Source organism: Oryctolagus cuniculus, chromosome 1 (assembly GCF_051225735.1).
Source record: "Oryctolagus cuniculus isolate XC-2025 breed Fujian yellow rabbit chromosome 1, ASM5122573v1, whole genome shotgun sequence".
In the NCBI taxonomy this organism is placed as follows: domain Eukaryota; kingdom Metazoa; phylum Chordata; class Mammalia; order Lagomorpha; family Leporidae; genus Oryctolagus; species Oryctolagus cuniculus.
In genome coordinates, this window is record NC_142867.1 from 8,963,370 (window position 1) to 9,104,523 (window position 141,154).

The 141,154-nt window shown below is 50.0% G+C and overlaps 2 protein-coding genes, 2 long non-coding RNA genes and 1 pseudogene across 15 annotated transcripts in view; 2 read left to right on the forward strand and 3 right to left on the reverse strand.

Moving 5' to 3' along the window:
• Positions 1 to 292: 292 nt before the first annotated feature.
• Positions 293 to 54,623, forward strand: LOC149128274 (uncharacterized). Of its 6 annotated transcripts, XR_016229368.1 has the most exons (4): positions 293 to 1,477; positions 2,162 to 2,406; positions 9,488 to 9,586; positions 54,283 to 54,363. It is a non-coding gene; the product is annotated as an uncharacterized LOC149128274 (long non-coding RNA). The 6 variants fall into 6 exon arrangements; XR_016229361.1 differs by lacking the exon at positions 2,162 to 2,406 and having other exon boundaries at positions 293 to 1,504; XR_016229354.1 differs by lacking the exon at positions 2,162 to 2,406.
• Positions 23,669 to 24,114, reverse strand: LOC108178912 (small ribosomal subunit protein uS17 pseudogene; annotated as a pseudogene).
• Positions 54,624 to 62,847: 8,224 nt separating the features above from the next.
• On the reverse strand, positions 62,848 to 65,928 carry SCGB1A1 (secretoglobin family 1A member 1). The gene is given in 3 exon segments (NM_001082237.1): positions 62,848 to 63,020; positions 63,353 to 63,540; positions 65,827 to 65,928. Coding segments are annotated over 3 exon segments (276 nt in total). The 5' UTR covers positions 65,882 to 65,928; the 3' UTR covers positions 62,848 to 62,987.
• A 23,665-nt stretch (positions 65,929 to 89,593) lies between these two features.
• On the reverse strand, positions 89,594 to 118,060 carry ASRGL1 (asparaginase and isoaspartyl peptidase 1). Of its 4 annotated transcripts, XM_089326419.1 has the most exons (8): positions 117,771 to 117,978; positions 117,134 to 117,334; positions 114,154 to 114,269; positions 105,490 to 105,632; positions 104,395 to 104,552; positions 94,122 to 94,240; positions 92,005 to 92,115; positions 89,594 to 90,808 (listed from the first exon to the last, which is right to left on the reverse strand). In XM_089326419.1, the coding sequence occupies exons 3-8, from the start codon at positions 114,251 to 114,253 to the stop codon at positions 90,603 to 90,605; spliced, it is 837 nt and encodes a 278-aa protein (XP_089182545.1). In that variant the 5' UTR covers positions 114,254 to 114,269; positions 117,134 to 117,334; positions 117,771 to 117,978; the 3' UTR covers positions 89,594 to 90,602. The 4 variants fall into 4 exon arrangements, with proteins under 4 accessions (XP_089182545.1, XP_008272614.1, XP_002721092.2 ...); XM_008274392.5 differs by lacking the exon at positions 114,154 to 114,269 and having other exon boundaries at positions 117,771 to 118,060; XM_002721046.6 differs by lacking the exon at positions 114,154 to 114,269 and having other exon boundaries at positions 117,652 to 117,784.
• A 5,284-nt stretch (positions 118,061 to 123,344) lies between these two features.
• The window catches only part of LOC149128275 (uncharacterized), a 19,389-nt gene continuing 1,579 nt past the window's right edge, over positions 123,345 to 141,154 (forward strand). Inside the window, exons 1-5 of one of the 4 annotated variants that reach the window (XR_016229390.1) lie at positions 123,345 to 123,758; positions 125,408 to 125,542; positions 126,021 to 126,231; positions 135,759 to 135,905; positions 136,011 to 141,154. The exon at positions 136,011 to 141,154 is cut by the window's right edge and continues 1,579 nt beyond it. This is a non-coding gene — a long non-coding RNA (uncharacterized LOC149128275). The remainder of the gene's footprint in view (positions 123,759 to 125,407; positions 125,543 to 126,020; positions 126,232 to 135,758; positions 135,906 to 136,010) is intronic. The other 3 variants (XR_016229387.1, XR_016229378.1, XR_016229391.1) reach the window with 3 other exon arrangements.

The window sequence follows — 141,154 nt, forward strand, 5'->3', positions numbered from 1 at the left end:
GGGGGCGGCTCTGAGTGCTGCAGGTCTCAGCGGAGGCCTAGGGGGTACGCGTGTCCGCCCCGCTCTGCTCCTTGTCAGCCTCTGCAGCCGCACTCAGCTATTCCCAGCAAGCACGCTGCACTCCTAACACAGCTGGGGCTCTCTGGCCCTGTCTTGCAAGCAATCTTCTCTTCCTATCCTTTGGGTTTCAAGAACATTTCTTCCTAGAAGCCTTCCTAGCTTCCTTTTCTTGTCTTTTTTTTTTTTTTTTAAAGATTTATTTATTTATTTGAAAGGCAGAGATAGAGAAGGAGAGAGACAGGGAGAGACAGGGAGGGAGAGGTCTTCCATCCACTGATTCACTCTCCAAATGGCTGCAACTGCCAGGGTTGGGCCAGGCTGAAGCCAGCAGCCGGGAGCTTCTTCCGGGTCTCCCACATGGGTGCAGGGGCCCAAGCACTTGGGCCATCTTCCGTTGCTTTCCCAGGTGCATCAGCAGGGAGCTGGATCGGAAGTGGAGCAACCGGGACTTGAACCCACCCACTGAGGCCGAGACTTGACCTTCTATGCCGCAGCACCAGCCCTGCCTTCCTAGCTTTCTCGCCACACCTTCCGCAGCTACTTCATGTGCTCGTGTTGCTTAGCATGTTCTTGTTCTCAGTGCTATTCCTGTTAAACCTTCAGAGACTAATTGCTTGTCAGTCTGTGCCCCCATCAGACTGTCAGCTCCAAGAGGGAAGAAACATAGTTTGTGTGTCTACCATTAATTCTTCGTCACAAGGCCAGGCACCCGTCATGTGGTAGAAACTTGATAAGCCACCAGATCTCTATCTTGCAACTTTTTTTTTTTTTTGAAAGAAAATTTATTTATTTGAAAGGGAGAGAGAGAGAGAGAGAGAGAGATATCTTTGATCACCAGTTCACTCCCCAAATGGCTACGACAGCCAGGGCTGGTCCAGGTCAAAGCCAGCAGCCAGGATCTTCATCTGGGTCTTCCATGTGGGTGGCAGGAGCCCAAGCACTTGGGCCATCAGTGCTGCTTTCCCAGGCACAGTAGCAGGGAGCTGGGTCAGAAGTGGAGCAGCCAGGACTTGAACTGGTGCTCATAGGGGATTCCAGTATCACAGGCGGTGGCTTAACCCACTGTACCACAACACCAACTGCCTTACAACTTTATACACTTCCCTGGGCACCATGTGGGCTGGTTTCCTTTCTGCTTATCATTGCTGCCAGCTCCTTGGTCTCTGAGGCACCTGTCTTATTTAGGGTAAAAGCAAACACAAGTAAACGCTAAAAAATAAAGGCAACAGAACACACACTGATCTGATTCTCTAATGAGTCACTGCTGTAGTTTCCTGTGCCGGCTGCTTTCCTGCACCATTGACGGGTCTGCCTTCAGCTACAGTGAGGATATAGAGTTTGCAGCCGGTTGATCGGCAGACTCTTCAAATCCACTCCGTTCCTGCACCAGGACTGCTTTGTTGTGGTGGAGAAGGAGGTAAACCAAAAGCATGGAGATTCAAAGGTGGGACCAGCAGTGGCTTTGAGGGGGTGCTGCTCGTGGAAGAAAGCTGGGGTGTGGAGGAGGAAGGGGAGGAGGAGGTGCCCCAGATCTGATCAGCCAGCCCAGAACAGGTGGGCAACTTCTGAACCGTCACTCATGGCTTAAGTCTGGGCAGCGTGATTTTTATTATTTTCTCATCCATTTATTATTATTATTTACAGGCAGAGTGGACAGGGAGAGAGAGAGAGACAGAGAGAAAGGTCTTCCTTTGCTGTTGGTTCACCCTCCAATGGCCGCCGCGGCCGGCGCGCTGCGGCTGGTGCACCGCACTGATCCTATGGCAGGAGCCAGGTGCTTCTCCTGGTCTCCCGTGGGGTACAGGGCCCAAGGACCTGGGCCAACCTCCACTGCACTCCCTGGCCACAGCAGAGAGCTGGCCTGGAAGAGGGGCAACCGGGACAGAATCCGGCGCCCCGACTGGGACTAGAACCCAGTGTGCCGGCACCACAAGGCGGAGGATTAGCCTATTGAGCCGCGGCGCTGGCCCCATTTATTATCTTTATTACTTAAAAAAACCACATCTTTCTGAAGAGTGAAGCTGGCCTGACCTCATTAAGAGAGTTCAGCAAACAAAGCACCTTCATTTGTTCTCCCTCCCTCCCTTCCTTCCTGGTGAAGTTTTTGGCCCAGGCAGCCCAAACAGGGCATGGAGAGACGAGTTTTCCACCTAAAGCAAAGTGGGACCGGCCTTGTCTTTACGGCAGCTACACTGCCCCTGCCCTCTGCCTGCCCCACGGTCCTCCAAGCCTAGCAAGCACAGGGCGGGTGTCCCTGTTCCCTCCACCAGTGCGGACGGCTGCAGAATGAGACAAAGCCCTGCGCATTTTGCTGGGAAGCCCTTGGCTGTGACATCGCAGCTGCGTGTGAGTGCTCATGCTCATTGGGACTTGGCAAATGTGTTTCTCTTTCTCAGGTTGGGGAGAAATCCTTCTAGAAGGTAGAGTTCCAGGCCTTGAGGCCAGAAATCTACCAGGGAGGGGGAGTCTAGGGTTGAGTGTTTTAGTGTGGTGTGGTGTGTTGGTTCAGTGTCCACCTCCAGCTGTCAAGAGAGAAATAGGGGCTGGCACTGTGGTGCAGCAGGTTAAACCGCTTCCTGCAGGGCGAGCATCCCCTATGAGTGTCAGTTCGAGTCCCGGTTCCTCCACTTCCAATCTAGTTCACTGCTAAAGTGCCTGGGAAAGCAATGGAAGATGGCACAAGTGTTTGGGTCCCTGTGCCCATGTGGGAGATATAGATGAAGCTCCCTGGCTTTGGCGTGGACCAGGACATTTAGGAAGTGAACCAGCAGATGAAAGATCTCTGTCTCTGCCTCTTTCTCTGTAACTCTGTCTCTGCCTCTCTCTCTGCAACTTTTTCAAACAAATACATAAATAATCTTTAAAAAGAAAAAGAAAAGCAGCTTTTGGGGCCAACATTGTGGCATAGCAGGTAAAACCACTGCCTGCAGTACTGGCATCCCATATGGGCGCAGGTTCAAATCCCGGCTGCTCTACTTCCAATCCAGCTCTCTGCTATGGCCTGGGAAAGCAGTAGAAGATGGCCCAAGTCTTTGAGCCCCTGCACCCGCATGGGAGACCCAGAAGAAGCTCCTGGCTCCTGGCTTTGGATCAGCACAGCTCTGGCCATTGAGGCTAATTGGAGAGTGAACCATTGGATGGAAGACCTCTCTCTCTCTCTGCCTCTCCTCTCTCTGTGTAACTCTGACTTTCAAGTAAATAAATAAATAAAAAAAAAAAGAGAGAGAGAGAGAGAGAAACAGCCTGATGATCTGTTTCTCTGAGGCAGTGTTCCCAGCTCCATGCCACCTTGTTCCAGTCTCAGCTACTACTGGTTCCTCATCCACAGACAGCTAAATCTTTCCAGCCAAAAGCGAGATGAAAGGATTGTGTACTATGTGAACAGATGAGTCACACAGGCTCTCCCAGTTCATTTTCCTAGCTCAAAATTGAAAAGAAATGACATTGAGGAGGTTCCTTTCAGTTTGATTTCCAGGATAGTCATCCTGGCTTGGCAGGTTGAACCCTCTTGTGTGTTACAAATCACTGAGGCCATTCACAGCGGCCGGCTGCACCCGGGATGGCTCAGTGTTAGGCCCTCTGGGAGACAGCACGTAGGTTTGAAAGAAACAGGTCCAAACCTGACCGGTCGTGAACAAAGCCGGTCTCCTTTAGCAAACAGGAATCTCCGCGCCAATCACATTACTCCGGCCTTCCAGCACCCGTGTGAACTAGAATTGTGGGGAAGCTGGCTGGGCTGGGCTCAGCTCAGGTGGGGCAGCCAGGTGCCTGTAAGGTGTGATTTGAAGGCCTCAGGGAAGGCAGCCCCAGCCTGAAATATCTCCCTTACTGGCTTGTCAAGGATGTCTATAATTTCACTATTACTGAGTCATTCCTTTGTGTTTACCATGGCCCTCTCCTTGCTTTCCTCTGAGGGCAGGTTGGTCCAGGCTACAGGATCCTTTTAACCCTCTCATTGTAAATCATGTGTCTACAATTAAGCTATGTTTAATCTCTGGGCGAGCCACAAATTCAGTTCCACTTTTCCATGTCAGGCCTCTCATGATTCCTTTCACCTACCCTACCCTCTATTCTGTTCAGTTTAAACAGGAAGCGGAGCTGCAAGCCAGGTGCCCTGGTGCAGGGGTCAGAGGAGCAGAGGAAGGGGAGGAGGGGGCTGTGAGGACCAGCAGGTGCTTGCAAGGGCCAGGCCTTGGTCTGGTGCCTGATGGTGCATCTGGGAGACTTTTGCTCCTCCTCTGGCCCAGGTGGGACTCAGGCTCCTTTTCTGTCTGCTCACAATCCCTTCCACTTGCTCACTTCCCTTTGCTATGCAGGAAGGGAACTCTCACTGGGGACCTGCAGGAGCAGAGCTTGGCCACACCCTTTCCCTCTGGTTCTCAGTCCCAGCAGAAGCCTGGAGCTGCTCAGCTGCCGGCTGTCTCTGCTTGTGCAATGGATTGGAGTGGACATGGAGACTGCTCAGTGAGGGCTAAGCACATGCCAAGGGCCTGCACCAAAGCCTTAACCTCTCTATCCTTTCCTCTTCTCTTGGCATAGAAGATGTGACCAGAGCTCCTCTGTGGCACACCCTTGCTTTCTGGAATGAACTCCACAAAGGCAAGGATGTATTGATTTTTAAAGATTTATTTATTTGAAATTAAAGTTATGGAGTGGGGGGAGACAGAGAAACAGAGAGAGAGAAAGAGAGAGAGAGAGAGAGAGAGAGAGAGAGAGAATCTTCTAACTGCTGGTTTACTCCCCAAATGGCCACAATGGCCAGGACTGACCAGACTGAAGTCAGGAGCCAGGAGCTTCTTCCAGGTCTCCCATGTGGGTGCAGGGGCCCAAGCACTTGGGCCATCTTCTGCTACTTTCCTAGGGAGATTAGCAGGGAGTGGGATCAGAAGTAGGGAGGCCAGACTCGAACCAGTGTCTATATGGGATACCAGCGTTGAAGTCTCGGGTCTCAGCTTAACCTGCTGCACCATACAGTGCCAGCCCCTAAAGGCAGGGATTTAAAAGTACATCTTTGGAATCTAGAACAGTGCTTAGGTGTAGTCAGTGCTCAAGAAATATTTGTTGCTTGTAACCTCCTCTTGTGGAAGCTGGTAAAAGAATTTCAGCCCCGATTAGGGGCTGGTTAGGCAGTCCCTAGCCCTGTTAGGCAGGTGGGTAATTTTAGAACTAGCATGTATGGAGATTTCATTGTTATTTATTTTAGAAGCAGAGCTACAGCAGTCTCATTCACCAGTTTATTCCCCAAATATTTGCAGTGGCTGGGGCTGGGCCAGGCTGAAGCTGGAAGCTGGGAACAAAATCCAGTTATCCCACATGGGTGGCAAGAAGCATCACTTGACTTGTCTTCCAGGGGCTGCGTCAGCAGGAAGCTGGAGTTAGGAGCCGAAGCCAGGCACTCTGCTATGGGACGCAGACATCCTAACCAGAGTCTTGACAACTAGGCTAATCATCTGCTTCCCTAAAAGATTTAATTGAAATATTTATTGGAGCTGGGATTATGGTGCAGCAGGTTAGGATACTGCTTGTGATGCTGGTATTCCACACCGGAGTGCTGGTTCAAAGTCCTGGCTGCTCTGCTTTGGGTCCAGCTCCCTGCTAATGTACCTGTGAAAGCAGCAAAGTGCTCAAGTGCTCAAGCAAAGCAGAAAGGCTCAAGTGCTTGGGTCCCTGCAACCCACATGGGAGACCTGGATGGAGTTCTTGGCTCCTGGCTTCAGCCTGGCCCAACCCTGGCCATTGCAGTCATTTGGGGAGTAAACCAGTGGGTGAAAGGTTCTCTCTCTGCCTTTCAAATAAGTAAATAAATATTTTAAAATATTTTGGGGGCTTGTTCTGTGGCACAGCATGTTAAACTGCCACCTGCAGCACTGGTATCCCATCTGGGCACCCGTTTGAGTTCCATCTGCTCCCTGCTAATGTGCCTGGGAAAGCAGCTGAAGATGGCCCAAGTCCCTGGGCCCCTGCGCTCTCGTGGGAGACCTGGAGGAAGCTGCTGGCTCCTGACTCCATCATGGCCCAGCCTTGGTTGTTGCCATCCATTTGGGAAGTGAATCAGCAGATGAGAAATCTCTGTCTTTTTGCTCTCTGTAGCTCTGCTTTTCAAATAAATAGACCTTTAAAAAATTCATTTTCACTAAAATGATTTATTTGAGAGAGAGAGAGAGAGAGATACCATCCACTGTTTCACTAGTCAAATGCTCACAGCAGCTGGGGCTGGGCCAGGCTGAAGCCAGGAGCCTGGAATTAAATCTGGGTCTCCCATATGGGTGGTAGGGACCCAACTATTTGAGCTGTGATCTGCTGCTTCTTGAGGTCTATGTTAGCATGAAGCTGAAACCAGAAGCAGAGCTGGGACACAAATCCAGGAACTCCACTATGGGATGTGACCATTCTAAGCCACATTGTAACTACTACACCAAATGCTCAATCCATCTGATTTAATTTTTAATTACACTACGTAGTGATTCATTTCTTTAAGATATTCACACAGTGCAAAGGAAGTTCCCTTTATCCCTAGCTCAACTGCATGCTCCTCCTTAGTGACAGTCATTGCCATCTTCTTGGCGTGTGCCCTGCAGACTCTGCTGAGTGTTCAGGCAGCTGTGTGTTAACATCCAAGGCTATAATTTGGTGGGTTAAAAAGATGAGAAATCAGATAGAGCTGTATTGTTTTGTGACTTGCCTTGACCCTACCCCCTTAACAATGTGTTTGGAGTTGTTGTGGGTCGGTAAATGCAGATCTGTGTCATTGTTTTACAGTGTTGTGAAATATTGCACAGCACAGAAGAAATACAATTTGGGAATTCCTCTATTGATGAACCTGTGAGTCATTTCCAGTGAAAATAGACATGCTTGCACTTCCACTTTGAGCACATGGGATACTGAGAGATGGAAATCGTGTGTGTTAAGTGTAGGAACCCACGCATTTAACATTTTAGTAGGTGCTTTCCAAAGGACTGTGCACCTGAGTATTCCCTCTTCTGGATAGAAAGTCCCTGCTTCCTCCATACCCGTGTTAGTTTACTGATCTCCTGTTTACCAGTCTCTATGTCTCATTGTCAGAATAGAAATTTCAGTTCTCTTTTAGCCAGGAAACTGTGAGTGATTTGCATTAGTAAGAAGATCACATGCTCAGTAATGATACTCTGTAACTCTGCATCTTCTGTTACTTGGTAACTGTTTTACATGGCCTGAGCCAGCTCTCTACAGACCTCTTGATAGGAGTGGTTAAGTATCAGTTTTCTCTACACTTTTCACCATGAGATTTAGAAGTGAAAATACCCAGTCTGGGGCTTTCGAGTGCTGCAGGGGAATGACCTCCCATTTCACCTGCTTATCTTCTGTTTTCTGGAGTGGCTCCAGGGAATTCTTCAGTGTCACAACCTGCTCTGCCACCACCTCCTTTCCCGCCACACAGTGGCCCTGTGTGGGAGTGACCGTGCCTCTGGGCCTCTCCCTTGATCAACTCAGATCCACCAGCAGAGGTGGCTGGTCCTGTCCTTTGCTTGGTTTTGTTATCAGGCCCTTTTTTGCACCTTTCCTGGTACCTAAGAAACAACACCACAGGCTGGATCCTGCCTTATCCTTTCCAAGCTCATGTGTCACTCAGTATGACGTTCTTCACAGAGAAGTGCATTTTATGTATTTTTTTTTTAAATGTTTGTTTATTTTCATCTACTTGAAAGATAGAGTGACAGAGACAGAGAGAGATATTCAACTGTTGTTTCATTTCTCAAATGCTCTCCATGGCTGGGGCTGAGCCACTCTGAAGGCAGGAGCCGTGAACTCAATGTGGGTCTCCCATGTGGGTAGCAGAGATCGAATCACCTGTGCTATTACTTGCTGTCTCCCAGGGTACACACCAGCAGGAAGCTGGAATTGGGAACAGAGTGAGGTCTCGAACCCAGGAGCTCTGATTTTGGGACGCAAACATCCCAAGTGGGTATCTTAACTGCTGTGTCAAATGCCTGCCCTTCATTGTTTTGTTTAATAAAGTGAACAGAAACCGAGTTCATTTTCTATTCTTTTATTTAGTCCAGCTACTATGGAGTCTTTGTTTTGCTGGCTTTAGTAATATTACAGTTATTTCTAGCACACTCTATCTTGGACACAACTTACACCAACAGGGCATTGGGAGCTAAGCTATGCATTAGCTAAGAACTGCTCTTTCTTCAGGACAGCTTCTTATCTTGACCATACTGGTAACTTGACTTGAACATTTCCCCTTCTTTTATATTTTCCAATATATGCTATGAAACACCAATGGATGGGCTAGCAGCTCAGGGTGTGGATTCGTGGAGCGAATGGCCTGGGTTCCAACCCCAGCTCTCCCACTTTACAGGTCTATGATCTTGGTACTTAAGCTCTCTTCAGTAAAGTTTGTTTCCTTTTCTGGCAAGTGAGGTACTAATAGCACCAAACTCTAGAGCTGCTGTGAGGAGCTAACTGTGAGTGAAAACTGTTTGGCATGTGGTAAGTGCTGGTGTGTTTGCTGTCATTTGGCTGCTGTTTCTGAGAAGAAAAAAGATTCCTTTCTTCTGTGGTTATTTGGGTTGCTCTAAATTTCATTTTGTAACTGAACACTAAGCAAATTGAAATAAAAGGAAGAGGCATCAAATGCTTTATTACTCAGTCAAATGCTTTCTGGGAAGTGAAAGATTTTTTTAAAGAGATTTATTTATTTATTTGAAAGGCAGAGTTACGGAGAGACAGAGGCAGAGGGGAAGATCTCCCATCTGCTGGTTCACTCCTCAAATGGCTGCAATGGCCAGAGTTGAGCCCATCCAGAGACAGGAGCCAGGAGCCTCCTCTGGGTCTCCCACATGGGTGTAGGGGCCCAAGCACTTGGGCCATCTTCCACTGCTTTCCCAGGCACATTAGCAGGAAGCTGGATCAGAAGTGGAGCAGCCAAGACTTGAACTGGCACTCCTATGAGATGCCAGTGGTGCAGGCGGTGGCTTAAACCACTATGCCACAGCACCACTCCCTGAATATTTTCCATCTGCAGTTGGTTGGCTCTCTGGGTGCAGAACCCCAGATGTGGAAGGCTGGACTGCAGGAGTACTCTGGTCCTATAGCAAAACTCTCCGTTCTTACTCCCCACTCACTCGACTGCCTGTCATTCCTCGGTAGTCAGCTGCACGTTCTCTCTGCTGTCACTGCAGGATTCTTGAGGACAAGGCACAGGCGTTGTCTCATTTGAATGGGAATCTCTGGACTTTGACAGAATGATGCCTTTCAGATGCTTCCTTAGGTTTCCACTGTTATCTCTTTCACAGCCAGAGCTTCCAGGCCAGGGTGGAGCGTGGGCTGGGTTGGGTGTTGGAGGTGATGGTGACATCTACTTATGTAGTAGGCATTTGAGAAATGTTAATTGATTAGATGATTTGATGAGTGACCTGCCAATAATCTTTATCCCTGTTGTTAGAGCACATCGCAGCCATCAGCCCTGGAATGCAAGGACCAGAATAAACCCAAGGAAGCCACCAGCCGTGCAGGGACAATTTCAGCCTCCGCCCCAAATCAGGTGAGAGAAGGCTGATCGCCTTCATTATAGTAATGATGCCCTCTCTGCAGAGATAAGGTTCAGGAGCACTGGGCTGGGGAAGTCACACAGGGAGGGAGCTGGCTCAGCACCCTACGAGCCTAAAGTTCAGTCCTCCTACCTTCCTTTCAGCTTTTTGAAGAGCTTGGAGGAGATGTGCTTACTATGGTGGAAGGGAGGCTTACTGCTGCAGCAGGATTCCCAGGGGCTCTCCACATGCAGCACTGCCTGCAGCAGCCACACTTGCTTTTGGGGCAGCATCTGTTACACTCAGAGGCCAGGGTGGGGCAGAGCCAAAGACTGAGAATTAAAGTGTTAAACGCTACTGCTGGTTGAAGGTCAGCCAGAGAGTAGGAAATATATATATATATATATATATTTTTTTTTTTTTGGTGAAAAAGTATTTATTTTCTTAAAGGCAGAATGACAGAGAGGGAGAGACAGAGAGATCTTCCATCTGCTGGTTCACTCCTCAGATGCCCACAATAGCCAGTGTTGGGCCAGGCCAAAGCCAGGAGCTTCTTCTAGGTCTCCTACATGTGTGCAGGTGCCCGAGTACTTGGGGCCATCTTCTGCTGCCTTTCTCAGGCCATTAGCAGGGAGCTGGATTGGAAGTGGCACAGCCAGGCCATGAATCGGCACCCACATGGGATGCTGGCATTGCAGGTGGTGGCTTTACAGGATATGCCACAACGCCAGCCCCACTTCTGCCTTTATAGGGTTCCTCCCTCTAGCCTGGTCTGGCCTGCGTGTCTGCTTCCCTCTGGAATGCTTGTCCTACTTGAAAGGGTGGCCCATTTGTGCTGTTGCCTCTTCCTCTTCTTCCATTCACTCCAGTGCCCCACCCTTTGGCTCCACCCCCTGCACTGGAAACTGCTCTTGTTTATTACACTTCATTCTGCCTAGGGCCCTCTGGGTTCCCAGAGTCTGCTCTGTGTGCTTGCTGACTGCATGGCTTTGTCTCCACGTCTGTAGCGTTAGGACAGTTTTGCCTTCCCTGGCTGCCAGGCCTTCTGTGGGCCCCTGTCTTCTTTAGCTCATAAAGGGCAGAATTGTCCTGAGGGTTTTATTTTTATTTTTAAAGATTAATTATATGAAAGAGAGAGAGAGAGAAGTATCTTCCACCTGCTGGTTCACTCCCCATGTGGCCACAATGGGCAGAGCTATGTCAGGCTGAAGCCAAGAGTCCAGAGATTCTTCCATGTCTCCTACATGGGTGCAGGGGCCCAAGAACTTGGGACATCTTCTGCTGCTTTCCCAGGCCATTAGCAGGGAGCTGGATTAGAAGTGGAGCAGCTGGGTCTTAAACCAGCGCCAGTATGGGGTGCCTGTGTCACCCCGCGGTTTCTTCTTACACAGTTGACTTCAATGGTGTCTGAGGATTTACAAGGGACTGATTTAAAGATTCCACCAATTTAAAGGTGATCCAGAGATGCATACATCTGCTCATTGCCCAGATATGTCTCAAGCACTTATGAAGAGCTGGGTGCTGAAGGCGGCAGAACTGAAGCAGCCAGTAACGGGGATTCAGATCAAGGCTGCTGAGCTTGGAGGAACTTCTGTGTCTTTTCACCTTCGTATGCCTTGGCTGAAGCTACAGGAGAAAGCTTATAGCTACCCCAGTGGGAGAAACCTCTTCTCTCCCATCACAGATGTTTCCTTAGAAACCAATGTGTACCTCCCTCCACAGTCATGGACATGGATGCTGGGTTTTGTGTGATGTCCCTTTGGTGGAATGCCAGAAATGAACGAACCTTTCCTGCTGCTGCCCTTGGCCTCCAGCTCTCTCTAACTCAGCCTCTCAGGATCCTGCTGTTCCTGTAATAGCTGAAAACCCATTTGATCAGAACGATGCTTGCATGGTTTTCTCATGGTCAGCTGTTGTCAAAAGGAATCCTCTTGGTAAATACGCAGAAAACCAACCCGGTTCTCGTGGCTAGACCTTGAGATACGAGTAGCAGTGCTTTTGAATCATGACATCTACCTGGGCACACAGTGTCCTAGACGCCCAAGGGGGTGTTGAGGAGCAGAGTGCTGGAGCTGCGTGCAAAATCCGCAACCTCACAGCGTTGGGTGTCACGCTGTTCCCTGTGAGAGCCCTGCAACCCTGTGGTTAGGGACCCAGCCGTGGAATGGGGCTGCTTGGGTTTTAATCCCATTTCTGCTGCTGTAACCCTCTTCATCTGAGAGAATAGGTGGATAACCGCCCTTGCCATATGTGGCGGTTGTAAGGATGCAGCCAGTGAGTACCAGTGCAGTGCTGGGGCTGTGCCTGACGCTCAGGATGTGCTTAACTACACGTGTTAGTTGTTGTCATTATGATCCTGTATCCACTTCACTCCGGACAGGTCACCAAAGCTGTCCACAGATCTCCCCTAGTGTCTGTAGTCCACCGAGTTCTTGTTCCTGTCATTTCACCCCCTTTGCTCCTCTGATCACCTCATTGTAAGTCCTGCCCTCTTTCATCGAGTTTTCCCATCTTCACTTTGAATCGTGAATCTCTCCATCTCCCCCAAACCATCAGTCTCCTGTTCTGTATTCAGATGCCCTCAGGGTAGGGTGGAGGCTGATATTCTGTGCTCATAGACAACCATGGGTAAACTCCAGGGTAAATGTTTATTTCTGTTTGTACTTTAACATCTCTAAAACCTTACAGCATCTTGCCAGTGGAATAGTCTGTGAATCTGTTTTGTTTTTTATTAAAAAATTTACATGACAGAGGGCCGGTGCCGCGGCTCACTAGGCTAATCCTCCACCTAGCGGCGCCGGCACACCGGGTTCTAGTCCCGGTTGGGGCACCGGATTCTGTCCCGGTTGCCCCTCTTCCAGGCCAGCCCTCTGCTGTGGCCAGGGAGTGCAGTGGAGGATGGCCCAGGTGCTTGGGCCCTGCACCCCATGGGAGACCAGGAAAAGCACCTGGCTCCTGGCTCCTGCCATCGGATCAGCGCGGTGCGCCGGCCGCAGCACACCAGCCGCGGCGGCCATTGGAGGGTGAACCAACGGCAAAGGAAGACCTTTCTCTCTGTCTCTCTCTCACTGTCCACTCTGCCTGTCAAAAAAAAAAAAAAAAAAAAAAATTTTACATGACAGAGAAAGAGTGCATCTGTCCACTGGTTCACTCCCCAAATGCTCACAGTGGTTGGGGCTGGGCTGGGACCAAAGCCCTGAGCCGAGACCTCCATCCATGTGGGTGGCAGGATCCCCATTACTTAATCCACCCATCCTGCTTCCCAGGGTCTGCGTTAACAGGAAGCAAGGAGTCAGAAGCTGGAGCCAGGAACTGAGTGCTCTGATGTAGGATGTGGGCATCCAAACTAGTAGCCTGAATGTCCCCCCTCCCCCATCTATCAAAAAAATGATGGTAAAATACACACACCATAAACTTTATCATTTCTTTAAGATTTATTTATTTATTTGAAAGAGAGTTACAGAGAGGCAGTGGCAGAGAGAGAGAAATAAATCTTCCATCCATTGGTTCACTCCCCAAATGGCTGCAATAGCCGGAGCTGGGCCGATCTGAAGCCAGGAGCCAGGAGCTTCTTCCAGGTTCCCCTTGCAGGTGCAGGGGCCCAAGCACTTGGGGCATCTTCTACTGCTTTCCCAGGCTGTAGCAGAGAGCTGGGTCGGAAGCAGAGCAGCCAGAATGAACTGGCACCCATATGGGATACTGGCACTACAGATGGTGGCTTTACCCACTATGCCACAGCGCTGGCCCCAACTTTATCATTTCAACCTTTTTTTTTGGTTTACAGTTTCAGTGGTGTTAACTAGTTCACACTGTTGTGCAGTCATCATCACTGTCTCTCAACCTCCAGAACTTTCTTCATCTTCCAAACTGAAATTTTTGTAACCACTAAGAAATAATTCCCCAATTCCTTCTCCCCAGCCCCTGACAACCATGGTCTATTTTCTAATTCTGAATTTGATGACTCTAGTGCCTCATCGAAGTGGAATCACTCAATGTTTTTCCTTTTGTGTCTGCTCACTTTACTGGGTATAATATCTTTAAGGCTCATCCATGTTGTGGCTTGGGTCGGAATTTTATTTCTCTTTGAGACTGAATAACACTTCATTGCATGGATATGTGCCTTTTCTTCATCCATTAATCTGTGGTTGGTGATTTGCGTTGTGTCTATTCTTGGCTGTTATGCTCATCGCTGTATATGAATCTCTCAGAGTCCCTGCTTCGAATTCTTTTGTGTATCTACCCAGATGTGAAATTGCTGGATCATATGGTCCATCTCTTACTCAAGGTGGAGTTTATTTATTTATTTTTAAAGGTTTATTTTATTTGAAAGGCAGAGTTACAGAGAGAGAAAGAGAGAGAGAGAGAGAGAGAGAGAGAGAGAGAGAGAAGATACTTTCTTTCCGATGATTCACTCTCCAAATGGCTGCAATGGCCAGGGCTGGACCAGGCTGGGTCAGGAGCCAGGAGCTTCATCCAGATCTCCCACGTGGGTGCAGGAGTCCAAGTACTGAGACCATCTTCCACTGCTTTCCCAGGTGCATTAGCCAGGAGCTGGGTGAGAAGTAGAGCAGCTGGGACTTGACTTGGACCCTTAGGGGATGCTGGCACTGCTGGTGGTGGCTTTACCCAGAATGCTACAGTGCCACCCCCACAGGTGGACTTTGTAAACCAGGAAAGGAATTTGAGCACTTGGGAAAATTATCTCCCCCCACCCTCACTCCTCGTTGGTGTTTCCCAAAGACTTCATTGTTACCGGTTGCAGAGGGGAAGGTGGTTGCCAGAGTGAGTTTTTGGGGTTCTTTTCCTCAGCTTAGTATGGAATAAAAAGCCAGGAAACAATTTTCAAAGAGGCAGAAACTCTTATTTGACAGAAAAGAAACTTTATTTGGCAAGCAACAGAGAAAGCATCTGGTCTGAGGAGAGCAGGTGGAGTGCCCAAGTGGGACACTGGCTTTGAGGAAGTGGCCGGGGTTTTTAAGGCATTACTGTTGTTTTCATGGGGCAAGCTGTGGGTTGCCCATTGGATGGGGGTTTCACATACGTATGTTGATTGGCTTGGGGCTCATGGAGATAGCGGGGGTCTCCTGGAGATGGCCTGTCTCCCCCTTAGGGGCTCAGCCCCTTCCCCTGCCGGCTCTGGGTGAAAGATTGCACCCACCCTGAAGGTATGATTTAAAGCTGCAAGGTCACACGTGCAGCCCAAGAAGCTGTTAGTGGGGGAGATGCCAGCTGGTCTGGAGACAGGCTTTCCAGGCACAGCTAACAGCCTGCTTGTGAAGGACATTCCACCTGAATCTGTGGGCTCCACAGACCCCCCAACTCCTCTGGCTGGCCTCATTATCTCAAAAAATGTCAGATTATGGGGCTGGCATTGTGACACAGTGGGTTAAGCCACTGCTTGCAATGCTGGCGTCCTATATTGGAGCAGCCGATTCAAGTCCTGATTCAGCTCCCTGCTAGTGCACCTGGGAAGGCACAGGAAGATGGCCCAAGTACTTGGGCTCCTGCCACCTATGTGGGAGACTCAGATGGGGTTCTGGGTTCCTGGCTTCATCCTGTACCAGCCCCAGCCATTCTGACCATTTGAAGAGTGAACCAGTGGATGGAAGATCTCTCTTTCTGTCTCCCCCTCCTTTCTGTCACTCTGCCTTTCAAACAAATAAAATATCTTTAAAAGATATCAGGTTGTTTAGGCTAAAACTTTGAGATTATTTTGGACTCCTTTTATTCTTTTGCATCTGATATTCAGTCCATTAACAAGTCCCAGCTTATGTATCTGGAATCCAATCACTTCTCCCCATCTCCACTGTTCCTGCCCTAATCTGAGCTATCACTTGTCTCTTGTTTGGATCATGCTGGTTGCTTCCTAAGTGGTCTCTCTGTTTTCTACCTCGAGCCTTTCTGGGCTCCTGGTCTCAGAACAGGAACAAGCTTGATCCCTTTTAAAGATTAGTCATTGTCATTCCTCACTCGTGACCTTCCGTGGCTTCGTGTCCTGCTCCAAGGCGTAGCTCGGGGCTCACAGCGTGCTGAGGCTTCTGCATAGTCCGAGCCTCGCTGATTTCTGACCCCATCTCCCCCTCCTTCACTGAGCTCTGGCCACAAAGGCCTCCTTGGAGTTCCTTGGTTGGGCAGCCAAGCTCCTACCGAAGGCTTTGGCACTGGCTGGGAGCTATGCCCGGAATGTTCTTCCCCTTGACACATCCTTTCCCCTAACACCACCTCCCCAGAGGGGCCTCCTCTGACACCTTGCGAAGAGTCACAGCCCCCCACCCCCCCGCAGCCACCACTCATGCTTTCTACTCTGTAGAAAGTCCTCCGTGTACGGTTCCCTCTCTGACGGGTATTAACTCTCGAACTTGCTCGCTTCTTTCTCCCTTGCTAGAATGTAAGCTCTCTGATGCCAGGGGCTTTGCTTTCTTTCCTGCTGTAGCCTTTTTGGGTCTCAGTTCCTTGTCAGGCCTTGGCTCTGGCACCCATTTGGGCAGAAATGTCCACCAGGATGTGGGGAAAGCCCAGAGTAAGAGGATTCACAGTGATTGCAATGACCGGGGTCTGCTCAAGGCTCACGGATCCCCACGGCTTTGTCTGCGGAGCCTGCAAATATCTCACCCCCGTCCCTCCCACTCACCTGCCTTGATTTCTCCTCGTGCTTTTCTCCTGTGCATTTGTGGTAATCCTGCTTTTATATGTTTTGGTTATTTCTTATTACTCTCTCTCAAATAAAAAATAGTGGTTTTTTTTTTTTTTTAACAAAGTGAATTCCTTAAGTAGCAGACTTCTGTGTGTCCCCTGTGCTTTAGAGAAGCATCTGTCATTTAGTGGACACCTGATGCACACCTGCTGAGTGTGCTCAGGGTTTGAGCACATCTCTGCTGCAGTCCTGTGTGAAATTTACTCTTTATAGTTTACTCCATGACAGCATGTAGTGAATATTATCATTGACTTTATCATTGGCTTTATATATATTATCATTGGCTTTATATAGTGGCTGGAGGAATGGAGGCTTCACCACGTTAGGCAATTTGTCTGTTAGTGCCAGAGCTGGGATTCGAACTCAGGTCAGTCGAACACCTTGTTGTACTCCTCAGCTTTGGTATCAGTCAGCCAGGTGGACTTCAGGACCAAATGCATTAAGGGACAGTGGGTTATCCTGTGGCTCTGTTTTCTAATCCCTTCTTTTCTTTTTGAAGATTTATTTAGTTATTTCAAAGGCAGAGAATTAGAGGGAGAGGGAGAGGGAATCGATCGTCCATCAATGGGCTCACTCCCTAAATAGCCTCAACAACAACCAGGGCTGGGTCAGGCCAAAGCCAGGAGCCAGGGGCTTCACCTGGGTCTCCTATGTGGGTGCAGGGGTCCAGGCACTTGAGCCATCCTCTGCTTCTTTCCCAGGTGCATTAGCAGGGAGCTGGATAGGAAGTGGAGCATCTAGGACTTGAACTGGCACCCATGTGGGATGTTGGCACTGCAGGTGGCGGCTCAACCCACTGTGCAACAAAGCCAGCCTTCCTTCCTTCCTTCCTTCCTTCCTTCCTTCCTTCCTTCCTTCCTTCCTTCCTTCCTTCCTTCCTTCCTTTCTTTCTTTCTTTCTTTTTACAGGCAGAGTGGACAGTGAGAGAGAGAGACAGAGAGAAAGGTCTTCCTTTGCTGTTGGTTCACCCTCCAATGGCCACCGCGGCCGGCGCACTGCGCTGATCCAAAGCCAGGAGCCAGGTGCTTCTCCCAAGCACTTGGGCCATCCTCCACTGCACTCCCTGGCCACAGCAGAGAGCTGGCCTGGAAGAGGGGCAACCGGGACAGAATCCGGCGCCCCGACCGGGACTAGAACCCGGTGTGCCGGCGCCGCTAGGTGGAGGATTAGCCTATTAAGCCGCGGCGCTGGCCCATCCCTTCTTTCTAACACTGCTCTGTGCATCCTCTGCTTGTTCTGGCTGTGCAGAGCACACACTCTGCCGATCCTCTGGGCACAGGGCAGACTTGCAGAACTGGGCGGTGTGCTGGCGACATTCTGGTTCCTCCAGTCCCCTTCTGTCTAAAGCTGAAGAGGTGAAGGGCTGAGGAAGCTGAATGACCCTGACCCTGGCATCATCCTGAGCACTGAACAGACTGATTCAGGAGCCTGCAGCACTCTTCAGGTAAACGGAAAGTCTCAGGCCTGCCCTATGCGGTGCCATCACCCTCATGTGGGCACTGAGCCCTGAGGTTGCGGGGTCTCCAGTAACTTGGGTGCTGCTCACTTTCAGGGGTTGCAGATGCTGGCTGAGGTCCCTGCTTCTGAGTAGGTCCCTCTCCAAGCAACACTTCTTGGTATGAAAACCATGTCTTTGAAAATGTCATTTTTTTTTTGGTGCTCAAGCGCACCAAGAGGGTGAGTGTCAGGACCACTCGGTGGGTATAGCCTTGCCGTCGCGTTCCTAGAGCTCTGTCCCCACCTCTTCCTTCTTGGTCTCTCAGGTGTTAAATGCGACCAGGAAGAAGCAGAACAGGTTCTCCCAGCTGTGTTCTGCACTGTGGGAATGAGGACAATTGCAGGGTCATGAATAAGCTGTTGCTTGTTGCTGGGATGTTGGCCAGTAGCATGCTCTTGCTCGCCTTTTTTGCACATGAAACTAGTGAACAGTACAGATGTGCTTGGATGGTGTGGTTCCAATCACGAGGGGTACTGGTGCGGGGCACTGGTGCGGGGGCGACATGGCCAGGTTAAAGTCAGCCCTAATCCTTATCCTCTCCTCTCCTCTCCTCTCCTCCCCTCCCCTCCGCTCCCCTCTCCTTTCTTTCTTTCTTTCTTTCTTTCTTTCTTTCTTTCTTTCTTTCTTTCTTCCTTCCTTCCTTCCTTCCTTCCTTCCTTCCTTCCTTCCTTCCTTCCTTCCTTCCTTCCTTTGTCTTTCTTTCTTAAAGATTTTTTAAAAAATTTTATTTGAGAGGTAGAGTTACAGACAGAGACAGAAAAAGACAGAAAGGACTTCCATCCACTGGTTCATTCCCCCTAATGGCTGCAACAGCCAGAGCAGCACCGATCTGGAGCCAGGAGCCAGGAGCCAGGAGCCAGGAGCTTCTTCCAGGTCTTCCATGGGGGTGCAGGGGTCTAAGGACTTGGGCCATCCTCTACTGCTTTCCCAGGCTGTCACAGAGAGCTATATCGGAAGAGGAGCAGCTAGGACTAGAACTGGCGCCCATATGGGATGTTGGCACCACACGCAGAGGCTTAGCTCACTATGCCACAGTGCTGGCCCCTTGTGTAGTTTCTATGTGTCAGGTGTGACACACACGCCTTATGTGACTTGGTTCATTTAATCTTCACCATAACTCTATGGGGCAGGTACAACTATATCCCAGTTTTGAGGTGGAGGAAGCTGAGGTACAGAAAGATTAATTAGTCCAAAGTCATGGAGAATTAACTGGTAAGGGCACAGCCAGGGTTTGAATACAAACTTGCTGTTTCCAGAGTCCCTTCTTTCTCTCTCTCTTTTTAAAAAGATTTATTTATTTATTTATCTGAAAGACAGAGTTAGAGAGAGAGGGAGACTGACCTTCCATTTGGGGGTTCACTCCCCAAAAGGCTAGAAAAAGCCTGGGCTGGGCCAGACCAAAGCCACGGGCCTGGAACTCCATCTGGGTCTTCCACGTGGGTGCAGGGCCCCAAGCACTTGGGCCATCTTCCACTGCTCTCCCAGGCACATTAGCAGGGAGCTGGATGGGAAGTGGAGCCCTGAGGATTCAAACTGGTGCCCATATGGGATAACGGGGTTGCTAGTGGTGGCTTAACCTGTTGTGCCACAATGCCGGCCCCAGAGTCCTTTCTATGTAAGAGTACATCCTGTGGCCGTGATGAAGGCTTTTTAGAGGAGAGACTTGAGCTGGCCCTTCAAGGCCAGGTGCCAAGCAGGGGAACAATCTGGATGGCAGTCCAGGGATGGTGTGAGCACAGCAGACCCAACAGGGAAGGAGAAGCTGAACTTACTTGGCAAAGGTCATGCTTTGAGGAACAGTGGAGAGGATGGTGGGGCAGAAGACGGGACAGATTATACAAGCTCTTAGCATTGAGGCAGAGGGGGTTACACTTGATCCAGAACAGACGCCCTTTGACAGGTGTTGAAGGGTGGCTTGCTAGAAGCCGAGGTTTGGGGAGATTTTTGGGTGGCAGTGCAGGTCTGAGGCAGGAGATGAGGAATGAGGCACCAAGGCCGAGCCTAGGACGGTGCAAGAGGAATGGAAGGGGAAACCCGTAGCACCTTCCTTCCCATCCAGGAAACCTCAGGGTGGGAGCAGCTTGGCCACTTCCTGAGCTGCTCCTGCCTTCTGTGAGATTGCGCGTGGCTTTCTGGGGGAAGGTCAGGGACGTTCTTTGCTGAGGTCTGTTGTCTTGTGGGTGGCCATCCTTGCCCGGCAAGGAGCATTCCTCCACACCACACATTCCAACTTGGCCAGGTCAGAAGGCAGCAAATCCAGGGGGACCTTATTTATTTATTTTTTTTATGTGCAGAATTCCTTGCATAGCACAGAGCTCAGAAAGGAAGGCCCCGTTTGGGGACAGAGGTCAGGGCTTCAGCGTTCAGGGCTTGCAGAGAAAGGGCTAGGCACTGCCACGCTAATCCCAGGCCTGCTTACTTAGCCTCGAATGGTGAACATGCAAGGACCTCTCTCACAACCAGTCATTTAATTCGACGCCTGAGCTTTATTTTCCCCGACCCCTAAAGTATCAACTATGAAGCGGATTTGGGCAGGAACAAAGAGGCAAGAATGGCAGTGGGGAGGGTTCTGGGGCTCTCATTGTGGGAGAGCGGGTCACTGAGTCCAGCCTGCTCTCCCAGGGGCATAGGCAAGGGACAGAGGGCTGACCTGCTGGGCAGCCAGCGAGCACTGGTTGCCGCCTGCGGCCCTCTCGCTGGGAACTGGGGGAGAGGTTTATGGTGCCCCCCTACCAGCCTGGTGGAGTAGACCCAGCAGGAGCACCGGGTACCTTCTCTCCTCTCCCCTGGGTGCCAGCTCCCTGGAAGCAGCCAAGCTCGCCTTAACTTTTAATTGAATCAAGAAAACCAGTCGAGATATGAATATTCCCTAAAGCCACTTTGGACTGCGTTCAAGAACAGTTTCACAGCAAAACAGGCGAAGGACAGCCTTGCACGCAGCGCTGGATCACCCACTTGGAGCCTGTTGTGGAGAGGGAACTTGCGCTCTGCTGCACGCTGGAAGGAGGGGGTGGAAGGCATTTGGTGGGAGGAATGGGGGCCTGGTGCTTGTCTCGCAGGTTCTGCTCTGCTTGTTGACAGATTCTTAGGGAAAATCTTTATAAAAGGGGCAGGAGTGGTCTGGCTGCCTTCCAGTCCTTGCTGGACCAGGACACAAATGTCAGTCCGGCTGAAATGTTTAGCTAGTTTCCCAGAGCCTCCACCACTTTACAGACCCCTAAGTGCCCAAGCAACAATGCTCTTAAAGAAAACGAAGCTCTTAACAAATTTGTTGAACTATTACAGAAAGTGCTCAAGTAGGCAGACTTTGCCATCTTAACTGTGTCGACATGAGGGAGACCCGTGTGGGCTGTAAGACCTCAGAGAGGTGATTTTCTTTCTTTTTTAAATTAAATTTAATTTTTTAAGATGTATTTATTTTATTTGAAAGGCAGAGTTACAGAGAGAAAGGGAGAGACAGAAAGAGAGATCTTCCATCAGCTGGTTCATTCCACAAATGGCTGCAACAGCTGGAGCTGGGCCAGACCGAAGCCAGGAGATAGGAGTTTCTGGGTCTCCCATGTGGGTGCAGGGACCAAGGATTTGAAGGATTTGGGCCCCCTTTTTTTTTTCTGCTTTCCCAGGTGCATTAGCAGGGAGCTGGATCAGAAGTGGTGCAGCCAGAAATTGAACCTGTGTCCATATGGGTTGCTGGTGCTGCAGGCGGCCTTACCGGCTATGCCACAGCATCGGCCCCAGAGGGCTTGTTTTCATGCTAGGTTGTAAAGTGCACACTTGCCTCTTCTCTAAGAGTTGCTGGGAATGATTAATTTTGGAAAAGTGAAAGAAGAGAGAAAAATAAAAGAAGAAGCACTTTTCCATCAAGGCTCCCTGGAGGCCTTCGCTGTCCCTGGTTGCAAGGGAGGCCTGGGCGAGCCCTGGGGGTGTGCAGTCTGAGTGTAAAGGGGCCTGGGCCTGAGCACCTTGCTGGGCTTGCTGGTCTTTGCCTTGCTGGGCTCTGGCTGAGAAGGGAAGGTGTGTGCTGAGCAGACCTGCTTGATGAGGCTGTGGGCGTGCTGGGAGGCCATCCCAAGACACCACAGGGAGGAGTGTGAACAGGACTCTTCAGTCAACCCAGTCTCCTTCTCAGAGGACGTCCCGGGAGCAGAGGCAACTGAGAGATTCCAAGTTAGCTCCTGCTTGGGGTGCTGAATTCTTGGCTTCCTTTTAAAAAATAATTAAAAATTTTTATTTGAGAGGCAGAGATAGATAAATGGATGGATGGATGGATAGGTAGATGATGGATGGATGGATGGATAGATAGAGTGATAGAGTGATAGAGTGCCCATCCACTGGTTTCCTTCCAAAATGCCCACGATAGCCAGGGCTGGGCCAGGCTGAAGCAGGGAGCCAGGAACTCCATCCAGGTCTCTGGTGTGATAGGAACTTAATCCCTTGGCTGCTACCATTGCCTCCCAGGGTCTGCAATGGTGGGAAGTGAGTCAGGAGTCAAATCCAGGCACTGTGCTATTGGCTGTGGGCATTCTAACCAGCATCTCAGCCTCTAGGCCAAACACCTGTCCCTGGGCTTCTGGTATCTGAGGGTCTCTGGGTTCTGGAGGCCTCTGAGAAACCAACTGGCCAGGTATCGCTTTGTTCTCAGTACTCGATGTACATTCCCCAGCCCTCGTCACCTTGGCCTCTTCTCTCTTCCTCAAGCTCACCATGGCTTCTGGGCCTTTGCACACACTCTTGATTGGCCACAGATGTCAAGTCAGTCGCTGAGCCAATCATTCAGGTTTTGGCACAACCATCACCATCTCGGGAGAGCCTTGACCCAGGCCTCAGGCAGTGTCTCTGCATCTGGCCCTCGAACTGCTTCTCCTGGGCTCCTCTCCTTCATCGGATTATTACCCAGTCTCTAAGGTTAGGGACCGCCTTACCTGCCACCAGGTGTTCTGCTTTAGAGAGGCCAGGAGGGAGATCCCTGCTGTCAGTAAGTGTGGATGCTGGGAGTTGCCTGCTTCCCTTGTATCCCCAGCACCCAGCATGGGGCCTGGCACCCACAGGGCTTGGTGGGTGTTTGCAGATGGACGGAAGCTCAAGCTCTCTTTGGTAGAGCACCTGCCACGTGCCTGGTGCTGTATGTTCCATACCTCATGTAACCTTCATGAGAGCCCTGGGTGGACGGGATTGTGTGTATCAACAGACAAGGTAATCGAAGCTCGGTAGGTTTGGTAACTTGGCTGAGATCACACAGCTAACAAATGGCAACAATGCTCTGCTCTTACCCTCAGGATGCATGGGAATCCTGGGGCAGGGCGGGGGTGAACACTGTAGGTTTCTGAGTCTTGCTCCCAAGATTCTAATTTTGTTATAGTATCTTTCCTCCCTCTCTCCCTTCCTGCTCTCCCTCCTCCCCCCTCTTTTTTTATTAATACTTTTTTTGGGTACTGAGTCACAACTGTATCCATTTATGGGGTACAATGTGATGCTTTGATACATGCATACACTGCAGAATGATTAAATCAAGTTAATTAACATGTCTGTCGCTTCATTTACCTGCCATTGATTTTTACATAGCATTCTAAAAATTATGGTAAAATATACACAATGAGATCTACCGTTTTAGCCACTTTCCCGTGTACATTGTACACCAGGGACACCCACACTGTTGTGTGACTGCCACCACCGTCCACCCTAGAACCTATCTGCCTGCACTGAAACCCTATTCTCCCAGTCCCTGGCACCTGTGTTTTACGTTCTGTCTCCACGAATCTGACCACTGGAGGTACCTCCAATGAGTGGAATCATACAGCATTTATCCCTTTGGTCTGGCTTATTTCACTGTCTTTTTTTTTTTTTTTTTTGCCAGTGAATGGGAAAATAACTGTTTCACTTTGGAGAGCAGGTGGGCGTCGGATCTCAACATTTCTGGAGCTGCTTTTTGGTGCCGGTGGCCTTGGTGACCTTGAGCACGTGGAAGTGCACCGTGTGCTCAGGGCCAGCACTCCCCCACCGTGACGATGACTCCGATCCGGACATCCCTGACGCAGGGGCACAGGTGCGCGGACTTGTTCTTGGGGCGCTTCTCGAAGCAGTTGTACTTGTGGATGTAGTGCAGGTAGTCGGTGGAGGATGATGGCTCTCTGCGTCTTCATTTTGGTCAGGACGCCAGACAGGATTCTCCCTGGGACGGAGACATTTCTGGTGAAGGGGCACTCTTGTCTTTAGTGCCCTCAGTAGCCTTCTTGGGTGTCTTGAAGCACAGACCAGGAACTGCTTGCCGTATCTCCCAGCAGGACCCTCTTCTTGTTCTGGAAGACGGTCGGCTGCTTCTGGTAGGCACGCTGGCTCTGAATATCTGCCATCTTGCTGGCTGCCTGGAAAAAAAAGCTGCCAATTGTTTTTAAAAAGATTTATTTATTTACTTGAGAGGCAGAGTTAACAGAGAGAGGGAGACAGAGAGACAGGTCTTCCATTTATTCCCCAAATGGCTGCAACAGCCAGAGGCAGGTTGATCTGAATCCAGGAGCCAGGAGCTTCTTCCAGGTCTCCCATGTGGGTGGCAGGAGCCCAAGCACTTGGGCCATCTTCTACTGCTTTGAGTGGAAGTGGAGCAGCCTGGACTTGAACTGGTGCCCGTATGGGATGCTGGTGCTGTGGGCGGATATTTAACCTACTACACCCCAGTGCTGGCCCCCCACTGTCATCTTTTAAACAAGGGACCCTGGCATCTTAACTTGGAGAGTCTGGACCACCATGAGAAATTAGGGTAGAGGAAGTAGTTGGGTGTGGGCAAGGGCTGGCCTGGCTTTGAGGGCTGAGTTGATAGGGATGGCCAAGGCTGGGATGAGGCTGGGAGGAGGTGACCAAGGGGCCTGGGCTAGGGAACAGCTAGTTTCTGGCAAGTGGTGGGAGTGTTGGCTTAGGCCAAAGAGCTCTAGGTGGGAGGACAGTGAGGGGATGGTTGTGCTGACTGGTCATTTCAGGGAGGGTCTGAGAGCCCTGGGTTACAGGCTGGGGTGGGGAGGAGCAGGGGTGAGTGTGAATGGCATCTACAGGGGTAGAGGAGTTGGAGGGAGCGTGGACGAGAGGCACACGTGTGTGTAGGTATGTGTGTGTATGTTTTTAGTATGTCTATGTGTGTGGTGGGGTGGTTTGCAGGAGGTTGGGTCTCTAGCACAGCTGACAGAGGCAAGAGCCGGCCACATATGTGTTGTTGCTGTTAAAATGGCCCTGACATTAACCCCTGACTAGAGCGGCTCAGGCAAACTTAATTTGTACATTTATTCATAAAAGATGATTTATGATATTCTGGCTGAAAATCTGAATTTTTCTCTCTGTTAAAATTAGACCTAAGGGTGGGTGTTTGGCACAGTGGTTAGGATGACATATGGGACACGTGCATCCCTTATCTGAGTGCCTGGGTTCATGTCCTGTCTTCACTTCCCATTTCAGCTTCCTGCTAATGTGTGCCCTGGGAGGCAGCTGGTGATGGCTCAAGTACGGCTCTCTACCATCCACATGGGAGATGTGTATGGAGTTCTGGGGCTCCTGGCTTCAGCCTGGCCCTGCTCTGGCTGTTGTGGGAATTTGGGGAGTGAACCAGAGGATGTGAGATCTATGTCTCTCTGCATTTCAAATAAATAAATACTGAACTAAAAAAATTAAAAGTTAGATGTAAGCTGCTTTATAAAAAAATCTTATTTTTAAATTTTACTCATTTCTTTATTGAACCAGGAGCCCAGAACTCTATCTATAGATAGAGTCCCATGTGGGTGACAGGAACCCAGGTGCTTGAACCATCACTTGCTGCATTCCAGGTCTGCATTAGCAAGAAGCTGGGTCAAAAGCTGAGTAGCTGGGACTTGAACGAGGCACTCTGATTTGGATGCAGGTGTCCCAAGTGGAGACTTAAGTGGCTAAGTCACCACTGAGCCAAATGCTCATCTTCAAGCTGCTTCTGAATTTATGAGGCCCCTGATTTTTCTTTTGGGGGATAGCAGTAGATCTAGATTTTGCTAATGTTTCTTCTTTCCCAAAGAAGAAACTTGGAGAAGCCCTCCAAGGCAGGGTCATCATAGAGCCTTTCAATGCCCTGGACCACGTGACTGCCAGCCTCGCTGGTTCCACAGGCACCCACTGTCCCCATGTGCCCCGCCCTGGTGTTTCCCAATGTCCAGCTCACAGTGGGGTTCTCCCTGTCCTTTGTCCCTGCTTCCTCTCTTAGGGCAGTGGTTTTCCACCAGGGGTGATTTCCCTCCTGGGGGCGTTTGGCAATGTCAGGCTGTGGTTTTGGTAGTCCCTGGAGGTTTCTCCTGGCATCCTGCAATGCACAGAACAGCCCCCACAAGAGGAGTGGTCTGCCTGTGATGCTGAAGGGGTCACCGCTGAGCCACACTGCCCAGAGTTGCATGAGCCATGTCTGTAGTCAGAAAAGGATCTTCTGAGGACGCCAGCCTCCCTGCGGCACCAGGTACCCACGACTCTGTCCTCGCCCCAGCAGCTGCAGGAGGCTGAGGCTCTTGTCCATCAAGACATCCTCCCCAGGTCCTTCTCCTATACTGGTGTAAACAAAATTGGAAATTCTTTCCACTCACAGGGTTGGCTATAGGTGGTTGGAGCGTCTTGCTTGGCCAGCAGGGAGGGTCTGTCTGGAGGGATTGCAACATCTCAGCATTCCTGATGTCTGCTTAGTCTGTTGACATTCACCAGTTGCATAGTAGGGATTATTGTTAGCAATTTGGCTACTTGGAAATTTTTTTTTTTTTTCCCGAAAGAAAAAAAGAAGTGAGAGATGGAGCTTGACGGATGGTGGCGACCTGATTGGTGTAAACCGTGGTCCAGCTTGGCTGACGCCATGGGGCTCTGTCATGAACCACAGGCCTCGTTCTGGGGTCATGCAACATGGCATCTGGTTGATGCCGTTATTTCTGTAAATTAGAGAGAGAGACAGGGAGAGAGACAGAGAGATAGAGTGCTCTTATCCGTTGGTTTACTTCTCCAAATGCCCTCAACGGCTGGGACTTGGCCAGGTGGAAGCAAGGAGCCAGGACCTCCCACTTGGGTGGCAGGGACACAAGGACTTGAGTCATCCCTGCAGCCTCCCAGGATCTGCCTTGGCAGGAAGCTGCAGCGAGGAGCTGTAGCCAGGAATCGAACCCAGGAACTCTGATGTGGAATGAGGGTGTCCCCACCAGCATCTTGTCTGCTAGGCCGAACGCCTGCCACGGATGATGTGTTTCGAACTTCCCAACGGTTTTGGTGGCTGGCAACCAGAGCTGTAGTTGCAAGAGCTATTTTATAAGCCCTGTGAAGATTTCCCCTGTGATTGAGTTTATGATCAAGCACTCACCATGGGTGAACCATGCTTTCTGCTTCCTTATCTTGTCACCTTCCCTGTCCCCAACACCTTCCCCCTGGTGAAACCTGTACACACACCTTATGCACCCCTTAGCCACAGCACTTAATGTGGTCTGGCTATGTGAGTTAAGTCCCATATCACTAATGCAACTCATATTTTGTCTCTAATGGAAGGAGATTCTGAAGCACAGGCCCATGTGTTGCCCACTCATCTTTGCTTGCTTGGCACCTGCGCTGAGTCTGATTCTGGATAAGGCTTCAGGAAGTGCTTTGTGGGCTGAGGGGAACTTCAAAGAAGTGAACCAAATGCAGTAATTTGATGGGGAAAATGGCAAATTCTGGGCCACTGAATATTTACTAGGAAAAGTATTGCTGCAAGACTTTATTTATTTTTATTTATTTATTTATTTTTATTTTGAGAGGCAGAAGGAGCTCCCAGCTGGTGGCTCACTCCCCATGTACCTGCAAAGTCTGGTACTGACCCAGGCTGAAGCTAGGATCCAGAAACTCAATACAAGTCTCTCACGTGGGTGTCAGGGACCCAACTTGAGCCATCACCTTCTGCCTCCCAAGGTCTGCATTAGCAGGAATGCTGGAACTGGGAGTAGAGCTGGGACTCGGAACCAGGCACTCTGATCTGGGATGTGGGTGTGTTGACAGTAGGCCCAATGCCCCACCCCTGTTGTCACTGTTTCAGTGAGATACACTGGTAAATGTCTGAGAAAGTGTCCAAACTTGTCACAGCTTTTTTTTTTTGACAGGCAGAGTGGACAGTGAGAGAGAGAGACAGAGAGAAAGATCTTTCTTTTGCCATTGGTTCACCCTCCAATGGCCGCCGCGGCTGGCGTGCTGTGGCCAGCGCACCGCACTGATCGGAAGGCAGGAGCCAGGTACTTATCCTGGTCTCCCATGGGGTTCAGGGCCCAAGCACTTGGGCCATCCTCCACTGCACTCCCGGACCACAGCAGAGAGCTGGCCTGGAAGAGGGGCAACCGGGACAGAACCCGGCGCCCCGACCGGGACTAGAACCTGGTGTGCTGGCGCCGCAAGGCGGAGGATTAGCCTAGTGAGTCGCGGCGCCGGCCAATTACATCACTTTCAAGGATATCCTTTAAATGTATTAAAATAGGATGTGTGAGGAGTGATCTAGGCTTTGCATAACCACCAAGTGAACTAGATCATTTAAGAGAGACATTTGGGATGCATCACGAGTACACAAATGACTCATAATTAGTAGATGTGTTGTTTGTAAACAGTTATTATCCTACATAGTTAAAATGCTTCCTTATCTGATTTACACAGTTAGTTTGCCTGGCAGCCTGTGTTTAAATGAGCATAGATTCTCAATGAGGGGACATATTTGAATTAATAAGGTTTTACTTCATTGATCTAACAAACATTTCTTATAAAAATTACTTATTGGTTCATTTGAAATTGAGAGAAAGATATCTTTTTTTTTTTTTAAAAAAGATTTATTTATTTTATTTGCAAGTCAGAGTTACACAGAGAGAGGAGAGGCAGAGAGAGAGAGAGAGAGGTCTTCCATCCAATGGTTCAGTCCCCAATTGGCTGCAACGGCTGCAGCTGTGCCGATCCGAAGCCAGGAGCCAGGAGCTTCTTCCAGGTCTCCCACACAAGTAGAGGGGCCCAAGGACTTGGGCCATCTTCTACTGCTTTCCCAGGACACAGCAGAGAGCTGGATCAGAAGTGGAACAGCTGGGTCTTGAACCTGCGCCCATATGGGATGCCAGTGCTTCAGGCCAGGGTGTTAACCCACTGCACCACAATGCCGGCCCCAAGAGAGAAAGATATCTTTTATCCATTAGTTCCCTCTTCAAACTTCTGTAGCAGCCAGGCCTTCAGGGAGGCTGAAGCCATGAGCTGGGAACTGCCTCCATTTCTCCCATGGGGGTGGCAGGGGCCCAAATACTTAAGCCATGACCTGCTGCCTCCCAGGGTGCAAAACGTGCATTTCTTGAATGTGTTACGTCCCAGACCCTGGAGGCAGCAGAGCAAGACCCAGTCCTTGCCTTCTTGGAATAGTCTATAGAGGCAAGACATGATGATGGTTGGCAGAAGAGGAAGAAACATTTTTTAAAAATATTTACTTATTTACTTGGAAGTTAGAGTTATAGAGAAGGAGAGGCAGAGAGAGAGAGAGAGAGAGAGAGAGAGAGAGAGAGATCTTCCATCTGCTGGCTCACTCCCCAGATGACTGCAATGGCTGGAGCTGAGCTGATCTGAAGTCAGGAGACAGGAGCTTCTTCCAGGTCTCCCAGGCACTTGGGCCATCTTCCACTGCTTTCCCAGGCACATTAGCAGGGAGCTGGATCAGAAGTGGACCAGCTGGGACTTGAACCATCACCCACATGGGATGCTGGTGCCACAGCTGAGAGCTGGACTGGAAGAGGAGCAACCGAGACTAGAACCCAGCACCCATATGGGATGCTGGCACTGCGGGCGGAAGATTAACCAAGTGAGCCACGGCGCTGGCCCCAGTTCCAAAACTCTTAACTTTTTTTTTTTTTTAAAGATTTATTTGAGGGGCCAGTGCTGTGGCGTAGTGGGTAAAGGTTCTGCCTGCAGTGCCTGCATCCCATGTGGGCACAGGCTCATATCCTGGCTGCTCCTCTTCTAATCCAGCTCTCTGCTATGGCCTGGGAAAGCAGTAGAAGATGGCCCAAGTGCTTGGGCCCCTGTACTTGTATGGGAGACCTGGAGGAGGATCCTGGCTCCTGGCTTCAGATTGTCCTGCTCCGGCCGTTGCGGCCTTTCGAGGAGTGAGCCAGTGGATGGAAGACCTTTCTCTCTGTCTCTTCCTCTTTCTGTAAGTCTACCTCTCAAATAAATAGATCTTTAAAAAAAGAAAGAGAGAGATGAGGGGGTAGGGTTCCCATCTATTAGTTTATTCACTAAATTCCTTGGACTGGGATAGGGCTAAAGCCGGGAGCTGGGAACTCAATCCAGGTTTCCCACGTGGGTGGCAGGAACCTGGTTACTTGAGGCATCATCGTTACCTCCCAGGGTCCGCATTAGCACGAAGCTGGAGCGAGCAGTCCAACCCAGGCACTCTAATGTGGGACATGGGTGTCTTAACTGGTAGGCTACCCTCCCACTCCCGTCTAGGCATTCATTTTTGTTTTTCTTCTCAAAAGTATTGGTTTGTCACCAGTGGAGTATACACATGGAAAGATCTGGATCCCTCTGGCTTGCAAGTGATTGGGGAGGAGTGGGGGATGTCCTCAGAATTCCTCTGGGATTTGTCAGTGTGGGTGAAGGGAATTGAAGCCCAAGTGTAAGCTATTAACCAAGAACAGCAGAGTGAGGGGAAGGCGGCTCAGCGGGCACAGATGCAGGGAAACGGGCCGGGAGGAGGAGACACTGGTGGGACCACTGGGGCTATTTTTGTTCGTGAACGTGGGTGTTATCAGGCCTTTGTGCATGTCCAAGGGAGCGATTCAAAGAGGGACAGATGATGCGGACGAGACAAAGAGGCAGGCTTTCAGCTCTTCGGCCGGCAGAGGAGGGGATCCCGTGTGCCCTGGAGGGTAGGTCTCTGGTGGGTGGAGCAGGGGATCTCCTCCAACTTTAGAGTAAAAGTTCCACACTCCAGGGGCGGATGTTTAGTGCAGTGGTTAAGTAGCCACTTGAGACCCCTGCATCCTGTATTGGAGAGCCTGGTTCAAGTCCTGGCTAATCTGCTTCCAGTCCAGCTTCCTGCCACTGCATACCTTGGAGGGCAGCAGGTGATGGCTCAGGTGCCTGTCACATGGGAGACCAGACTGAATTTCATGATCCTGGCTTCAGCCTGGCCTAACCCTGGCTGTTGCCTGCATTTAGGGAGTGAACCAGTGGATGGAGGATGTTTGTCTTTATGTCTTTCAAATTAAGTGAAAAAGAAGAAAAATCCACATCCCAGGAGTCCCTATAGTCTCAGGTAAACCAGGGCTGTAGGTCCTGCTATCAATGTATCAGGCCAGCCGGTAGAGGACACACAGTCAGCTGCGGAGCGGCCAAAGGTCTGATGGAAGGAAGATGGGGGAGCTCTTGAGTGTGGCTTCTATTTTCTTGGTAACACAGGGTGAGATTATGGACTGAGTGCAATGGCAGAGAGGGAGGCTGGTGGCTGCAGGACAGAGGAGGAGGTGTGGAGTCTTGGGAATGGGAAAGAGGACTTCCTAAGAAATGTTGCCGCGTTTCCAGGCAGTGCTGGGTGGAGATCTGAGACCTGTGGTCATAGATTTAAAGTGATGCCGGTCAGTGTGATTGCGGGGTGTGTACTCTGCTGAGAGCCAAACGGCTAACATCCTGTTATAATTAATTTGTTGGAACATAAGACGCTGTTTGTTATCCCGGACTATGGTTTAAATGGATACATTATGAAAAACACATTCTTGGTTTTGTAGACTGTGAGATGCAGACGGAGCAGATGCCAAGTCTCCAGAGTAAATTCACGATGCCTCATCCTCACCTTCGATTTCTTCCATCAGGGGCTGTTAACATGGACAGTGGAGACTTGGTCATGTTGTCCAGACCCTTTGTAACCAGATCACCAGCTTTTCTGGATTCTGCCCATTTTCATGGCCGGTTTTAGGGAACTGATAGTCAGAGCAGGTGATTCACGAAGTAGAAGAGGATATGGATGTGGAGTGAGTAGACCTGGATTCAAGCAATCCACCTGCCATGCATTGGTCGGGTGCCCTTGTAGAGCTCATCTAACCTGTGAAACTTAGTTTTGTCACAAAAACGTGGCTAAAACTACCCATGCTGGCTGCTTTCCAGGGTGACAGGACTTCATGAACTATGTAAATGCAAGTGTTTTGGGTCAAGGCATGTTGGCTGTTGCTATGGTTATTCATAGCATTTGTAGCATGGTTCGGGAACTGTCTTCCTGTAGTTCCTGGTCCTGTAGCTTTAATAAGGAGGGGCAGAAAACCGCTGATCCACAGGGCGAGGCAGCTGGGCTTTGAATACTGACGGTAATGGGGAGGGCTGGGCCTGTGGACGGGAGACCAGATATGGAAGAGAGGTGGAAGGAGACAGGAGAGCAGGGAGCAGGGGAGGCACGGGGGAGGTGGCAGGGCAGGGAGACTGTGGTAAGAGAGGGAAGTTCTCTGCAAGCTCCTGACATGACAGTGGAGTGATTCCAGGCACTGGCAAGCTCCGGGGTGCCACCTTGAACCGGGACTGCTGAGATAAAGTCCCTGTGTTCTGTTTTAGAATGCAGGGGGGAGCAGTGTTGGGGACAGGCTTCTGTTTACAAGAGTGAAAGCCCAGGACTAAAAGTTTTCACCTTCAGCTACCCAGGAAATCCCACCCCAGACAGTGCCTCGCTTGTTCCCCAAGGATTCCCACATAGCCAGGTTTTTCCCAGGCCAACCACAGAGACATCGGTTCCTGGGAGATTGTTCCCAATTTGTCGTGGGATGTGACTTGGAGGTAATATTTTTGAGCTCTCCATGATGGAGGACTCAAAATACTTTTTAGGAGTTGGTTCTAAAATCCTCAGGTTTTGCTGTTGAGTATAAGAGGGAATGTCTTATGACCCCAGGTTAAGTTCAGATTTCTTCTTAGCTGTCTTAGAAAGGCAACTCTTGAATCCAGCTCCAGCATGCCACAGCCACCTCCCCAGACCACCTCACCCCCCACTCCCAAGGGTCCTGTGTGTTTCTTGCCTTGATTTTTTTTTAATTTATTTTTATTTATTTGAAAGGCAGAGTTACAGAGAGAGAGAGAGAGAGAGGAGAGAAGAGAGATGTTTAATCCACTGGTTCACTCCCCAAATGGCCACAAGGACCGTCTCCTCTTTCCTTGATTTTGCAGGTGACTCTCCCTCCCCTAAATTCATATCATCCTTAGCATCTTACCTGTCTGCTTTCAGAAACTCTGGGCTTCATCTGTTGCTTTTCTGGCATTATCCATGAAGGGGAGAGATTTTTCCCCTTTCATCAGTGTTTAAAGATGTGACAAAATGACAGATTCTTATCACTTACTTCGTGCAACTCAAAGCAGGCTACAGGGGAAAGAGGAGTCATCCCGCTGCCTCCTCCCCCAAGTCCCCCTCCACCCCCCCAGGAAGCTCCCCAGGCTGAAAGCATCCGCAGAGCCAGGCCCCCGGGGCCCCTCCTGATACTGGAGTCCCCTGTCTCTGCACCTTGTCACGAGAGTGTCCTGTCTCAGATAGAGCACACCTTCAGATTGGGGCGGCTAAGTGGGCAGGACCTACATCTGTAGCCGCCTCCAGTTCCTTTCCTGCTCTTGTCACTGTCGCCCAGCGGGAGGGCTTGTATGGATGTCAGCCGTGTCCTCAGCTTCTGTCTGGCCTGTCTTGCTGGCCACCAGGCCCTTCTGGCCTTTAGTATTCTCATCCGAGAAATGGGGGACCAAAGATTCTGATCTTCAGGGGGCTGTCAGTTCTGTCACCCCTGATTCTCACAGCTCCCCTCCTCCGTGGGGGGACCCCTGTGATCTCAGAGGAGTGCTGGCTCAGGGAAGGTGTTTACTGCTTTGGGTGCAGGGTGGTGACTGACTGGGGAAGCTGGAGCTGTTTCCAGTGTCCCTGAGTCAGTTCCTTGTGGTCTGACTTCAGCTTTTCATCTGAAGTGTTGTGAAATCCCAGAATGCCAGTCACGCCCACTTGAACTATGAGTGCGTTCATGGTGCATCTCCATTTTAACTCTGAGGGTTTGCAGATGATCTCTCACCTGTGAGCCTGGGAACTCCTGTTCCTTCTCCTCGTGTGGGAGTTTTGAGAGGTGGCAGGTGGGGGACAACCAGCCCACACTGCTCAGAACTCTCCAGGTTGTGTGTGTGTGTGTGTGTGTGTGTGTGTGAGTGTGTGTTTTAAAGATTTATTTATTTAGGGGCTGACACTGTGGTGCAGTGGGTTAAAGGTCTGGCCTGCATTGTTGGCATTCTCTATGGGCTCCAGTTCTAGTCCTAGCTGCCCCAATTCTGATCCAGCTCCCTGCTAATGCACCTGGGAAAGCAGTGGAGGATGACCCAAGTCCTTAGGACCCTGCACCCATGTGGGGGAACCCGGAAGAAGCTCCTGGCTCTGGATCAGCTCAGCTCCGGCCATTTTGTCCATTTGGGGAGTGAACCAGTGGATGGAAGACATCTCTCTCTCTGTCTCTACTTCTCTCTGTAACTCTGCCTTTCAAATAAATAAAAGAGATTTATTTATTTATTTGAAAGGCAGAGTTTCAGAGAGAGAGAGAGAGGGAGAGACAGAGACAGAGACAGAGAGATCTTCCATCTGCTGGTTCACTCCATAAATAGTTGCAATGAAGCCAGAAGTCTGGAACTACATCTGGGTCTCCCACAAGGGTGTCCGTGGCCCAAGCGCTTGGACCATCTTCTGCTGCTTTTCCAGGTGCACCAGCAGGCGACTGGATCAGAAGCAGAGCAGCCAGGACTCGAACCCATGCTCTGATATGGGAAGTCAGCATTGCAGGTGGTGCAGGCTCCTGAACTCTCCAGATTTTAACACTGAAAATCTATGTCCTAGGAAACACCCTGCTCTCCCCAGGCCAAACCAGGCCGGTGGTCATCCCAGCTAATAAAACAACAGGGCCTGCCCGCCTTCCTTAGTGGGAGAGGCTGCAGCTAAATAAAGGAGACAGCAGGGTGGTGGACTTCAGAACCAGCTGGGGCATTTGATCAATGCAGATTTCTGGGTCCCTCCCTAGAGGATCCCATTTAATGGGACTGGGAATTCCCATGGATAGGCCCTCCAGGTGAGACCAGCTCAGGGGGTTCAGGTACCACACACCTCCCGAGACCCTGTGCTAGGGGCAGTGGAGGGGACAGAGCCAGCTCCTACCCTCAAGGGGCTTATGACTTGGGCTGAAGAAGCCAGAAGGGAACTGATGACCCCGTACACAGTGGAATGGAACAAGAGCTGTAAGCGAGTGCCAGCCAATGTTTTCCCCCTCCTCCTACTCTCCGAAGTAATTCAGGGCTCACAAAGCTTGGCTTTGTTCATTATGAGGGGTGACTTGGCATATTCTGGCTGGGGGCCCACAGGGAGGGTGAGTGTCCACTCTGGCGTGCACCAGGCCCTCTTGTCCCAGAACAATCCAGCTCTCCCTGCTGCCTCTTCGTGGCAGCTTGACCTCCTGGCATGGGGCTGAGGAAGTGGCCTCGTTCTTATTTTTGGTTGGCACTGGTTGGCTCTGTAGCCTTTTTCTAGGTGAGCCAATGACCTACTGTCCTCAGGGGGACACTTAGTTATAGGAATGACCTCTCACAGCTCAAGTGACTTTATTGCAAAGGGCTTGTTTGTTCTCAGGGCTCCGGGAGGGTGCCTTAGCCCTGCTGACGAAGCACAAAGAGCCAAAGGGGGTTCTCCCGAGATGGGAGGAAAGCAACAATGGCTACCTGCCCCACCTGCCCCGAACTCACCTGGAGGGCTCATGAAACACAGAGTCTTGCTCTCTGCTTTGGATCTACTGCAGGGTGGCGCCACTGACCTCTGTTGGTGGGGTCCTTGAATGACTTGCTGTCAAGGGCAGCCTGGGAGCATGGGCCCCACCTGTGTATCTGGCCAGGGAGCAGCCCACTCAGAGGGCCCAGGGGTCAGTACTGTGAGTGTCCCCCGTGCTGTGGTGTGGAGGCTTCCTGAGCTAGAATCTGGTCTGAGTGACTGGTCAGCTGACCGACCAATGGGAGAGTCATGAACTTCTCTGAGCCTCGGTTTCCCCGCCTGTGAAATGGGGGCGACTGTGTTCCCTGTGTTGTTGGGAAGTTGCTTAGCAGAGTGTCTGACGCGTAGCCAAGGTTGACTTCTTCTTCTTCTTCTCCTCCTCCTCTTCCTCCTCCTCCTCCTCCTTCTTCTTCTTTTTGACAGGCAGAGTTAGACAGTGAGAGAGAGACAGAGACAGAGACAGAGAGAAAGGTCTTCCTTTCTGTTGGTTTACTCCCCTAATGGCCGCTATGGCCAGCGTGCTGTGCCAATCCGAAGCCAGGAGCCAGGTGCTTCCTCCTTGTCTCCCATGCGGGTGCAGGGCCCAAGCACTTGGGCCATCCTCCACTGTACTCCTGGGCCACAGCAGAGAGCTGGCCTGGAAGAGGAACAACCGGGACAGAATCCAGCACCCCAACCGGGACTAGAACCCGGGGTGCCAGCGCCGCAGGCGGAGGATTAGCCTAGTGAGCCGCGGCGCTGGCCGCCAAGGTTGACCTCTGTGGTTATTACTTGTGCCAGAGACCGGCCAAGGCCGGGGTGAAGGTTGCAGTGAAAAACCTTCCACAGACTGAGTGGCTTAAATGACAGTCTTTCCTCCTGGTTCTGGAGGCCGGGACATTCAAAGGGCAGCACCAGCTTCTTCTGAGGCTCTCTCTTTGGCTGGCTGGTGCTACCTCCCTGCTGCCTTGCGTGGTCTTTCCTCTGTTCTTGTGTGTCCCTGGTGTCTCCTTTAAGGTCCAAATTTCCTCTTATTAGGTCACTGGTAATATTGGATTAGGGTCCATGTCAACAGCTTCATGTTAATGCCATAATCTCTCTCTCTATTTTTAAAGATTTTATTTATTTATTTGAAAGGTAGAGTTAGAGAGAGAGAGAGGGAGAGACAGGGAAAAAGGTCTTCCATCTGCTGGTTCACTTCCCAAATGGTCACAATGGCCGGAGCTGGGCTGATCTGAAGCCAGGAGCCAGGAGCTTTTTCTGGGTCCCCAGGGGCCCAAGCACTTGGGCCATCTTCCACGGGTTTCCCAGGCCATAGCAGAGAGCTGGATCAGAAGAGGAGCAGCCGGGACTAGAAGCAGTGGCCAGAGGGGATGTGGGCACCGCAGGCAGAGGCTTAGCCCTCTGCACCACAGTGCCAGGCCCTGCCATCACCTCTTTAACAACGCCATCTCCAAGTGCAGTTGCATCTGGAAGGACTGAATGCTAGGGCTCCAACACGTGAATTTTAGGAGGACATATTCAGCCCAGGACCAGAATCTCTGAATGTCGGACAGAAAAGGCCCTCTCCGCAGGCAGACCAGAGCCTCAGTCGTGGCCCACGCATATGTGGGGGAACTGTGCAGGCTGCTGTGGTCGCCCAGGCAGCCTGTCCGTCCCACTGGACCTGGCCATGGTCTGAGTATGGTGCACTTGTGAGCTTGCCGCAGCCCCAGTCTGGCAGGTGTGCAGGGGTCAGCTCCATGGGTGGAGTGAGGAAGTGAGTTTGGGTGGCTCTAGAGGAGACACAGAGGCCACATCCCTACCACGCTGGGGGGCAAGGTCAAAGGTGAGGTGAGGCTTGGAGCCAGCTTGGACAAGAGCTTCTCCAGCCCTTTCAGGTTCACGGGACTTGCTTTCCTCAGTAATCAGAGGATATATCTATATCTATATCTATATCTATCTATCTATATCCATATCTATATCTTTATACTATTTATAAAATATTAATGTGTATTAATATTATATATTAAAGATGTGTTTATTTATTTGAAAAGCAGAGTTACAGAGAGAGAGAGACAGAGAGAGGTCTTCTATTTGCTGGTTCACTCCCCAAATTACCGCAATAGCTGGAGTTGGGCTGATCCAAAGCCAAGAGCCTGGAGCTTCTTCCAGGTCTCCCATGTGGGTGCAGGGGCCCAAGGACTTGGACTTTTACTGCTTTCCCAGGCCATAAGCAGAGAGCAGGATCAGAAGAAGAGCAGCTGGGACTTGAACTGGTGCCCATATGGGATGCCGACGCAGCAGGTGGCAGTTTTACTGCCTATGCCACAGTGCCAGCTCTGGAATGCCCCTGTGCTGTGACGTTGGCACAAATCCCAGGATATGTTTTTATTATTTTTTTAATCTTTTTTTTAAAAGATTTATTTATTTTACTTGAAAGTCAGAGTTACACAGAGAGAGGAGAGGCAGAGAGAGAGAGAGAGAGAAAGAGGTCTTCCATTCGATGGTTCACTCCCTAATTGGCCACAACAGCTGGAACTGTGCCAATCCGAAGCCAGGAGCCAGTAGCTTCTTCTGGGTCTCCCACGCGGGTGCAGGGGCTCAAGGACTTGGGCCATCTTCTACTGCTTTCCCAGGCATAGCAGAGATAGGAAGTGGAGCAGCTGGGACTCGAACTGGTGCCCATATGGGATGCCGGCGCTTCAGGCCAGGGTGTTAACCCGCTGTGCTACAGCACTGGCCCCCACAGGATATTTTTTTAAGAGGGGCAATTGGATCAGTGTCCCAGTGTAGCTTCATCTTACAAGGACCCACGTGATGCATTTCCTGAAGAAATGAGAACTGAGCCTTCGGCAGATCCAAGCATGGAGGCATGAGTCTTTCACGTTGTATGGCCTTTAAGAAGGGGTCAGCGTGAACAAGGGCCAGGCACTCACTGTCTCCATCGCATGAGCAGCTTGTGGAGGTCGCCGGCAGCCTCCCTCTGCTTCCTTCTGCATACCCTTCCCTCCTCCTCCCGCCTCCCACGCTTCTCCATAAGAGTCCTCCGGAAGCTACCGTGTGGCTCTCCCCGCTTCCAGGCAGATCTGTCTCTCTGAGCCCTGGGAGGCTGGGGTTCCTAGACACGGGCTCTCTTTACCCCCATCCCACTCAGATCTTACAGGAGGAGGTCCCAAGGGTGATCCTGGGAGAATCTTCCTAGAGTGAAGCCCAGAGGTCTCAGCTCTCCTTTGGAAGCATTCTTGTTCCTTCACCTTCAATGTCCCATATTTTCATGTTGTTATTGAAGTTTTTTAAAAAAATAATGAAAAGAACATTTATTTGAGAGGCAGAGAGAGAAAGAGAGGGGGAGAGAGATCCTATCTCTTGGTTCACTTCCCAAATGCCTGCAACAGCCAGGGATGGCCAAACTCCTTCTGGGACTCCCATGAAGGTGGCATGGGCTGAAATACTTCATCCACTGCTTTCCAGGGTGTGAGTCAGTAGGAGCCTGGATAGGAAGTGGAGTAACCAAAACTCAAACCTTGATATGGGATGTGGGTGCCCCAAGCTGCGACTTAAGCTTCTGTGGCAACTGCTCACCCCTTAGCTGACGATACCTAGCTGTGCACATGGTGGTGGAGTGTGTCCAACATAGTCTGGGTATTGAGATCTATTCCCAGAACACAGCCCACTAAATCCAGACCTAGAATTCAAACTCCACCTCTGGCTTCGAGTCTTCTCAAGTCCCCACTTCTCTGGGTGAGCTGAAGCACCTTGAATGTGCTCTAAGCTTTCACAAATGTCAAGTGGTGACCTTGGAAGGCAAGAGTGAATGCCAAGTTCAAGTCTTGGGTTCAAATCCTGGCTCTGCTGTTGGCTTTTTGGTCTCCTGAGGGTGTTTGTAAGCTCCAGTTTCCTCACTTCTGAGTTGTTCTGTGCCTGATGCACTGTAAGCACTCAATAATTATGGCTAATCCTTATTCTTATTAATTTTACTGCTCATTGAACTTCCTCAATCCAAATGTTACTGAATATAGTGGTTTCCTGGGAATGGGGCTGACGTGGAAGGAATTACCCTGGGGCTATAATGCTCATCAGAGAAGCCAATGACTAGTTGGGTAAGAGCAGTAATAGCTAACTCCAAGGCAATGATTGATGAAAGACCAGACTGAGTTGTGGGGGCAAGGTAGAGGCAGGTTTAAAATACTCAGGCATTCCTTCTGATGTGCCAAGACAGTTCTGTCTACTCCTCTAGAAACGAACCACAGGCTTGGGAATGGGTTTGGTGGTGGATTGCTCCAGGGACATCTGACTTTGCTCTGGGCGTCTGGACATAATTTACCGAGACACCTTTTATAATTTTACATGTCCTGTTCTCTGAGACCAGGAAGAGTTCAGACTCAGGGGATAAAGGGTTATTGGAGACACCTGCTGTCATCAATCTCTGTCCTCTCCAAGGCATCACAAGTCTTATGTGGAGGCCGAGATGAAAATTTGGTGTCTACTGTGAAGGCGCTAATAAGGCAGTCACTGGGCATCTCTTCCCACAATTCCTTTCTACCTTGACCACCCTCTAGACAACAGCAGTTAGTAAGAAACCACAGGAATCCTACTGGTCCCCCACTCCCTGCCTCATGGAATCAAAGTCCCTCTCTGCAAACAGTGCAGTGGGTTAGGTTGTGTAGCACAGTGGGTAGAACTGCAGGCTCCACAGGGGGATGGCCTGTATCCTGCTCTGGCCTCCCCACTTACTGGGTACTATGATTTGAATAAGATATGACTCCCGAGCTCATGCAGATGGAGAGCCCCCAAGGTCATTCATTATGGAGTAGGGGTGATAGAAACTTGATCTACTCCTAGTGACCTTTTAGGTCACTGAGGCTGTGCCCTGGGAAGGAAGTTCTTGCCAGAGGGTTGGTTATACAAGCTTGAGTTGGGTCCCGCAGTTGTCTCTGCTTCTTGGCTCTCCCACTTTCTGCACCATTTCTGTTCTCCATCCTCCCCAGATGGCTGAACCAAAGGGGTCCATCCTGGGCTTGAGCCTCCAGACCTGGGAGCCAAGTGGACCTCTCCCTTCATAATTGGCTTGTCCTGAGTATATTGTTACAGCGATGAAAGGGTGACTAATAATACACTGGCTGTACTCCCTTAGCCTCAGTCTCCCCTTACTGAAAATGGGGATAATGATGCTATACACATCATATAGTATTGTTCCAAGAAACACAAGCTACACATATAAAACACTCTGCATGAAGGAAGTACTTGCTAAATGTTATATGCTGTTGTTATTACTCCCTTTGGAGTGTGCTTTGTGATCTTCTGGGCAGGGTTTTAAAAGATTTTATTTTATTTATGCACTTATTTGAGAGGCAAATATTTGAGAGGATGGGGGAGAGAGGGAGAAATAGAGAGAGAGATCTTTCATGTGCTGGTTCACTCCCTAAACGGCTACAACAACCAGGGCTAGGCCAAGCCCAGACCAAAAGCCAAGAACTCTATCTAGGTCTCCCACATGGGTGGCAGGAGTCCAGGCATTTGGACCATCTTCTGTTGGTTTCCCAGGTGCATTAGCAGATAACTGGATTGGAAAGTGGAGTAGCCAGGACTCGAACCAGAACTCCGAGATGGGATGCTGATGTTTCAAGTTGTGGCTTAACGTTTTGTGTCACCATGCTGGCCCTGTGGGCAGGCTTTTAGAGAATATTATGCTAATGGTTTGTCACAGGTCATGAAGTACCAGCTATCATATGATACTAGCTTTTATTAGAGACAAAAGGTTCTTGGACTTTGAGAGGTTCCTATTACTGAGCAGCCGTTCCAAGCAATGACTAACATGTTCTGCCAAGTGGCCGCAATGGGCCTAGTGTGAGGGTCTGGAGCCTGGAAGAGAAATGGGGCTGGAGGACGGCCTTTCTCTAACCCAAACACAGTAGGTGGTGTTCTTGTTTAAGCCCCAGTCTCACTGTGAGGCTTGTTCTGGATTTTTGGTGAAGAAGACAGGGCCGAGGCCCGTCCAGGACATGTGGAGGTGATGCCAGTGGCCCACAGCGGGAAGGGCAGGCCCGAGATGCTGGCTTCTTTCTGGGATCTTGAACTGAGCCTCTGCCAACCTTCCCAGTGACTGCTTCTTAGAACTGTAGTGAGCTTTGCTGTTGACTGCAGTCGGCATCTGTTGTGTGTCTGGGGGCTGTGCCAGGTGCCTAGAATATTTACAGGTAGAGCAGACTCACCTGCCTTTAACTCCCGTAGTCCAGAGCTGGTGGCTCTCAGATCTCTCTGCTGATGTTTCCGCTGGGCCCCTGGTGGAGGAAGGTGGAGAGGACGCTCCAGGCAAGGGGATCAGCAGAACAAGGGCTCGGAGGGGTAACAACACATGGCACAAGCCGGGGATGGTGAGCAGCATGGCACGGCCGGATGAGGAGATTGTGCGGTGTGCTGGTGGCAGGATTTTACCTTTGGGGAATGGGAAGTCACTGAAGGTTTTTTTTTTTTTTTAACAGTAAAAAGACAGGAGTGCCTTTTATTTGAATCATAATAGCAGCAATTACAGTGGTTGCTATTGAGTACTTTCTTTGTTCTAGGCTTGAGCTAAAATGCTGTAGAGTTATCTTATTGGATTCTACTTCATAGATGAGCCTTGGAGAGTTCATGAGACCCAACCACATAGCCACAGAGCTGGGGCAAACTAGCTCTCCAACCCTGAAGCCTGTGCTATCGACTGCTCCCTGTGCTCAGTGCTCTCAGCTATAATACCTACCCCCCCTGAGTTGCTGTAGTTAAGTTGGAGAGCATGTGTAATGCACTTGGTACAGTTTCTGGCATGATATGAGAGATCAATGAATTTTAACTGTTGTTATTTTTATTATCATTGCTATTATCTGTCTAGAGAATGTACCTTGGCGTGCCAGATGCTGGGTGGTACCTTTATTGCAGGAGTTGGCATCCAGTGAAATGGGCTAATAAAGCCGCTGGCCAGAGTAGGGGGCAGAATCAGACACTCCCAGCAGCATCTGCCCGCCCCCCCCCCGGTTGCCATGGTTTTGATCTGGGCAGCTGATTCTTCTGTTGCTGGGGCCTCTGCAGCCCAGGCCCAAGTGGCCCTGTCCCACCTGGAGTTGTTGCATACCTGGTTCCCTGGGGTTGCCTCCTGCCTCCCTCTCTAGTTTCAGGTTTGCTACAGCTGGGCAGGGGTAGACCCCACAGGTGGAAGAAGGGAATGAACCTGTGGGACCAAAGGCCAGGAGACCACTGGAAATTTCCAGGAGACTAGAGAAGGTAGGAAGGGGCCTGGGCCATAGGACCAGAGAGAGAGAGGTGGGGGAACAGATCTAAGAAATATGTACGGTTTAGACGTGGTAGGCTGTGATGCTCTGACACTGAAGAGAGGAGAGAGGGAGAAGATAAAAATAAGTGGCGTTTCAGAGCTGGTGCTGTGGGGTAGTAGGTTAAATCTATGCCTGTGGTGCCAGCATCATTTTCCGGCTGCTCCTCTTCCCATCCAGCTCTCTGCTTATGGCCTGGGATAAAAGTAGAAGACGGCCCAAGTGCTTGGGCCCCTGAACTCCCCATGTGGGAGACCTGGAGGAAGTGCCTGGTTCCTGGCTTCAGATCAGCTCAGCTCCGGCCATTGTGGCCATTTGCAGAGTAAACTCCAGTGAACTCTACCTCTCAAATAAATAAATAAAATCTTAAAAAAATAAGTGATGTTTCTAGTTTGAGCGCTATGATGGCTCTCTTTTTCCTTTCTCTGCTTTGCCCAGTGGACCTCAACCACCCACTCTGCTGGCCTCAGGTGTCACCTCCAGGCTGACACCTCCCAGCTGCCTGAGCTCCAGCCATGAACCCTGGGCTACCCCTCCCCCTTCCCTTGCATGTCTCTTAGGCCTTTCAAATTCCACACTTCCAAAGTGGAGCTCAAAACGGAAACCCTAAATGATTTGTCTTTCCTACCTCCAAACCTGCCTCCCCATCTCAGTAAAAGGTACCAACCCCCGCCCCCCCCGCAGGGACATCCCCAACACCACCCTCTCTCTGCCCCGTCATCATCCCTACTTTGGAAATACATCACAAAGTGGCCACCTGTCTCCATCTGCATTGCCCCCATCGAAGGTCAATCACCACCGTCTCTCATCTGGCCTCCCCTCTTCCATTGCAGCTCCAAATTACAGACACAGTGACCCTGAGGAACACAGATCTTATTCAATGACTTCCAGCTGTTCCCAGGGTAACCACCATCTTTTCACAGCTTATGACATGGGGGCAGGTGTTGTGGTTAAGTCACTGCTTGGAATAGCCACACCCCGTATTGGAATGCTATTTTGAGTCCTGGAACCTCTGCTTCTGGTCCACTTCCTGCTAATTCCTCATGGGAGGCAGAGGATGATGGCTTAAGTGCGTGGGCTCCTGCCACCCACGTGGGAGACCTGGATTGAGTCCTGGGTCTCCTGACTTTGGCTTGGCTGTTGTGGTCATTTGAGGAATGAAGTAGCGGATGGAAGATTTCTCTCTTGCTCTTTCTGTCACTCTGCCTTTCAAGTAGATGAAAATAAATAAACATTCTAAAAAAAGAATCAAGAATATTAAAAAAAATATTTTACAGGCAGAGATTCAGAGAGAAAGAGAGAGCGAGAAATTCTTCTATCTGCTGACTCCCTTCTCAAATGGCTGCATTAGTCAGGGCTGGGCAGGCTGAAGCCAATGGCCGAGAACTCCATCTGGGTCTCTCACATGGGTGGCAGAGGCCCAAGTACTTGGGCTATCTTCCACTGCTTTTCCAGACACATTAACAGGGAGCTGAATCAGAAGCACAGCGGCTGGGACTGAAACTGGTGCTCCAATATGGAATGCCAGTGTTGCAAGTGGTGGCTTAACCCACTCCTCCACAGCACTGGCCACAGAGTATTAAAATAAAAAGTTCTATACTAGCTCTCAGTTTCCTTCAATGAACCCTCTCCCTGTCACTCATTTCTCTTTAGCTCCATGGCTTCCTTGTGGTCTCCACAACATACCGACTCTTTCCTTCCCCGGGTCTTCATCCATCACTCACCATTGCTATCGACATCTGGAATATTCTTCCTTGCCTTTGCATGGCCGGTGCCTTCTCATCCATTTAACTCCGGCTTAATTTTTCACTCAGTTGATCACTGCCTGTAAGCTGCCTAAGTTCCCCATCCTCTCCGCATCCTCTTTAGCCAATCATTTCGTGAAGAGGTTGCACTGATCACAACTTGAAGTTTTCAAATTTGTTCTTGTTTATTGTCTGCATTCCCCACTAGAGTGTCAGCTCTGAGGGCAGCCTGACACATGGGAAGTGTCACCAAGTGTCTGTTGAGTTAGCAAGAGGGAGACAATGGGGCCGTGAGAACACTGATATTCAAGGGGTGGACAGAGGAATGGTCAAGGTGATCTCTGAGCAGTGGACAGAAGCTTGGGTGTCAGTGACCAAGGGAGGAGCAATGCGACAGTTGGGGGGTTCTTTGGACTGCAGGTGAGAGCAAACCTGTGCAGAACTGTTTTTCTCACAGTCTGGATGTTCATTAGCAAAGCTCTGTGTCAGTGTCATTGAGGTGCACTTGGCCTTCCCTCAGCTTTGGGCATCACGTCTGGACTGAGTGCAAGTACAATGGGACAGAGGTCTCCTCTGGACTCTTGCTGGTAGGATGTAGGGTTGGTCTCCAGAAGGCCCCAGCCAACCTGCCTCTGTATTCCACCCATCAGAAAGGACACATGCCCACCCTGGAACCCGGGGCTGTGTCTGTCCCGCTGAGGTTGAAAATCCTCTTTCCTGTCCCTGAATAAATAGGATTCTTTCCACTAGGGATTAAGCATCAAACTGTGCTCGCCTTACACACTTTTCACAGAGAAGAGTCTTCCTGCTGGGCTAACAGATGTAAGACGTCAAGTGGGGTGGGTGTGGAGAAGCAGCCCTTGGGTTTGACATGTGGATGAGGTGTGCCCCTCAAGGGGACAGATTCTAAAGAGTGATAGGGTGAGCCTGCAGATGCAGGGACTCAGAATTACTGGAAGGAGCACAGGAGATGAGAATAGACCACCTGGAGTTCTGAGGTTAAAGCAGAGAGTGGGGCAATCCCCTGGTGCAGGAGGCAGACACAGTGCTATCTGCAGTTTCAGGCAGACTTGAAGATGGTAATAGACTGAGCAAGAGGAGTCAGCAGGAGGGAGAGACTAAAGATTTTGGAGCAACGCGGGGTAGTTGATTCCCTTGCCCGTGGGGTTGGGATCAAGTGCACAGAGCTGATGGCTGTTGCTGGAACAAGTGGGGAGACTTCTCTAAGAAGACTCAGTGGCTCTCAGGTGGGAGTTACGAGGGTAGAGGTAAAACACCAAGATGCCCAGTGACGATTCCTCTGGCTTTCCTTTGTGTGATAAGGGACTCATTCAGAGATGGCACCTGTAGCCTTCACCTGTCTGTCACCTTTGTTTTGACATCCTGATATAATAGACTCTGAAAAAAGAAAAAAAAAACAAAAAACAAAAAACAAAACCCAGCTCCTATCTTTGCGGTTGTGCGCTGGAAAGTCCAAGGACAAAGCCCATCCTTGAACTTTCTTGTTCAGATCAGTGGAGCCGCCCAGTGCATAGTCATGGGTGTGGCGATTATGGGATGCAATCCAGAGGGTGCAGGTCACTCAACAGACAGCCCAGGACTGCCAGATCCTGCAGAGTCAGATGGGCAGCAGGCTGGAGCCGGGAGAGAGAGCCCTGGGTTGGGCAGACAGTACTTGGGGTCCAGGTCCAGGCCCTGCACTTAGAAGCTGGAGTTCACTGGTGCCCTTGGAGCCCACGAGCTCATCTGCAGAGGATAGGGCGGGGGCGGCTCGTCTCTTCCCTCCCCTGCTGACAGTCATAGAATGTGCTGGCTCCTAGCAGGGAGTTCATGGAAGGCCCTCTTGCTGCTATCACCACCCTTCCCCTGGGGAGCCTGACCCTGCTCTGGGTGGGCCCAGCATAGGATGCGACTTTTTCGGCACCACTACCCCTGGTCTCTCACTTCTGGCGTCGTTCTCCATCTGTTTTGTGGGCTGATGGCATGGGGCCCAGCGAGTAGGGTTGAGAGCCAAACCCTTCTTCTCTATTTATTCAGATGGTAGCTATGGATGCAGTAAAAAAGCAAACAGAAGTCTGACTAGAGATATGAGCTCCGTATTCCACAGCAGTTAAAGCCTATGTCCACTTACGTAGGAGGCATAAAACACAATGCTGTTAAAATGAATAATGGCCCCAGTGGAAAAAATGCATTTGTAAGAAAAGGTTCTTGGCGAGAATGTTCAGATACATGCAGGTCTGACTGACACCAGCTTCGTGTGGCTCCTCAGTGGCTCTCCACGGCCTGGACATTGTTGCTTCCCCAAGCAGGGAGACTGGAAGGAACACTTTTTCTCTTAGGCCACCCTGTCTGCCCAGTATGTGGGGTAAGACTTGGACCTGGGAGGGGCTCTGAGGATGTCTCCCATTGTGATTGGGGGAGGTTGATATTGGGAATAAGTGAGGCACAAGATTGCTTGGTCCCATCAGAGCTGTCCCATGCATGCCTGCCACCCATGTGGGAGCCCTGGCTTCCAGCTCCTGGCTTCAGGCTGGGCCTGCCTGGGCTGTTGCAGGCACTTGCGAAGTGAACCAGCAGATGGAAGACCTCTCTTGGTCTGTCTCTCTGTCATTCAGATAAATAAATAAATAAACAGCTGCATCAATCAGGTCAGCCCAGACTCTGGGCTCAGCCACTTGCTCTCCCTTAGAGGGGATTCGCAGTGGTTTCCTCCTCCGGGGATGGCTACGGGGATTCAACGAGTTTTAGACGCGCAGTGTTTAGCAGAGTGTCTGGCACAGCATCAGTGCTCTTGTGCCAGTGCATCGCCCAGATGGGGTCAGTCAGTCATTTGGCAAACACAGGGTGCCAGGAGCTTGTCCCCATGTAACCTGTGGGTGGCCTCTGTGCCCTCCAGGAATGAGAATGCAGCAGGAGAAAGGAAGTGGCCGCTTTGGAAAGCACACGCGGCCTCTGGGACTGGCCCTTCCCTGCGGCTCGGACGTCCTGGAGGGTGAGCCGGGCTGGGCGGGCCGCGCTGTCAGCTGGCTCAGCTCAGTCTGCTGGCGGCCAAAGCCGGGAGAAAGGAGAATCTGGTATTCATTGTGCAGTTGTTTCGAATTTCCTTCTGCTTTCGAGATCCTCTTCTAAGGGAGAACAATGCCTTGAACAACCTGGGCACCTGCGAGAAGACAACGGCCAGGCTCTTACAGGCCAATGGCTTTGGTTCAGTCTCCTAGAGTGGTTGGAGACCGTGGGTGTCCGTGGCTCCTTTGAGCCCCAACCCATGGAACAAGGCGCCCTAGTCTCATGCACAACAGTTTAAACCGTCCCTGTTTGCCAAGGAAGGGCAGACTGCTGTGCACCAGCGGGTTCTTGTGAGGCTGGGTGGGTGGGGGCGGAGAATCTCGGAATTCCCCGGGGGGACCCAGATCTGGAGCCAGGAGCCTGCCACTCGCCTCTACACCCCAGCAGGAAGAGGCCGGCTGAGGCTCGTGGAGAAATCGCCCCACCTGGCTCAGCTCACAGAGCAGCAGCTGCAAGGGTCCCCAGCACAGGGCCTGGGGCTGACATTGCCACAGCCAGCGCTCCTAAGAAGGCCAGCTTGGGGCAGAAGGCCCAGGGCTGTGTCCCAGGAATGGGGCGGGGCTTCCTCATTCCTCCATTCTTGGCTGTTCACTTGAACATCAGTACATTCGTCAGCCTTTCTGGGTCCTTCTTTCATCACCAGGAAAAAGAGCGAATCCACAAGCATGGGGCCCGTGAGTGGAAAGCAGCAGGAGACGCTAAACACGTCTCTGCCTGTGACCTTCAGGCCCAGAGCTTTGCTGAGAAACACAGTGTGAGAGCAGCAGGTGGGAGGGCAGGAGTGAGGGCGGCATGGCCCGGAGCCACAGCAGGGGTCAGCTATCTTTCAAATGTGAGAAGTCTAGAGCCAGGGTCCCCAGGGTCACTCAAGAGCCATCCTTGATACTTCTGCCCCTGCCACCTGCCTTCCCTATGACTGTTTACTTAGTATCTTCCTCTAAGTACATTTTAGTTTTGCAACCTTGCATTGGAAGAGAAAGAAATCTTTTAGTCACGGACTCCCAGCACGTGTCTGAAACGCGCTGGGACAAGCAGGCCACAGTTAGAAGTCTTTCTCACTGTCCCCTGAAGTGTCCTGACCACTGCCCCAGCTTTGCTTGGGTTCTGACACACTAGGAGTCTCCAAGGCTGTCTGGTGGTGGTGTTGGGGGTGCACTTGTTGTTGGCGTCAGAGCAATTATTTGTGCCAACTGTGTCCCCATCTAAGATGCTCCTGGGACAACGTGGCTGCTCCTTGACCAGTGGCTTCCTGGGCTCCGTATCAGCGTCCCCAACACGCGAGAATGACAGTGAGGGCGAACAGAAGTCAGATATTTATCACATGTTTGGAGAGAACGGTGTCGAGTGTGTGAGAGCTCCACAAACGTTATCACCCACTGTAACTTGGTGGGGGTGGGGGGGTATCTTTCTTAATCCACTTTCTGTTGCTATAACAAGTGCCTGAGGCCAGGTGATGAGTTATAAAAAAAAGAGGTTTGTTTTGGCTCATGGCTCCTGAGGCTTCTGGTGAGGATCCCTGCTGTGTCCTGTTGGGCAGAGAAGTGGAAAGAGGAAGTGGCTTACAGGGGAGGCAGAGAGAGGCTGCCCCGTTGTATCACAGCCCACAGTTCTGCCACACACAACTCCCTCCCACAGACCTAATCAGTCGTGGGAGAACTCTCTTGAAAGACATTGATCCTTGGGACCGGCTCAATGGTATAGTAGGCTGAGCTTCCTGGGGCTCCAGCATCCCCTATGGGCAGTCTCAGCTACTCCTCTTCTGGTCCAGCTCTCTGCTAATGGCTTGGGAAAGCAGTGGAAGGTGGCCCAAGTGCTTGGACCCCTGCACCGCATGGGAGACCCGGACAGAGCTCCTGGCTCCTTGCTTCAGATAGGCATAGCTCCCGCTGTTGCCACCATCTGGGGAGTGACCCAGCGGATAGGCATGCTCTTCTCTCTCTCTCTCTCTCTCTCTCTCTCTCTCTCTCTCTCTCCCCTTCTCTCTGCCTGTAACTCTACCTCTCAAATAAATAAATGAAATCTTAAAAAAAAAAAAAAAAGAAAGACATTGATCCAGGGGTGAGGGTGAAGCCCCCTGGTCAGTCACCTCCTGCCTTTCCATGCCATTGCCGTGGGGACCTTGCGGTCAGCACATGAAACTTTAGCAGTAGGAGGTTCTGGCTGAGGGTCTTGCTGCCAACTGCCTTCAAGGAGACAAACACAGGACGGATATTGTCCCGGGCTACCCCCCTGCCTCTGCGTGTCTGCTGCTGTCTCCACGGGGACAGGTGCGGCCAGGTGGCCTGACTGTCCTTTCCCTCATGATTATAGGATTCAGCTAAGATGTGGTCTTGACTTCAGTTGTCGTGAGATCTCCCCGTTGTAATCCGCGGCCTTCTTTGTCCACTGGGTGGTTGTCAGTTCTGGGCCTGCCACTCGCCCTGGACGGCCACGGGCTGTTCCTGGAGTGGGACTCATGACTTGCAGGGAGAAAGGGGCTGTGGGAAGCAGGCCCAGGTTCCCCTTGTGGGGCTGGAAATTCTGCCTCAGGCGCTGGAATTCTGACTTCCTGTTTGGCCTGGCAATCGATCCCCCACATTTTCGGCCTTGACGCATCCTCTCCCTCCCCCTCTCAGGATCTGTCTCCTCATCTGCAAAACGAAGGGGTTGCATCAGATCGTATCCAAGGCCCCTTTCAGCTGGAGAAAGCTGTGATTCTGTCTCCCAGCTACCTCCTCACTTTTCCCTCCAGCCTCTTGATTGACAGTGGGAGAGAGGGAGGAAGGAGGAGAGAGGGGGGAGGCCGTGCGTTCTGCACGCCCAGGGCAGCCCCTGGCCCCACCAGGAACAGGACAGTCAGAATGGCACCAGTGCTGAGGCCGAGAATCCCTGTTTTTTTTTTTTTTTTTTTTTTTTGACAGGCAGAGTGGACAGTGAGAGAGAGAGACAGAGAGAAAGGTCTTCCATTCGTTGGTTCACCCTCCAATGGCAGCCGCGGCCGGCGCGCTGCGGCCGGCGCACTGCGCTGATCCGATGGCAGGAGCCAGGAGCCAGGTGCAGGGCCCAAGCACCTGGGCCATCCTCCACTGCACTCCCTGGCCACAGCAGAGAGCTGGCCTGGAAGAGGGGCAACCGGGACAGAATCCGGTGCCCCGACTGGGACTAGAACCCGGTGTGCCAGCGCCGCTAGGCGGAGGATTAGCCTAGTGAGCCACGGCGCCGGCCGAGAATCCCTGTTTTAGGGGAGGGGAGACAGAGGAGGTGGGGAACAAGAGTTAAAAGGCAAAGGCATAAAAATGCCCTAGAAATAACAAATGGTTAGATGGGTGGCAATGAAAGGAAAAATTTAGAGAGAAAATAAAATGCATAGGAAAAGAGGTTTTTAAAAGGAGAATAGGGGACTGGCATTGTAGGGTGGGTAAAACCGCTGCCTGCAGTGCCAGCATCCCATTTGGGCACCGGTTCAGTTCCTGGCTGCTCCACTTCCAATCCAGTTCTCTGCTGTGGCCTAGGAAAGCAGTAGAAGATGGCCCAGGTCCTTGGGCCCCTGCACCCGTGAGGGAGACTGGAAGAAGCTCCTGGCTCCTGGTTTCGGATCGGCGCAGCTCCAGCCCTTGCGGTCATCTAGGGAGTGAACCAGTGGATGGAAGACCTCTCTCTCTCTCTCTCTCTCTCTCTCTCTCTGCCTCTGCCTCTCTGTAACTCTGCCTTTCAAATAACTAGATAAATCTTTAAAAATAAAAAAAGAATAGGAAAAAACCTCCAAGGAGGGGGAAACAGGTTTGAAGTGATGGAAGTCTGCCAGCAATGACCTCCCATGGTGCAGGATCAAAGGTCAAGACCTTCTGCAAGCTGGCCGGGAGGCATGGGCAGGCCAGGCCCCAGCCAGGGGCAGGACATCTGTTTTCCTCTCTGCACTGGGAAATGAGAGGGCTACTCGACCCCACGCGAGTTGTAACTGGAATGTGGTCACTGGAATTCCAGAGGCAGGTGGAGTTCTGGGTTTAGGGCCCTCGGGCCCAAGTGCCATCCCCTCCACTCCCTCGGCCTCAGTTGTACTTGTTGTCACTGGTAAACTCCACCTGCTTTGCAAAGGAGATTAATTTTTATTTAAAGATTTATTTATTTGAAAGGCACAGTCAGAGAGAGAGAGAGAGAGAGAGAGGTCTTCCATTCATTGGTTCTCTCCCCAGATGATTGCAACATTGGGGCTAGGTCAGGCAGAAGCCAGGAGCCAGGAACTCCATCTGGGTCTTACATGTGGGTGGAAGGGTCCCAAGGACTTGGACCATCTTCCTCTGTTTTCCCAGGCACATTAGCAGGGAGATGGACTCCAAGTGGAGCAGCCGGGACTTGAACCAGTGCTCATATGGGATGCTGGCATTGCAGGCAGCAGCTTAACCTGCTTTGCCACAATGCTGGCCCCCGAAAAGAGATCTCGTGTTTTCTATATACTTCATTTACTGAATGGATAAAACCATGGCAATTATACAGAAGTAAACGAAGTCACAGAGAATCCCAACAAGAAAAACAATGTGACAGCTTAAAAAAAAAAAAAAAAGAGTGCAATCAAATGGCAAAAAAGAAAAAAAAAAGAAAAAAGAAAAGGAAAGGAAAAAGAAAAAGAAAAAATGAAAAAGAAAAAGAAAAAGAAAAGAAAGCAAGCAAGCAAAGCTTGTCAGGGAAGGAAGGAAATGTGTCAAGTGGGTGGATGGAGTTGAAGCTGCTGGCCTCAGCTGACACCAGTGTTGAGAGGGTTGGTGTCTTCCCATCTCCTTCCTGGTTCACTTTGGAGATGCCACCACCTGATGGGGACCCTCCTACGGAATTTCTGCAATGCAGTCAGCAGTGGTGCCCCGTTGCCTGACAACAGCCCTGGATCACGGGCTGGACGGGCCGGCGACAGAGGCGGTCCTTACCCTTATCATGAGTGTTATCATGTGAGCCAGCATGATTAGTTTTTCTGCGAGACCTTTGCTCCTTACAAAACAGCAACAGATCCGTTGTCTCCAGTGCTGGAGGCAGAGCCCACATAAAGCATGATTAAAGGAAGCAGACAGAAAGGAGGTCTTCATGGTTTTAGGGAGGGGCAGGGACGTCCACAGCAGAACACACAGAAGTCCCAGCCACAGAAGAAAAGTGAAGAAACTGGACTTTAGGAAAATGAAAAGCCTTTTGTGATCTGAAGGCACTGATCAAAAAAAAATTAAGAGGCAAGTTACAGACTGGGAGAAGATAGATATCTGATACAGTGTTCATTTCCAGACTTCATGAAGAACCAACAGATCAATAAGAGGAAGAGAACAGGATCCGATGAAAAACGGGCAAGAGACAGTGGCACTGAGGCCACTCGGCTTGGGGGCAGAAGGGTGATTCTGTGCGGTCTCAAAACTTCCTGCTACCCACCCTGGAGACACAGTGCTCAGAGGCCTTCACCCCGTGTCCTGATACAAATCCCTCCACCCTCTCGAAAAAATCACACCTGGGGAGCCCAGTCCTTTTATGCACCCTTTCCATCAACCTGTTCCAACTGGGAGAAGGACCCATGACTTCCTATTCACCCTGTTCTGTTTGAAGGTCTCTAAGAATGGAAGTGCGTGGTTGTAGGTCTGGATATTGTAAGCCAGGTTGGAGTTCCAGCTCTGCTCCTTTTCTTTACTTTTAAATATTTATTTATTTGAAAGGCAGAATGACAGAGAGGAGAGAGAGAGGTCTTCCATCCAGAGGTGTCTTCCATCCACTGGAACTCCATCCAGGTCTCCCACGTGGGTGGCAGGGGCGCAAATACTTTGGCCATTTTCCTCTGCTTTCTCAGGCACATTAGCAGGGAGCTGGATGGAAAGCAGAGCAGCTGGGATTTGAGCTGGTGCTCATATTGGGTGCCAGTGTTGCAAGTAGTTGCTTAACCTGCTGGGGCACAATGCAGGCCCCCAGGGAGGAAGTGGGTCTTAACAAAGGTGGATTTTGGTGGAGGCTGAGGTAAGAACTAGTGGAAGACAAAGTTGGAGAGGAAGGCTGGCCCCAGACGCGGTCCCACTAAGAAAGCTGGACTTTTCCTATAAGAAAAGGAGTAGGTGAATGTTGTGAGCACAGGAGGTGGAGGGTGCAGCCCGGACTGGGCAGGCCCACATGAGAGGTGTGAGACCCGGGCCAGGAGGTCTGTGAAGAGAGCAGTGTGCAAGTAAGTTCAGGTGCAGGTGGATTGGGCGTGGCTCTCAGGGCTGAGATGGTAGGATCCAGAGGAAGATGCAGGAAGGTGATGGGAGACGGGGGTTGGGGGGAGATGGGGAGAGGAGGTGAAGGAGCCCTGAAGCCCGATGCTTGGGTTTCGGAAGCAGGAGGAGGAAAGGGGTGGCACCTCTCTTCCTGGGTCCTCACTTGCGTGGGCTATTTGGAGGCTCTCAAGAACACACTGTCTTCTCTGCTCTCTGACGTGTGTGGGGCACCCAAAGGACAGACACTGACTTTCCACAAACTTCCCTTCCACCCCTGCTGCCCAAGAACCGCAGAGAGGGCGTGTCGGGAGCGGAACAGACTCACAGCACACGCCGGCCCAAGGCCTTCTCCCACAGCCCAGAGTCTGTGCAGATGCTGCACCCCGGGGTGGGGGAGTCAACAATCAGCCTCCTGATTTTACAGGGAGATGCAAATGGTGTTTTGAGTAAAAATCCCTTTGTTGTTGTTTCACAGGGCTGCAGCAGTGGCCAGGAAGAAAACCGCCCCCTCTGAAAGTTGTTTTTGTGACTGTTCTTTGGAGCATTGTTCTAAAAATGGGAAATTGCATGTTGCCGTGCCAAAGGAAACAAACACCTGCAGTAAGAGGAATACCTTCCACAAGGCGGCTTCTGGAGCCCGCACGCTCACAGCCTGGCTGTCTCTGGATGGAGGGCTGCTGTGCATCATACTGCACTGAGAACATTTCGTCCTACCCAGGGGGCAGGGGCAGGGGCAGGGGCAGGGGTGTGGGCTTGGGCAGCTACGGGGCTCAGGTTGCTTTCTCTCCTTCGCTCAATAAACATCTGTCAAGCATCTCTTCTGGGTTAGTCCTGTGTGTCACTCTTTTCCTTTCCCTGGAGAGCTCTTTTTTTTTTTTAATTATTATTATTATTTGAAAGCCAGCACTACAGAGAGGGAGAGACAGATCTTCCATCCTCTGCTTCACTCCCTAGATGGCTGCAGTGGCCAGGGCTGGGCCAGGCTGAAGCCAGGGGCCAGGAGCTTCTTCTAGGTCTCCCACATAGGTGGCACTCGCTTTACCCGGGCCATTCACAGGGAACTGGATTGGAAGTGGAGCAGCTGTGACGCAAGCTGATGCCCATGTGGGACGCCAGCGTAGCAGGCAGCAGCTTTACCCGCTGTGCTACAATGTTCGACCCCTCCCGGGCAGAATTGGCAACAGGTGAGTGGCTTTCTCGTTACTTATTTTTCAACTTTCACAGCAGTGCAACACATCTGCTGCCTCCAGATGCCTGGGGAGCTGAGAGAACCATAGCATGTTCTCTCCTTCTCCTCCTCCTCCTTCCCGCTCTCCCTTGTTCCTCTTTTTCATTTTGACTAGTCTAAATGCATACAATCTCATTTTTAGCATCAATATACTTCTTCAGGCACATGGTTTTTCAGTTTCCCATCACTGGGGTGCAGTCTGAAATTCCTGTTCTGCAGTGGTAGACATTAACAGATCACTTTTTTTTTGATTGCTAGCTGGTTAATATTTAACATTGAACAGCATTCATATAATTGCAAAATAATCAGGCTTTGAAGTTTGTCAAGCATGAAGTAAATGCAGTTCAGATGGATTTGTGATCTAGGATGATCTGCTTTCATAAACTGATTTCATCTTCATTCTGAAGAACAAGAAAGAACAACAGGACAGGACAAATTTCAAACTTTTTGAAATTTTGGTTAGAATGTCCTGCCTGAGTGCATGAATTTTGCAAATGTGTTGCACAGAGAGTACTGTGTGGGTGGTGGGCAGAGGGAACTGTAGGACCACTTGATTATCAACACGGCCCTGCCTGGCTGTAGAGACATGGAATAAAAAGGGTTTTGGGTCTTATCCCATCCAATTGTCCTCAGTATCCATGGTGAATTGGTTCCAGGACCCCCTCCGACACCAAAACCCTCAGATGGTCAAGTCCCCTTTGAAATGGGGTCTGTACACCTCCTCTCGTGTGCTTTAAGTCATCTCTAGGGTGGGTGCTTGGCACAGCAGCTGAAGTCACCACGTGGGATGCCTGCAGCCCATATCAGAATGCCTGGTTCAATTCCTGGCTACTCCACTTTTGATCCAGCTTCCTGCTAATGTGCCGTGGGAGGCAGCAGGTGATGGCTCAAGTATTTGAGACTCTGCCACCCATGTGAGAGACTCAGTTGGAATTCTGGGCTCCCAGCTTTGGTTCAGCCAAGCCCTGACTCAGCCTTGGCTGTTGTGGGCATTTGAAGATTGAATTAGCATTTGGGAGATTTCTCTCGGTCTCTGTCTTTTTTTTTTTTTGACAGGCACAGTGGACAGTGAGAGAGAGAGACAGAGAGAAAGGTCTTCCTTTGCTGTTGGTTCACCCTCCAATGGCCGCCGCGGCCGGCGCGCCGCGGCTGGCGCACCGCGCTGATCCGAAGCCAGGAGCCAGGTGCTTTTCCTGGTCTCCCATGGGGTGCAGGGCCCAAGCACCTGGGCCATCCTCCACTGCACTCCCTGGCCACAGCAGAGAGCTGGCCTGGAAGAGGGGCAACCGGGACAGAATCCGGTGCCCCGACTGGGACTAGAACCCGGTGTGCCGGCGCCGCTAGGCGGAGGATTAGCCTAGTGAGCCGCGGCGCCGGCCCGGTCTCTGTCTTTTAACTAGAATGCAAATAAATTAGTAAAAATTTAAAAATCTCTAGATTATTTACAATATCTAATACAATGAAAATGCCAAGTAAACAGTTGTTGCATTGTACTGTTTAGGGAAAAATGATGAGAAAAAAAGTCTACACATGTTCAGTACAGGTACAATTTTTTCCCCTGAGTATCTATTTTTTAAGATTTTTTTTTAATTTGAAGGACAGAGTTATAAGGCTGGTGCTGTAGCATAACGGCCCATATGGGCACTGGTTCATGTCCCGGCTGCTCCACTTCCTATCCAGCTCCCTGCTAATGCGCCTGGGAAGCCAGCAGATGATGTCCCAAGTCCTTGGGCCCCTGCACCCACGTGGGAGATCCGGAAGAAGCTACTGGCTCCTGGCTTTGGTCTGGCCCAGCCCTGGCCGTTGTGGCCATTTGGGAAATGAACCAGTGGCTGGACGATCTCTCTATCTCTTCTTCTATCCCCCTCTGTAACTCTACCTTTCAACAAATAAATAAATCTTTTTTTTTTTTAAGGCAAAGTTACAGAGAGAGACAGAGACAGAGACAGAAACAGAGATCTTCCATCGGCTGGTTCACTTCCCACGTGGCTGGGGCAGTTGGGGCTGGGCCAGGCCCAAGCAAGCTCCATCTGGGTCTCCCACATGGATGCAGGGACCCAGGCACTTGGGACATCTTCTACTGGCTCCCCAGGCACATTAGCAAGAAGTTAGATCAGAAGTGGAGCAGCCAGTACTTGAACCAGTGCTCATACAGGATGCCAGCGTTGTAGGCAATATCTTAGCCCACTGCACCTAATGCCAGCTCCTCCCTTGAATATTTCTGATCTGCTGTTGTTTGACTCTGTGGATGCAGGACCTGCAGAGGTCAGTGTGCTAAACGTACTGTCCATATTGGCTTCAGCGTTTCCTTTAGAAGCTCAGAAAATAGGGTCCTGGGGCCAGTGCTGTGGCGTAGCAGGTTAAGCTGCTGCCTACGGCGCCGGCCTCCCACATGGGCTCCAGTTTGAGTCCCAGCTGCTCCAGTTCCAATCCAACTCCCTGCTAATTCTCCTGGGAAAGCAGCGGAAGACAGCCCAAGTGTTTGTCCCTGCTATCCATGTGGGAGACCTGGAACAAGCTCCTGGCTTTGACCTGGCCCAGCCCAGCTGTTGTGGCCATCTGTGGAGTGAAACAGTGGTGAGAAGATCTCTCTCTCTGCCTCTCCTTCTCTCTCTCTCTAAGTCTGTCTTTCAAATAAATAAAAATCTTTTAAAAAATACTGATATGTTTCCAGCAATGCAAGGATCAGGAGGGATGGAGAAGGGTTTTTCAGGGGACTTTGGGAAGATGAGGCACTGCTGTCAGTCAAGATATATTTTATTTATTTATTTGAGTGACAGAAGGACAGGGAGAAACAGAGATGCATAGACAGAGGGAGCTCCCATCTGCTTTTCACTTCCCAGATGCCTGGAACAGCTGGGCCTGGGTCAAGGCAGCAGGCAGGAACTCAAGCCAAGTCTCCCACATGGGTGGCAGGGGCTCAGGCACGTGAGCCATCACCACTGCCCCGCAGGGTCTGCAACAGCAGGAAGCTGGAGTCCGGAGTCAGAACCTCGCTCTCTAATGCAGCAGGCTGGTGTCTTAACCGCTAGGCTAAATGCCACACCTGTGGAATTTTTTTTAAGCAGTTAAATTTGTTCCAGCAGCCATAGGCCACTAGTTGAGAGGCTGTTTGCCATATTCTAGACCACAGATGGTGGAAGCCTGGTGGTGGCAGTAGGGTAGAGAGAAGGGGACAAATTCAAGGTAAACAGAAGGATTTAGAGACTCACGGATGTAGGCCTGCCCCTGTACTGATGCCCTGTGGCCTGCTCCTTGTCCATCCCTCCTGGGGAGCCCCTGATCAGCTCTCCACCCTGTCCTAAAGTGAGGGGTACCTGCTTCTGGGACAGGGGACAAGGGAATCCTATAAGAAGCTGAAGAGCTGTGTGCCTTGTGGTTACACAGAGTGGCTGGGTGCCATGAGCACTTAACTGCAGATACAATATTTTTTTTAAAGATTCATTTATTTATTTGAAAGGCAGAGAGAGAGAGAGAGAGAGAGAGAGAGAAATCTTTCATTTGCTTGGTCATTCCCCAAATGGCTACAACGGCCAGGGCAGATCTGGGCCAAAGCCAGGAGCTTCTTCCAGGTCTCCCACATGGGTGGCAGGGGCCCAAGCACTTGGGCCATCTTCTGCTGCTTTCCCAGGCACACTAGTAGGGAGGTGGATTGGAAGTGGACCAACCAGACACAAATGGGCACTGAATAGGATGCAGGTGTTGCAGGAGGAGGCTTTCCGTGCTGTACCACAACACCAGCCCCAACTGCAGCTATCTTCCGAGTTAACTGGACTTTTGTGATAGGTTGGGAATCCACTCACTTGACAGAGGGACAAATGTGAGGTCCAAATTCCTGGCTTGTCAATTCCGGAACTGGAAACCGCACTGGCTTAGCTGAATCTATTGTCAGGATTTTTTTTTTTTTTTTGCACGGACCACGGTTTTATAATTTGAGTTTGTTCATGGAAATGCGTTGGGTGGCTAGCTGCCGATGACTCACCCCCACATTACTCCCACGTGGCCATCGGTGGATTCTGCAGGCGCTGGGGAGGAAAATGCCCTAATTGCACGCTTCGGAATGCACTGTCTGTGTGGTTCCATCATCAGCCAGAAGCTTCCTTATCATCTCTCTGAAGCCATTGGCGAGGCCATCGCCCTGTGGTGAATTACTATCCACAAATCCCCTGGTATTCACAAACAGCAAGCATGCCTTGCATCAGCCATAAACTGGAGGCGATTGCATCCACATCATCTTGATAAAGTTGGTGAGGGCTGGTTTTGCTTCCTCTTCCTGCCTGGTGAGTCACACACAGCTTTTCTGCCAGGCCAGCCGCGGCCATCTCACGTACAACACTGCAGCCTTCCCACCCGTCAGCTCACCCAGGCCCCACGCGGACATGCAGAGGGACAGCCCTCGGATTTGTCCAGCATTTGGTAGTTTCCATTCCTCCTTGGCTTTCGGCGAGAGTGAAGCTCCTTTGCGTGCAAGGGGTGAGGAGTAACAGGCACTTTTCAAAAGCAATTTCACCCAGATTTAATTTTCTTGACAGCGGGATCAAGAAGCATGGTCTTTTCTCCCTTGCGCTTCCCAGAGGCAGGAAGACTCTAAAACTGGTGGAGTGCTTGAAATACATTTCTTATTGTTCGTCTTTGTTTGCTTTGTGGAAACACCATTTTAAGCTTTTTCTGCACTCAGTTTGTGCTTACGACTGCCCGATTGCAGGAAGCTCATACTGGTCTCTGTTTTAGACTTTGGCATAGTGATGCCAAGTGACTATGGCTGATTATATTAATATACGTATATATTTGTATATTTTATATAGTAAAAATATAATACATCAGTGAACACTTTTTTCCCCTTCTCTTCCTCCGCTTTTTTAAAAAACTATTTATTTATGGCCGGCGCTGCGGCTCACTAGGCTAATCCTCCGCCTTGCAGCGCCGGCACACCGGGTTCTAGTCCCAGTTGGGGTGCCGGATTCTGTCCCGGTTGCCCCTCTTCCAGGCCAGCTCTCTGCTGTGGCCCGGGAAGGCAGTGGAGGATGGCCCAAGTGCTTGGGCCCTGCACCCCATGGGAGACCAGGATAAGTACCTGGCTCCTGGCTTCGGATCAGCGCGGTGCGCCAGCCGCAGCGCGCCGGCCGCGGCGGCCATTGGAGGGTGAACCAATGGCAAAGGAAGACCTTTCTCTCTGTCTCTCTCTCACTGTCAAAAAATTAAAAAAAAAAAACAAAAAACTATTTACTTATGTATTTGAAAGGCAGAGTTACAGAGAAAGAGACTTTCCATCCATTGATTCACTCCCCAAATGGCTGCAATGGCCAGGGGTAGGCCAGGAGCCTGGAACTCCACCTGGGTCTTCCACGTGGGTACAGGGGCCCAACTACTTGGGTCAACCTCTACTGCTTTCCCAGGCACATTGGCAGGGAGCTGGATTGGACGTGGAGCAGCTGGGACTCGAACAGGTGCTCCTTTAGGATGCTGGCGCGCCACACCCATACTCACCCTCCCTCTTCTTCAAACATAAAACCATTCGTCGTCCATGCAGAAAACGGGCCAGGCCTGGGCTTGGCCTGCCAGCTGCAGTCTGTGGCCGGTGCCGGGCTCGCAGTGTGCTTAACTGTTCGGAGTAACCGCATGCAGACAGAGCCCACTGAACACCCCCAGCTTCCTCCTGCGTCCCCCCAGCTCGCGTCCTTCTGCCACTGAGATCAGTCTGTGCACACTGCTCCTCTGCACCTCAGGTGCATTTCTGAGAGCTGACAGCCGGCACATTCCTGTGGCCGCCTGCAGCCCCCGCACGCAGTCTAATTGCGTGCACTTCCTCCTATCCTCAGATACCTGCCTTGTATTTGCCCTCTTGGGCTGGGAATGGGTAATTAAAATTCTGCACATTTTATGGCCCTGGATCCTTATCCGCCTGAACAAGACTCACCTAGGCGGACTCAGCGAGCTCAAGGTCTGTGTTGATGAGGACCCCGCTGCTGGTCCTGGCGGGGAGTCGGGCAGGCCCCGCCAGGGCCGCACCTGTGGCTGAGGAGTTCCCGTGCGCTTCGCCCGCAGCCCAATGCCCTGACCTGCCTCGGAATTTTTACGGTCCCGGTCCCTCCTGGGCGCAGACAGCGCTGGGCGGGCGTGGCGGTTTACAGCCCCTGTACACAGAGTGTGTTGCGGGGGTGGGCGGCTGTTGCCGTCGGTGCGGCTGGTTCCCGGGCTCCAGAGTCGTGCCACAGGGAGTCCTGCAGGGCGGGACCCGGGGCCTGCGCTCTGGAAACCCGACCGCGTCGGCAGAATAAAGGAGAAATTGTGGACACACCGGCCAGGGAGTCAGCAATCGATAAAGGCTCTCAGGTTGTGGTTTCCGCTTGGAGACTCCACCAGCCCGGCAAGGATGGGCCAAAGGTCGGCCCGGCCAGCTCCCCTTCCGGGCTAGCGCAGGTTCGAGTCCCCTGTGGGAACATTCCGGAATCGCAGCTAATTCCAACAGGGCTGATTCACGCCTGGAGGACTCCAGCCCGCCCCCTGTGTTTCCTCAGAATTCGCATTGAGAAAAATCTTCAAAAATAAAATTCAGAGATGCTACGGCGGACAGAAGTTGCCGGGGTTCAGCGACTGCCCCGCGGACGGGCCCGCGCCTCCCGCCTGCAGGGTTAGAGACGGCGTGGCCCACACTGCCCCCTGGTGGCCACGGGGCGCGGCCCCCCGCCCAACCACGTAGCTTCCCCAGGGCGGGGACTGCAGGGCTGGCGCTCCCGCCTGGGCCGCCTCCTTCCCAAGACCTTTCCATTCCCGCCACGCCTCTGCCCCAGGCTGACCGCCCGGGCTGGGGAGGCTTTGTGTTTCTTAAATTATTTTTATTTTTACAAATTTTTTATGTTTAGTATCGCCATGAGACGCGTTTAGGACAAGTGTTTTTTTTTTTTTTAAGGAAGTTTATTATTGATTTAAAGTTTTATTTATTTGAAAGAATTACAGAGAACGAGAGGCAGAGGCAGGGAGAGAGAGAGAGAGAGGAAGAGAGAGAGAGAAAGAGGATCTTCCATCCTGTTGTTCACTCCCCAAATGGTTACAATAGCAAGGCAAAGCCAGGAGCCTGGAGCCTGGAACTCAACCCGAGTCTCATTCATGGGTTTCAGGGACCCACGCACTTGGGTCCCTGCTTCCCCAGGCGCATTAGCTGGATTGGAAGCAGAGCAGATGGGACAGGAACCTGCACTTGGATTTAGGGTGCTGGCATTGCTGGTACTATGGGTGCTGGTTTAACCGGCTGTGCTACCACACCGGGCCCCTGAATGTCAGGTTTTGTGTTGAAAGCACTGGGCGCTTTGCGGGATAGAGTGGGCCAGGTGTGTGGAGAAGGCACTGCAGGGCACTGGAGTCCAGCTGGGGTTGTACAGGCAGAGATGGGCGGTTCCGTCGGTGGACTTGGAGGGAGTGGAGGGTGCCAAAGCCCTTCAGAGGTCACCTCGCCCACTGGAAGCTGAATGGTCAGGGATGGCCCTTAGGCCCTTGCCCCTAGTGCCCCCAGCTGGAGGTTGGAGATAGAACTCCTGGATTAGGACCAGACCTGGGTGGGGGGTGGGGGGGGTGAATTCTCTCCCACAGGTGGAGTTTGAGACGTAGGTGGTAGAATGTAAGGGGAGAGGGCTCAGCTTTTTGGGTGGCCAATGGCAGAAACCTAGAGGAAAGGACTTTGGAAGGCGTCAGAGTTTCCTCGTGGGGTCCAAGGGCAGGCTCCGCCGCCTTCCTGGGAGTCCTGGCTACCCTTCCCTGGCAGGTGCACGCCTCTCTCCCTCAAGCAGGTAAATAAGAGCTCAGGACGACGGATGTGATCTGCTTGCAGTTTATTGAAAGCAAAGGCTGGCTGGGTTGGGTGGGTGGGGGACCCAAGGGGCCAGGGGCAGCAGCAGGGGCTTCAGCAGGTGGAAATCTTCGGCTTCTCAGTCCGCAGGACCTCGGATTCCTCCATCCTACATACACAGTGGGCTCTTCACTATTTTTTCCTGAAAAAGAGAAACAAAAGCCCCCGTGAGGCTGCAGGTGAGGCAGAGATGCGGAGACACAAACATCAATGTCAGTGGAGATGTCCAGTAAACTCTGGGAGGAATGATGGTTGTAAGGGCATTTTTTTTCCTTCTCAAAAAGCCATTTTAGAAATGGGTAAGGGGAAATGCCTGGAGAGGTGGCTGTGCCCGTGAGGACATGGGTACTACGGGGATGTTGGTATTGCAAGTCTTTTCTCTGGGTTAGGAAAGGGTCTTAGCATGGGATGAGACCACAGCTGAGGGGCTCCGGAAGCCACTTATAGGTGGCGTGGGCAATAGGCGCTGGTTACCGTGAGCTTCATGATGTTCTCTCTGGTCGTCTGGGGCAGGGAGTCCAACACCTTCTTCATCTGCATCCCTGCATCTTTCATGGTGTCATCAGGTTCAAATTCCTTCAGGGATGTCTCGTAACTGGAGGGCGTGCCCAGGAGGAGGTTTTCAATGACGTGGGCAAATCTCGGGCAGATGCCTGCAGATGCTGAGAACAGAGCAGGAGAAGCCCAGGAACCAGGGGCACACAGCCAGGCTCGTCAGTCAGTTTGAGACTAGACAGCTTTTCATGGACGGGGAGGGGAAATCAGCTCTGCTGGTGCTCTAAGCGCTGGGTGAATTCTCTCTAGGTTACAGCTGGTGTTTTTGTGGTTGGCCTGAGCCTTCCCTGGACTTCCTGGGCTGGCGTGGGCCAGGGTGCCATTTGTTTTTTATGCTCATGTTCTGGGTGGAGTATTGATAATAGAAGCTGCTGGGCTGATTTTTAATGCAGGGTGGGGCTGGGAAGAGGCCACTGAGAGCTTTGGTTCCTACCAGGACCTTGCCTGTCTTCTGTGGTCCATGGTGGTTGGAGCCACGTGTCACTGAGGGGATGTGGCAAAGCCAGGCTGAGGCTGGTACCAGCCCAGCATGGGGCTCCCCACCTGGCACGGGACAGGCGTGCACATGTGAGTGGTGGGCCTTGTGGTTTGCTCAGCTCAACACAGACCAACCACTTGTGCCACTGTCCCTATAACTGTTTCTCAGGCCCCTGCCCCCAGGTTGTGGGGGGGACTCACCACGCCCCACCTCTATTTGCCTCCATCTTCCCATGAAGTCTCAAATCCCTGTCCTTGAATTCTCTGCTTCATGTGCCAACTCAATGTCTGCTCTCAGACTGGAGGCCCTACTCAGGGTGGCCATTCCAAACCACACCCTCTCCAGAGCTCAGATCCCCACCTTGCAACTTACTATGCCCTCAGGAGTTACTTGATCTTACAAAGTGCTAATAGCTCAGTTTTTATCATCTGTAAAATGGGTACAATGTCCCCTCCTCATGAGGTTGTAAGAAAGAAAAGAGGTGTATGTCAAAGGGTTAAGAGCAGACATTATTACACGTGTGCACACAAAAGTATATGAATGGGTGTTGTGTCCCTGATCCACCCCTTAAAGGGTTTCAGTCCAGGGCTGGTGCTGTGGCATTGTAGGCTAAGCCTCCACCTGCAGCACCAGCATCCCATATGGATGTCAGCTCATGTCCGGCAGCTCCTCTTCCGATCCAGCTCTCTGCTTTTGGCCTGGGAAAGCAGTGGAAAACGGCCCAAGTGTTTGGGCCCCTATACCTGCATGGGAAACCCAGAAAAAGCTCCTGGCTTTGGATCGGCCCAGCTCTGCCACTGTGGCCAACTGGGGAGTGAACCAGTGGATGGAAGATTCTCTCTCTCTCTCCCTCTCTCTGTAACTCTACCTCTCAAATAAATACAATCTGTTTTTTAAAAAAGAGGCGGGGGGTGGTTCAGTCCTGTCCTCCTGAGTCACCACCTCTATACTCAGTACCCAGATCTTCTAATTCATACATTTCAGCCCCAAATGATGTCATTTCCCACCGGAGAAACAAGTAACACTCTCTGCCAAACAGTTGTTCCCACTCCCTCTCGGTTTGGTTTTTCCAATCCCCCAGGGTCGTCAAACTCACATCTAGGAGTTGTGTGAAACTTTCCGTTGGGGTTTGCTGATGAAAACAACAACAATAACAACAGCAACAGCATTTTCAGATGGGAGTGGAAGAGGCTGATGCAGGGTGAAAAGCCGAGTTAGGTAACCTCCTTCCCAAATGGCAGGGCGCTCGGAGGGAGATGTGAGCCCTCCCCTCTTCTCCCCTCCCTTCCTCCCCGCTTTCTCCTTTCCCATTCCTTTCCTCCTAGCAACAGCAGCAGCCACTTGGAGACTTGTAGCCCTTTTTGCAGAGAACAGAATTGTTTAGAAAACGGCACTCTGGGCTGGCGTTGTCCCAAAGGGAAGATCCTTTTTCTGGACTTGTCCTTTAGGCCCAGACCCGGAAGCTGTGCCTTGGCTTGGGTTTCTTTCGGGGATGTCCGTCTCTGCAGCTCCCCTTTCAGGCCCTGTGGCTGCCAGAGTCGGGCGGAGGCCCCAGTGGTCCTTGGGCATCTTGGGGTCTACACAAGTCTGGGCTTTGGGAGACTGTATTCCTCTCCCACTTGCTGTTGCACTGTTCACCCGCAGGGGCCTCCTCCCTCCCTCTAGCCTGTCCTGTCCCCCGGAACGCGGAGGTTGTTGGATGTGGAAGAGGACATCCTTCCTGGTTTCCTAACAGCCGCAGGGCCCTCCCCAGGTTCTCAACGTGGGGTCGCTCACCAGACCCCATTTTCCGAAAGTCCACGTTCTCAGGCCCTGCCAGCAGCTGCAGGGAGGGCACAGGCAGCTCACCTCTCCCTCTGAGCAGAAGTGGGTGGCGGAGAGGGTTGCCTGGGGGAAAGGGACGCTGGGCACTCACCAGGGCTGCAGAGGAGAGCCAGGGTGACCAGGGCGAGGGTGATGGCGAGCTTCATGGTGGCAGAATGGGAAGGCTCTGGGCTGGCTCTGGATCCGGTGATCTTGAGGGGGACGGCCGTCAGGTGCCTTTTTGTATTCTCCGGGCAGTGCCCAGATAGAAGAGGGCAGGGCCTGGGCTCCACTTACTTGACTGCATTATTTACTTGGGCATTGACTTGGTGGGATAAGTAAATATTCCCTTTTCTCAATCCAGTTTCCATCCCTATTGAAACTGAACTCACACAATGGGTCCCTCGGGGGGAGGGAGAGCCCGGAGTCTTGTGCAGGGGTGTGGCAAGGGGTGCCTGCCCCCGAGGGCATGGTGACCTGGCCACCTGCGTCTTCTCTTTGAACCAGGGCATTTGGGCAGCCCAGACCAACAGAAGCAAGTGTGTCTCCTGTCACCCCAGGAGAAGCTGAGGCCCAAGTGGCTGTGACAGGATAGGAGCACCCAGGATCCTGTGGCTGCACTGGGCTCCTCTGCTTCCCCCCTCCGAGGAAGGTGGCTGGACGTTGAGCCGTGAAGGTCACTGGGTTCAGAGCATTGCTGTGAGCATTGCCTGGAGGAGACCCTGGCCTGAACACGTGGACAGAAAAAGGACTTCCGCAGAACACCCACCAAAGACCCAAACCCCATACCTGGCCGAGCCAATGCCCTGCCCGGGCTGGGTCTGTTGTGGTCTAGAAATGCCCTCAAGCTCTGCCTTTCAGAGGGCCTCTTTGATGGGCACCTGCAGTCCTTATCACCCTGACCTCTTAATGGCCTTGACCCTCTTGGCCGTTTCCTTCTTCAGCCATTCTCTCCCCTGCTTTCCCACGGCTCGGTTCTTTCCTGTTTTCCCTCGCTGACCATTCCTTCTTGTTCTCTTCAGATGTTTGCTCGCCCCTGACTGCTCTTGAGTGGTGGTGGTTCCCAGGCTTTGACCTCAGCCCTGCTCTTGTTCCGCTGGCCGCGCCTCGAGCCTTTAACACCTGGCTTGGCCTTGTGGACTCAACGCCTGCTTGGCCTCTGGCCTCCCACTTTGCCTTCATCTGACCTTCTCTGCAAGGCCATCGGAATGATCTTTCCAAAACCCGCTGGTCATGTTGTTCTTCTCTTTGAAACTCTTTCTCCAGCAGGATGAGATAACTCAGGTGCAATTTACACGGCTCTTACCCACTGGCCCCTGCCTACCATTTGAGCTTCAGTCATTGGCTCCCTGGCATGGTGATTTAACCTGATTGTACCAATATTTAGGAATATTTCATGTATTTTTCATACTTTTCTACCTTTGCCCAAGCTAAGACTTATGCCTAGAACACACATTTCCTGCCATGTCTGCTTCTCCCAATCTTATTTGTATTTCAAAGCTCAGTCACATATCCAACCATCCACCCATTCAATAAATGCTGAGCACTGCTGTGTGCTGGGCACTGTGCTGGGAGTGGACATTGGGGTGGGTGTGGAGGAGGCACTGCTTGGAGAACCTGTGAGAACTGTGGTCAGCAGAGAGCCTCACACTTGCCAGTCGCCCCAGCTGCAGAGAACTGCTTTGGTCAAGGTCACACCCTTCCTAGGGCTGCTCCTAACTGGTGGCCCAACAAGAAGATGACACAAAAAAGCCTGGGTGTGTCAGCACCGAGTGGACGGCTCTGGTGGGCAGTCCTTCAGGGCTCTCTGTCTGGTTGGCTCAAATTTTGCTGAGCCTGTGCCACACTGCAGCTTTCCCCTGTGCCCAGTCTGCTTCCACCTCCTTCCCTCACAGGGGCTGACCCCTTCCTAATAACAGCTGTGCACCCAAAACTTCATTTCAGCATCTGTGTTCCCGACAGGCATGTAGTGATGGCCGAATCAAACCCAAACCCCTGCCACCATGAAGCTCCACTTTGGGGAGGGGAGGAGACAGACAAGCAAAGGACTAAGCATATGATGTTATTACAGCTTGCCGTTCATGCTACAGGGGAACTGAGCAGAGTGTCGGGATGGACAAAGACGGAGACCTACTTAGGTGGCCTTCCCGAGCAGGTGGCATGGAGAGGATTCTGGGAAGGGGAGACCCAGCACCAAGGCCCTAGGTGGAGAGGACCCTGGTGGGCTTGAGGAGCAGAGAGTGCTCCTTGCATCTGGGTGAGGAGTCTGTGCAGGATGGGGAGGGGTGAGATCACCCAAGGCCTTGTGCTCAGAGAGGCGGAAACTCCAGAAGGGTTTATTAAGTCAGGGGATGATGTGGTCTGAGTTCATTTCTGATGCGATGACCCTGGCTCGCTCAGAGCTGCTCTGGGACATAGAGAAGACTCGGGAGGGGTAAGACTGAGAATGGAAGCCCAGGAAGCCCAGTATGATGGGCGATTCTGCCAGTAACAGCTCTCACACACTGTGCACCTCTCCCCACCCCTTTGGTTAGCCGGCCCACCATACGGTATTTTACTGGCACGAATCCTTTGCTTGATTGGCCCCACAAAGCCAAGTACTTGATGTTCACTAAACAGGCACCTTGGAACGAATCAGTGAACAGGCCTTTGTGTCAGGTGCTATTTGCAGGCCGTGGAGACACGTAGTTAAGAGCACGGGTTCTAAACAATCCACCAATCAGGACTTGCCAGGTGAATTACTGTGTGCCCCTATGACGTGGCTGAGAAGACAGGAAAGGAAGATCTTCTGAACTGATAATGAGATGATTGCCAAGGCAGGCTGCAGAGTGAAAAACAAGGCATAGAACAGAGTGAACAGAGTGGAAAGGAGCAAAAGGACTCCGTGTCCGGATTTGCTTGCACACGGAGGGGAGAACAAGACTGACACTTTTTTTTTCCTTTGTGCTTTTCCTAGGTGTTTTTTGGAAAGATTTATCTCCCAATCTCTGCTTCACTCTTCAAATGGCCGCAATGCCTGGGGCTGGGTCAGGTTGAAGCCGGGAGTCTGGCACTTTATCTGGGACTCCCACATGGGTAGCAGGTGCCCAAGCATTTGGGCCATCATCTGCTGCCTCCCAGGTTGCATTGATAGGAAACTGGACCAACAGTGGAGGTGTCAGTACTCGAACTGGCACTCTGATATGGGATGTGGGCAATCTAAGTGTTGGCTATGCCACAACATCTGTCCCACTCGGATGTGTAAAAATGTATTGTTGATTCAAAACAAAATTTCGAAGAGAAAGAACTAAGGGCTGGCATTGTGGCATAGTGGGTTAAGCTGCTCCCTGCCATGTTGGCATTCCTTGTTGGAGTGCCAGTTTGCGGCCTGGCTGCTCTCTTCCAATGCAGCTCCCTGCTAATGTGCCTGGGAGAGCAGCGGGAAGTGGCCTAAGTACTTGAGCCCCTGCCGACTATGTGGGGAACCTGGATGGAATTCTAGGCTCCTGGCTTTGGCCTGGCCCATCCCTGGCTGCTGTGACCATTTGGGGAGTGAATCAGCCATTGGAAGATCTGTCTTTCTGTCTCTTCCTCTCTCTCTGTCACTTTGACTTTCAGATAAATAAATCTTAAAAAAAAAAAAAAAAGGCAAAAGACAGAACACAAAACTGGAGCAGGAGTGGTTCAGTGGGTTAAGCCACTGCTTGCAATGCCTGCATGTCATATTGGAGCACCCGTTCCAGTCCTGGCTGCCCAAGCATTTGCACATCCCCACATTGCCTGTGCACAGGCAGTTTCCTTGTTCGAGTCTACACATGAGTGACTTGGCAGCAGAGGATCCGGGCAAGCACTGCTGCTGGGCTGGGACCTTAGAGGGAGTTTTCCCTTTGTTCCTGAAATGCCCATCTGTGCCCATCAAATGACTCCTAGGTTCAGCTGACTCCCGTGTCCCTGGCCTGACCCTAGGGCCTGGACTGATGGGTGAGATTACGGCAAGAAAGAATACTGAGGCAGTCCTGGAGAACAGCTTGGAACGCCAAGGAGTGTTTTGTGTGCCTTCTTTGGGTTGTAGAATGAGGGAGCCTCCTTGTTAAACAATGGGTGCTTCCTGGCATGACCACCAGGTGTCACAGCCCAGTGGCTGTGCTGAGATGGCCCAAGAAGGGTCACAGAGATGGCTGCTCGGGCGTGAAAGACTGCACAGTCTCTCCCCACAGAGAATTCCGTGTGCTCCTCTCCGAGGCTAGGCTGCTGGGGCCAGTGCATCCTGGTCTTGTTTCTGTCCACAGGTCCCTTCCCTGCCTCCCTGGCTCTTCCACCTCCATTCTCGGGCCCTCTCTCCTCTCCCGGCCCTTCCTCTGCCATCCAATGAAAGAAGATGTGTTCCATGTGCTTCTGCTGGTTAGGAGTGTCCCTGGCTGCGCTGTTCCTGGGGCCTGTGACTATCCAGGCTCAGCAGGTGGAGGCTGAAGGTCCATCCTGGTTCTGGGTGGCCTTTGATCACCACCTCCAAGTGTCCCAGACAGGCTCATCCAGCCCTGGCCCTTGGGAGAACTCTGGGGCAGTGGTGGATGTTTCTCTCCCCAGCCCCAAGAGCCTGCCAAGCTCCTTGCATGGGTCAGTGAGGCAGAAAGTATCAGTCAAGGCTGAGAGCATGACCCCAGCTCCTCAAGTCCTTAAACCCCATACTGTGAGTCTGAGGCTAGACCCTGCAAGACTTCCTGAGTGTATGGCGAGGGCTGGGAGCTGGCGTTTCTGGCTACACAAAGGCCACTCTTTTGGAGGGAGACAAGCCACCCCATCACTGGCAGAGTGGGGGTGGCAGTGAATTGGCGCGGCTCCTGCAGGTACCTCCAGCCCCCTCAATCCCTGCAATCAGCTACGCTTTGTTCTATGGGTGCCTTGTTCCCACCCTCCCCACCCCCCCACACTCTGGGATTGCTGGAGCTTTGCTGGCCACAGCTGGGCAGTGGCTGGGAAGGCTGCTCTGAGCCTGCTCACCCCAGGTTCCAGCTGTGATCATCTTGGTCATGACCAGCCTATAAGAAAGCGCCTTGCCCAGAGTGCGGAGGTGGCAGGGTGCCCAGGGGCCTGGAAGCCTCGCTTGGCTAGGGGTACCGTAAGACCCTAGTTGTGCTGCCCTTTTCCACACATGGAGCATGTGTGGGGGCACGTGTGGGTGCAGGCTGTCAAGACATGCTCAGTACCCCTCAGCAACCCCAGGTCCAGGTCCCCACTTAGATGTCTGGTGCTGAGAGTGGGTGCGAGGCATTGGGCCAGGAGCAGCCCCCAGCCCATATCTGCTACAAGGAAGTGACGGGGACCAGATGTTCTCCCCTAGGCTCAGAGCTTGGCCTATCCTTTTGGGCAGGAGCTGGGCGCAGCCTGTGCTGGCAGCTGGCTTGCTGCAAGTCCTGGCATGGCCCAGAAAACAGGTTGGCCTTGGGTAGGATGTTCTGAGCCCTTGTATCTGGCTGGTCGCTGCAGGAGGGCTAATGAGGCTTGGGTCAGCTCATGGGGCCACCTCCTGCGGCAAGCTGTACAGTCCAACTCCCTCCCTGCAGCCTGGGTGGCCGGCTCAGTGCTTGCTCAGGAAAGAACTCCCAAGCAGAGCAGGTATCTGTTCCCTTGTAGATCTCTCCTGCCCTGGGGACTCCTTTTCTGGGAGACATGCTTGGATTTAGATGGGTGCCCGCTCTTTGTTTGTGTCACCTCTTCCAAGCCTGGAAGCCTTGGTGTATGGCAGGCCTGGGGAGGTAGGAAGGGCACGGTTTCAGAGGCAAGGGAATATATTGTGCTCGCTTTGGCAGCACATATAGAGGCAAGGGAATATAGATAAATATTGATCTGTTTCCCAGTTTGTCTATCAGCCCACAAACCAGAGTGGCTACTGAGAGTCGGCAGAGATGGTTACATCTGCCCAGCGCTTGTGTCCCTGTGGACAGCAGAGTGGCATCCTGTGGGCACCTGTCACCCCTTCCTCCTGCTGCCAGCTGTATCCAGGTGTGAAATGACCCAGGTTTTGCTGTTTCTAGAACCCAAGCATTTCAGGGAGGGTGGAGGCAGCTCCGGGCACTGCTTGGCTCCCCGGCCCGGCAGGCATGGGGCTCTGAGATGTGCCTTCCGCAGGTCAGGGCACCTGGCACACCCGGCAGGTTCTTTGTTCTGGGGTGGGGACGGTGAAGTTGATGGAAGTCCCTGTTCTGCAGGATGGGAACTTGTTCCCCTCCATTGTGTAGGGCGACCCGGGGATTTGGGCAGCAGAGTTGGGGGTTGGGAGCAGAGCAACAGAGTCACTCATTGGGCTTTCCCAGGGCGCCCGCTCTCACGGTTGCTGACTTCTGCAGTTCTTTGTTCTGTGCTGACTCACCCGTGTCCTGCCCTCCCTGCCTGTCCGCCCTCTCCCACCTCCCCTGCCCGGAGCGTGTCCCCACTCACGGATTAGGGAGGGTGGGCTGCACAGCTCTGTTCTGGGTCACCAGGGGAGGATGAGCTAATATGGCTGCAGACAGGTGGCAGCTGCTGGCCGGCTGAGTGGCTTTGCAGGGCTGCAGCTACACACACAGGCAGGGTCTACACTTCGGGATCTTTCTGGCCCTCAGTCTGAGGCCCAGTGAGCTTCTACTAGAGAAGCCTGGTGAGCCCCTGGCCCTGCCTCACCAGCCAGTAGCCCGATTCTGTCCTCTCTGGGCACCTCACTCCTGGTTTGTTTTTTTTTTTTTTTTTTTTTTTTTAAGATTTATTTTATTTATTTGAAAGGCAGAGTTACAGACAGAGGCAGAGAGAGAGAGAGAGAGAGAGAGAGAGAGAGGTATTCCATCCTCTTGCACACATCCCAAATGGCTGCAATGAGTAAGGCTGGGCCAATCTGAAGACAAGAGCCAGGAGCTTCCTCGGGTCTCCCATGTGGATGGCAGGGGCCCAACCACTTGGGCCAACCTCCACTACTCTCCCAGGCACACCAGCAGGGAACTGGATGTGAAGTGGAGCAGCTGGGACTTGAACCAGGGTCCACATAAGATGCCAGAGCCTCAGGCTGGGGCTTTAACCTGCTGCACCACAGCACTGGCCCCAACTCATTACTTTCAGGTCATCTGCATGTAAGGGGGCAATACAGGGTCCTCAGACACAGGTGTTCCCAAAATGAAAAAGAACTATCAATCTATCTATCCATCCATCTATCATCTATCATCTCTGTCCTTTCCTATATCATCATCTGTCATCTATCATCTGTTCGCCAATCATCTACCTATCATCTGTCACCTATCTTATACATCTATCAGTCATCTATCAATCATCTACCTATCCATCATTTACCTATCATCTGCCTATCAATCATCTATCTTTTCTATTTTTATAGGTATTTTTATGTTGTTATATATAGCTTTTATATATAGTTATATTTCATATTTATATATAACATATGCAGTGATACCATATATATTACATATATGCATATATGCTATATTATAATACTAATATAACTAAAATAAATGTAATTTCAGTCTCAAGCTTTTGTTCTCTAAGGAGATGGAGTCCCCCTCCCTGGGCTTGTGCCTGACTTCCTGTTGCTGAGGGCACCTGGTACTTGGCAGCTTCTGTCGCCAGCCTGTCCCTTGTCACTGTCCAGCAGCTGCGTGGGCTGCTCGTGGGCATCCCTGGGCACTGGCCACAGGCCTCAGCTCACTGCTTTCTCTGCCACTGCAGGGCCACTCCTGGGTGTACAGGAGTCTTCCTGCTCCCACACTGTGGGGGTGAGGAGGGCCCTGCCAAGTACGTGAGTGTAAACTCACAGCAACAAAAATAAACAAACATTACAGCACACACAAGTGCATAGGAAAACATAACTGTTTACTCAATAGTTTGTGTATTTATCTAGCTGGACTTTGAGTCAATGGTTATTGTTTGGTCTATTAATATCTTACGTAAGTAAATTATCCAGTAACCAGTAAGTGAATTTTTATGAAATCAAAATATCTGTAAAAAGTAAAGTTTTGGCAACTACTAAATTGGACAGTTTTATTTTTTATTTTTCTTAGTTCTATAACAAATAACAGCTGAAAAGAACATATTTTTTCAAAGATATTAAAATTCAGTATATGTTCTGTATGGACTAACATGTACACCTACCAAGCAGAAATACTATACATTATGCTCTTTCATTATTTTATTTCATTTTTAAAAATATTTTCTTATTTATTTGAAAGGCAGAGTGACAGAAAGTGAGATTTTTTTTAAAGATTTGTTTATATATCTGAAAGTTAGAGTTACACAGAGAGAGAAGGAGAGGCAGAGAGAGAGAGAGAGAGAGAGAGAGAGAGAGGTCTTCCGTCTGCTGGTTCACTCACCAATTGGCCACAATGGCTGGAGCTATGCTGATTTGAAGCCAGGAGCCAAGAGCTTCTTCTGGGTCTTCCCATGCAAGTGAGGGGGCCCAAGGACTGGGCCATCTTCTACTGCTTTCCCAGGCCATAGCAGGGAGCTGGATTGGAAATGGAGCAGCTGGGACTCGAACTGGCACCCATATGGGATGCCCACACTGCAGGCAGTGGCTTAACCCACCATGCCACAGCACTGGCCCCCAAGAGATCTTTCATCTGTGGGTTCAGTCTCCAAGCGGGATAAGCTACACCTGCCACCCATATGAGTCCTGTTTGAGTCCTGGCTGCCCTGCTTCTGATCCGGTTCCTGCTAACGCATCTGGAAAAGCAGCAGAAGATAGTTCAAAGGCTTAGGACACTGCCACTCACGTGGGCAACCTGGATGAAGCTCTGGGCTTCTGGCTTTGGCCTGGCCCAGCCTTGGCCATAGAAGCCATCTGGGGAGTGAACCAGCAGATGGAAGATCTCTCCCCCTTTCTCTCTCTAACACTACCCTTCAAATAAATAAATAATCTTCAAAAAAAATGCATGTTGTACACCATAAATATAATTACTTTTCAAATAAATTCATAAAAAGGAGAAGCAACATCTTGGGGACCACCTGTATAACTACGATTCTTAGAAATAATTTCTTTCTTTTAAAAAAATCTTTTACCTATTTAAAGTTAGAGTTACAGAGAGAGAGAGAGATCCACCATCTGCTGGTTCATTCCCCAGATGCCTGTAAAGACTAGGGCTGGGCCAGACCAAAGCCAGGAGCCTGGAACCCCATTCAGGTCTCCCACATGGGTGCAGGGCCCAAAGACTTGGGCCATCTTCAGCTGGTTTCCCAGGTGTATTAGCAGGGAACTGGATTAGAAGCAGAGCAACTGGGATTCTAGCTGGCACTCCTTGTGGGATGTCAGCGTTGTGCCACAATGTTGGTCCCAGTAATAATTTCTGTGTAAAATGGGATATTTATTTAAAAACAAGTCACAGGGCCAGCGCTGTGGTGTAGCGGGTAAAGACGCCGCCTGCAGTGCCATCATCCCATATGGGCGCTGGTTCGAGTCCTGGCTGCTCCACTTCCAATCCAGCTCTCTGCTATTGCCTGGGGAAGCAGTAGAAGATGGCCCAGTCCTTGGGCCCCTACACCTGCATGGGAAGACCCAGAGGAAGCTCCTGGCTCCTGGCTTCTGATCAGCACAGATCCTGCCATTGCGGCCAGTTAGGGAGTGAACCAGCAGATGGAAGACTTTCTCTTTCTTCTCTCTCTTTCTCTGCCTCTCCTTCTCTGTCTGTGTAACTCTGACTTTCAAATAAACAAATAAATCTTAAAAAAAAACCAAGTCATAAACATGTGCTAATTGAATGAATTTTTGCATGCACATTATTAGAACCCGAGAGTAACTGCAGCAAATCTTTAGAACTGAAGGGAAATGTCCAGGTAGGAGATTTTGGCTGCTCACAGTGTAGGGTGTCACAGGTATATGGTGATGAAAAAAGCTGACCACATTCAGTGGATTTTGCCATGGCTTTCAAATCTGCCCCAACCTGCACCTGCAGTGGGCAAAGTACTCCGGCCTCCGCAGGTACATCAGCTCTCAGTGACACCTGCTCTTCACTTCCGGGCCGCCTTGGGCATCCTTGTCTGGGGTATGGCAGGGCTCTGGAAGCCTTTCCCCTCCTGCCCAGGCCAAGCCAGTGAGAAGCCATCACCAGGACAAGCTCTCCCTCTCTTTGCCTTCCTTTGTCACAGCCTCGGGGCTGCTTTAGCTGCCAGGAGCAGGGAAAGAGCTAAGAGAGGGAAGGAAAATAAGAGGGGGGAAAAATGGGTCAACTGTTTCCCACAGCACGAGGATGGTTTGGGAGGTTCCACGGGGCTGCCCTGCCCCAAATCTGAACTTGCAGGAACCTGGGACAGCAGCCTGGCAGCTGGAGGGGCCGGGGAGGACCTAGGGCAGGCTGGTTCCACCCTCTGCCCCAGGGTGAGGAACCACAGGCTTGGGGAGGGGTTGCAGCTCCTCAGAGATCGGGAAGACAGGGAGGGCCAGAGCCAGGACTTGAACTTGGGTTCAGGGCTGCGTCCAGGAACCGTCTTGCTGTTCTGAAGTGCAGAGCGTGGCTCTGTCCCTGTCATTTCCTGTCCAGCTCTAAATACATCCAGTGTCTTAGGAGCAAAGTCCGTTCAGGGCATGTATGCTCCGAGCTGAACAGAGCCACAGGGCTTGTCACCACGCTGACGACAGCCAGTGCTGGCTGCGATTGGCTCTCCACGGGAGTCACTGGTGGGTCTTCTCCCAGTGGATTCAGCATGCCGGGAAGTGGGATAAGAGCCCTCAGGCCCAGAGAGGCTGGCTGTGGAGACGCTCAGGTCAGACAAGTGGCTGTCGCAGCAGCCTGCTCCACAATGGCCCAGTGGGCGGGGTCTTGACAGTTAGAAGGATTTCAGCAGGTGTGGAGGGGGCGCAGGTAGGAATGAGCAAAAGGGCTAGGGCAAGACAGCTGAGTGCACCTGGCCTCGTGAGTGGTGCTGGACGCAGATGCTGAGTGCTTAGCATGTGCCAGGCATGGACGGCTAAGTCCACTGCACCAAGGCTCACAGGACACCTGCCAGTGAGGCGAGTGGGTGAAAGGTTCAGAGTCCCACTCATTCATTCAACAAATATTTAGCAAGCACCCACTGCGTGACTGGGCCCTGGAGAATCAATGGAGCTGAGGGAGGGGCTTACATTCTGCAGGGAGAGACATGACACAGAGGTAAAGACACAAAGGAGAATGTTATAAGGGTGGGCGTTGTGGCACAGTGAGTTAAGCCATCTTTGGGACATCCACATCCCGTACCAGAGTACCAGTTCAAGTCCCGGCCACTCTGCCTCTGATCCAGCTTCCTGCTAATGGTCTGAGGACGCATTAGACGATGGCCCAAGCTCTTGGGTCTGTGCTGCACACATTGAGACTTGGATGGGTTTCAGGCTCCTGGCTTCTGCCTGGCTCAGACCTGGCTGTTGCAGGCATTGGGGAGTGAACCATCGTATGGAAGATCTCTTTCTTTTTTTATTTTTATTTTTAAAGATTTATTTTTATTTATTTGAAATACAGAGTTACAGAGAGAGGTAGAGCCGGGGGGGAGGGGGAGGGAGCATCTTCCATCCAAAGGTTCTCTCCCCAGAGGACTGCAACAGCCAGAGCTGAGCTAATCCAAAGCCAGGAGCCAGGGGCTTCTTCCAGGTCTCCCACATAGATGCAGGGGCCCAAGCACTTGGGCCATCTTCTACTGAATTCCCAGAAGTGGTGCAGCCAGGACTCGAACAGGCACCCATATGGATGCCAGTGCTGCATCCCGCTGTGCCACAGTGCTGGCCCCAGTGAGATCTCTTTCTGTCTGTCTCTGTCATCTCTCTGCCTTTCAAGTAAATTTTTAAAAAAATTAAAGATGGAGAAATCAAGGTTTAGAATGTTGTCCAAGACTTCCTGGTTGGCAAGTAGAGGAGCTGGGATTTAAACCCTGAGATGTTGACCCCAAACCTACCCTGTACACCCCCTTCCTGGGTTGGCCGTCCGCCTGTCCCATGTTGCTGCTCCCTTTACCTGCAGCTTCCGTCCCAGTTGCCTGCCTTGCCCAGAGGCAAACAGAGCCCCCCGCTGGCCCCCCACCCATCATCGTGGTGTCCAGACTCCTTGTCCCATTGCTGGGTGGATCTGCGCTGAGTCTGGCCCTTCTCGCCCCAGCCCACCCCTAGCACCTGTCTTTTCCAGTTCCCTTTCTGGGGTGGTGACGGAGGAGCCTCTGTCTTTTTTCCTTCATCCTTTGTCATGTTATTTGCAATAAAAGTTGGCTGCATAGGATGAGATATGCAAATTTTGAAGGCAAAGAAGAGCGTGTGCTGGGAAGAGACCGGGAGGATTTGGCAAACTGAAGGCAATTACTGTAAATGTCACCTTAGCATTTCTGTGTCATACTTCTCTGTAGTCCGAGTTACTAAATACATTTTACAATGTAATCTTGGCTGATCTAATTAGATCCTGTCTCTGTGTCTTTCTGTCCTCTGCTTACAACTGCTGCTTGTCTGACCGAGGCATCTCCACAGCCAGTCTCTGGGCCTGAGGGCTGCACACTCTCTGTTATCCTATTTCCTGGCATCCTGAATCCACCCACAGAAGACCTGCCGGTGACTTCAGGTGAAAGTGAATCACAGGGCCTAAGGCCAGGGCGGTAGGCTGGATGCTCCTGGGGCTCTGTCTCCTCTACAGTCCACACAGTGCCAAATGCCGTTGGCCCTCTGTACCCGTGGCTTCCATATCTGCAAATTCAACCAACAGCAGGTACAACATATTCCAACCAAAACTCTGGGGCTGTGCTGAACACAGACTGTCCTTGTCATCATTCCGGAAACAATGCAGTGTAACAGCTGTTTATGTCGCACATGCATTGTATTCGGTATTACAATCACCTAGGGATGACAGAGTATACAGGAGGGTGTGCAGAGATTCTAAGCAAATGCTATGCTGTTTTATAGAAGGGGCTGGAGCATCCGTGGATTTTGGTGTCCTTGGAGGTCCTGGAACCAATCCCCCAGGGATATGGAGGGATGGCCATCTGTGAGTGTTTAGAAGAATTGCAAGAAGTTTGAATGGCTTTTCTCTTCTCTTCAGAGGTCTTGCCCAGCTAACTGTGGCTAATGGAGGCCCCCAGCTCTCAGATCAGATGGGATGTCAGAGTTCATTAAATGATAAGAGGAAGTCAAACCTCCCCCACCCCAGTGCGGGTGTTGGAGAGTGCCCTAGGCTGGAGAGGCCAAGGGCAGTGGTGTGGGTCAGGGACTGTCATTAGTTGGGCCCAGAGGCTTGGTGCTGCTGCAAGGATCTCACAGTCATATGGGGACACAGAGGGACAAATGTGACCATGGCAAGTCCCTGAAGAAATGCTCCGAGGAGGAAAAGACGACTTCCGAGTGGGCATGGAAGGCTTCCTGGAGGAGGTGACTTTCAGCTGGGTCTGGTGGATGGGAGGTAGCCAGGTCTGAGCTGCGAGAGGCTGGGGGCCTCCCTCCGCTATCTTTGGTCCAGCACACACGTGTGCGGGGCCTGCTGTGTGCCAAAGCACTGTCTAGGATGAGACAGATGTGAACTGCAGTGGAGGAGAGATGAAGGCTGTGAGAGGATCACGGGTGACGGCGGCCTTCAAGGCACAGTCTGGGGAGAGACGGGCAAGGAGCTCCTGGGCGGAAGGGAGAGGGCATGGAGCTTGGTGGCCCGGGGAGCAGGCGCGCACGAGAAGCTGCGTGGGTGATGTCAGGCAGAGCTGTGGGTGCCGTGTGGCTCAGGACCTCAGGGCCGAAGGGGCCTTTGGGTTTGGCCTGGCTGGCAATGGGGCCCCACAAAAGGCACTGAAGTGGGGTCAGGGGCACTGTGCCTGCAAGGGAGGAAGCGTGCCGGCCGCTGCTGGGAGGGGGCAGGGTTGGTTGGGGTGTGGGGAGGAGGGGAAGCCAGGCCCCCTCGCAGAATCCGAGTCGCTGGGTCTCGTAGAAGCTGTGTGAGCTCTGAGCTCTCAGGGCAGCATGGCACTGCAGGCCAGCCGGGGTCGGGGTGGGGCTTGGTTTCATGTTATTTCTGCTTTGTGGTCATGGCTGTCGTTACGTTTGATAAACGAATGAGAACAGACCCTCCGCCAGGGCTCAGGAGCTTGGAACCCACCTTACACTGCCCATGCAGGCCTCTGCCTCCCCTTGCTTTGGCCTGGCTCTGCCCTCGGCCCTACAAGCCTCTTATCACATGGGCTGCAGAATCAGCCTGAGGAATGGCTCCGCGGGGGCCCATGTGCAGCGGGTTCCCCCTTCTGTCCTCAGGTTCTCACCTCCCACCTGGTTCCCCCTGGCCTCTCATACTTGCTTGGCAGCCCCTGACCCAGTGAACTGGACCGTGGGAGTAGCAGGCCCTGGCCCTGGGCTGGGGGGTGGACAGGGCTGGCTGTTTGCCCAGGTCTCAGGGTGAGTCTGCCCTGGCCATGCACCCTTGCCTGCAGCATGGACTGTAACCCAGCCTTCCTTATAAATATTGGTTGGACATGGCTGTGGGTCTGGATCTGTAGCTGTAAGCAGGGGCCAACAGAAGACTGCCCCCTCCCCGGGGCGGGGGGCTGGTGTCATCCCTCCAAGGCTTGCCTGAAACTGGAGTCCCACGGCCATAAGCTCACACCCCCACATCCCTACTTGCTAGCTTGGAAAGTCACATTTCTCCAGGCCTTAGTTTTCTCATCTGAACAATGGGGGTAGCATCTGGTGTGCAGGCTGGGGTAAGGCTGGAGAGAGTTAAAGGTTGGCCTTGGACACTCCTTGTTCTGACCCTGAAGGGGAGCAGCCCTGAGGCCTGGCCCAGCCCTGGGAGGGCTCACCAGGCCTTCCTCAGTGAGCAGCTCTGCCTGCCAGGAGCTGAGCTCATGGGCAGGGCTGCTGCAGGGCCACACCCAGCCAGCCGTCCTCCCTTTCCTGGGAGCCAGTCCAGAGGCGAGGGGCAGGGCGTCTGGCTTTCACTGTGCGCCTGTCTCTAATTCCTTTGGCATCTGAGTGTCTTTTCGGAGACGGGGGCTGTGCTTAACTGGTTGTGACCCAGCGCGGTGCTGGGGAAGAAGCTCTGGGCTCGGAATGAAGCAGAGCTGGATCTGAAGCCTCCGTTGGCCACTTCCTGGCTGCGTGGCCTGGGCAAGGCTCTCAGAGGCTCTGAGCGTCGAGGGCTCTGTCTGGAAAACGGGAAGAAGGTTTCTGCCCTGTCCACTCCACAAAGCAGAAGTAAATGTGGAAGTGTTTTGTCAACGAGAACATGCGAAACTGGGGCTCTCCTCTGCGTGGTGTCACAGAGGGCGGGGCCTCGCCCCACCTGGGAGCAGCCTGGTTCCTGCTGGTCAGGTACCAGGCCCACCTGTCTGAACGGTCAGAGCGGCTTTGAGGTCCATGGCACAGAGATCCCAGTGTAGAAGCTGCTGGCCGGTGACTCTGAGGAGGGGCAGGGGCTTGGTAAATGAAGGGTCCACTCTGGCTGGAGAGGTTTGAGAATACGGTGGTACAGTGACAATAGCTAAGGCTTGCCACCTGCCGTGCACCACAAAGTAATAAACCTTCATTACAACCCCGAGAGCCTACGCTCATTCTCCCTCTGAACACTGATGGGGGGGGGGCGGGGCAGGGAGCGGGAAACCCTTTCTGGTCTGGGAAGGGAACTGTGGAGCTGCTGGCTCGCTGTGGGCAGTGGGGTGGCCACCTGCAGTCTTGAAAGCCAAGGGGGTTAGGGCTGAGCTCACAGCAGCCGGGAGCCCTGGATGGTATTCAGCGATCTACTCTTGGAGGGTGGGCGTGGGGTTCCTGGAAGGGCCAGAGTGGTGTTCTGGAGCCTGGTCCCTGTCCTGCCTGTGCCAGCCCTCACAGGCAGTTCTCCTGGGGCCGACCGCCGCCTGCCACCTGCCGTGGCAGCTGACTCTGGGAAAGGCAGGGGTGGGGGGAGGACGATAGTGCTCCCTGGGGTCAGGCAGGGGTGTCAGGCGCTAGCCATGGTGGTGAGGCAGGAAGCAACGCTGGTATCTTTTCGTGTCACAGTTGAGTTGGCGGCGATTAAAAGTGCACTTGCATGCTGCCAGGTACCCAGACAGCAGGTGCATTGCATTGGTACATCCGGTCAAGGACTGGGGGCCTCGTGTGCGGGGAGACCGTCCCACCCCGGGTCCTGACCCTTTCTGTCTGAGAGCAGTGGCTAAGCATCCGCTGTGTGACTGTGACTGTGCCAGAGCCAGAGATAAGGCAGACAGAGATGGCTGTGCAGATTGGGGGAGCACAGGACACAAGGTCCGCATTGGGGTGAGGCTGCTGGGGAGGCACGTGCACGGACACCCATGTGGGCCCAGGTGAGCGGCAGAAACAGATGAAGAAGGAAGACTTGGCCGAGGTCCATGGTGCGTCTACCTGGGCCGCTTTGTAAATACTTCTGGAAACTTGGCTCTGCTGTAGCTCTTGCACACTGTGAGGGAGCAGGAAGGTGAGGGGAGCTGGAAGGAGAGAAGACATTCTCTGTGGGAGGGGCAGCTCCCCTGGAGGGAAGGAGGGCGGGAGTCCTTTCCTGGACTGGCTCTCGCCTGCTCTTCCCACTGGGTGAGGCCTCGGGCACAGTGCATAATTCCCCTCCAAATCTTCCGCCCGGGTCCACCCACGGCCCAGCACTGCTCGGCTTCTGCTGCAGAAGGGACGTCAATTTCTCTGCTGGAAATGGTCAGCCTGGCACCCAGCACCCACTGTGTCCAGCCAGAGGCTCCCCTCACACCTCTAGGGGTACCCTGACTTACTGAGCGGGTACCTGGGCCCCCAGATTCCCTGGTCAATGCTACTGAAAAAGGTGCAGGATCTGGACAAAACTGAGCAATAGGACACTAAAAACAAACTGGGGAGATTTAATATTGATCAAGTATTATATCAAGTTAAAAATGGAATAACTGGGGCTGGAGCTGTGGAAATGGGCTCTGGTTCTCGAGTCTCTGCAGCTCCACTTCCGATCCAGCTCTCTGCTGTGGCCTGGGAAAGCAGTAGAAGATGGCCCAAGCCCTTGGGCCCCTGCACCCATGTGGGAGACCAGGAAGAAACTCCTGGCTCTTGGCTTCGGATTGGTGCAGCTCCGGCGGTTGTGGCTACTTGGGGAGTGAACCAGCAGATGGAAGACCTCTCTCTCTCTCTCTGCCTCTCCTTCTCTCTCTGTGTAACTCCAACTTTCAAATAAATAAATAAATCTTTTTTTAAAAAAAGATGGAATAACTGAAAAGAGTTACAAATAGCATGTATGATACGATCTCATTTTGAGAAAATATGCATATATATGCCCAGAAAAAGACTGGGGAGAAATTATGAAGGGGCTTCCAAAAGTTTGTGGGAAAGTAAAATTAGAAGATGAAAACAAGGGCTGGTGTTGTGGTGTAGTGGGTGAAGCTGTGGCCTGACGTTCTGCCATCCCATATGGCTGCCGATTCAAGTCCTGGCTGCTCCATTACTGGTCCAGCTCCCTGTTAATGGCCTGGCCCAAGTACTGGGCCCCTGCCACCCCATGGGAGGCCTGAATGAAGTTCCTGACTCCTGGCTTCTGCCTGACCCAGCTCCAGCGGCAGAACGGGGCATGACCAGCTGATGGACGATCTCTCTCTCCCTCTTTGTAACTCTTTCAAATAAATAAATCTTAAAAAAAAAAACCAAATCCATAAAAATACAAAGTGCAAACTTCATTTCTCAACAAAAGCTCCAACAAGCTCTAGACACTTGTAAAGGACACCAGCTTTTTAGTCCATCCCTGAAGAACTGAGGGTCCCGGGAAGTCAGCCACGTTGAGTCTTTTTTCCATTAACCGAAGAAACATGGGCATCCTTTAACGACCAGGAAACAGAAGAAGCCAAAAGGAGCCAAATCAAGACTGTAGGGCGGATGCCTGAATGCTTCCCATTGATACGCTTGCAAAATTGCCCTTGATTGATGAGAGCCATGAGCGGAAGTATTGTGGTGAAGGACTCCCAGGTGAAGCCTTCCGAGAAAGCTGACTTTCTCAGAGCTCCCTCATAATAAGCACACAGTATTTTCCTACAGCCTCCCAGAGGGTCAACAAGCATCCCCCAAACCCTGTTGCCGTGAGCTTTGCTCTGGATCAGTCAGTCTGCTTTTGCTTTGACTGGACCACTTCCGCCTCTCGGTAGCCCATGCTTTGGCTGTGCTTTGTCTTCAGGATCATGCTGCAGAGCTGTGCCTCATCTCCTATTCCAGTTCTTCAAGGAGCTGCTTCAGAACCTTGATCCCACTTGTTCTAAGTTTCTATTGAGAGCTCTGCCCTTGACTGCAGCTGGTCTGGGTGCAACAGTGTGGGCACCCATTGGGCGGAGAGTTTGCGCCACTTTTTCTTTCAGGATTGTGTGAGCTGACACAGTTGAGAGGTGCATGGTGCTGGCTATTGTTTCTGCTGTCAATCATTCATTGACCCTCTTTGATTACGGCACAAGTAAGATGAATTTTTCCCTCACAAATTGGTGTGAATGGTTTGCCCTCCTGGGCTTTGTCTTCAACATTGTCTAGTCCCTCCTTAACATCTGTTATCAATTTGTAAATAGTTGGTTTTGGGGGGGGTATTGTGCCATAAATTTTTCATAAGCACCAATAATTTCCTTTTTTTAAAAAAAATATTTACTTATTTATTTGAAAGACAGAATTTATTATTTATTTGAAAGACAGAGAGAGGGGGAGAGAGAGAGAGAGAGATTCTTCATTTGCTGGTTCATGCCACAGTGCTGGCTTGGAGGCTGTTTATAAACTGATGTCTTAGTGCCTCAAAGTAGACATGTCATAACAAGTTAGTATGAATTTATTCTGGTGCAAAACATTTTTGAAATCCTTATGTAGTATTTTCATAATATAAAATACAAGACCTTTCCTACAATAAGTTATTAACAGTGAAATTCACTGGGTGATAGGAAATTCTCACCCCTTTTTGTTGTTGACATGTTCTTTGAGTTTATTTTAAAACTTTGTTATTTTAGATTTTATTTTTCCACAATCCACACATACTGCTTTTTGATGCAGTAAAAGTTTATTTTTATGTTTAAAAAGATTTTATTCATCTGAAAGGCAGTTAGAGAGAGATCTTGCATTCGTTGGTTCACTCCCCAAATGGTGGTAATGGCTGGGGCTAGGACAGGCTGAAGCCAGGAGCCAGGAACTCCAGCTGGGTCTTCCACAAGAATGGCAGGGAGTCAGCACTTGGGTGATCCTCTGCTGCTTTCCTAGGCGCATTAGCAGGGATCTGAATTGGAAGTGGAGCAGCCGGAACTCGAACCAGCACTTACATTGGATGCTTGTGTCGCAGGCAGCAGCTTCACCTGCTGCACCACAACGCTGGCTCCATTAAGCATTTAACTAAAAAATGCTTGGTAACAAATTGCTACCCTTCAAGATAACCCAGAGGTCTCTTGTGCCAGGTAGTCGAGGGTGGCCCTAAGGGAGGAGGCTCAGTCTCAAGGGGTGGGAGGACCCAGCTGCTCTTCTCCTCGGCTCCCAGGCAAAGTTTTGAACAGAATTCCGCACAGGATCTAGAAAGTGTGGACTACCGCACAGCAAAAAACAGTTAACTCTGAGATGATCAGTGACTGGGAAAAAACAAAACAAAACAAAACAAAACAAAACAAAACAAAAACAACCCAGGCTGCTTTCCTCTATCAACCCGTCCACGAGTCTGTGCCCGGCCCGCCTTTCACTGGAAACCCAACTTCATTTTAATGGTGGATTGGGAAAAACCCTGGAGTTTGAAGGACAAAGTTGTCAAAATGTGCTTGTCTTTCCTGCCTCTCACTGAGACACTCTTGGGCTGTCCCTAGATCCAGGAGGATGCTGGCTGCTGGCATGAGGATGGTCAGGTCAGGTCCGAGAGCCACAGGACTCGGGGAAGCAGACAAAATCCTCAGGTTAGCAATGTGGAGCAAATGGCTGGGAAGAAGCTCCAGTTTATTTGAGCCTCATTTTTTTCCCTATCCTTCGAATGGACAGAAAAATCCCTGTGCTTCTCCTTGTATTTATTTTCAATTTATTTTCAATTTGAAAGGCAGAGCAAGGGTGTGAGAGAGACAGAGATCAATTTTTTTTTTTTTTTTTTTTTGACAGGCAGAGTGGACAGTGAGAGAGAGACAGAGAGAAAGGTCTTCTTTTTTGCCGTTGGTTCACCCTCCAAATGGCCGCTGCGGCCGGTGCACCGCGCTGATCCGAAGGCAGGAGCCAGGTGCTTCTCCTGGTCTCCCATGTGGGTGCAGGGCCTAAGCACTTGGGCCATCCTCCACTGCACTCCCGGGCCATAGCAGAGAGCTGGCCTGGAAGAGGGGCAACTGGGAGAGAATCCGACACCCCGACTGGGACTAGAACCTGGTGTGCCGGCGCCGCAAGGTGGAGGATTAGCCTATTGAGCCAGGGCGCCGGCCAGAGATCAGTCTTTCATCTCATTCCCTCCCTCCCTGAATGCCTGCAACAGCCAAGGCTGGGCCTGGCTGAATCCAGGAGCCTGGGACTCCAACTGGGTCTGATGCACACCGGTTGCAGGGACCCAAGCACTTGAGCCATCGTCTGCTGCCTCCCAGGGTGTACATTCGTGGACAGCTGGATCAGCAGTGGGGTCGCTGGGGCTCCAGGCGGGCACTCAATGTGGAGTGAAGGCGTCTTAAGCCCTGAGCCTGGCCCTCTTTGTTTTTAACCTCTCAGAAGACACAGGTGTAGATGACTATGGCTCAATTCTTTGTGGGCATCTGTGTTTGGTGTGGGGTCAGGTAGAAGTATTGCTTTCCCATTCAGTGGTATTTATATTTTGGAGGGAGCCACTAATTGGCTCCCATACCACACCCACCCCTGCCCCAACCCTACCAGTGTCCCAGGCCCAAACTTCCTCCCAACCCCATTCCTAACCCGGTTCTGCCTCTGTCCCTGGGCTGCGCCTCATTCTTTTCTGGGTCACGCCGACATCATGCAGAGCAGAGAGAGGACACCTGCCTTTTTCTTCAGTGGCCCAGCTCTGTGAGGCCACCTCCTTATTTCCTCACAACTGCTGTAAAATCCAAAGTTGGTGGTGGTTTTGAAAGGGATGGGAGGACCCTGGAGAGGGTGGGGGCTGAGAGGAGCCCCCTGAGCAGCAGCCCCCAGACCCAAACCTCCAGTGACAGGGACACTGAAGAGCATTGCCAGCCCCCCCATTGCCAGCACTCGGAGTTTCTCATGCTGCATCTAGAGAGGACATTCTCTGAAAAACAGAACAAGAAGTTTATTGTTCTTGGGCTCCTTCATGTCTCCCCACTGTGGTGGGTGGGGGCCCAGTTACCACCTGTCTTCCTGGCTGGAAGGCAGGCAGCAGGCCCTGGGGCAGAGTGGGGCTCAGCTGTTGATTTGGATGGGCTCTGTGTGGCCTCTGCGAGCGTTCGTTCTTTTTGGACAATGCTGCTGTAAACTAAATCGTAGTACTTGCATGAAAAATGAAGGGCAGGAACCGGAATCCTCTTTTGGCTCCAAATTTTTACAAGAGACTTCAGATGTTACCAAGGGGGCGGGGAGATCACCTCCCTTTCCAACCGCCATGTTTTATGGTTTGCTGCCATCTAGTGGCAGAGAGTGATAAAGGCCGTCATCCCTTTAAATAACACCTTGCTCATTTGTTCGGTGAACACTTACGGAGCAGGCCCCAGACAAGTGGAATCCCAAGGCTAGTGGAGGTGGCTTCTCATAGAACCAAGGCCTGAGAGCTCTGCCCAAAGGGGCTGACAACCTTGTATTCCAGGATTGGGCCACCCAAACAGACCAAGTGGCCACAAGCTGAGCGGCCACTAGCTGAGCCTCCAAGAACTAGGGTTACCTCCCCCTGTGAATAGGAGAATCGATGAGGAAAGCCCCAAATCAGATCTTCCAGGGGCCTTCCTTTTCCATTTAATGACTTCTACCTCCTCCACAGGCTGTCCCCCTTGTCGGATTCTGCTTTGCCTTCTGCCACGGGCTGAATTCTCTCCTCTTCCAAATTCATGTTGAAGCACTAGGCCCTAGTAGCTCAGACTGCGGCTGTATTTGGAGACAGGGTCTTTAAGAGGAAGTCTCACACACAGGGAGGGGGACCAGGGGTGTGCATGCAGGTGGCAAAGGCCGTGTGGGGACACAGTGAGACGATGCCATCCACAAACCCAGGAGGGGCTGCTGGAGAAACCGGACCTGCACACCCCTTGGCCTTGGGCTTCCAGCTTCCACAACTGAACTTGAGCCACTCAGTCTAGGGTGTTTGGCTGGGGCTGCTCTAGCAAACTAATACGCCTCCTAACAAAATACTTTTTTCTAAAATATTTGAAATGGAGAGAGCGAGACAGACTGATCTTTCATCTGGTTTGCCCCTCAAATGGCTGCAACAGCCAGGACTGGCTCAGGCTGAAGCCAGTAGCCAGGAGCTCCAACTTGGGTGTTCCACATGGATGGCAGGGACCCAAGGACCTGTGACATCTTCTGCTGCCTTCCCAGGCACATCAGTAGGAAGCTGTATCGGAAACAGTGTAGCCAGGGACTTGAACCTGCACGCTGACGACAGGGGTGCTGGTGTCCTAAGTGGTAGCTTAGCCTACTGTGCCACAACGCTCACTCCCCAAATGTTCGTTCTAAAGGGGGCAGTTGTACATTGAGGTTTTCAGGAACATAAACACAGAAACCCTCTCCCAGGCCTGACCGCAGTTTCCATGTTTGTCTGTTGGATCCGTTAAGACGAAACACTAAGCCCTTTTCCTTTACTTTTATTTAATCTCGTATGTCATATGTGAAAAGGCCTGTAAGGTAATTAGCCCAGGTTTCCAGGGTCACGGGGGGATCTGAGCTCCGTTCTGCAGCAGTTCAGAGCCGCTGATGTGGGCCCAGCAGGGTCTTGGGACGGGAGCAAGAGCTGTGTGCATCTGTCTGGGGTGAAAACTGGCAGACTGCAGGAGGACTGAGCTACAGACCCTGGAAATACTTGCAAATGGTGGCATGGCTTCTTCCTCAACTCAATCAGAAAGCTCAGTTCTTCTGAAAAGCTCTGTAATGTGGGAGTCTTCAAAAAGTTTGTGGAAAATGGAATCCAATTGTACATCTACTTTGGTACAAAAACAATTGTACTCCATGCAGTTTTCTTATAGCACAGGAGCTTTCTGAAGACTGCATGTGCTCCAGGAGGCAGGATGGCCTACACCACGTACCACCCTTATCTCTAGGCCTTATTTTTTAAACAAGACTTATTTTACTTGAAAGAGTTACAGAGGGAGGGAGGGGGCAGAGAGAGAGAGAGAGAGAGAGAGAGAGAGAGAATGTCTTCCATTTGCTGGTTCACTCCCCAAATGGGCAAGATCCAACACTGGGCCAGGCCAAAGCAGGGGCCAGGAGCTTCATCTGGGTCTCCCACGTGGGTGGCAGGGGCCCAAACACTTGGGCCATCTTCCGCTGCTTTTTGCAGGTCATTAGCAGGGAGCTGGATTGGAAATAGACAGCCAAGACATGAACCAGCACCTGTATGGGATGCCGGTGTTATAGGTGGTGGCTTTACTCACTATGGCACAACACTGGCCCCTCCATATGTCATTTTAAAGATTTATTTATTTGAGAGGCAGAGTGATGGGTGGGGGGTGGGGGAGAATATGTTTCATCTGCTGGTTCACTCCCCAAATGGCTGCAATAGCCAGGTCTGGGCCAGGCCAAAGCCGGGAGCCAGGAGCTTCCTCTAGGTCTTCTACATGGGTGGCAGGGGCCCAAGCGCTTGGGCCATCCTCTGCTTCTTTCCCAGGTGCATTAGTAGGGAGCTGAATTGGAAGTGGTGCAGCCAGACCGCAAACCTGCGCTCTGATACAGGATGCCACTGGCTTAACCCACTGAGCCATATGCTGGCCTCTCACCCTTATCTCAAGAGCACTCTTTATCTGGTCCCCTTGTCTGAACCAAGACCAAGGAGGGCCTGTCTATGTTTGGGTCTTTGTCAATAGTACTCCTGTCCACACTGTTATTCTTTCAAAATACATTTTATTAGTGGCACATGGAATTTAACGGTAAGCGGTTTCTTTCCAGAGAGAAGGTAGACATGTCACAGCAGAAACACCATTCCCAGTGAAATGAGAGGTTACTGGAGGGCTCTCCAGTCCACCAAGGACGTTTCGGGGTGCGGCGAGCACCCAGGCCTGGAGGGGGTGTTCCGATGGCCGGGACAGGACAGATGCTTGCTAGGTCGCGGCTCATCTCTATATCAGAGCCTGCTCCTTGCTGCTGGAGGGGTCGTGAGCCCTGCTGTTCACTAGGTGAGGCCCAGAGGACTGGCAGGTGGAGGGGAGGGGCTCACCTGGGAACCCAAGAAGCCCTCGGACCGCAAGGGACTGCACGGTCTCTACCATGACCCTTCATCTCCAGGTGAGGGAGCCGCGGATTACCAGAGGGGCCTCTGACACATCTGGTCACATGTCTACACATCGAGTCAGAGAGAGCTGAACTCCCCCAGGAAATTCATTTTCTCCCTCAGAGATGAGTGACACCCTGCTTAAAGGACTCTCCTTCTTTCCCTGGAGGTTCCTGCGACTAAAAGGAAGTCGGCAACACTCTGAGTTCTCCTGGATGTCCCTTGCGATCTCTTCTGCTGCTGCTCCTGCCTCTCGCTCCAACAGCCTTCCCACAACTCCCTCCCTGCAGGTGCAGCCCAAGGCTTCTGCAGGCTGTGGGGCTCCCGATTCCCCTGAGGCAGCCCTTCCTCACCTGACACAACGGGGATTGTGCCGGAGGAGGGCGCCCGAGAGTTTGTCGCCTTCCCGGGGCTCACTCTGCTCTCAACGTGGGCATTTCTCTCATCACTTTGGAACCCTCCCCTCAACCAGACAATCAGATACTTGCTGATCAACACAACAAAACCATCGACAGACGGCATCATTTTTCCATTTCTAGATCTAATTGGTTAAGCTAAGCCTTCACACCAGGATATCCGTCCAAGCCAGCACGCAAAGCAAGACGATTTTCCACTTTCCGGAGACTTAGGGCAGCTCTGTGACCTTGGTGTCGTCAAGATCAATTCCAAAGTGCAGCTGGCCATCCTTGGCGGCTGCCCAGGGCATGGAGGCAGATGTCCACTTGGCTACCCAGTCTCCCGTTTTGCTGACTACGATGAGGCCACCCAAACCTTTGAGCCTTGACTTCATATAACCCAGCGACAGGTCAGCGGCTTCTTCTAATGTCTTTCCTGAAACCAAGGAAAGGTTCAAAAAAATCACGCATGTTACTCAAAGGGATCTCGTGGGAAAATCATTTGCAGTATGCAAAACCCAAGTGAATGGGTTAGGGTTAGGGTTAGGGTTAGGGTCAGAGAGTTTTGGTGCAGATTTCTACTTGGGTGCTCAGGAGGATGCCCACCTCCCCACCCAGACCGTGCTGGGCAGCCTAAGCACAGCGCCTTCCCTCCCAGCCCAGGCTCAGTGCCCCTCCTCCTGGGAGGTGGACCCTGACAGTATTCTAACTGCTTTCCTGTTCCAGATCCTGACACACGGGAACACGGGAAGCAGAGTCAAAATAAAGTGCCAGCATCTTGGAAGAAACACCAGCAGCAAACAAGCAAGAGTGGGGGCTGAGTTAAGCCTCTGCATCCGATCCAGCTCCTGGCTAAGGCGCCTGGGAAAGCAGCGGAACCACCCAAGAGGGGGTCCCAGATGGTGTTCTAGGCTCCTGGCTTTGGCCTGGCCCAGCCCAGGCCATCACAGCCAACTGGGAAATGAACTAGCAGGTGGAAAATCTGTCTCTCTCCCCCACCCCCTACCTCATAATCCTGCTTTTCAAATAAATTAGTGCATTTATTATAAACCATCTGCTGGGGGTCGGCGCCATGGCTCACTTGGTTAATCCTCTGCCTGTGGCACTGGCATCCCATATGGGTGCCGGTTCTAGTCCCAGTTGCTCCACTTCCAGTCCAGCTCTCTGCTGTGGCCAGGGAGGGCGGTGGAAGATGGCCCAAGTGCTTGGGCCCCTGCACCCACATGGGAGACCAGGAAGAAGCACCCGGCTCCTGGATTCGGATCGGCACAGTGCCGGCCGTAGTGGCCATCTGGGGAGTGAACCAATGGAAGGAAGACCTTTCTCTCTGTCTCTCTCTCACTGTCTATAACTCTACTTGTCAAATAAAAAAAAATAAACTATCTGCTGGTTCATTCCTTAAATGGCCTCAATGGCTGGAGCTGGGCTGATCTGCAGCCATGAGATAAGCCAGGAGCTTCTTCTGAGTCTCCCATGTGGGGCAGGGGCCCAAGCACTTGGGCCATCCTCTGCTGCTTTCCCAGGTGCATTAGCAGGGCGCTGGACTGGAGATGGAGAGCCAGACTCAAACTGGCGCCCATATGGGATGCCGGAACCGCAACTGCTATGACACAGCGCTTCTGCTCCACGCACCTTGTTCTACGTGGAAGAGGGTGAGTCTGGCCAGGTTCACCTTCAGGATGCTTTCCCCGTGCCCTGTGGTTGAGACGGCTCCGATGCTGTTGTCAGCGTAACCTCCAGATCCTGCTCAAAAAAAGTGACTGGTTCTGAGTAGTAGCAGCAGCGTTACCAGTCTCGTGCTACACGCACATTAAATCCCCGAGTGCTAAGGTCAAGTACAGAGGAGCAGCTGCGACCCACTGGTGCTTGTGAATACCCCAGAGTCCAGGCCGTGGAGCCTCGGGCAAGGCAGGCTTGACCCTCCACAGAACAGTCACCCCAGGATGGTTCCTCCTCTGCCCCACGGCCCAGCCTTCCCCCATCTCTCAGTGGAGCAAGACCTCCCACCCCCCACAAAGGGAGAAGACCATGATGGCCTGGACAGATCCCCAAGAAGACCACTGCACTCAAATACTTCTGGCATAACTGGTACCCCCAAACCTAACATCCACGCATACTGCCCAGTGATTTAGAGGGAACTTAGCTGGACCGAGGGAACTGTTCAGGGCTATCCATGAAACAGGGGCTGGAGTTCATACTATTTTGGTGTCTGTCTTATTCTGGTCTGGGATTAGGCAACCTGACAGCCTTCTCTCCAGCATTCCTGTCCCTGTTCACACACACCTGAAGCCTTGGGAGCGTCCACCTGACCCTCCCCATGACTGACATTTGCCTTTTGTATTGATATTGGACATGGGGATGGATCAGGAGTGGAGTTGTTATGTTGAATGTCAAAGGTCCCCAGGGCTCTCAAACCCCTTACTGGTTCTGTACAGATCTGAAAATGGGTAGGAAGGTGAACTACGGTATGGGAGAAAGTTTTTCCTTTTTTTTTATAAACGTCGCTGTGGGACAAACTGGCCGGTGGGACAAGAGGCCCTGATATCCGGCCCAAGTCTGTTTTCAGTTGGTCTAGGGCCACGAAAGGCCAGGGTGACTCTGAGAGGTCCTGGCACGGGGAGCAGGATCCCGGTATCCGTTCTCAGGGTGACAGCTGCCCTGCCAGAGGGGAAGGTGTTGTGTGCCTGGTATCATCCCTCCTGAATGTCCATGCAGGGTCCCCCGTGCCAGCTGGAGCACGCCCTGGGGAGGAGGGTTCACCAGAAAGGCCAGACAGAGCCCAAGACGAGGACGTCTGAGAATTCAGGTCATGCTTTTTTCTCTTTCAAGACTTTGCCACGGAAACTCAACAGGTCCAAAATTAGTTTCTAGGATTGGACCCTGGGCTGGGGCTGAGTCCTTGTCTGAACCCAGATGGATGGAAGCTGTACTACTGATCAGGCCTATTTGGCTGGAAATTTCGTTAAGGGAAAACACAAAGACTATTGCATATCTCTGGAGGCAACAAAGCTATCAGGCAGGCTTCTCTTCAAAGCCGCTTCAAGTGTCTCCTCTGAGTTCGTGACACAGTGGAGAATCATCAGGGGTGCAGATTGTCCCTAAAGACGACAGCAATACCCTGGAGAGGGAGGGGAGGGCTGGTTCCCCACCAAACGTAGAAGCTGCTCTTTTGGGCAGATGGCACATTTCAACTGTTTCTTAAAACTCCAGGTGTCTGCATGTGCTCGCGAGAATTCCCCTAAGAGCCTGGAGGTCTGCACAGCCACCTCTCTCTGCCAGGCAGCTGTCTGGGGAGAGACCATGCTTCTGTGCTCCTCTCCAGTACTGCTGTGGACGCGTGTCACTTGCTGCACACTTTAATTCTCGGCCTTCTAAGACTGCTGCTTTGGGCCTGTACCTGAGCTAGGGTTTCATGTACAACTCAGCCTGCAGCTGCAGTGCCTGGGGCCGCACAGGAGACAGAGGCACCGCTGGGTGATTTGGGGGCTGCTTTAGCATTCCCCATCTCCATTTCCCTCCCGAAGCAGTGCTCCAAAAGGCATGCCAGCTAGGACAGGTGGTGTGGGCACCTGACGCAGATGCCCTCATGACAGTTCCCTGTACAACTCCCTCCCAACCCCAACAGAAGTGGCCGCATCAGAGAAGGGAGGTGAAGAAAGAGAGGGGGCGAGAGGGGCAGAGAGCGGACAACGAGCAGAAACCTCTGAGAAGGAAGGAGAGAGCAAGGCGGAAGCCGCCCACGGTCCTACCTACGCACGGCGAGTCCCCGACCCGGCCGACCAGCTTATTGATGGTGCCTCCTGTGGAGGTGGCATAGGCTACGTTTCCTTTGCAGTCCAAGGCAACAGCACCCACGGTTCCCAAGTTTCTGCCAAAAATAAACAGAAATAAGCAACAGCTTGATGATGAGAAACGCTCCCACAGCTTGCAATGAGACCTAAGGCCACTGAAATTTTCCCGTTACACATGAAGGCCAGTGGGATGCTCTTCGGTCCCGCCATTCCAGCCAGATGTACGAGTTCAGTACCCTTTTCCGGCTGTGTGACCTCAGTCAAGTTTTAGTCTCTATGTCTCACTGTCCTCACTTAGAAAGTGGGGACAAAACAGAGGGTCTCTCAAACTTTGATGTGCATAAGAATCCCTTGGACCTCTGGGTTCCCCAGAGATTCTGAAGTTGCCACCAAGAAAAAGGGAGACCTGAGTTGGTAGACGGGGGGCAGGGGTGGGGGAGATGGGCCGAGTGCCTGTCCCTTCCAGGTGTCCCCGATGCTGCCTTGCAGGTAGCCCACCTTGAGTACCTATTTCACACGAACATCACGTAAGTTAATGTTCCCCCCATATTTCATTAAAAATTCTCATATATTAAAAAGTTGAAGAAATCATACACCCGCACCATACACCCGCCATGGAGATTCTACCGTGTACACTGTATTTGTGTGCTGGGACCCAGCAGTAAACCAAAGGCAGAGAGTCCCTCCTCCCGTGCAGCTTGCCTTTGGGGCAGAGGGCGGGAGTACCAGAGCAGAAAGAACTCAGGTGGTGATGGAAACGCGGGGGAAGAACCCAGGGACCCAGGGGCACGGGGTTGAGGGCGGGTGGGGCAGGGACAGGGAGATGCTGTCTTCACACAGGGCTCCCCTGAAGGAAGTGAGGGGCAGGCCATGCTGACCGCCGGGGAAAAGCGTTCCAGACACAGAAGCATGCTTTCCATATTCATGGGATTTCAAGGAGGCCATGGTGGTTGGAGAGAATAAAATGAAGAGAGTGGTAGGGGCAAGATTAGAGGAGCAGCCCGGGACCGGATGAGGAAGGCTGTGGCGAGTGGTTACACAGGACTGCCCAAATCTGTGCCTGTCATCCCAGGGCAGTTATTAACAGCGTCCCTTTCGCTCCCAGGCAAGCTCCAGTTTGAACACTAAATCATCTGGTCACCCTACTCTGAGGCCAGTGTAAAGGCTTTACTTATTTATTTATTTTTTTGTTAAGGCTTTAATTCTGATTGAGATGGGAGGTGACTGAGGCGTTTGAGCCAAAAGGTTTCACAGTCTATAAGTTTTTTTTTTAAATAAATATTTTATTTATTTATTTGAGAAGTAGAGTTACAGATATAGGGAAGAGACAGAGTGAAAAGTCTTCCATCTGCTGGTTCACTCCCCAATTGGTTGCAATGGCCAGAGCTGGGCCATTCTAATGCCAGGAGCCAGGAGCTTCTTCCACATCTCCCACATGGGTGCAGGGGCCCAAGTGCTTGGGTCATCTTCCATTGCTTTCCCAGGTCATAGCAGAAGAGGAGCAGCTGGGACACGAACTGACAAACTGGAGCCCATATGGGATGCCAGCACCGCAGGCAGAGGCTTAGCCTACTACACCACAGCGCCTGCCTCACAGTCTAAGTTTTAAAAAGAAAACATTCTTACCACTAAACCCACCTGTGACAATGCCTACACCAAGAAAAAAAGACATAATGTCAACGGTTGGCAAGGGCGTGCAGGGATTCCATGCAGGCCTGCTCAGAGCCGATGTTGCTATGGTTTCCTTGGAAAACCATTTGGCACTACCTACGGACACTGAAGGAATGTACACTCCACAGCTCCCCGTGTGCCTGTCCATCACAAACATGATCGTGTTCACCAAAAGTGGACAGAAACATTCACAGCAGCACTGGCTGTCACCACTCAGGCTGAACACATACGTGTCCGCCAAAGGCGGAGTATTTAAACTGTGGTACCTTCATGAAGTGGAGCACGCTGCTGTGACAGGAACCAACCACCGCAACAGACACACAAGTCTCAGAGCGCTGGGGGAGGGCGGGCCGAAGGAGGGCACTCTGTGATCCCATTTAAATAAAGGTAAGAAACATCTTCCATGGAGTAGACGTCAGGCAATTGGGGCCAGCGCTGTGGTGTAGCGGGTGGGGCCGCTGCCTGCAGTGCCGGCATCCCATATAGGCACCAGTACGAGTCCGGGCTGCTCCTCTTCCGATCCAGGTCTCTGCTATGGCCTGGGAAAACAGCAGAAGATGGCCCAAGTCCTTGGAACCCTGCACCCGTGTGGGAGACACGGAAGAAGCTCCTGGCTCCTGGCTTTGGATAGGTGCAGCTCTAGGTGTTGTAGCAATCTGGGGAGTGAACCAGCGGATGGAAGACCTCTCTCTCTGAGTAACTGTGACTATCAAATAAAATAAATAAATCTTAAAAAAAAAAAGAAGCAGCCAGGCAAGCAAATGCAAGGAGGGATGAGGAAGCTTCTGACCGCAGCGTCGTCTTCTTTGTAAATCCGGGCGCTGATTACATGGCTGCGTTTATTCCATAAAAAGTCACCCAGAAGTGCATATGATTTGTGTGCTTCCGTATGGACGCTATACTCCTACAGAGTTCATCTCCAAAGAATTCCTCTGGCTGTGGGGTGGGGTTAACAGGGAGACAAGAGGAGAAACAGCAAAGGAGGCTTGAGGAAGTGTTGGCCGTGGGAGGGTGAGAAGTGGGCTGGAGCTGGCACAGTTTGAAGGTGGAGCTGACAGAATTTGTAGGTGGGCTGAGTGGGAGAGAATCATGAAAAGCTCTCAGCAGCTGAGGGACGTGAGAACCAACGACTGAAAGGTGGATGGTTATTAGAAGAGGGACTTGGTTTCCTTGCTGGTGTGTGCGTGTGTGCGTGTGTGCGTGGTGGAGTAGCAAAACAAAACAATTCCATTTGGGACACGAGCTTGGGGTCAGGCAATCACATGGAGAGACAGAAGGGTCTGGCATTCATAGAGCTTGGAAGAAACCCCCTGGAAGGCAAGAAGATGGGACTCCTATCGTCTACATCACAAAAACAAATTCCAGGTGGCTTAGACCTAAACACTAAACACTAAACAAATCCTTCCAGAAAACCTAGCCGACTGCAGGGAGGATACTTTCTGAGGTTCCAGTCTCACAGGCTGTGAGAGAAGATATCTCTATCTGTATCTATATCTATCTATCTATATCTATATCTATCTATCTATACATATATATATATATAATATTTTCTAAGGCAAAAATACCATAAAGAAAATAAAAGCAAAAGAAGACAGATTTGGGAGGTTTTTTTTTTAACAACACAGAACAAATGTAAAGCGCTCATTAATAGCCAGGGAACAGCTAACCACAGACAATGTGCACTTCACAGGAGGGAAGTATCTGCCCACCCCAGCATCTGCCAAGGGCCAGGGCAAGAATACAAACACAACAGGGGGCCCATATTTAGGATATAAAAATCTACCTTTTTACCGTGGCAAATTTATCTTGAAAATCTTTGTAGCACATAGATGCTAGACTTACAAAGAAATGGGATTATGTTCCAACAAACCCATTGTTGAAAATATGAAACTGTGGGGCCGGCGCTGTGGCTCATTAGGTTAATCCTCCACCTGCGCCGCCAGCATCCCATATGGGCACTGGTTCTAGTCCCGGTTGCTCCTCTTCCAGTCCAGCTCTCTGCTGTGGCCCAGGAAGGCATTGGAGGATGGCCCAAGTGCTTGGGTGCCTGCTCCCGCATGAGAGACCAGGAAGAGGCACCCGGCTCCTGGCTTCGGATCGGCGTAGCTCGGACCGCAGCGGCCATTTGAGGGGTGAACCAATGAAAGGAAGACCTTTCTCTTTGTCTCTCTCTCTCACTGTCTAACTCTATCTGTCAAATAAAAAAAAAAATATGAAACTGTAAGTCGAGATTCCAGGCCTCCATCTCAGCTACAGGCCATCACAGTTTGGCAACACTGTGAAGTGTCCACTGTTGCCCTCACGACTGTGTGGCTGACTGACAGCTGCAGCTCGCTGCCACTGCCCAGTGCGAGGACAGTATGAGACCCCACATTGCCAGCCTGGGAAAAGATCAAAATTCAAAGTCTGAATTACTATTCTGATTGAATGCCTGTTGCTTTGGTGCCATTGTAAAGAAACCCTAAGTTGAACCATCGTAAGTTGGGGATCATCTGTATGTATCTATTTTTTTTTGGCTATATTCAAGGTATACAACACTTTTTGATACACACACACATAGTAAAGTGATTATTACAGTTAACCAGAATAACATCAATCTTTCAAAAAAAATTTTTTTTTTTTAACAGATAGAGTTAGGCAGTGAGAGAGAGAGATAGAGAGAAAGGTCTTCCTTCCATCAGTTCACCCCTCAAATGGCCACTACGGCCAGAGCTACGCCGATCTGAAGCCAGGAGCCGGGTGCTTCTTCCTGGTCTCTCATGCAGGAGCAGGCGCCCAAGCACTTGGGCCATCCTCCAATGCCTTCCCGGGCCACAGCAGAGAGCTGGACTAGAAGAGGAGCAACCGGGACTAGAACCAGTGCCCATATGGGATGCTGGCGGCGCAGGCGGAGGATTAACCTAGTGAGCCATGGCGCCGGCCACCATAGTTTTCTTTATTTGAATATACCCAGAATCCTCTCAGAAATCTCCATCTACAATGATATTAACTATAATCCTCACAGAGCACAGACCTCCAAACTTACTCCTCTGACCTAACTGCAACTTTGTACCCTTTGACCTTCATTCTCATTTCTCCAAAGTGCCCTGCACCAGCCCCCACAAATACCATTCTATTCTGTTTCTGTATAGTCAACTGTTTTTTTGATTCCACATTTTTAAGTGGGTTTGGCTGACCTCACTTAGCACAGTGTCTTCTAGGCTCGTGCACGGTGCTGGTGACAGGCAGGTCTCCTTTTTAAAGCCTGACCCATCTGCCACTGCGTATGGACACCACTTTCCGTAGTCATCGTTGGCTGACGGGCACTTCAGGTGATAACACGTTCTGACTGCTGTGAATGAGGCTGCACTAAATGTGGGAGTGCAGACGTCTTTACAAGTAGTGTTTTCACTTCCTTTGGGTCTGTGCCCAGAACAGGAACAGCTGGGCCACACGGTTCTATTTTTAATTTCTTAGGAACCTTCACACTGTTTTATCTGGAAAAACACGTATTGCAAAGCTATGTTGTCATATGACTGAAAAACTTCCAATGATGACTTAACTTAGTAATTGCGCACACCCGGACTACGAACTGACCAGCTGGTGATGGCAAGTGAGCAAAAAAAAAAAAAAAAAAAAAAAAAGAAAAAAGAAAAAAAAAAAGACTAAATACACATGTACAATCCATACATTATTGGGCATGCTTCCTATGAAGTCAACGTTGCTTGTCTTCATTTCAGGGGCAGTGACCATGTTTTTATAGTCAACATTCCCAACACAATATAAATTTTATTGATAAAATGCCAAGACACCTTGTCTAGAGTCCAAGTAGGTCTTAGCAAGTGTTAAATTGATTTAATGTGGAAAAGTCTCACTCTGCCTGTGCCAGCAGCAACTGTAATTATCAGTAAAGCTCTTCAAGTAATATTCTGATTTGGAACTGAATCCTGATTTTTGTATTACCACACTCAAATACTATATGGATTTATATATGATACATTATCAAACAATATAGCTTAGCGTATAATCACAATTGGTTATTATAGTCATTGTCTTCTTTTAAAAAATATTTATTTGACAGGCATAAAGAGAGAAGGAAAGAGAGATAAGAGAACTTCCACCTGCTGCTTCTCTCCCTAAATGGCAGTAACAGACAAGTCTGGGCTAGGCTGAAGCCAGGAGACCAGATTCTGGCTGCAGGGGCCCTGGTACTTGGGCCATTTTCCACTGCTCTCCCAAGCAGGGGGAAGCAGAACAACCTGGACTCCAGCTGTTGCTTGACTGTGGGATGCTGGCGTTCCAAGTAGTGGCTTAACGGCTGTGCTACAACGTTGGCCCTGATTTTCATCACTTTTAAGTAGTACAAAAAAGTTCTTCATTTAAATTCTAATGTTGATACATTATAAAGAAAATAAAATAGCTGCATTTTATTCAAATTTCTCTTCAAATGATACTATCTACAGAATTTGGTTTGGGGATTATTTGTATGTGACTCTTCTTCAAGTCTGGCAAATATTTTTTTTCCATGTTTCATAGTATATTTCTCATGCAGTTTGGTTTTGTCTCTCTAAAACCTTTTTCTTTTCTTTGACAGGCAGAGTGGATAGTGAGAGAGACAGAGAGAAAGGTCTTCCTTTTCCGTTGGTTCACCCCCCAATGGCCGCTGTGGCCGGCGCACCATGCTAATCCGAAGCCAGGAGCCAGGTGCTTCCTCCTGGTCTCCCATGGGGTGCAGGGCCCAAGGACTTGGGCCATCCTCCACTGCAATCCCGGGCCACAGCAGAGAGCTGGCCTGGAAGAGGGGCAACCGGGACAGAATCCGGCGCCCTGACCGGGACTAGAACCCGGGGTGCTGGCGCTGCAGGTGGAGGATTAGCCTATTGAGCCACGGCGCCAGCCCTAAAAACTTTTTTTTAAAAAAGATTTCAAAATCAGAATTGCAGAGAAATGGAGATACAGAGAGCTCATCCATCTGCTGGTTCACTCCCCAAATGGCCACAACGGCTGGGGCTGAGCCCGGGCAAAGCCAGGAACCAGGAGTTTCCTTTGGGTCTCCCATGTGGGTGCAGGAGCCCAAGGACTTGGGCCATCCTCTGCTGCTTTTTCAGGCACATTAGCAGGAAGCTGGATTGGAAATGGAGCAGCCAGGACTTGAACCATTTCCCCCATGGGATACTGGCATCGCAGGTGGCAGTTTAACCAGTTATGTCACAATGCTGGCCCCCACTTTAAATACTTCTTAAAGATGAAAAATCTTTTTAAAGATGAAATAGCTTGATTTAGATTTTTTAAATAGATTTATTCATTTATTTGAAGGTCAGGGTTACACAGAGAGGAGGAGAGGGAGAGAGAGAGGTCCTCCACCTGCTAGTTCACTCCTCAAGTGGTCACAACGGCTGGAGCTGTGCCAATTCGAAGCCAGGAGCTTCCTTGGGGTCTCCCACATAGGTGCAGGGGCCCAAGGACTTGGGCCATCTCCCACTGCTCTCCCAGGCACGGCAGAGAGCTGGATTGGAAGTGGAACAGCTGGGACTCGAACTCGTGTCCAGATGGGATGCCAGCACTGCAGGCAGCGGCTTCACCAGCCATGCCACAGTGCTGGACCCTCAATTTAGATTTTTAAAAAAGATTTATTTATTGGGGTCGGTGCTGTGGCACAGCAGGTTAATGCCATGGACTGAAGTGCTGGCATCCCAAATGGGTGCCAGTTTGAATCCCTGCTGCTCCACTTCCGATCCAGCTCTCTGCTGTGGCCTGGGAAAGCAGAAGAAGATGGCCCAAGTCCTTGGGCCCCTGCACCCATGTGGGAGACGTGGAAGAAGCTCCTGGTTCCTGGCATCAGACTGGCCTAGTTCCGGCCATTGCAGCCAATCACCTGCTGCCTCCCGGGGTATGCATTAGGATCAAGCTGTATCAGAAGTGGTGGCAGGATTTGAACCCAGGCACTCCAATATGGGAAGTGGGTGACTTAATTGCTGCGTCAAAAGGCATATCCCATTACTTTATTTAAGACATTTTACATGATTTAACTTCTCATTTTACTATCCATTAAATTAATCACCTACTTTAATTCTCCATCCTAGGTAGTGATTCACTGCATTTTTTTTTAAATCCTAAATCATCTGCCTGGCATTTTACAAAATTCTGAATCATTATAAACCTAGAAAATTTCCATTGTTTTTTGTAAACACTATATTGATGGTGTCATAAAAAATCATTAGGCATGGCTAAATATTGGACACCTCATAGTATTCTTTCAAGAACAGGATGTGCAGGTTTTCTGTTGTCTCTTTCTGACGCTGGCTGTCAGTTATCTGAGGTTGTGAGCTCTTCTGTGTGTGACTCTTTGTGGTCAGCAGTTCAATCTTCCTTTAGTAAAAGTCATGAAGTCCCAGGGATTTCAACTGAGCAGTTCAGGTTGTGGATTTGGTGAGAATAATAACTTTCTTACTAATTTTCATTATTTTGACCAGTAATTATATCTTCACATAACAAAGAATTTGTAATGTCCTGTCTGCATTTGATGTTGGCCATCTTGGAAGAATACTGCTTATTTTTACTGTTTTCAAAGACTGCTTCTTTAAAGATTTTTTTTTCTTTCAGGTTTTTTTTTTTTTTTTTTGGTGAGCTCTGCTTTGGTACCTTTTTGTCTATCAAAATCTTGATCTACGTTCATTTTCAAAAATCTAGTAATTAAAAAATAAAACAATTATATCCTAAGTATACAAAATCAAAATATATTTTCACAAAAAACAAATCTAATAAACTGGAAAAAGCAATTTGCAAATATAATTTTTGAAGTTAGTTTTTTGTAAAATATACAGGATTTTCTATGAAAGACAAGATATGAATTATAATGAATATTTTAAGAAAAATTAAAGTTGAAAAATCTTATATTTTTGAAATCAGCTAAATATTTAAATTTTTTTAACAAAACAAACTATTCACAATTCTGATATTGCTTGTCCACATAAATAGCTGGTCCTTCATGCAGGGCTGTCTGGACCTGGGTGGTCACTCCAGCAGCTGCCAGCTATAGGTGGTCTCTGAGTAGCCAGGAGCTGTGTGTGCCTAGTCCATACTGTGATGTACCAGAAGCGGAAAACACATGTCATATTTTAGAGATTTAGTATGAAACAAGGGTCCAAGATATCTGATTAATAATTTATTATATTGATTGCATGTTGAAATGATAATATTGCGGATATATGGGTTTAAACAAAATATATTATTAATTTTACTTTTTTTTTTTTTTTTTTTTGACAGGCAGAGTGGACAGTGAGAGAGAGAGAGACAGAGAGAAAGGTCTTCCTTTGGTGTTGGTTCACCTTCCAATGGCTGCTGCAGCCGGCGCACCGCGCTGATGCGATGGCAGGAGCCAGGTACTTATCCTGGTCTCCCATGGGGTGCAGGGCCCAAGCACCTGGGCCATCCTCCACTGCACTCCCGGGCCACAGCAGAGAGCTGGCCTGGAAGAGGGGCAACCGGGACAGAATCCGGTGCCCTGACCGGGACTAGAACCCGGTGTGCCGGCGCTGCAAGGCGGAGGATTAGCCTAGTAAGCTGCGGTGCTGGCCAATTTCACTTATTTCTTTTTAGTTTTTTTTTTATACAGCTACTAGAAACGTTTAAGTTAGATAGGGGCTCTTGTTATACTTCTGTTGAGCAGTGCTGTCCTATTCTTGCACATACACCCCATGTGTTCTGTAGTAAATTAACTATTTTGTGTATTTGTCATATGAGGGCCCAGGGCAGGCGCCCCCTGGCTTACATCCAAAAGCAGCATTGCCTGGTGGGGTTGTGTGGGAACAGTTTTTGGAGAGCACCAGGATGATATCATTTAAAATGAACATGGGCCACGGATAAAGCAGCCCCCTCCCTGTGACTCTAGGCAACAGACCAATAGCTATCACCCACGACCACCACGCAGCCAACCTTGTGAAACAGCCCTTGACCTGGGGGACGCAGCAGGTGCACCTGGGAAACTTTTTCACATCACAGCTGCCTGGATTTCCCTCCTCAGATCTGGTCAATTTGAGTCTCTGTGAGAGAGGCCCAGACATGCATATCCTGAGAAAGCTCCCTAGGTGGCTGTCTGGTTAAATATTACCTCACTAAGAAGTATGTGAAGTTGAATTCCACTACACATCCTTAGACCATATTCAAATTTTATTTTCAAAATTTCCCTTAGATCAAGAGGCTCTTATCGGGGATTCTGAAATCTGTAACACAGAAAGCCGTCATTTAGAACACATAACCTGACTTCTTAAGAGTTGTGCTGACTTCTCTGCACCGTGGAAGAGTGCTTCGGCAGGTTCATTACGTATCCCTGACCGCAGAGGACCTGTTCAGTCAATTTCAGAAGCGTCCCTAACATTGATGCACTGATGCTAATCACTCTCCATGTCAGAGAAGGAACTGGAACCTAGTTTAAGCTACTACTTGCAGCAATAATAAGTGAGATTAAATTTAACAATCAAAAGAGCCGTTCATCCATCATTTAAGGAATGCGCAAAATCAGGTGTCTGCCCGACTCACGCCCTTGCACAGGCCTGGCAACGTGAGCACACGCGAGACTTACTTCTGACAGTCTGGTTTCTGGGCAGCTTTCTCATGCTTCTCCTTTTCCAGGCGTTTCTTGTTCCTCTCTGTGACCAGCTTTTCTCCAGGAATCTCTGGAATCCCCATCTCTGCTGCAAACTGGGCTGCACCTTGGTCAGTCAGAAAGCAATGCGGTGTCTGAGCAGGGAGAAAAGGACAAGTGTTTATGGTGTGTTGAGAAATTTTGAATCTTTCCAAGTATTCCATCTGTGTGGGTGCAGAGACTCAAAGATGCAATTTCCCTTCATTTTCTGAATGCGGAAAAGAGCCTGGCTCTCTGAGTTTTTGCATTTTCAGAAAAACCCCTCCAAACTGATTTTTTTATTACTTTGGGGATATAAGTTACATACGACCTTAAATGTGGAAATTTGATTCATTTATCATTTTGTTTATTTTTTAAAAATGTATTTATTTGAAAAGTAGTGTTAAAGAGAGACACAGAGAGAGGACAGACAGACACTGGGGGCTGGGCCAGACTGAAGCTAGGGGCTAAGACCCCATCCAGGTCTGCCATGTGAAAGGGGGCTGAAGAAAGTACATGCATGTTCTGGGGCCGGCGTGGTGGCACACTAGGCTAATCCTCCGCCTGCGGCGTTGGCATCCCCTATGGGCGCCGGGTTCTAGTCCCGGTTGCTCCTCTTCCAGTCCAGCTCCCTGCTGTGGCCCGGGAAGGCAGTGGAGGATGGCCCAAGTGCTTGGGTGCCTGCGCCCGCATGGGAGACCAGGAAAGAAGCTCCTGGCTCCTGGCTTCAGATCAGCGTAGCTCCGGCTGTGGCGGCCATTTGGGGAGTGAACCAACAGAAGGAAGACCTTTCTCTCTGTCTCTCTCTCTCACCGTCTGTAACTCTACCTGTCAAATAAATAAATAAAAAAAAAGAAAGTACATGCATGTTCAAGCGATTCCTAGTTAGGCTGCTTTGTTAACAGCCATAACCTTGGCTGGTTTGAGAAGCTCAGGTAACGCTGTTTCTGTTCCTGTTTGCAGTTTTAGGACAGCAGTGATCTCCCGTCAGCCCCCTTTATGGCTGGAGGACAGTAACCATCCCTTAGAGGAGAATGCTGTCATCACAGATACCTTTTCCATAACGAGCCGTGCAAGTTTAACGGGATTTGCTATGCAGCGGACTGCAGACACTGCTCCCGTGGACAGGTCTTTTCCATCCATGATACTAGCATCCATTTCAACTTCACCGTTTACGTTCAAGACAGACCCATGACCTGAAACCAAGAAGTTGAAAAGTAAGAATTACACATTTAAGAATGGCTTTTAATTCATTCTGCATTCCATTACCAGAGGATTGTTTAAAATTTATTTTTGAACTGGGGAAGAGAAGGGGAGGGCGGGAGGAGACAGGAGCCTAGAACACCACCTGTGTTTCCTACATGGATGGCAGGGGCCCGAGCACTTGGGCCATCTCATACTGCTTCCCCAGGCACATCAGCACGGAGCTGGACTGGAAGCAGAACAGCAGGCACTTGAACAAGTGCTCAGATATGGGAGGTCGCAGGCAGTGGCTTAACCCCCACTGCACCACAATGCCAGCCCTAGAGATTTTTTGAAACTGATAATTTAAGCAAGATAAGTTTCTTTTTTCTTTCTTAATCTTTTTCTTTTTTTTTTTTTTTTAATTTGAGAGGCAAAAAGAGACACACAGAATGAGATAGTGAGAGAGAGAGGGAGCACGTTCCCATCCACTGGTTTACTCCGCAAATTCTCGCAATGGCAGGATTGGGTTGAGTTGAAACCGGGAGCTGCAAACTGTACCCAGGTCTCCCACATGAGTGGCAGGGATCCAGCTACTTGAGCCAACACTGTTGCCTCCCAGGGTCTGCATTAGCAGGAAGCTGGAACTGAGAGCAGAGCCAGGAAACGAATCCAGGCACTCTGATGCTGGAGTCCTAACCAGCATCTTCACCATCAGGCCAAATGCCTGCCCCAAGATTAGGTTCTGAAAATTAATTTTACTAATTATAAAGGCACTGCAAGCTGTCTTTTGGGTAGAGAATTGGATGCTTTACTATTAAGGGGAAGCAGGAGATTGAGAAAGTCAAACTTGAGAATTTGGGTTATGGCAATGCTAATTTCCTTAGTTAAATCTAATATTAAGCCTGTATTATCTGCAAAAGTACTGTAATACTGTCCATTAACCTAGCGGATACACTACTATTTGCCGAATGCATGTTAATAAAAAGGAAGCAAGTGCAACAGAACTATTTTTACACAAAATATATGACATTAGAAGGTACCAGAAGGAGAACTAGAAAATATGTGGGTCACATCAAGTTATGTGGGAAAATATGCCACAAAAAGACTCTCCCCAGCCAGTGAGGAGCAAGCAGTGATTACTTACCACAGTGAGGGGGAATTAGAGAAAAGGTCTTGAATTCACACAGAATTAGAGAATTAGTGTGATGTTAAAAAAAACTGCGTGGACTTGTGGCCAAAAAAGGCACAGGAACAGACTTAACTTCCTGCCTTAAACTGGTGGACACAAAAGGTGGACACAGCACCAAACAGCGATCATTCGGACGTCACTCAGCCATATCCAGGCCGTGCAGGATGGTGGCTCCCGAGAGAGGCGCCACGAGGAGTGCCCCATAGAGCCTCAGCTTTCTGCCTAGAGTGTTTCCAGTCCCCACACAAAGCTGGACTCTGTGGGGCAGAGCACTTGAGAGGAGGCTGCCAGGAGAGAGAGCCAGCAAACAAGTGAGGGCTCCCCGCTCTGCAGAGGAGCCCGATCCTTCAGCTGAGTGCTGGCGGTACAATAAGGGAAGGGTGGAGTGGTAAAACCTCAAAGGGCACCCGGTACTGGGTGTGGCACCCAAAGTATCCTGTATCAGCAGGGGGCAAGTCAGGCTACAGCAGGCCCCCCTGGTCCCAGCTAACAAACCTTAGGGGCAAATCTCAAATAGCTCAGACTGCTTCTCAAGTAATCCTTCAAGATTACTGAGACAGCCAGAGCCCGTCGAGATAAAAGTCATAATGTCTGGTCTCCAATAAGAAATCACCAGACACACAAAGAAACAGGGAACTATGACCTGGAATGAGGAGGAAAAAAAAAAAAACAACCCAATAGTAACAGACTTGGAAATGATACAAATGACACTTGGTAGACAAGGATGTAACACAGGTTTATAATTATGTTTCACATGTACTAGGTTCTGGAGGAAAATATAAAAGGACCCAAGCAGAACCAGAGATTGAAGAAGATATATATATATATACTGGATGGTGTTAACATCAGATTAGACACAGCAGCAGAAAATACTAATGAACTTCAGACACACGATTAAAAACCACAAAATAAAAACAACAACAACAAAGAACAAAGAACAGAATCATTGCGCTCAGGGAAAACTTCAAGCAGGTTAATATATGTATAACTGGAGTTCCCAGAATGAGAGGTGAGCTAAAGGGACAAAAAATTAAAAATGGATATATTTTTTTAAATTTCATGAAAACTAAACTCACAGATCTGAGAAGCTTAATAAACTCTAAAACAACCAAAATATGATGAACACTACTAAAGCCAGGTGCATCAGGATCAAACAGTTCACTGCTAATGAGAAGCAGAAAATCATAAAAGCATCCAGAGGTAAAGACACGTTAGGCAGAGAAGGAAAAAAATGATTATAGACTTCTTGCCAGGAACAATGCAAGCCAGAAGACACTGCAACAGTTTCTTTTTAAAAAATATTATCTATCTATCTATCTTCATGTTATTTAAAAAGCAGAGGCAGAGAGAGAAGGAGGGAAGGAGGCAGCAAGGCAGGGAGAGAGACTTTCTACTTACTATTTCACTTTCCGCAAATGTGCAAAACCTGGGGCTGGACCATGCTGAAAGCCAGAAGCCCTCCCACATGGGTAACAGGGGTCCAAGTACTTGAGTCATCACCTGCTGCTTGCCAGTATGCATTAGCAGGACACTGGATTGGAAGTGGAGGTGGGACTTGAACCCAGGCAATCTGATTTGGGATGTAGGTGTTTCAAGCAGTGTCTTAACTGCTGAGCCAAACTCCCACAATGGAGCAATATCTTTAGAGCATTGCAAGAATTATATAACCCGGGGCTGGCACTGTGGCATAGCGGGTAAAGCCACTGCCTGCAGCACCAGCATCCCATAGGGGCATTGGTTTGAGTACCAGCTGCTCTGATCCAGCTCCCTGCTATTGCACCTGGGAATACAGTAGAAGATGGCCCAAGTTCTTGGGCCCTTGCACCCATGTGGGAGACCTGAAAGAAGCTCCTGGCTCCTGGCTTCAGATCAGCTCAGCTGGGGCTGTTGTGGCCATTTGGGGAGTTAACCAGTGGATGGAAGACCTCTCTCTCTCTCCCTCTCTCTTCGTAATTCTGCCTTTCAAATAAAACAAATGAATCTTTTTTTAAAAAAATAATTCTATACACAAAGTGTCTTTCAAAAAGACTTTTTCAGATATACAAAAGCAAAAAAAAATCATCTATAGGAGATGTGCAATATAAGAAATGTTAAAGAAAATCCTTCAGGCAGGAGGGAAATAATATCAGATAACAAACAGGATCTGCACAGAGGAATGGGGGACACTGGAAATGGCAAACAGGAGGACAAACACAAACACTTTCCCCCTTGCTTCACAGTATGTTTAAAATAGAATCATTTGACACAAAAATTTCAACAACGTAGAAGTGAAATATGTAACAGCACAAAGGCTTGGAGAGGGGGAAAAAAGGTATGCTGTTATAAGGTTCTTACACCATCTTGAAGTGATGTTACTGTATAACTCAAAGGTAGACCGTGATGGTGGGAGGTACATGCCATAAACTCTAAGACAACTGATTAAAAAAAAAAAATGACTAGCTCCCAAGCCAACAAAGGAGATACAATGGCATCATGTTATTCCAAAGAAGGGAGTGAAAGAAAAAGAGGAAAAAAGGACCACAGGCTAGATGGGGCAAATGGGAAGCAAACAGCCAGATGACAGGTTTATACCCCAGTGTATCAACAACCACCTTAGATGGAGATGGTCTAAACACCCCAGCTCTGAAAAGTATTCCAAGAAATAATGGCTGAAAACTCCCCATATTTGGCAAAAGGCATACATCTAAATATTCAAGAAGCAGAACAGACTCTAAACGGAAGGAAGCACAAAGAAATCCACACTAACAACTGGGAACTAAGGACACAGAATCCTGAACGCTCCAGGAGATAAACACCATCTCTGACGAGGATGGGTAGCTTATCAGCAACATTTTCTCAAGTGCTGAAAGAACAGAGCTACCAATCAGTATTCTATTTCCAGCAAAAACATCCTTTAGGAAGGAAGAAGAAATCAAGTGGTAAGCACCTCTTCAGATGCTGATGAGCTGGCTGAGGGCTCAGGCTCAGGGACAGGGGAACCAACCACGTGGTTAGTGGTGGGACTTTCAGCCCCACCAGGACTCTGCCTACTGGGAGGCCAAGAGGCTGAGGGTTGAGTGGATAAACAACGGCAGAGACTTGGGTCCCAGTGAGGAGGCTTCCATAAAAACCCTCAGGGATGGGCTTTGGATGCTGAATATGTGGGGATCCAGGAGGGTGGTGCGCCCACACGTCTCTTCACCTGTATCCTTTATCCCATTTATTAATACACCAGAGTGGTAAATCTAAGTGTTACTCTGAGTTCTGTCATCTGCTCTAGCACATTAATTGAACTTGAGAAGGGAGTCATGGTGACCTTCAATTTGTAGCCAAGTCAGGCAGAAGTTGTGGGTGACCTACTCCTTTAAAAAAAAAAAAGTTATTTGCATTTTATTTTAAAGGGAGGGAAAGAGGGAGACATAGAGAAAATATGTATCTTCCATCTGCTGGTTTACTCCCTAAATGTCTGCAACAGTCAGGGATGGGCCGGGCTGAATCCAGGAGCCTGGAACCTAACTGGGGCATCCCACATGGGTAACAGGAACCCAAACACTTGGGCCATCACCTGCTGCCTCCCTGGGTGCACAGCAGCAGGATGCCGTATTGAAAGCGGAGTAGCCAGGACTGAACCAGGCACTCAGATGTGGGATGCGGGTGCCCCAGGCAGTGAATTCATAGCTGTGCCACACATCTGCCCTGATCTACTCCTCTGATTGGTATCTAAAGTCGGGGGGCTCAGCCCTCCACCTGGGGGATCTGACTCTACCCCCAGGCAGTCAGTGTCAGATGGAAGTGATCTCTTCCTGTGTGCCTTTTCGTCTGCATGTGTTCTTATATTCCTTATAATAGACGGGTAAATGTGTTTCTCTTGAGTGACATGAGCTGTCACAAGTTTTTAAGCCTGATTTGGCTAGGACAGAAGTGTGAGCAACCTGGAGGTCCACTGCTTTCGATCGGTGTTTGACAGTGAGCATGAGGCTGTGGTCTGTATTAACTGTAGACCGCGTCATGACTGAACTGCAGGACATGCTACAGTTGGCGTCTTGACAGCCGGGAAACTGGCTGGTCCAGGAAAAACTCCTACATATTGTGAAACCCGAAGTACTTTATGAGGGTATAGAACATAAACAACTTATTTGTTCCTGAATACCTTTCCAATAATTAGTGTTTGGATAATTATGGAAAAAACTGACCTTGAAATACACCTTGTGCCGTATACAAAAACATATTCAAATTGGAGCAGAGACCTAAAAATTCTAGAGAGAGCATGAGAGAAAATGTTTGTAATCCTGGTTTAGGCAAATACTTTTTATAAGATGACATGAAAAGCCTGGCTCACTAACAACAATAGAAAATCATCCTGCTCTTTGAAAGACATCGTGAACACAAAGAAAAGACAAGCCACAGACTGGAAGAAAATATGTGCAGATCACATTAGATGCTAAGACATCTATCCAGAATACACAGAAAGCACTCTGAAAACTTGGTAACAACGAGGAAAATGAAAAATCAACAAAAGGCTCAGATAGAAACTTCTCCAAATAAGAAATCCAATTGGCCTGTAAACACACAAAAAGCTGTTGAACATCATTTGCCGCTGAGGGAAATGCAAATTCATACTACATGGAGATGCTGCCGTACAACTGTTAGACTGGCTCAAACAAGAAATACCAATTACCACTGCTAGTGAAGATGTGGACTCACTGGAACTCGCATATGGTGCCGGGGGAATGGAAACTACGGCAGTTCCTGAGAACATTAAACACACACTTGTCACACGACCCAGCAATCCCATGTCTAGGTATTCACCAAAGAGAAACAGAAACTTATGTACACGCAAAAACCTGTATGCAAAGTGTTTTTATTTGTAATGGCCCCAAATGGAACATGTCAGCTGGTAAATGGCTACATAAACTCTGGAATATTACTCAACAAGAAAAGAGGGATAGCATTCTCATGTGTTATGTTAAATGAGGAATCCAGATTCAAAAGGCTACATGTTACATAATTCGAGCTGTGACATCCTGGAAAAGGTGACAATACCAAAGGGACACAAAACTGCTTAGTTGTTGCCAGGATCTGGGGGTGGATGGAGGTGTAGACTTAAAGGGATGTGGGACAGTATTGGAACTGTTATGATTTTATCTGGTCTGTGGTGGCTACATCACTCTACGAGAGTACTTCAAAAACTATGTGGAAAATGGAATTAATACACATGTTTATTGTGGCACAAAAATTTTTGGAATCTATACATAGTTTTCTCATAATACAGTTTCCATGAACTTTTTGAAGACCCTTGTATGGGTTTGTCATGGTCATGGAGCCGTACACGGAAAAGGGTTTTTTAGTTTATGCAAATTATATTAAAATGAAATACCTGCTAAAATTGTGTGGCTTTAGGCCTGTAGATTCTAAGCCTGGTTATACCTCAGAATCACTGAGGAATCTTCAAAACAGAGAAATGGGGGCCAGTGCTGTGGCGTAGCGGGTAAAGTCACCGCCTGCATTGCAGGCATCCATTACGGGTGCCAGTTTGAGTCCCGCTGCTCCACTTCCGATCCAGTTCTCTGCTATGGCCTCGGAAAGCAGCGGAAGATGGCCCAAGTCCTTGGGCCCCTGAACCCATGTGGGAGACCTGGAGGAAGCTCCTGGCTCCTGGCTTTGGAAAGGCACAGCTCCGGCCATTGCGGCCAACTGGGGAGTGAACCAGTGGATGGAAGACCTCTCTCTCTCTGCCTTTCCTTCTCTCTGTGTAACTCTGACTTTCAAATAAATAAATAAATCTTTAAAAAAAAACCAGAGAAATGAAAAACAATTCCTAGATACCAACTCAGGTTTTTACCTTATAGATGTTATAGTATAAGGAATCTAGATAGGTCGGCGCCGCGGCTCACTAGCCTAATCCTCTGCTTGTGGCGCCAGCACCCCGGGTTCTAGTCCTGGTTGGGGCACCAGATTCTGTCTGGGTTGCTCCTCTTCCAGTCCAGCTCTCTGCTGTGGCCCGGGAAGGCAGTGGAGGATGGCCCAAGTGCTTGGGCCCTGCACCCGTGTGGGAGACCAGCAGAAGCACCTGGCTCCTGGCTTTGGATCAACGCAGTGTGCTGGCCGCAGCGGCCATTGGAGGGTGAACCAATGGAAAAGGAAGACCTTTCTCTCTGTCTCTCTCTCTCACTGTCCACTCTGCCTGTCCAAAAAAAAAAAAAAAAAAAGAAAAAAGAAAAAAGAAAAAAGAAAAAAAAGAGTCCAGAGAGAACGCAGATAAATGAAAAAATAAAAAATAAAAGACCGAAAACAAACACCCTGTTATCTCAAGGACTCTGGCAGCTTATAAAACTGAATTGCAGAGAGAATAATTATCTGAAGTGCTGTGCAAATAGTGCTCAAGTCTAGTGAAGGCAAAGTGTCATTTTCTGGCTGCCAACCCAATGAAGTCTTTAAAGAGTATTTCTAGCATTCAAACCTAAAAGTTTATTTTTTACAGTGTTGGTATCTAATTAGTAAGTTCCTTTTTAGTAAACTAAGTATGATGGAACCAAGTTTAAACATAAAGTGAAATCCAGATTGGAATATGAATGGAATGTGGATGTTTCCACAAACACACAGAGAGGCCGCGTCATGAATGCTAACGACTGGCACAGTACTCAGTAACTGCTGGGAATCGGCTTTTTAAAGAGGTTCCCACATAGCAGCTGCTGGGAATACTGTTTGCTTGTACTGACCTTGGCTGGGAAAAGCAAATGGAAAACTCAGTCTCCACAGACAGTATGCTTTCCTCCCTTATAGCTTATTTATTTTTAAAGATGCATTTATTTATTTGAGAGGCAGAGCTACAGACAGAGAGGTAGAGACAGAGAGAAAGGAAGTCTTTCATCCGCTGGGTCACTCCCCAGGTGACCACAACAGCCGGAGATGGGCTGATCTGAAGCTAGGAGCCAGGAGCCTCTTTTGGTCTCCTGCATGGGTACTGTGGGGAAATTAGGCACAGGAGGCAATTCAAAGATAGTGGCTGAAGGGAAATTAGGCACACGTGGCAATTCAAAGATGGCGCCCAAAGGAAGTAAGGTGGGTGGTGCCCAAAGCTGTTTACCACCAAAGCTGATTGGCCACGCGGCATCAGGGGAGGTAACAACTGATGATGAGTGTACAGACATATGGCTGGTCCTGTAAAAAGTCACCCTGTAAAATGACCTTTTAAGTAATTGGTTGGTCCTTAAGCCCTGCCCCAGTAATCATGTGGTCTTGTGCTTTAAAAGGCTTTGCCATGTGCCAATAAACGGAGTTCTTGCTTGCTTGACTAGACTCCCCGCTGCGTCTGATTGTCTCCGGGATCGGGAGGCTGGGGAACAGGCGAGTGGCGCACTTACCTTTCTTCGGACCCAGTCCATCCTCGTTCGGGTGGGCTAAGACCCAGCAGGTACAGGGGCCCAAGCACTTGGACCTTCTTCTAATGCTTTTCCAGGCCATTGGCAAGGAGCTGGATCTGAAGTGGAGCAGATGGGACTTGAACCAGCACCCAAATGGGATGCCAGAGCTGCAGGTGGAGGCTTCACCTCCTATGCCACAGTGCCCACCCCTTATTTTTTATTTGAAAGGCAGAGAAACAAAGACAGACAGAGACTGTCCATCTGATGACTCACTACCCAAATTTCTGCCGAAAGCCAGGGCTGGGCCAAGTCAAAGCCAGGAAGAAGGAACTGAGTCTGGGTCTCCGCGTGGGTGATGTGAGTCATATCTGCTGCTTCCTAGGGGGTGCATGAGCAGGAAGCTGGACAGGAGGGAGAGCAGGGACTTGGACCCAGGGAATCTGATACAGGATGCAGGCGTCGCAAGCAGTGTCTGAGTGCTGCACCCAACGCTTGTCCCTCCCCTAAATCTTCCATTTCCTTCTTTTCAGCCTTACTCTTTGCTCCCTCGATGTGCTGAATGGCAGACATCTGGGAAACCACGGAGGAGACACACAGAGGAAGGCCTCTGAGTATGGAGGAAAGAAATGAGAGCAGGATGCTCCAGCTCTCTAATCTGCACCTCCCTGATTCTGCAGATGACAGAGCCTGACTGTGGGAGACCACAGTGACTGGCTTCACGCAGGGTCCCTGCAAATGCACAGTGGGTTGTCAGCTAAGGTCCCGACTGCTTGAGGCTTAACACGTCTCCCGTGGAGTGCTGGTGGATCCCCCAATGGCTCAACACCCACAAAATGCACTGCTAGGCCTCAGTCTATAGCCAGGCAGACTCAGGACAAGTTCCCAAGTGTTAAAGAGTACCCAGCGGAGTCAAAAAACCTGAAGAAATACTCAGGAACTATTTGTCATCAATGGCTTGGGCTTTCCAGAAATTCTTCTCTCGCACCAATGTTGCATGGGAGGTGTCATACCAAGAAGTATTTTAATTCCCAGGTCTCAGGCTTTCTATTTTAAAAAGGAAATGAGGGGGCTGGTGCTGTGGCGTAGTGGGTAAAGCTGTCACCTCCAGTGCCAGCATCCCATATGGGTGCTGGTTCCCGTCCTGGCTGCTCCACTTCTGATCCAGCTCTCTGCTATGGCCTGCGAAAGCAGTAGAAGATGGCTCAAGTCCTTGGGCCCCTGCACCCGTGTGGGAGACTCAGAGGAAGCTCCTGGCTTCTCTTCCGACTGGCACAGCTCTGGCTGTTGTGGTCATTTGGGGAGTGAACCAGTGGATGAAAGAACTTTCTATTTGCTCTCCTTCTCTCTCTGTATAACTCTTTCAAATAAGTAAATCGTAAAAAAAAAAAAAAAAAAAAGGAAATGAGTATCTTTCAGCAAATTACTTATCCTCTGATCCTCTGTGCCTTACTTTTCTCATCTGAGAAATGAACCAAACATTTATAACTCACAGGAAAAGTAAATGAATCACTCATGTTTCTTAGACCGTTGTCTGGTACATAGCAGACACTAGCATTAGCTATGACAATTATTAATTCTCAAAAAGGGTGAATTTTGTGAAAAACACCATAACCAGAAGAATATGGTCTGTATGACTTCATTTATGTGGAATTCTAGAAAGTGCAAATGAATCTGCAGTGACAGGAGCAGAAGGGTGGGTGCCAGGAGCTGAGAGCTAAATACGGGTGTGTGGGGGGGTGGAGATTAACTGCAGAGTGGCAAGAGAGAACCTGTGCGTGTTCCTTCACACTCAGTCCGTGACAACTGTCACAGATATGTGGCCCCCCCCCCATCATTTCTCTGGCAGACGCTAAGTGTGGGTCTCCTGTAATTGAGGTCAGTTCTCGCACCATCTACCTAGGAGGCACAAGTTGGCTCAGTCCCAAGAGATGGCCCTCCTCCCTCACTCCAGATGCCAATCAAAAGGAGTAGGTCACCCACACTTTCTGCCCATCTTGTTTAGAAATACAAGGTTACCACAACCTCCCTTTTGGGTTTGATACATTTGCTGGTTTGTTACAAAAATAAAGGACAGGATAAAGAATACACTTGAATTGTCAGGAGGAAGAAACACACAGGCAAAGACTGGAAGGGCACTGGGAGTAGAGCTCCTTCCTGCCCTGTGGACTTGGGCTGTGCTATCCTCCCGAACCCCGCAGCTCTGTGATTTTCTATGGGCACCTCATCACACAGGCTCAACCCCGGGCTCTCTCTTCCTCCTGGAGGTTGGGGCATGGGTGCCAAGAGCCCACCAAGAGTCCCCTCATTAGGACAAAAGTTCTCGTATCACCCAGGCAACTCTGAGAGGTGAGGAACTGGGATCAAAGACCAAACAGGAGAACCAAAGATCCTCCTAGCACAACCATTCAGAAAAGACAAAAGTTTCAGGAGCTCTGTGCCTGGAACCTGGGACAGGGACCAAGAAAAATACACATGGAAGTGCTTCAGCAAATCCATGGAAAACAGAATTAAAGATAAGCTTATCTTGAAATCCATGCAGACAAGTTGTCTTCCAAAAGTTCATGAAAAAACATGTTACGAAAAAAATCTACGCATGGATTTCTTCCTCTATCACAGGATCACAGGGGAGCGCAAGAGAGGTCTTAAATCTCGAAGACACAGGTGGTTACAACAGGCCTACCCTTTTTGCAAAAACTTAACAGGGATGTGGTTTATAGCTTGGACAGCAGCCTGCTCCCAGTCTCCCTGCCAAAACAGATGTATGGGGATGTGAATTCTAGGAGGTAGGTTAAATAAGGAGTGAACTTATGGATTTAAAATCTTTTACAGCAACTTGGTCTACAGGCAGGAAAAGTACAATGAAATACCGCTTCTCTTCCCCCTTAAGCCCGCAAAGCTGACTGGCTCCATTCAGCACTCGGCACCCCGGGGAGGGTCCATGCGTTCCGGGTAGGGGGAGCGAGCCCGGCCCGGGCACTACCTGCGTTGAACTCGGGGTCGTCCTCCAGGACAGCCACGGCTTCTTCCACCGCGTCCACGGCGCTGCCGCCCGCCTTGAGCACTGCGTAGCCCTCGCTGGCCGCCTTGACGATCCCCTGGCGCACTCGCTCTTTCCGCTCCTTGGAGATGTTGCCGGCGCCGCCGCCGTGGACCACGACCACGGGGTTCATGGCCACGGAGCCTGGACGTCGGCAAGAACAACGCGTCACTCCCAGAGGGTCAGGCGATCTTCGCGGGCCGGAGACTCCCGGGGAAAACGCCCAAGGCCCCGGCGCAGGGGCGTCTCGGCTGGGACCCTGCCCCCCAAAGCCCAGGGCGCGCCCCCGGGGGCACCCGCCGGCCCGGCGATGGTGGGGGCGCTCCGGGACTCTGCTCAGCCTCCCGGGGTCACCGCAGCGACCCCCGTGCTACACCCGGTGCCCCCAGGGCAGGTTTCCCGCTCGGGCTCCCGCCAAGGGTCCCGGGCGGCTCAAGGGCAGGACCCCGGCGGCACCCCACCTCGGGGTCTCAAGCCCCTTGTCCCGAAAGGGATGGAGAAGCGAGTGTTTCCCCCTTCTCTTCGGTCGCCATCCCTGTCCCCTCCGTCCGGCGGCTGCTCGGCAGGGTCGCCGACTTACCTAGGGCTCTGCCGGAGGCGCACGCCGCGGCCGCAGGCTGGGCCGAGCGCCCGCGCAGCCTCCGTGCAGCCGGCGCTGCGAAACCGCTGCGGGGCAAACCGCTCGCCGCGCAACGGCTCCGCGCCTGCGCTCGAGGGCGGGCCCGCCGGGTCGCGGCGAATCTCTGGGTCTGAGGCCGGGTCGGGTCTCACACCTCGGGAGGGCTCTGTACCGCCCGCTTCTTAAGTGCAGGCCAGGAGAGTGCAGCTCTCGAGAGCTTCCTGGTGGCACGGAGGGGACCTGGCGTCTGCGGTTGGTGGTGTGCGCCAAGGTTGTGTAATCGCAGCCTGGGAATCATTGCAATCCCTTCTTTGCCCAAGAGGTGGCAGGCTGGTGTATTATTAAATCTTTTTTAGAAAGATTGATTTATTTGAGAGGCAGAATTAGAGAGAGAGAGGAGAGACAGATCTTAAATCAGTTGGTTCAGTCCGCAAATGGCTGTAGGGACTAACTGCGGCTGGGCCAGGCAGGGGCCAGGAATGACTTCTGGGTCTCTGACATAGGTGGCAGGGGCCCAAGCACTTGGGCCATTTTCTGCTGCTTTCCCAGGCACATTAGCAGGGGGCTGGATCGGAAGTGGAGCAGCTGGGATTCGAACCAGAGCCCTTATGGGATGCTGGCACTGCAGGCTGTGGCTTCACCCGCCATGCCACAGTGCCGGCCCCTAAGCTGGAATCTTTTAACAGTCTCTTCCCTTAACCTTCTGAATGCCCATATGGATGTCCGTGCTGCAAGCTGGGGTTAACAGCTGAACCACCGCACAGGCCCCCACTAAACTGAATTTTTAAAAATATTTATTTATTTGAAAGTCAAAGTTAAACAGAAGAAGGAGAGGCAGAGAGAGAGAGAGATAGAGAGAGAGTTCTTCCATCTGCTGGTTCACTCCCCAACCGGCCACAGCAGCTGGAGCTGCACCGATCTGAAGCCAGGAGCCAGGAGCTTCTTCTGGACCTCCCATGAGGGTGCAGGGGCCCAAGAACTTGGGCCATCTTCTACTGCTTTCCCAGGCCATAGGAGAGAGCTGGATCGGAAGTGGAGCAGCTGGGATTCAAACCAGTGCCCATTTGGGATGCTGGCACTGCAGGCTGTAGCTTCACCTGCCATGCCACAGCACTGGCCCCTAAACTGGAATCTTTTAACAGTCTCTTCCCTTAATATTCTGAACATAAACTGTAAAAATGTCCATAATTGTTCTGGATCTCTCTCTAGGGTGCCCTGAGTCTGTAAGCCCCCAACTGATTCCCCTCAGCCCCCAAACTAGTTGGAGGAATTGCTGAGGGACCCTCTGTTTGCCCGACGGGTGACAAGCCAATTAGTGACACTGGGATGGTGGAAGAAAGTAGTTTATTTTCCAAAATCTTTAAAAAAAAACACGGAGTTTATTTTCTGTGCGTGGAGCAAGGAGTCGGGCAGCCATCTCTCAGTTCCCAACTCCTGGCGAGGTTAAGAACAGTGAATTTTTTTAAAATTTTTTATTATTTTTATTTATTTATTTATTTATTTTTGACAGAGTGGACAGTGAGAGAGAGAGAGAGAGAGGAGAGAGAGAAAGGTCTTCCTTTGCCGTTGGTTCCAATGGCCGCTGCGGCTGGTGCACCGCGCTGATCCGATGGCAGGAGCCAGGTGCTTATCCTGGTCTCCCATGGGGTGCAGGGCCCAAGCACTTGGGCCATCCTCCACTGCACTCCTGGGCCACAGCAGAGAGCTGGCCTGGAAGAGGGGCAACCGGGACAGAATCCGGCGCCCCAACCGGGACTAGAACCCAGTGTGCCAGCGCCGCTAGGTGGAGGATTAGCAAGAACAGTGAATCTTATAAGGTGAGGTCTGAGCAGCGTGAGATCAGCTTGTGTGCAGGCTGGCTGCTCTACAGCGCTGTGGTCTCCCTTGGATTTGTTCCGCTTGTTCCGCTGAAGACGCTCTGATGGCCAAGTGGGCTTCCGTCTGTGGCAGGTGTCCAGGTGGATTGGTTATCACTTTGTTTCGTCAGGGGTTGCAGTTTGTGCAAAGCATCTCCAAATCCAGCCGAGTCGTAGAATGTTGGCCACAGGTGATCGAGGTCTGAGTCTTATAACCTGGAGTCCTTCAGGGCCAGCCTGACTCTTGTACTGCTCCCTTAATTTAGTGAGTCAATCTTTAGAAAGGAGTTGACCTATGATCACCACCGTGAAGATACAGGCAGTGCACGTGAAGGGAGGGAGAGGGGCCTGATCTGTGTCAAAGGCGTTAGGGCTGGGAGCTCAGTTTCAGTGTCAAATATCTACATTCTGTTTGCTGACAGGTGCCACCCCTCCACTCCCACAAGCACTTAAGATAATGACGATGGGCCGGCGCCGCGGCTCAATAGGCTAATCCTCCGCCTAGCAGTGCCGGCACACTGGGTTCTAGTCCCGGTCGGCGCGCCGGATTCTGTCCCGGTTACCACTCTTCCAGGCCAGCTCTCTGCTGTGGCCGAGGAGTGCAGTGGAGGATGGCCCAAGTGCTTGGGCCCTGCACCCCATGGGAGACCAGGAGAAGCACCTGGCTCTTGCCTTCGGATTAGCGCGGTGCGCCGGTCGCAGCACGCCAGCCGTGGTGGTCATTGGAGGGTGAACCAATGGCAAAAAGGAAGACCTTTCTCTCTGTCTCTCTCTCTCACTATCCACTCTGTCTGTCAAAAAAAAAAAAAAAAGTTTAAGATAATGACGATGCAGAGGCTGACTGCACAAAGGGACCCAGACCTTGCAGAAAAATAGAACTCTGAGCCACCAACCATTACAGCAACCAGCCCAGGAACTGGCTCCAAACATTTACAATTTTTTCAGTAGGAACCAGTTTCCCAGGGCAGGCACAGTGGCATAACAGGTAAAGCTGCCACCTGAAGTGCCAGCATTCCATATGGGTGCTGGTCCATGTCCTGGCTGCTCTTCTGCTGATCCAGCTCTCTGCTATGGCCTGGGAAAGCAGTAGAAGATGGCCCAAGTCTTCCACGTGGGAAGACCTGGAGGAAACTCCTGGCTCCTCTCTTCTGATCGCACAGCTCAAGCTGTTGTGGTCATTTGGAGAGTGAACCAGCGGATGGAAACCTCTCTCTCTATCTCTCTCTCCTCTCTGTAACTCTGCCTTCCAAATAAATATTAAAAAAAAAAACAGTTTCCCTAATTTTTATCCTTTCTTCCAAGTTAGGGCCAACCAGAGAAAGCCAAACCTGTTCCCCTACCCAATTACATAGGATAAGCTTCCCTGTTCCAATAGCCTCTGATCAGGGCATGCCTGTGTCTTCCTTCCTTTATTTATTTATTTATTTTGACAGATTGGACAGTGAGAGAGAGAGAGACAGAGAAAGGTCTTCTTTTTCCATTCGTTCACCCCTCAATGGCCACTGTGGCTGGTGCGCTGCGGCTGGCGCACTGCCCTGATCCGAAGCCAGGAGCCAGATGCTTCTCCTGGTCTCCCATGCGGGTGCAGGGCCCAAGGACTTGGGCCATCCTCCACTGCATTCCCGGGCCACAGCAGATAGCTGGACTGGAAGAGGAGCAACCGGGACAGAATCTGGTACCCCGACTGGGACTAGAACCCGGAGTGCTGGCACCGCAGGTGGAGGATTAGCTTATTGAGCCGCGGCGCCGACCCCCCCCCCCGCCTTTTTTAAAGTGAAATTAACACTTTAAGATGAAATGACTTTTTTTAAAAAAAAAAAAACATTTATTTATTTATTTGAAAGGCAGAGTTACAGAGAGACAGAGGGACAGACAGAGAGAGTGAGAGGTCTTCCATCCACTGGTTCACTCCCCAGATGGCAGCAATGGCCAGAACTATGCCGTCTGAAGCCAGGAGCCAGGAGCGTCCTCTGGGTCTCCCACATGGGTGCTGGGGCCCAAGGACTTGGCCCATCTTCTACTGCTTTCCCAGGTCACAGCAGAGAGCTGGCTTGGAAGTGGAGCAGCCGAGACTCGAACCAGTGCCCATATGGGATGCTGGCACTGCAGGCAGTGGCTTTACCTGCTATGCCACAATGCCGGCCCCATTCCTTTTTTTTTTTTTTAAGATTTATTTATTTATTTGAAAGTCAGAGTTACACAGAGAAGGAGAGGGAGAGGGAGGGGGGGAGGGAGAGGGAGAGGGAGAGGGAGAGGGGGAGAGAGAGAGAGAGAGAGAGAGAAAGTCTTCTATCCACTGGTCACTCCTCAGTTAGCCGCAGTGGCTGGAGCTGCCCCAATCTGAGGACAGGAGCAAAGAGCTGGATCGGAAGTGGAGCAGCCGAGACTTGAACCAGTGCCCATGTGGGATATCAGCACTGCAGGCGGCAGCTTTACCCGCTGTGCCACAGCATCAGCCCCAACTCTTCCTTTTTTTCCACTGCAAAGCCTACCACTCCCCTGCCTGCCTTTGAGTCTCTGCTGACTGTGGCTGACTCCTTTGCAATAGCAAGCTCTGAATAGATAGCCTCTGCGTTTTCTCAGTTGCGTGGGCTGCATTCATTTCTGCATGCCTAAATACACTTTCTACTTGAGGGAAGGACTTGCACAAAAGGTACCTTTAAAGGAGAGGCTGGACTTCTTTAGCTCTGGAAATCACGTCATGAGGCCAAGCTTTGATGCTGGCCTCTGTTGTCTGCCCAGCACCTGCCCCATGCAGTAGCCCAGTGGTATGCACTTCTTTTTGGCTCATGTCAACCAATCTCACCCTTGCTCTTCCATCAAGGAATGCAGTGAGAATGTGAGTGCCTGAGAGTGACTTTGCCTATAGGATGATGTTGCAACTTTTTAATTTATAGGAAAAGCTTTTATTCCAATCTTTGAGAGTACTTGATAGCTCCAAACATTTTATTTAGTTATGGGAGTGGGAGTGGGAAGGGGAGGGGGAGGTGGAGGTGGAAGGGGAGGGCTCTCATTTGCTGGATTACTCCACAAATGTCCTCAACAGCTAGGCAGGGTCACGTTGAAGCCAGGAACTGACTCAATCTGGGTATCTTACTTGAGCAGCAGGAGCCCAACCGCTTGAGCCACCAGGGTCTGCACTAGCAGGAAGCTGGAGTTGGGAGAGGAGCTGAGACGTGAACCCAGGCACTCCAGCGTGGGATGCAGCTGTCTAACTGCTAGCCCTGCCCCTTTTTTTCTTTTGGGGATTACTTTGACACAGCTGAGAAGAGTCCCACTGCCTTGTGTATGTGTTTCCTTTACAGTGGTTCTGACTTCTCCTCTAAATAACTCCTAATGGGGGCGGGCTCTGTGGCATAGCAGGTAAGGCAGCTGCCTGAAGTGTCGGCATCCCGTATGGGCACCAGTTTGAGTCCCGGCTGCTCCACTTCTGATACATTTTCTGCTATGGCCTGGGAAATCAGCAGAAGATGGCCCAAATGCCTGGGCCCCTGCACCCACGTGGGAGACTCGAAAGAAGCTCCTGGCTCCTGGCTTTGGATCACTGCAACTTTGGCTGTTGTGGCTATTTAGGGAGTGAACCAGTGGATGGAAGACCTCTTTCTGTCTCTCCCTCTGTCTGTGACTCTACTTCTCAAATAAATAAATAAATAAAATCTTTAAAAAAAAGAAAGAAAAGAGAAGCTCCAAACAGTAGGATGGGAGGGGCTGGTAGAGAGAGACCAAGCTGCTGAGGTCTGCCAGCCTCGAGGTGTTTGTGTGTCCACACGTTATCTCCAAGGTACAAAGGTGGTGGTGACACATTAGTTACCGTGAAGATCGGGCAGGCTTCGCGGAGCCCTCGCTGGCTTGTTTTTATCTAAGCCTGGATCTTGTCATGGAAACCTAGCTCTTGTCATCGGTGATAAGTATTTGTTAGAACGAGCTTCCACCCTGTTCTGCCGAGCGTGTACGTGCTGGAAGGCGCTGCAGTTTGGACGTGCCGGCCAGGAGCTGTGGGAGGGCGTCAGTCTGGCCTGCTTCTAGTCCCGAGCACCCTCGCAGAGGACTGTATCTACATTTACTCTTTGAATCCCTGCAGCAACCTTACAAGGTGAGATCAGCTTTTATCACCAGTTTACAGATACTTGGCTTTCTGTTTCCATTCTCTACTGAAATTGTCCTCACAGAGGCACTAATATCCTTCATGTCACCAAGTGGAGTGAAATTTCTCTGGAGGCCTTGTCTTATTGGACACCTCTGCATCCTTTAATCCCAAGGAACTTTCCCTTGTTATTTTTGCCCTGTTCCCATCTTTTCAGAATTCTGTCTGCCTGGATTCTCTTCTCTCTGTCTCGTCTGGCTGCTGCTTCTTGCTTTCTTCACATATTTGTTTTCTTCAGCCATAATTGAAGATAATCCTCTGAGTTCTGTCTTTCGCCCTCTTCTTTATTCTTTCCAGATTCTCTTTAGGGCAATTTGATCTCCATCCAGGACACCACCCACCTTTCATAAGACAAAAAGTCTCAAATTTATGTTGCTAGCTTCTCTCTCCTGAGCCCCAGGCTCCAACTCCAACATGTCCAGGCACCTGCCCTGGACATGTCCACATGTTGGGTCCGTTGTCACCTGAATCTCAGTGTGCCTGAAACTGACCTCATTTATGTCTCCCTTATCTGTTCTGACTTCTCTCCTCCTGTCTTATCTTCCTTAATGGACAGCACATCATTTACCTAGTCCTCTAAACTGGAAACCTCAGTCACCCGTGGGTTCCTCACCCTAAACCCCATCACCACTGGCATCGTTTTAATTTAAGCTTGTATATGGACTGCTGCCTAGAAAGTGTTTCCATCCCATCTTAAAAAAAGATTTATTTTTCTTATTTGAAAACCAGAGTGACACACAGAAAAGGAGAGACAGGGAGATATCTTCAATCTCCTGGTTCACTGGCCCAAATGCCTGCAGCAGTCTGGGCTGAGTCAGTCCAAAATCAGGAGCCTAGAACTCCATCTAGGTCTCCCACATGGGTACAGGGGCCAAAGGACTTGGACCATCATGTGCTGCCTTCCCAGGTACACTTGCAGGGGGCTGGATCAGAAGCAGAGCAGCTAGGGCTTGAACTGTTGCTCTGAAGTGGGATGCTGGCATCTCAGGTGTGCAGCTTAACCTGCTGTGCCACTATACTGGCCCTCACTTCCCTTTTTGATGGCCACAGATCCTTAATTCATACCCACAGGCATGGGCACACAAACCAGGGTTGGCTAACCATGGTATTCCATTTATTTGCCAATGGTAATTGGTTCAAGCGATGGCTATGTGGCTAAGCAGGGCCAGTTATATAACTTCTCTAGCATGGATGTTTGGTCATGAGAAGAAAGAAATTTTGTTTACTATTGTTGATAAGCAGGGAGGCTGTGATCTTGGGACTGTTACCTTTCCCACCCAGTGGAGATGGTGTTGGAGGATGAAACTGTATAATAATGAATTAACTTTGGCCAAATAAAGACCAATCTTTTCTTTTGGCTCCTGGGAAGTGACCGTTAAACCCTTGGAAGGTTCTGCTTGGTAGGTGTTACTGTTTACCTGGGGCCTTGGGCCATGGCATGTGGTCTGACACTATTGATTGTAAGAAGAGGAGAATTTGGAATAAGAAATAAAACACTGGGGCCAGCGCTGTGGCACAGCAGGTTGATCCTCTGCCTGTGGTGCCGGCATCCCATATAGGTACTGGTTCTAGTCCTAACTGCTCCTCTTCCCACCCAGCTCTCTCCTATGACCTGGGAAAACAGTAGAAGATGGCCCAAGTCCTTGGGCTCCTGCACCCACATGGGAGACCCAGAAGAAGCTCCTGGCTTGTGGCTTTTGACCGGCCCAGCTCCAGCCATTGAAGCCTTTTGGGTAATGAACCAGTGATGGAAGACGTTTCTCTCTGTCTCTCCCTCTTACTGTCTGTAACTCTACCTCTGAAATAAATAAGATCTTAAAAAAAAGAAGTAAAGCAACACATGCAGGCAGGGAATGGAGTGAGGCATCTGCAAGGCAAGAAGACTGAGGATTTCCAGGAGCTGCCAGAGCTAAGGAGAAACAAGGAAGGGTCCTCCCCTAGAGACATGAGAGAGACTAGCCCCTGGATACCTTGCTCAGACTTGTGGCTCTAGAACTCTGAAGGAATGTATTTCTGTATTTTTAAGCTGCCTGGTGTATAGTCCTTTGTAGTAGAAGTTCTCTCTTTCACTGGGTTCTGGAGCCTCAGGATCCTAAGTGATTCCTTGCCAATGCAAAGCCTGTCTCTGGCAGATGTGCCTGGGGTGCCCAGGCCTGTTTAGGTGGTCCCTTTCTGCTCATCAGTCACAGTGCCCTCCTTTACTTCCCTCAGAAGCTCACGTGTCCCGAAGCTTCGAATCAGGAGAAGAAATAAGCACGTGGCATTGTCCGGAGTCGACCAAGTCCTTTCTAAGTGTTGGCTTTTCTGAGATACTACAGAGTCGGGTCCAGAAGATCTCCACAACGAGAAGTATCCTGCTGACAACCTGGTTAAGGTAGCTCCACATCTGGCAATTGTTATCCATGGAATTTTCTCCAGAAAGGTATGATGGTTCTCTCAACACAGGAATAGTTTACACAGAAGACATTCCAGAAATATCTTCCTGCTGCTTCTCCACATAGTTGTGTTTTTGTGTCATGAAAAATTGTGGCTTATCTGCAGCCATCTTGAACCACAGCCTACTGTTTGTCACTAGAGTGTGTCTTGAGTACCTAGTCTGACAGCAAAGGCCAAAGGCCAAAAGCCATGGAAGGGAATCTTGGTCTGCCAAAAATGTGCCGTTTTTAGTCTCTTTTCACTCAAATGCTTGGTGAATGATAAATGTGCTTGCTTTGTTTCTCAAGTGCAGAGTGTTAGAGGGCTTAATTCAACCATCTGTGTGTGTAGACAACCCATCTGTGTGGGTAGACAACAGGGAATTGAAATAGGCTAGGAATGATTAAAAGTATTACCTGGAAGTAATTCTGTCCACTGACAATGTTCTTCAAGGGAGAGGCGGCCATTCCAAAAAGTGTCCCCCATCTCAGCTTCCTGCTTACCACAGCCCTGCCTGCCTCTTTCCATGCCCTTGCTGGTTGTGGCCATTGGGGGGCTCATTTGACAGCAGACTAAGCAATGAACATTGTGTGGGCAGAAGCCTGGACAGTTCTGTTTGTACTACAAGGCTTAGCACAGTGCCCAACTCTCAGGTTTTCGTGAATGTCCATCAGGTGAGGTACAAATCATGCAGAACTCAAAACTCAAAAGTTTGAGGCACAGCTCTTAGGAGGAATGAACCTGGAATATTCTGGATATCTGTGAGCTGATCAATTAGCATGAATTGTTGCCATGAGAGAAAAATAAGCACTGGTTTTAAATAGAGGTGCTGGGAACTCGTGTTCCTGGCAGTCGGTCATGTGGGTGCCAATTTGTGGGCTGTGGTTATAGAAGTAATGAGGGCTCCATGAGGGCACCACCTGGGCAGTTGTATTCATGGCTTTATCCCCTGTGCCTGACAGTAACTGCTCAAAATGTTTGTGGAATAAATGATGGGCTGGCTTTAGACAAGGAACCCTCAGTGGTCGGGCAGACATTGGGCTGAGGCCACAGGGTGTTGCACATGTCAACGACTAACAGCTCTTGTGATTCAAATCTCTCCATCAGAATAAGAGAAAGTCCTGATTTCATTTCCATAATGTTGCATATGGGGGGGAAATGTTCATGGATACTTGCAACAAAATGATGGAACTGGAGATCATTATATTAAGTGAAATAAACCACATGTGGAAAAATACTGCCTGCTCTCTTTCATAAGTAGGAATTACAAATATAGCTCATGTGAGCTTAGAACAGAGGCTGTGGAGGGCGGAGGGAAGGAGGACAGATGGAGGCTGGAAGACAGGCACCCAAACACAGTCTGGTGGAAGTGTCAAATCCTAGTGCTCCACAGCACCGTGGTGGACCACAGTTCCCACTAGTGCATTATATGCTGTGTGAAGGCTTGGAGGAGAGGAGCTGGTGTGCTCCACACACAAAGAAAAGACAAGGAAATGGAAAGGCTGGCTGCCTGGTTTTGCTGTGGGCTAGGGTGTAGTAATTTTTACTCCAGGCTTGTGCCTCATAATTGACAAGCATTCTGAGTGTAGACACATATAAGGTGCACAAGTGATACCAAAAATTTGTTCAACAGGTGAGAAAGTGAACACCTATACATGTGTGAATGTAGGTGGCTCTACATGGATAATTATCTGTTATGAGTGGACAGTGGGCCAGAGAATTGCTTGAAGGAAGGATGGTGGGGTAGGGGAGAGAGAGAGATTGTACCTGTGCAGCATCTCCAGGCACAGTCTGTGGGGAAAGAGAGAGAGAGAGAGAGAGAGAGAGAGAGAGCGAGCCAGAGAGCTCCTCCTCTGCTCTTGGCCTCTTTTATGAGATAGGAGGTGATTCTCCTAAAGATCTGAAGCCACTTGGGGGTTATATGGCCCTTCTACAAGTTCCACATGGAACTCTATACTGTATTTTCATGGCATCCCTCCCCCTTAGGTCCTGGATGAAGCAGATGCATATTGGGAAAGGGGGTGTTTGGATGGACAAGTATGAGGATAGAATTACAAATGGGAGCTTGTGACTTCCAGCTCAGCAGACCTAAGCTAACTAACTACCTGCCTGTTTATCCCACATCAACTTGATTGGCTTGTGCTGTACTTATGTGTTGAGATATTGAAGGGTACGCCATAAAAATGTAACAGTGTTGCATGTTAATAAATAAAAAGCAAGCGCTGTAAAACTAAAACAAGTGTTCATGAGAAATAAATTTAAAGATAAATTTATATTAGTGCAATGATGTTTTTGGTTAAGACACCCACCTCTCCTATCAAAGTGCCTAGATTTGAGTCCCGGTTTCACTCCCAATTCCAACTTTCTGCTAATGTACACCAAATGCGGAGCTGGGAGACCGTCAGTGATGGTTCAAGTAGTCAGGTCCTTGCCACCTACATAAGAGACCTGGACTGCAGTCCCAGCTCCTTGCTTCATGCTGGTTGCAAGCACTTGGGGAGTAAACTGGTAGTTAGGAGTGCTTGCTCTCTCTCTCTCTCAGATAAAAAAGAACTTTTAAAGAAATTTAAATATAAATAAATGTAAGCCCCAAACTATCCTTAGACTTTGCCTTCCACAGAGGCCTGCTTCTGTCCTATATGAGCAATTGGGATTTCCTAAGTTTAGAGCCACTCACAAACAGTGACTATACCTCGCCCAGTGAGTGTATTCCCTGTGAGGTTTGTTCATGCTATTCGTCCCCTCTTAAAGCATCATGAGCCTCAGAAAATTTCTCTGTGTGTGGCAACAACCCATGTGATTCATGAAATCATACAAAAGTTCTTCTAAAAGTTCATGAAGTTGAAATCCATGCACCATTTTTCTTCTTTTTTTTATATTAGCACAAACCCATTTATTGACAACTCAGAGGGATGATCCTAATTAAACCAACACTTTTGGGATAGTTGGAAGTGAAAAGTTTGTGATAACAATAATTTAATATATTCATGAAAAAAAAAGCAGTATGGAAATTTACTAATTGAATTGAGCTTGTTAATTGTTGCAGCTAATTCCTGTCCAAAACAATGACAGAACTTTTGTCTGGCTTTCTCATAGACCTGATGACAGGTGGCTTTGTTCATGAAACAATCCATCATTAGTTTCCCATCTTGCAGTTTCCTTGTGAATGCATGAATCATTTTCTCATAACACATTTTCCATGAAACTTTAAAAATAAATACATCTTTTTAAAACATGTATTTATTTATTTGAAAGGCAGAGTTAGAGAGAGAGAGAGATCTTCCATCCACTGGTTCATTCCCCAAGTGACCGCAACAGCTGGGGCTGGGCCAGGCTTAAGCCAGGAGGCAGGAGCTTCGTCAGGGTCTCCCACATGGGTGACAGGGACTCAAGAACTTGGGCCGTCTTCCGCTTCTTTCCTGGATACATTATCAGGGAGCTGGATCTGAAATACAGCAGCCAGGACTGGAACCAGCACCCATACTGGATGCCAGCATCACATACAATAACTTCAACCACATACAATGCTGACCCCTTCCATGAACTTTCTGAAGACCCCCTTATGCACAGAGGATAGTTTCAACTGCTAGGCCCAATGCTTATCCCCAAGCACATTTTATAAAGTTCTTGAGGAAGCTGGCTTGATCACAGCAGAGATCTGTAGGTCTCTTGGTGCCAAAGATTTGATGCTGGTATTGTCAGGTGAGGCTTCAAAGCTCCAAGGCTGATAGGGTACCTCCTTGTTGCAGCCTAAGCTCATAGGCTTTGATAAAGCAGGTTAGAGAGTCACCCTGCCTTGTCAAAGTCTCTTCAAGTGTGAAACTCGGGTTATATTTGGGATAATTGTCAAGTCTAGGAGTTGAGGCCAGTAACTCCCATTTGGGGGTCAAATGAGGTTTGATGTAACATTTCTAAGGAATGGGGAAGTTCATTCCCAGTTCTCACACATGGGATCTGATAAGATGTCACACAGTGGAGGGAAGGAGAAATACATTCTAAAACAAAAACATGATGGAGCAAACTATGTCAGTGCCTGGAATCATTTCAAAGCTATGTAACATTGGGCTGGGTGCCGTGGCGCAGCAGATTAAAGCCGTGGCTTACAACACTAACATCCCAAATGAGCACTGGTTCGAGTCCTGGCTGCTCTGCTTCTAATCCAACTCCCTGCTGATGGTGCCTGGGAAGCAGCAGAAGACAGCTCAAGTGCTTGGGCCCCAGCACCCTCGTGGGAGACCCAGAAGAAGTTCCTTGCTCCTGGCTTTGGTCTGGCCTAGCCCCAGTTATTGCGGCCATTTGGGGAGTAAACCATCGTGGATGAAAGACCTCTCTTTGTCTTTACTTCTCTCTGGAACTCTGCCTTTCAAATCAATAAAAACAAATCTTTTAAAGAAAGCTATGTAACACATAAGGAAAGATTTTTTTCCAGACTTGTCAATCATATGAATTCTAAAGTGAGTAAAAATATATTTTCTTTTTTTATGGTTTTTTTTTTTTGACTTTTTAATATTTTTTTATTTAGTAAATATAAATTTCCAAAGTACAGTTTATGGATTACAATGGCTCCCCCCCCCCCATAATTTCCCTCCCACTCGCACCCCTCCCATCTCCTGCTCCCTCTCCCATTCCATTCACATCAAGATTCATTTTCAATTATCTTTATATACAGAAGATCGATTCTCAAGTAAAGAAGTATATTTATTATATAAAAGCATATAATAGCTAAAAATAAAAATGAATATAATTTTGCCACTTAGAGATACTGTCAATTTTTTGGAGTATATTTCATCCTCTCTCTTCCTGTTAGGATGCTGTGTTTAATTTTCCACTCAGTAGTATTGTGTATTTCATGTTATTAGGTGTTTTCTATATGGTACTATCAAAGATAATGCTTCAGTGAGCATCATCTTTATACTTTATATACAAATCCTTATTTGTATTTTCAATTGTTTAAAAAAAATGAACCGAAGTGGACGTTGTAGGTCAAAGGTTATGACACACTTCGCAAAGTTGAGGGGAAGCCTGTTCTGTGTAGAACTGACTTTCCCACTATCAGCAATTAACAACAGCAGCAACAACAAGCAAGATGGTGGCTAAGGTGCTCCAAGGATCGTTTCCCTACAAAGATGCCAACTTGAACGGCTAATCACATACAAGCCACCTTTATGAGAGCTAAAGGAGCCAGACCAGAGAACAACGTGTCTTCAAAAAAAAGATGCATTGAAGCCGGAAGGAAAGAGTTGCAGTGTCACCCTCACCCGGCTCCAAGCAGGGCAGCTCTGCAGGAGGGAGAGGGAATTAAGTCCAGACCTTTAACCTGAAACCCAGTACCAGGCCTGCCAGTGTACAACCCAGCACCGCAGGCCCTGTCACTACCTGTAGACCAAACTTTGGACCTGCCTCAGCCACACGGTGAAGGCACTGCATCCATCATCTTTTCCTCAACATTTAGCAGACAGTAGAGCAAGATTCCAGCAACCGGACAGCAGGGTGGGGAACTCAATGCAGAACTTCACCTTGGAGCCCAACGTCAGCACATCCGAAGTATGACTCAGCACCAAATAAAGCCCAAAGTTCTCTGTTCCCAGGCTAACTCTTGCAGGCAGAACCTCTAGTGGTTCATTCTGAACTGCATGCCAGCTGTGGATGTGGGGTGCACCTGGAATTGGGGAACCCTTTGGTGTTGAAATAGCAGCAATGTGCTAATAACTGGCCTGCAGTAGACCTGAGCGTGGGACGCCACCAGTGCCGAAATCCTGGAAATGTCCGTAGCCACTGAGAAAATCAACAAGACTGCTTAGAATTTCTGGAAGCAGGTACAAACAAAGCCAGATTATGAAAACTGGGAAAAAATTCTTAATCTTTCAACTTGTGCATGATATTGTACACCAATAAGCATCAAAATTTTCTGACAGCCATGACCTCACCTAATGTACAGAATGAAGTGCCAGAAACCAAACAGATAGCAACTGATAAAGGCAAATCTTCAGGTGTAAAATTCAAACTAGCTGTTTGAGGAGATTCACGGAGATGCAGGAAAACACAGAAACTTAGTGGACAGATAGAAATAAATAAAAGAAGGAAATCCTTGTGTTGAAAAGTATGTTAAGGAACATTAAAAACGTGATAGAATACACCAGTAGCAGACTAGATCAAACAGAAGTAACAATTAGTGAGCTTTAAGGCAGGCTAGTTGAAAGTATGCAGAGGAAGAAAAAAACATGAAGAGGAATGTAAAATGCTCACAGGGACTTTGGGACAGCATTAAAAGAGCAAATATTGAAGTAACTAGGGTTCAAGCGGAGCTTGTGAAGGCCAAAGGTATAGAAACCAAAGAGATAATAACAAAATTTGCCAAGCACAGGGCAAGTTGCAGCTGTCCAGATACAGGGAAGTCAGGGGTCACCAGTCTGATTCAACACAATCAAGTCAATCCCAAGTAGTATTAATCAAAGGTTCCAAGGTTAAAGATAGAGGCTTCTCAATGTTGCAGAAGGAAGGGAAGTACACATAAAGGTGTCAGTTCACTGGACTGCACACTTTCTGGCTGGAACCTTGTGCAGTAAGAGAGAGTGAGATAAGACTTTCAGTATCTGAAGGGAAAAACCTGCCAACCAGCTAAGTTATCGTTTGGACCTGAAGGAGAGATAAAGACATTTCTAGACAAACAAGAGCTAGACTTGTCCTACAAGATATGCTAAAGGGAGTTCTTCAAATAGCAGGTAGGAGATGCTGACAAGTAAAAAGAAAACATCGGAAGATAGAAAACTTGCTGATTAGAGAGCCTGGAAAGAAGTCCACTCATCTCCAATCCTGACCTAAGACAGGTGGTGGAGTTTTTCGAACCGGGGGCTGAGGTGTAAGGCCCGGTCAAGGGCAGAAGGCTGGTGTCTCAGCTCCAGCAGTCTGGCAGAGCGGGTGAAAACCCCTTGCCTTTGCCTTTTGTTCTATTCAGGCCCTCAGTGGATTGGGTGATGCCCACTCTCACTGGAGAAAACCATGGGCTTTACTCAGCTCACTGATTCAAATGCTAATCTCATGTGAAACTGCCTCCCCCACCCCCAACAATGTTTAATCTAGGCACCTGCTGGCCTAAGCTGACCCTACAAAGAACCATCCTGCACAGGATTGCAATCATCAGTTCCTTTGGAATATACTCTGTGCATAATGCGTGCACAGCATGCAAATTGCCAAGTTCAGAAAGGAAGCCTCAGGGGAGTGTGTTTCCAAGATCTAAGACTTTCAGAAACCAAGTAAACCACACACAGCTTGTGGGAGTTAGGCAACTCTGCAAGCCAGGCTGGGTAGACTGCCAAGATGACGGGCCATCTGACTATGTTTCTAGGGACAATAAGGCACCCTATTTGGCACCAGTTTTGGGAAAAGTGGAAGAAGTACAGCGCAGCCAGCTGAAAGCCTTCGCCTCATTGGAATTCAGCTGGGCCCGGAGGACATCTGCCATCTGGGCTGTTTTGTTCTCTGCTTGTTCCTGTGCCTGGGGAAGAGCCTGGAACACTGTGGGTTTCACAACACCACACTCTCCCCGGGCATGACTTGAGACAGCATCGTATGTGTGGTCCATGCTGGGAGGGTGCTTGGAGGAATATAAAAACTGTCTGGAGGGTAGTTATCAATCAGCTGCTGTGTCAAGACCAGTTGCAAACAACAAAACCCATCAGTCTAGATTAAGATGATAAAAAGACTTATTGGAAGAATATTACAAAACCTACAGAATTGCTACATGGCTCTAAATCCACATATACTGGAATAATACCCAACTAGGCTGTGGGTTTGCTCCAGCCTCCCTGGGCACTTTTGCTGGGCATCCTCACCTGGATTGGCTGCCTAACGCTGCTCCCCTGCCTCCCTGATCACAAGGCATATTTGATGTGCTTCTTGGGAGATTGGTCCCCTCAACTGTTACTTTGAAATTGGCCAGCTTTATTAATGCTGAGGGGCCCCGCTGTCTATCCAGATAACAATTCTGAATATCAGCTTGAATAAAGCAGGCAACATGGTAAGGTTTTTAGCATTTATTCAGTGAGAGAAATACACAGGGAAGCGAGAGCTTTATTTAGGCAGAAAGAAGTCTAGAAATGTTAAGCTGGGTCCATACCAGGCAGAGAGCAGGCCAGGAGCCATCTTCTACTGCTATCCCAGGCCATAGCAGAGAGCTGGATCAGAAGAGGAGCAGCCGGGACCAGAACTGGCACCCATATGGGATGCCAGTGCTTCAGGCTTTAACCCCTTGCACCACAGCGCTGGCCCCCTTTCTCTTAAGTTTATAGATTGCTATAGTCAAAGCCAATGCACTGTTTTCATATTCAGATCAATGACCATTATCTTTTCTGTCTTTGGTAAACGGAGTTAGAGTGATAATGAGAGGTGAGTTAGGAATAAGAATGTGCCCAGAGGCTTCCTGCTAATGTGCACCTTGGAAGGTAGCAAATGATGGCTCAGGTAATTGGAACCCTGTCACCCACGTAGGAGATCCAGATTGAATTCTCAGTTCCTGGCATTGGTATGACTCAGGCTTGCCTGTTGTGGACATGAGGAGAGAACCAATGGATGGGAGATCTCTGCCTGCCCATATGGGATGCCAGAGCGTCAGGCCAGGGCTTTAACCCACTGTGCCACAGCACCGCTCCCCCCCCATGTTTCTTTTAACAGATTAATTCCCTTATCAGAATCTCCCCAGTGCCTCTAATTCCTAAAACGAGCAGCAAGTAGCCAGAATGACCGATTATGTGGCTTTCCTGGAAAACTGATTGATCACTGAGTTTAAGATCCACCTTCAGAATCCTGTACACTGCCACATAGAGAAATGTAAAATTTTTATTTTCAATTTATTGGCTGGATTAAGCACCTCAGCATTCCTTACTGAGTACGTGATAAAATTCACATGTAATATAAATATAAAGTGTATTATACATACCTTGTCCTCAAACATGTTAAAAATTCATTGAAACAATTCTCATTTTGTAAGATTTAGCAGTTTGGACGGAGCCTGTCAATATTATGCAATTTCTATTTCTATTTCCTGGTGCCCTGCCCCCAGCACACACTCCGCTCCCATTTTACTGTTGGCTGATGGTCACCGTGACTGGTTGAGGTTTGAGGAGGACGGTCCCCACGGGCCACCCCTGGATTGCTGGGGACTGTGATTCATCCTCATTGGAGAATATGCTCTCTTCTCCCCAGCCCCGAGAATCACTAGTGTGGGATATAGAAAAATAGGCATGGAACAAATTTCCGTAGTAAACCATGTTAGTAACATCCAGTTTTTTCCAATAGCGTGAGTATATCCTTTGCTGGCAGCAGAGGGCTTCCTGAGGAGTACAGAGTTTCCCTTCAGGAGAAGGGAAAAGTGCGGTGTGCACGGTGAGGAATGAAGCTACTAAGAGAAGCCACAGCTGTCCTGCAGCTTCTTGGCTGTGTGTGCTCAATCCTTGGTTCAAGTTCTGCTGTTTGGCGAATCCCTGAACACTGTGTGACAGCCATCTGAGTATTTGAAGCTGTTTATTGTATTTTCAGGTTGAGGCATTTGGATCTGGCTGAAGAGCCCATGAGAGTATTTCATGCATGGAAATCAAGACACTCTGGCAAAAACAAAGAGGACCTAAATGAAAGATCTCTGTGAGTGAGATCCCAGTGGAAAGAATGGGGACATCGAAGAAGGAGGTATCTTTGTATTTTCAGGTTGAAACACCCCTTAGTTCAATTACTCTGCATTTGTTCAATAAATACTTAATTGAATTCTTTTTTTTTTTTTACACACTGATACAGCTTGTTTTTTCTCAACAATCAAAATGCAAAGTTCATCACAATGGAGCTGTTGTTTTGGTTATGCATAATGTGTATCCCTCCAAAAGCAGAAGAAAAACAGAAAAAGTACCCTCACTAAAGTTTCCCCATCACATCTTTCAAGCTCATCCCACAAAGGTGCCACGGGAGACTCAGGAAAATACTTAGAAAGCTGCCCGATGAGGTATTTATGCAAAAAGAGTAGTTCTGGAGTAAAGAACACATTTTATAAGATATTCATCTATTTTCTCAAGAGATCAGAAAAGGAAATCACACACATTGCATTTCATTTTTTTAAAATTAAAAAAAATTTTTTTGACAGGTAGAGCTAGACACAGAGAGAGACAGAGAGAAAGGTTTTCTTTTTCCGTGGGTTCACCCCCAAATGGTCGCTGTGCTGATCTGAAGCCAGGAGCCAGGTGCTTCCTCCTGGTCTCACATGCGGATGCAGGACCCAAGGACCTGGGCCATCCTCCACTACCTTCCTGGGCCACAGCAGAGAGCTGGACCGGAAGAGGAGCAACTGGGACAGAATCCGGTGCCCCAACCGGGACTAGAACCCGCTGTGCTGGCGCTGCAGGCGGAGGATTAGCCAAGTGAGCTGCGGTGCCGGCCACATTTTATTATTTTCTAAAAGAAGCCTATGCCCCTTTAGAAAAATGAAATGAGGGGGGACAGCCCACTGTGGGGAGTTTCATTGGAAGAGTCCCCCTGCCAGAAACAGCCCTGAAAGTTTGCCTCTGCCTTCCAGGAGAGAGAAGCCTGCATTTCCTCATCGTGGCGGGGGTGGGGAAGGTAGGGGATTGAGGTGGTGGTCTTTGGGATGGGTCAGGTGGCAGCAAAGACAAGCGCTGCTCAGTCCCACAACTGTGGACCGGAGGGACTTTGTGGCATCAGATGTTTGGGTAGAGGGAGGGGGCAGAGCACTGTCACCTACACCCTCAACAAAGACACTGGATGTGTCAGGCTTAGGGAAAGTCCCTGACCTGCTGCATAGGTGCAGGGTTTCCCATGTTCTCTCCTCAGCAACCCAAAGGAAGATGAAAGTGGGCAATGGCCCAGTGGATTCCCACTGTCCTGGCTGCTGGCTCGGCATTGGCCCACAATGGCCGCATCGAGAGGATCTGGGATCTCCACAGCCTCCTCCGGCTCCCCCACCATCAGACCCCACCCAAGTGGATGTTTTTGCTTCAAAACTGCCATCCTTTTGGATGGGAAATAATATTCCTTGACAGGTTTCTCTTTGGATCTCTCTGTTCAACGTCTGATTTTTCAGGCAAAGATGACAGGGTTTCTTGGCTACGTGACACCGTGTGGTTGTCTACATTCAGCTCTCGAAATCTTGTGGTCTTAATTCCTGGCTGGTTGATGCTCTCGGGTGATGGACAGGCCGGCCGTCCCTTCTTCCTGTGAAATGGCGCTGTTGCAAAACAGCCGGCCGTCCTTACCCCTTGGGCTCACTTCCTCCATCACATGTACCCTATCTCCTACTCTCACCCAAATAAGGCCCACTAGCAGGTTGCCCCTTCTCCTGGCAAATTTGCATAATGATTCACTGCCTTTTTTCCTAGAACCGAATCACGGCAATGATTTTCTCAAGTCAGCGTCCCATGATTCTCTTGAGTCTATCATACACACTCACTACTAAGTTTGCCCTCTATTGCTTCATGTGAAACACGAGCAGACACAGAGAAAGGACACACTTTTCAACAGAGAACTGGAGGGGCTGGGGGCTGAGTGCACACAAGTCCAGCTGAGAAGACACCTGCACAACCAGCTTGTACTATGCCCTTATTATCCATTATAATAGTGCTAGGAAATATTATCATTGTTTTAATGGAACCTAAAGTGTAATCGCATTAGCTTATTAGGCAACTAGTAGTAATGATAAGCAATGCTAAGTGTCTTTGACTTTATGTATGTATTATGTTAGATGTTGAGTTAAGTAATCCAGTAACTACATTAAGTTGATTACACTCCCCCTTCCCTCCACCTGGCCAAATGTGACCCAACCTTGACCCAGGTCCAGGAATGTAAAAGGGAGGTATAAAGCTTGAGATAACAACCAGCCCCTACCCTGGAGTCCGCAGCAGGTGTGGGGACTTATTAGAAGTGTCAACTTGATCTATAGCATTCCCCTAAAGCCTGCTTGTACATGATAAGAAAAGCTCTGTAAGAATTGGGCTCGGGGCTTCTCGGGGGCTTCCTCTCCTGGAGGCACTGAGGGGCCCGGGTTCGAACTCGTAATAAAAACGACCCTGCTAATTGGCTTCAACTTTGGTCTCTGGTGGTGTGATTTTCGGGGGGACCATGGACTGCGGGCATAACACAGCCATCCAAGCCCCTACCAGAGCAAGAAGAGAAATATATATATAAAAATATAAACATATATAAATATATATTTGTAAATTATATATATAATATATATAAATATATTGCAGAGCAAGTTCCACAAGTCAGAATTTGTCCCTGAAGAAGGTTAAACCTTAAACGCCTGCTTCAAAAAACCAAAACAAAATAACCCAGAAAAAAAGAAAAAGAAAAAACCAAAACCAATAACAAAGAGTGAATGAAAAAAGAAAGAAGAAGAAAACCAAAAGACCTCTGAGCCTAAGGGTTTAAAAATTAGAGGCATAGTCTTTTCTCTGCTTTCTATATTTATATGAAAATAATTCATGCGTCATGCTAAATAAATTATCTAACTGTGCAAGAATTTCGTTTTTTTTGAATAAAAGTTTGTTTTCCTGATTTTTTTTCTTTTTTTTTCTTCAAAGGAGTCCATGCATTGTGGATCAGAAATTTCCGGCCGGCGCCGCGGCTCACTAGGCTAATCCTCCGCCTAGCGGCGCCGGCACACCGGGTTCTAGTCCCGGTCGGGGCGCCGGATTCTGTCCCGGTTGCCCCTCTTCCAGGCCAGCTCTCTGCTATGGCCAGGGAGTGCAGTGGAGGATGGCCCAGGTGCTTGGGCCCTGCACCCCATGGGAGACCAGGAAAAGCACCTGGCTCCTGGCTCCTGCCATCGGATCAGCGCGGTGCGCCGGCCGCAGCGCGCCGACCGCGGCGGCCATTGGAGGGTGAACCAATGGCAAAGGAAGACCTTTCTCTCTGTCTCTCTCTCTCACTGTCCACTCTGCCTGTCAAAAAAAAAAAAAAAAAAAAAAAAAAAAGAAATTTCCGCGACTACACTGACTGAAAGTGGAAACCACTGATTTTCGTGAAGATGAACTTTTTTTTTTTTTTTTTCTGATCAAGGTCCCACTTTATTGAAGGAGGCAGCTTATATAGTACAAGGCAAGGATTGTAACAGTTGAGGGCAAGCAGGGGTCATTTTACAACATAGTTAGAAGGAATGGTTTTACAGGAGTTTTAAATCAACATCAGTTTGACAAGGGGAGTTACCGTGGGGTTTTACAGCCACCAAATACGCTTATCAAGATACAAGAGGTTGTGAGATCAGAGGGCACTGAAGCCAGAAGGCCAAGCACCAACCATATCAGTGATCTGTACAAACGGAGCTTTCTAGTGATTTGTAGTGAAAGTTAATCTAAACAGAGGCCTATACAGGGAAACCAACACAGTGGCTCCCAACAGTCTCCTTCCCTCCCCAAAGCCTATACCCATCTTAAGACTATTATTGAGGAACTGTGCTGCTCTGTTTTCTTTCAAAGCAGTTTCTTTGAAATTGGCTAGAAAGGAGTTCAGTATGGACAATTTGGCACATTAGTGGGGAAGGTTAGATGAAGAATAATCTATAAAAAAGTGAGGTCAAAGGAAATCCATGCCAATAGAAAGCCTGAGTAAAAATTTGTAACCAATAACAGAATTATTTTTTAAAAAATACTAGTCTGTACATGAGAAAGCAATTTCTCTTCCACACCCATTATCTAATTCCAAGTTAGTTTGCAAACTCCATTTTGAGGGCAGAATGGGAGTTACTTTATTTGAGTTGTTTTTTTGCCACTTTTTTGTTTTGTTGTCTGTCAATGCGTCTTCACTCTTTTAAAAAAATACACCACAATACAAATGGCAGCTTCTGCAGCTTTGTTCTGTTTTGTTTTGCCCACTTGGCTCAAATCGTGTTGACAAAGAGCTCTACCATTATTTCCTTAACAGCTCCTGTGACTTCGTGACCGCCCGAGACTGCTCCTCCCGCGGGCACTTGAGAAGACACGACTGGCTTTCTGCAAGTTTTCTTCTCACTCTCACTCTGCGTGTTGCCTGTTGTGTGTTGTGTTGTGTGTGTGCACACAGGGCCCTCCTTCAGGCTCATGGCTTTTGGAACTTGTTCTTAATTGACTCTAGAGTAGAATTCGAGGATTAGCAGCTTCACTACAAATGCACCGGTTTCCTCTCTCAGTCGCTGACACCTGACGGATCTGAACGGTTCCTTCAGGGTCCACCAGGCGAGCTGCCACCAGGCTTCAGGGTCACGAGGCGCAGAAGAGCAGAGGCCAAGGCCCCGTGCGCACTGCGTGGCAACGCCAAGGGCCCTCCTGGCACAACGGCATGCCCAGGGCCACGGGTACAGGTCGTCCTTCTTCCTAATTGCGTTCCTTTCTGCTACTCAGTGAGCCCAGCTGGGTGTGCGACCTGACTCTTTAAACCTGAGGGTGGGCCTGCACGCCGGTCGCTTTGCACATGTGCTTTCTGCGTGCCGCGTGTGTAAATCCCGCGGCATCGCTGTAGACACCCCTGGGAATTCAGCCACACGTTTCCGACAAACTGGAGGAAGCAATGGTAATTTTCGCTTTTTTGGTTTTGCCTTCAGATGATGAAAAGCTTTTGTAAAACGGCTGAGTGTCAACACGAGTTCTACGGCTTCAATCTCCATTAAAAATAAAATCCTTAAGGGTCCAAAATAAAGGAAAGGGGGGCCAAAAAAAAAAAAAAAAAAAAAAGCAGGTGTCATCCCCCGCCGCCTCCATAGACCGCTTCCAATCCAGAGGAGCGGCATAGAGTAACCTTGCACTGGCCACAAGGAGGCGCTGTTCCCCCAAGGATCAGCCGACAGAGGTCTTGAGCAGCTCCTGTTGGCGGCTGGTGGGAGCCTGCTAAGTGCCAGCATCTTTGATAGAAACAGGACTGCGCCCCGAGTAACTTCTCTTGTAACCCCTACCTTGTCATTC

Excerpts from the sequence above, each read along its gene's own strand:
- ASRGL1 (XM_008274392.5), bottom strand. The coding sequence starts at position 117,323 with ATGAACCCCGTGGTCGTGGTCCACGGCGGCGGCGCCGGCAACATCTCC. Across the intron at positions 92,116-94,121 it reads CGGGGACTCGCCGTGCGTAG|GATCTGGAGGTTACGCTGAC; the intron begins GTAGGACCGTGG and ends TTTTTTGAGCAG. Across the intron at positions 90,809-92,004 it reads CCTCTTCCACGTAGAACAAG|GAAAGACATTAGAAGAAGCC; the intron begins GTGCGTGGAGCA and ends CCTTGGTTTCAG.